The sequence below is a fragment of the Oncorhynchus kisutch genome, linkage group LG1 (assembly GCF_002021735.2).
Source record: "Oncorhynchus kisutch isolate 150728-3 linkage group LG1, Okis_V2, whole genome shotgun sequence".
Taxonomy (NCBI): domain Eukaryota; kingdom Metazoa; phylum Chordata; class Actinopteri; order Salmoniformes; family Salmonidae; genus Oncorhynchus; species Oncorhynchus kisutch.
The window spans coordinates 60877660-61021838 of record NC_034174.2 but is presented as its reverse complement, the minus strand read 5'-3'; the positions used below and the strand labels follow the sequence as shown (position 1 = coordinate 61021838).

General features: G+C 42.5%; 2 protein-coding genes and 1 pseudogene across 4 annotated transcripts; 2 read left to right on the top strand and 1 right to left on the bottom strand.

Annotated features, from left to right (window-relative positions):
* Positions 1-64111: 64111 nt before the first annotated feature.
* On the top strand, positions 64112-66079 carry LOC109896072 (uncharacterized). Of its 3 annotated transcripts, none has more exons than XM_020490411.2 (2): positions 64112-64392; positions 65336-66079. In XM_020490411.2, the coding sequence occupies exon 2, from the start codon at positions 65340-65342 to the stop codon at positions 65994-65996; it is 657 nt and encodes a 218-aa protein (XP_020346000.1). In that variant the 5' UTR covers positions 64112-64392; positions 65336-65339; the 3' UTR covers positions 65997-66079. The 3 variants fall into 3 exon arrangements, with proteins under 3 accessions (XP_020346000.1, XP_020345922.1, XP_020346081.1); XM_020490333.2 differs by having other exon boundaries at positions 64125-64392; positions 65333-66079; XM_020490492.2 differs by having other exon boundaries at positions 64383-64512; positions 65333-66079.
* A 16883-nt stretch (positions 66080-82962) lies between these two features.
* Positions 82963-122790, bottom strand: LOC109890039 (egl nine homolog 1). Its single transcript, XM_020482006.2, has 5 exons — positions 121705-122790; positions 100914-101033; positions 87013-87149; positions 86527-86594; positions 82963-86216 (listed from the first exon to the last, which is right to left on the bottom strand). The coding sequence occupies exons 1-5, from the start codon at positions 122494-122496 to the stop codon at positions 86161-86163; spliced, it is 1173 nt and encodes a 390-aa protein (XP_020337595.1). The 5' UTR covers positions 122497-122790; the 3' UTR covers positions 82963-86160.
* Positions 83237-83758, top strand: LOC116376198 (claudin-4-like; annotated as a pseudogene).
* Positions 122791-144179: the final 21389 nt, after the last annotated feature.

The following is a 144179-nucleotide window of genomic DNA, read 5'->3' as shown; positions in this document are numbered from 1 at the left end:
TGTGACATTTCAGACCTGCTAAGTGACAACCGTGGGGCTTTAAATTTCCCCACCACCCACACATGACCAAATAATGAGTAAGTGAATTTTTGAGCAGCACTGTATAACTCTGCTTCTCAGAGATACATGACATGTTGTAACGAAGACTACTGATTTTGCACTTGAACGGCTGTCATTTGCTTGATAGGTTCACCCATTCTCCCCACCCAGTCGGACACAGATGCAGACAGACAGACTGGCTTGAATTCAGTTGCACTTGAAGCAGAGAAAGTAAACATGGGATACCTCACATCACGTCCAACTTCACAGAGAGGACAAGGTTGAAAGCGAGAGAGAGAGAGCGGAAGGGATGTTAGATATGACATTAATGTGTTCCTTTATTTATGCTCTGGCAATGTAAGATAAGGTACTTTCACGCCAATACAGCTAATTGAATTGAATTGAGAGATAGAGAGAGAGAGATATAGAGAAAGAGCATTTGTTGGAGCTTATCTAAATGTTGACTTTGAGTGGCGTTTAGGAGCCAGACTAATGGGGAGAGTCCAAGTGGCCACTTTACCAGCCAATGACCCTTGGCTTGGTTCTCCTCAGAGCATTTCACATGAGGTGAGCCCCAACTGACTATCATTCTCTCGCTCACCACTAGGGTTGCACATTTCCAAGAACTTAAATTATTATTATTATTTTTTTACATTGGAGTCATTCCACGTCCCTTTTGATTTGCTCGGGTGATTTGGTCAAGTATGAAATGCTAAATAGAATTTTTTTTATCCTTGATTGCGATACGGGTTTGGAAACATTAGACGGAGAGTCGGGACAGTTACACGTTGGCCCTGCTGTGGTCAGTTGTTCAAATGAGAACCCTATGGCTGAATGGCCTTGGGTTCTTGTGTCACGACTTCTACCGAAGGTAACTCCTCTCCCAGGTCGGGCGGCGCACGGCGTCGCCGGTTTACTAGCCGCTACCGATCCCTTTTTCCTTTTCTGGTTGTTTTGTCTGTGTTCCTTTTCTGGTTTCAATTGCTTTTATTTCTGTGGGTATATAGGGCACCTGTTACCTGCCTTAATTCGTGCAGGATTAAGCGTGTGGGTATTAGCGTTCAGTATTCTATGCTGTTTATTGTTTTCGCATTGACGTATGTGTATGTAGTGTCAGAACTGTGGTTGTTCCCTCCGTGTATTGACACGAGTTTGTTTTCCTTCGAGAGCGTAGTTTGGATATTCATCTGGGCAAATGTTGTCTTGGTGGACTATGTGTACAGATATCTACATTAAACACGCTTCTCAAGAAATCCCTGCTCTCCTGCGCCTGACTCCTACACCTCTCACCGAAACATTGTACCTTATCACATCTTGAGAGCTATGGTTAGGTTAGATTTAAATTACAAAGCCAATTTCAGTGACTTGGATGTAAATATGAATAGCATTGAGACTGGTGCAAAAGATATGGCAGGAAACTCTCTTGCCCATGTTTACACCAATCCAGTGCTTTTTAACTTTAGTCGTACATGTAAGAGGAATCAAGTTCATCTACCTAGATGTTTTTTTCTCTGTTAGCTAGTGACAGCTAGTAATAGTGATGCATAAGCTAGGCCTTTTTGAAACATCGCTATCTCCTGTCCACATTTAACACATTCAGTAGCATGAAATAAATAAATGTTTTGCCCAAAATTTTAAAAAATAAATCAAAATTACAAAAACATAATATCCTTCGTGATGGTTTTAATTTTATTATAGTTATTATAGAAACAACTGTGTGTTGCAACAAAAAAATGATATGGTGTTGAATTCATAAGCCTAAAGATTATAATAACTTTCATAACAACTGATGATAGAATGGCATGGATGGAAGATTACCAAGGAAACTGCGAGCAAATAAAGTGTTTTCAACATTTTGCAATTCACACACCCTGTGGAATATGGACATTTCCAACGGAGGAGGCATCCTATGTTTCGGCCCGGTTTAGCCGGTGTGTGTGTGTGTGTGAGGCCTGAGGTCTGGCTCTCTGTTCAAATGGCACGGTGCTTTGCTGGGGAATGTGTAATTACGCAGCAAAATGCTTTGATCCAGGTTTTTCCATCAGGCCCAAATTGTCCTCATATTGTGCAGTCCTGTGGATCCTCGGGATTCTCAGAGGGATGGAGGCTCCTTTCATGTGCACCCCTCTGGAACTCAAAGTATCCCGCCCCTGAAAACTGAGCTCCCTCTCTTTCTCTTTCTCCACCGCTCTCTCTTTCTCTCCTGCGCACTGGCACAGACGAAGGAATGTGTGTGAGAAAAAGAGAGGAGAAAGTAAGTGTGTCTGAGAAAAAGAGGGATTGAGTTGGTGAATGGGCGAGTGTGTGTGTGTGTGTGTGTGTGTGTATGTGTGTGTGTGTGTGTGTGTGTGTGTGTGTGTGTGTGTGTGTGTGTGTGTGTGTGTGTGTGTGTGTGTGTGTGTGTGTGTGTGTGTGTGTGTGTGTGTGTGTGTGTGTGTGTGTGTGTGTGAGAGAGAGAGATGTGCATAGACAAAAACAAACAGACAGGGAGGTAAAATACAGTGCGCAGGACATCGCCTAATATGCCTGCATCAACACTGAAGTCAGCCAGCGTGTTTCATCATTATCACTCCACAGAACAGGAAAGCACCCCTTGGATCGACATGCCCTTAATAACATAACACCCTTCTTCTGAGAACACTTCTCTTCTCCCCCTTTTTATCTGTTCAAACTTCACACAGTCTCTGGACTGAGGGAACAAATTGTTTGCCCTCTCGGTGTAATCTCCAAATGAGCAACAGATGCTCGGCTTATAAAATCACAAGACTCCCTTTATGATGTGCACTCTAAACTGTCGAGTCTACAACAAATCTACAGTATGTCATGGATATTCACTTCTATTCTCAGAGACTTTGTACACGTTTACGAAAGTACAGTAAAAAAACGTAGATGTAGACTGTATAGATAGGCATCTACACCACATATGCTTCTGGCTTATAAAATCACAGAGGTTCTCTGTGGGCACTGTACAGTAAGTCCATGTCATGGACATGAACTTCTAATAAAGAAGTCCATTAACTTCTATTCTCTGAGACTGAGAAATGTTCAATGTTGATGCCTAGAGATACGCATCTGTAGTAGGCATATGACGATCAAATACCTTTTACTGCAAATTGGCAAAGATTGTGGTTCCTTTCGAGTGGCCCCTGCCAGGGCTTGAAAACCAATCAAGGGTGTGACATGCTTTATGGGAAAGATGTGCTTTTTGGCTTATTCTATGTGGTCTGAGGCCAAAGGGGGAAAGAGTAACAATACTGTAATTGTATTGGTATTGTTGAGTTGGAGCTAGTTCATATAGGATTGGACACTATGTTAAAAAAGTGATATCTATTCAGCGTTAGTTACTTTGTTGAGGTGGTGTTTAGAAACCTATTAGCATTGGTTGCAGTAATATAACTAGTTACTCTGAGATGCCACAAAATGGACATTTGTCCTCTGTTTTCCCCGTATAAGCCCTAATACAATGCCGCTTGTGCGTTTCTTGAGAGCAGTTGGAGTAGCTAGACACATGCTATGCTCTTTCTCCACCCCTTCATGCTTGCAAGGCTAGCCAGTCCCCACTCCACACCCTCCCCAACACACCCACCCTACAACATCTCACCCAGCTCAGTCCAGACATATAGGAAACCTCAGGAGACCACAGTGTGCAGAGAGGGTTTTAACCCCCCCCCCCCCCCCCCCCGCCCACAGACCACACCGCACCACTGTAGTCACCACTCTGGGGTTGACATGCATCTAATGCTCTGGTAGAACTGGTTCCCATTTAGATTGCCAGGTTGAGTGAGAAGAAAGCCCTCCCTCGATCCCTCCCTGCTAATGGAATCAGAAGGGTTGCCATGGCGTGCCTAGAGTGGGAGCTGTGGTCCTGTATTGAATCAGCGGTGTGGTTTCAAGCCGCAAATCTGGCAACCCTGTGATTGTTATGAGTCTATTACCCTCTCGACAGGGTTTTGTTGCCATGTTTGTGACGGACTCAATCAAATCGAATCTGTATTGCCGCATTTAGGCTGTAACTATTTTTCCATGGTGGAATAGAATCACAGAGTGGTTGTGGGTACTGTGAGATGGAAATACATGGACCCCCCACACAGGTATATGCTTCTAGTTATCATAATAGGACGTGTGTGCATGGACAACAGTTTATAAATGAAGTCACTGAGTACACAAACAATAAAATATCATCTTTATTGATCCATAAAAACAGAGACCAAATCTGGTGCGCACTTTATAAATCATGATGTTTTGATCAACTGTGAATTAACTTGAAATTGTTTTAGCACAAATGTCTCCCTTTGTGAATAACGGTGTGTAAATGTCAATGTTGTCTGATAAACCGTTTGTGAACATGTCTGTGATATGGGGGCGCTCCCTCAATCAGTGGGGCCAGAGAGGTTTGATGCTTCTGACAACCACCTTTTCGAGCTTTCCTGAAAAAACTGCTTTCACATTCATCCATTTCGGGAGGTTTGATCTTGTCCAATCATAAACACGTTGAGTACCAACTCAAAGTATGCAAGTTGACTGACGTCTGGAAGGAGTTTTGTGGAGTGAGAAGGCAAGCAAGCTTTCATCTACACTGTTTGACCATATACATTTGAAGAAACGCTAAAACGCTTATATCACTACACAGATCAGATTATTGGGAACATTTTGCTATGCTTCTGTCAACATTTCAGGCTGAATTGTTGAAGCAATCATAGATTTACCCGAGTAGGGGGCTAAAAGGCTGTTTAGCTAGCTAGCCACCATTCGCTAACGGGAGAGAGTGGGGCTTTCTGCTTGGCTACGGAGGAGATGTTCTCTCAATGCGTTCTCGATTTGGTGAAACTAAAATAAACTTTAATGCATTTAAACCTCAGGATCTAAGGAATAATTTGATATGTAGCAATTTAGAATTGCGGATGTGACCAGAGATTAACCATGGAGGTGACAAGCTGTTTTAGCAAGTCTGCTAGCTAGCTAGCTAGCTAGGTAGGTAGTTGCTTGACGCCTGTCTCTCTCGCTTACACCCTGTTTTTGTTTGTTTGATATTAATTGGATTGTATTCTTCCCATGTTTAACAGATATCTTGCTCGTCTGAATGGCCTCTTCTACCCTTCTGACCAATTATTCTGTATAATGTTAGTATACACAACACACACACACACTGACAGTAGTCTAAGTCTATGTGGGGCAGTGTAAAAGGTTAGACAGATGTCCAGTTAATGTGTTAGCCCATGATCATTATGCTCAGAGCATAAACTCTCAACACACAGTCTACATTTGAACCATCAAATGTCATCTCTCTCTCTCTCTCTCTCTCTCTCTCTCTCTCTCGCTCACTTTATTGGTTGTTGTGGGACATTACAGATGCTCATGTTTGGTTATATTCTCCCAATGTTTAACAGATATCTTGCTTGTCCAGATGGCCTCTTCTATCCTCTTCTGACCAATTAGTCTGTATGTGATGTAAGTGCACACAAACAGTTTATTGGTTGTGGGAAAAGTACAGATGCTCATTCTGTTTTTGTTTGATATTAATAGGCCTGCATTCTTTGCATGTTCCTAATGAATTTTGGAACATAAGATATGCGCCTACTGTAATGACATTAACCTATAAGGAATGTTTTATTTTTGTTGCTAATAAATGTGCATAAGACCCAACAAATAATCTGTTTGGAAAGTGGTTTGATGTACACGCATCTATGAACACTTGCAATCTCACCTTTGCTAGAATAGCTATCAGGAAGGTTAGCCGCTGCCGCTGCCGCCTACACCACACACACACACACACACACACACACACACACACACACACACACACACACACACACACACACACACACACACACACACACACACACACACACACACACACACACACACACACACACACACACACACACACACACACACACACACACACACACACACACACACACACACACACACTAACAGTGGGAGGGGTAAAGGTTTGATGAGTCTAGCATAAAAGGTCTGGTAGAGGTCTGGTAGGTGTGAGTGGAAATTTCCCCATTTAAAGTCTATGGCCATTGGAATGCACTGAATTGTATGCTAAAAAGTAGAAATGGTATATATAAATATTTTTTCAGGTAAAGTAGTTTGAAGCAGTTTGTAATGTCATTTGGTGTCTCTAGCTCAAAATAACGACTTAGATGGGGAATAAAATAATTTGTAAATGACTGTCAATGATTTATTGCGTACAACATGAATGTTGTGCAGAAAATGTATGGCTAATTTGCACATGTAAAGTATCAGTCAAAAGTTTGGACACCTACTCATTCAAGGGTTTTTCTATATTTTTTTTACTATTTTCTATATTGTAGAATAACAGTGAAGAAAAAAAATCATCAAGCGCTATGATGAAACTGACTCTCATGAGGACTGCCACAGGAAAGGAAGACCCAGAGTTACCTCTGCTGCAGAGGATAAATTCATTAGAGTTGATTGCACCTCAGATTGCAGCCCAAATAAATGCTTCAGGGAGGTCAAGTAAGAAACACATCTCAACATCAACTGTTCAGAGAAAACTGAGGGAATCAAGCCTTCATGGTCGAATTGTTGCAAAGAAACCACTACTAAAGGACACCAATAAGAATAAGTGACTTGCTTGGGCCAAGAAACAAGAGCAATGGACATTAGACCGGTAGAAATCTGTCCTTTGGTCTGATGATTCCAAATTTGAGATTTTTGTATCCAACCACAGTGTCTTTGTGAGACGCAGAGTAGGTGAACGGATGATCTCCACATGTGTAGTTCCAACTGTGAAGCATGGAGGAGGAGGTGTGTTATTGTTATATCTCAGCAATGGTAAGGTCTATAGACATGAAACAACGTGCACTGTGCTAATGGGAGTATGTTGTATCATCAGTTCAGCTCTAAAAGCAATGTTTATTTTACCCCCCAACACCTTAACAGCCATTTTTTCTGTCACAGTACATACTGCACAAACATACTGTAGCTATGGCTGGTTTGACATCAGTACTTTTACCTTTTAGTTTGTATCGTGCCTAATCTCTCTTTTCTAGAAGTCCAGCAGCATTCTGTGTAGGCTACTAAAAGTCAAAAGTTGAAAAACATGGACATAACTTTTTCTTGGCTCCTGTATGCTCTTTCTCTCTTTGTTTCTCTCGTTCCCCCTTTTGAGACAGCAGCAGTCATAACTGCTTTTCATTGACATCATCAATTCTCATCGCCCTGTGCTTAAAACTCCCATCTTTAGTAATCCACCCAGGAATTGTTGTATGTTCTTTATGTTTGTATGTGTGTCTGTGTGCACATGCATGTCTGTGTGCGTGTGTCGGTGCTTGTGTGCATGTACGGTATGTATGTGTGTCTGTGTGCACATGCATGTCTGTGTGCGTGTGTCGGTGCTTGTGTGCATGTACGGTATGTATGTGTGTCTGTGTGCACATGCATGTCTGTGTGCGTGTGTCGGTGCTTGTGTGCATGTACGGTATGTATGTGTGTCTGTGTGCACATGCATGTCTGTGTGCGTGTGTCGGTGCTTGTGTGCATGTACGGTATGTATGTGTGTTCTGTATACGCTGGCATGGACCCGAGGCAGAGACATTTCCATTGTTTTTGAAACAGGCCAGTACGGAGCATTTGCTTTCATTAACTATCAAAGGGCCCTCTGCGGCTGCAGTGGGACTCCCCGCCTTTTCTCTTTTTCTTGGAGAACGCTCTGAGCCCTTCTATCTCAACGGTATGCAGCATGGCTCCCTGTCCAACATCCAAGTCCTGTGTGTGAGTGTGTGTGTGTGTGCAGCATGGCTCTTCATCCAACATCCAAGCCCTGTGTGTGTGTGTGTGTGTGTTCTCGTGCATGGCAGTATGTGTGTGGTAGAGTGTGTGTGTGTGTGTGTGTGTGACAGTGTAGTACGTGGCTCCCCATCCAAGCCCTGTGTGTGTGTGTGTGTGTGTGTGTGTGTGTGTGTGTGTGTGTGTGTGTGTGTGTGTGTGTGTGTGTGTGTGTGTGTGTGTGTGTGTGTGTGTGTGTGTGTGTGTGTGTGGTAGAGTGTGTGCGTGTGTGACAGTGTGTGTGTGGCAGTGTAGTACGTGGCTCCCCATCCAAGCCCTGTGTGTGTGTGTGTGGTAGTGTGTGTGCGTGTGTGACAGTGTGTGTGTGGCAGTGTAGTACGTGGCTCCCCATCGAAGCCGTGTGTCTGAGTACTGATGCCATAGGCTGGGCTAGAACAGGGATTAATAAGAGCTCTGTTTTTCCTTTCCGTCGTTGTCTCTTCTCAAGGCTGACGCCACATCCAACATCCAAAACATTTCAAAGAACACAGTTTTAGTGGGTGTCATATTTCCTGTTTTGTTTTAACACATACACGATGGAATTCAAATTTACTGAGCGAGGCGTGTAAATTTCTGATGGATTTTCATTATGTTTTGGCTAATTGTGATATTCTATAATATGCTATTTATATTGGTATCTATTCATAGAATATACAGTTACATTTTTTTCCAACTGCTTACACAAGTTTTCAAAACTGTCTCCTTTTTTTCAAAACTCTACACACAATTCCCAAAACTGCACACACAAAATGCAAAATGCCTCACATCTCCTTCAAAATGTAACACTGCATTCAAAATGCCTCACATCTCCTTCAAAATGTAACACTGCATTCAAAATGCCTCACATCTCCTTCAAAATGTGACACTGCATTCAAAATGCCTCACATCTCCTTCAAAATGTAACACTGCATTCAAAATGCCTCACATCTCCTTCAAAATGTAACACTGCATTCAAAATGCCTCACATCTCCTTCAAAATGTAACACTGCATTCAAAATGCCTCACATCTCCTTCAAAATGTAACACTGCATTCAAAATGCCATAAACATGTATACAGCAGCATACAACAAAACCATCAACATATGTAAACCAAAAGTATATTCTTTAGAATACAGTAAAGAACACAATTGTGTGTGTGGGGTCCCGGGGGGGCAGTCCAGGAATTGGTATGGGGGGGGGGGGGGGGGGGGGGGGGGGGGGGGGGGGGCCACAATACTTCGTCCACATCACAAGATACGTTTTCTCTTGCCAAAAATCGAGGGAAGTATCTCCTAGCATGGTGTATCCAACCTTGGACAGAGTCAACCTCTCTGTCCCCACATGTATCCTCCATTGCCTGGAGAAGCGGCATGCGGGCATAGGGTTGGCGATCACACACTTTCCAGTGCCAGGCTGAGAAGAATTCCTCTGTGGGATTTAGAAAAGGTGAATATGGGGGTAGGTACAAAACTACAAATTGTGGATGGGTGGCAATCCAGTTTTGGACCAGAACAGCCCGGTGAAAACTAACATTGTCCCATAAAACCACTAATCTAGCAGGCTCCTGATCTGGATCAGGGACAAGCATTATGTAAATAGCATCCAGGAAAGTGAGCATATGGCCGGTGTTGTACGGACCCAGTGTGGCATTGTGATGGAGAACCCCGTTTTGAGTGATGGCAGCACACATAGTTATATTACCCCCACGCTGTACAGGGACATTGGTAATTGCCCTCTGTCCTATTACATTTCTTCCGCAGCGCTTGGTTTTGGTGAGGTTGAAGCCAACCTCATCCACATAAATAAATTCATGGTTAATTACATGGGCATCCAGCTCCAATACTCTCTGTAACAGACAAAAGGATATACAGATGAGTAATTATGGTATGTCTGAAGTACTGGAAGTAGTGTTGCATACATACCTCTACAAAGACATGTCGCATATTCTTGATTCTGTCAGAGTTTCTCTCAAATGGCACCTTGTAAAATTGTTTCATCGTCACTCGGTGCCGTTGGAGGATGCGTTGTATGGTCGACAGGATTACAGCAGTGTTGTTACAGTTTTTCCCAATTGCTAAAACACAATTTTGCAAACTAGGCTGGTTTTATCTAAATACTTTGAACACAATTCACAAAACCACACACCCAAACTGCAAAATACCTCATATATCCTGCAAAATACCTCATATATCCTGCAAAATACCTCATATATCCTGCAAAATACCTCATATATCCTGCAAAATGAAGCACTGCAACCAAAACTACATATAGCAATATCAAAATCAAACGTTTGCACGAAATGGCACATACTTCATTCATATTACCAGATTTTTGTCTAACCAACTACATACTGTTGGGCATAATGAAAAGCCCTCTCATCTTTAGTATGCTTTGCCATAATACTAAAATAGTTCAATTGTAGAAAATCTTCAGATGCACAGAAATATTTGCAGATACACACACATGCTGTTGAAACAGTTTATTTTTTTTGTATTTTTCACCATACAAGTCAGTGCAACATATGCACAGCAGATATATTTACATTGGACTGAACAAAAATATGCTCACAAAAAAACAGTAAACTGAAAAAGAAAATTGCAGAAAAAATGTGCAGAAAAAATATATAGAAAAAAAGAGGCAAGAAAAATAATTAGGCAGCATCTTGCCACACAGCTGGTTCTGGCCACAACGCCTCGTCCACATCACAGGCAATATCTTCCCTTGCCAGACATTGAGGGAAGAGTGCCTTTTCCATCCCTGAATCGCACCCACATCAATCTCATCACATGCCTCTTCCATAGCCTGCACAAGAGGCCTGCACACAAAGGGCTGCCGGTCGTATACCTTCCACCGCCGTGCCGAAAATAACTCTTCTATGGGGTTCAGAAATGGTGAGTATGGTGGGAGGTATTGCACGGGAAATGGTGGGTGGTCAGCAAACCAGTTTTGGACTGGGGCTGCACGATGAAAGCTCACGTTGTCCCATACTACAACGTACCGGGTTCTTTGATGATCTGCATCATTCATACGCTCTGGTGGTATGAGAATGTTGTGGAGTCTGTCCAGAAATGTGAGAATATGGGCTGTGTTGTATGGTCCAAGGTTGGCATGACGGTGGAGGACACCATGCGTATTGGAGATGGCAGCGCACATTGTGATGTTCCCACCGCGTTGGCCAGGAACATCTATAATGGCTCTGTGGCCAATGACGTTTCTCCCCCTTCTTCTGCTCTTTGCTAGGTTGAACCCAGCCTCATCTATAATGGCTCTGTGGCCAATGACGTTTCTCCCCTTTCTTCTGCTCTTTGCTAGGTTGAACCCAGCCTCATCTATAAAGATGAACTCATGTGGGATTGCATGAGCATCCATTTCCAGTACTCCCTGAAAAAAAAGAACAAAAGCAGTCAATATGGTGTTATCCAGTACACTGGGAAACAATGCTGCGTGTAGTGTACTGCAGTCAATATTGTACTTACATCCACACATGCTCGTCTGACCTCTGTTTCTTTGAGAGTTTCTCTCAAACGGCACCTTACAAAGTTGTTTCATTCTGATTTCGTTTCGCTTGAGAATGCGAGCCAATGTGGACAGACTGACTCGTTGAATGTTGTTGAATATGGTGTTGTCTTGGATGATGTGGCTTTGAATTTCTCGAAATCTGATTTCATTCTTTTCCAAAACCAAGTTTACAATGTTAGCTTCCTGTACCCCGGTGAACATTTGGCCCCTTCCTCCACCATGGTTGCGTCTCTCACTCCTTTAGAAAAACAAAAAAAAACTAAAATATAGGGCTTGGACAATGCAGCCTAAAGATATTTCCCCCACAGTAGAGTAAATTCTACAGAAAATGTGTGCAGTTAGTGTATGACATCAGCCATTCATGACGTAAACAGGTGTCACCCAACTGATACACTATGACATGGGGTGTACTACATAGTGTGAAAGAAATGTTGGTTACATACTTGTACTCCAGTCTAAATGTCCAGATGACACAGGCGACAGTAAAACGGCTCAAGTTGGTCTGCACTCTCTGTCCAGCCTCTCACATTGTCAGCCCTTGGTTGATGACATGATCAACTAAGGTTGCTCTGATTTCATTTGAAAGATGTTGTCTTCTTTGGCCACGAACTCCTCTACCAGCTCTACCCATACCTCTCACTCTTCCTCCCCCTCTCATTCTCACTCACCCTCTTCCTCTTCCTCTTCCTCTCTCTGCAACGGCTTCCATTGTTGTTGTAAAACAAAAGGTGCTCACCTGTGGTCTTTTCATAGTGCTTACTTCCTGATTGAAGTGGTAACAATTAACCATTGAGGTGTTTGGCCAGGTGGCACATGTATTGGCCAATTAGCTCATGTCGTGTCATTTTGAATGGCAGTGTTTTGAAATGGCAAACATGTGACTTTATGTCAGATTGTTGTGTCTTATGCAGAGAACCGTGTGCAGTGCATTTAAAAAGTGCCATTTTGAATTGCAAAATGTGTGTAAAGCTGAAAATGTGTTTAGACTTTTGGAGACTTGAGAAGAGGTTTTGCTCTCTGTGTGTCAGTTTAAATAATTGTGCTGTGCAGGTCATTTTAGTGTGTTAGCAATTGGAAAAAACTGTAAATATGGTGTCATTATTAACCATATTCATAATTGCAGTCTCTTGTACATCTGTAAACAAGTGTCCTCCTCCTCCATGATGTCTTTGCCTTTCCACTCTGTACAGAATTCAAACACAGTATGCGTTCAGCATAGGAACTGTAAACAATGTACAAAAAAATGTAGTACAGCATGATAACCAACCTCATTCATTCAATGCAGTGCAGTAAATGGATGGCTTAGAGTTACAAATGTTTATGCAATACTATGCAGTCATACGTATTTTACAGTACATTACTATAATGCTAAAATAGTCATTTGATAGTTGCATACCTGTTCTCATTTCTGAAGGTTCGAATTATGGACGCCACTGTAAATCGACTCAAGTTGGACTGGACTCTCAGTCCAGCCTCTCCCATGGTCAAACCATGGTTGATCACATGATCAACAAGTATTGCCCTAATCTCATCAGAGAGGGCTCTCCTCCCTTCCCTTCTTTGCCCTCGTCCTCTTCTTCCTCTTCCTCTCCCTCCTACTCCTCTTGCTCTCTGTCCATTGTTGGCATCCATTGTTCAAAACAGGTAATCTGACCTTTGACCTATTTATAGGCCTATACTACAGTAAAGCAGTGATTGGTTAGTGATCAGTTAAGCTATTAGTGTTTGCACATGTGAGGAGTGTGTGTGAGACCTGGTGAATAAGTGTAGCATTTTGATTGGTTGTGTTTGGAAAAGTAAAGCAAGTCACTTCCTGTTAGATTTTTGTGTTTTAGGTAGAGAATTGTGTGTAGTGTTTTGAAAAAAGTGTTTTATGCAATTGACAACTGAGTCAAAGGCTGAGAAATAGCTTATGGTTTTGGATATTTGGTGTGTAGTTTTGCACTTTGAGTGAGAGGTTTCAAAAATCGTGTGACATGAAAAGATGTGTGTAAGCATTTGGAAAAAACTGTAAATGCCAAAATAAGGGAAACACCAACATAAAGTGTCTTGATAGTGCGTTGGGCCAACTCGAGCCGACCAGAAAATCTTCAATGCGCCTTGACATGGATTCTACAAGTGTCTGGAACTCTATTGGGGGGATGTGACACCATTCTTCCACGAGAAATTCCATCATTTGGAGTTTTGTTGATGGTGATGGAAAACATTGTCTTAGGCGCTGCTCCAGAATCTCCCATAAGTGTTCAATTGGGTTGAGATCTGGTGACTGAGACGCACTCATGCGCACACACACACACGCACACGTTTTGTATTGTTATCCTTGTGGGGACCAAATAATTGATTCCCATCTCTTCTTCAAGCCATGGTAGCCAAAATAATGGGTAACTAGGCATTTTTTCACATTTGAATTGTTTCATTAACTCGGGGACTACACCTGTGTGAAAGCACTTGCTTTCAACTTTGTATCCCTCATTTACTCAAGTGTTTCCTTTATTTTGGCAGTTACCTGTATATCACAATGATAATAGTCTTCATGCATTTATGCTGTGTAGACAAGTGTTGTTACACTATATGACAAAATGTCACACAATGACAGAGCTTGATTACTGAGCGGTGGCTCAATGACATACTGTACCATCCTGTCTTATAAAAACTTCAACCAAACCCCCCCCAATAAACACAGTCTTGGAAAAGTAGTCCATTTTGAAGGGAGTTCCACACCCCTGAAAACCCTCCAACAAAAAACGCCTGGCCATATTAGAACTTCCAAAACATGAGTCACAGCACAGTATTCTACATGGAATACAACGGCATGATCTATGCATTATGTCATGTATATGAAGTCTTGATGTTCTGTCTATAGACGGTTTGGTCTATGGATTAAAAGGTTTCGCCGAGTTCTACTTCATCCAACGACCCAACTCCTCGTGTGGCTTGACACGGTTTATTTCTAGGCCGCTTACTGATTAGTTCTCTAATTGGTGATTTTATGACTCCACATCTTGATTCAATTTGCTGTTTGCGACACCGCAGAGAAGACAGGAGGGGATATTTTGGGCGGACATCCTCTGACATCCCCTTTTCCAAGCTTATTTCAAACACTAATCGAAGGAGATTGCTCGATGCTTTGTACCAAACACTCCCTCAGGAAGAAAAAAAACGTATTACAAGCTAAAGAGGCTGGGACAGTAGCCAGGAGGGAGAAGGGGGTCTGGCGGGATGCCCGATAAAACCATACAGTCTTTCTCCCATCCTTCTCCCATCCACAGACCCCCTAAGACTCCCTCAGACAAAATAATCCTCCCCCCCTTCTTGCGCTCTGAATTTATATTGTCCCTTAAGAGGGACAATAACAAACCGCGGTGACAGCGTGTTGGGACGGAGCCCGGGATCATACTGTTGGAACAGGATCATAATATTGGAACGCAGTTCCCCAAGAGGGGAGAATAGAGGCATTGTCTGTTCGGATCCCGACTGACTATCAATGATGCATAAGGATGGATGGGTGATTACACAGGCACATATACACACACACACACACACACACACACACACACACACACACACACACACACACACACACACACACACACACACACACACACACACACACACACACACACACACACACACACACACACACACACACACACACACACACACCACCCCCAAAGAAACCTTTGCAGTGGTTTTAGTAAAAGTAGTTGATGCAAACTAGCCACTTAAGAAATGCACTCATTAAAAATAACCTCTGTGATCTCCATCTTGCTAGCAAATTTTTTTTGTGTTTTATTCAAGCGGGGAAGCTAGTCACGTCAGCAGAGACGTAGTTTGTCTATGCCAAACTGACATTATATTACGTACAGGGGCTGTTAAGCTGGAGCATTTGAAAATTGTGGGAGGCAAGCCGGGTGTCTACAGCGACTAGATCTGTAGCCTTTAGGCATTTATAAAGGCTGTGAAAATGATCCGAGAGCTGTTATGAATGCTTATCATAACTTGAATAATACACTATGGGGTGATAATTGACAAAGACTATAAAAGTCTTTCATCATTATTTTCTAAGGTGTGACCAGTTATAACTGCTAATATCATCCATAATGTCTCGTTATTATAGTCTAAAGCGCTCAAACTCAACTCTGGACCACAAAGTTCCCCTGCATTTGTTCATTGTTCCTCTGTAATCAGGGACACATTTAGACCTCGACACCAGGTGTGTGCAATTAATTATCAGGTAGAACCAGCAGGCTTCGTACCTCTTAGGGTAAGAGTTGAATAGCCCTGGTCTAAAGGAAACTCTCTCAGCAGCAGTGTTACAATGCCTTTTGTGCATGACCTCATTTCATCTTGCTTTACATTAAGGTACCCTTTATGAAGGGTGTGTTATTGTAAAGTATTACCCATTATTTGTAAAGGGCAAGGATGGGTGGGGGTGGAATGGAGGAAGAATTCTTCATTCCTGTGTGATGAGTCTTCTTGGGAAATGTCACCACCCATCAGGGGACACTAGTGTCGTCCCCAATATATAATGGGAGCATGTCCTGGCCTGCTCATAACGCTCTGTGACCCTTGGAAATTCTGGGATTCTGGAGGATTATAGACAGCTGACTGTGGTAGGAGGGGCTTTCAAACAAGGCATCAATGTGAAGGTGAAGAGAGAGGACCTACTCCACCTGCCATCAAGCTCTTACTTCTCTCACACAAACACACACACTCGCACACAAACTGTCTCTCACAGACGCACTAACCCACACACAGGCACTACACACTAACCTTTGGCAAACAAAAAAGTCATCCATATTGATAGACCGCCAGATCCATCTGTCCCTTTCCGTATAGACGGACCCCAGAGAGGGAGCCTGTTCCGATTGGCAGATTTAATATGGGTAAGTCCCAAATGGCACCCTATTTCCCATATGGTGCTTTACATTTTACCAGGGCCCATAAGGGCTCTAGTCAAAAGTAGTGCACTACATAGGGAAAAGGGTGCCATTTGGGATGCAAACATGGACTCAGCTGCTGCTGGTGTTCCCATTCCCTCCCTCACTCTATCCCTCCAGCCTTCAAACCAATCTGGCCACTGCCGGCCACTGGGAATAACACATTAGACTGTCAATAAAATCCCCATTTCATTCATCGGCAGTTATTGTCTCTGCTATTCCCTTGAGCCAGAGGTGCCGCTGGTGGAGTGAGCATCAATGGTGTAGGGTAATGTTGCCCCTAGATGCTGATCCTGGGTCAGTTTTGCATTTTCCCCACTAGTAAGGTTATGATTGGGGTAGGGGAAGCTAGAGATCCTAGATCTGTACTTAGCGGCATCGATTGTGTTTCATGAACAGCGTATAGCCTGAAGGAGATTTGTTAGTAGAGGGATCCAAGACTATGTTTTGGAGACCACTGTCTAAAAACACATCAGTGTGTGTCCTTTTATTTTCCCTTTGCTGAACCTCAGATACTTTCTATTTGAGATTGTTTGAGTAATGAATTTACGCAGTTGTAGTAGTAATAACTGTACACGGTGTGTGTGTGTGCATGCGTGGTTGTTTGTTTGTCTCAGTGTGTGTGTGTGTGTGTGTGTGTTTGTGTGTGCTTGTGTTCCTGTAAGCCCGTGTGTGTGCACATGCGTGGATGTATGTCAGCCTCTTTGTCTCCTCTCTCTCAGAGCACTAGACAGATGTTATCATAGCTTCTGCCCGTTCTCCTTTCCCTCCCCCTACCAAGACAGTGTCATTTTAGAGCACAGCCTGTAAAACGAGGCAGCTGAAGTTTACAGTCTTCAAATGATGCCCTTGAGGAAACAATCGGAATGCATAATGTACGCTCTACTTCAAAGACCACCAGCAGTACTAACTATGTAATTACAAAACACTACTGCTTTTAAAGGAATGACGCTTGATCGCCCACTGATATCAAATGAAGGGAGAGTTAGAGAGGGTCCTGCTGGCCTGGCTCGTTTGTAGTTTTTGTAGTTTTTGTCGTTTTTTGGACATGGGATATATTTTGTTGACTTTCTGTCGTGATGTGTGTGTGATGTGATGTGTGTGTGTGTGTGTGTGTGTGTGTGCGTGCGTGCATGCATTTGTGTGGCAACCAACGATGATGGGATTGCAGTTCTTGGTGTGTGTGTACATTCATACATGTATGTGTGTGCGTGCGTATCTGTGTTCACGTGTGTGTTCTTCATCTGCAAGTCATAGAATGCACTCTGGGGAACAAATGTGGGAGGCACCATGAGGGAACGATAGAGGAGGGAGGATAGTCAAAATCACACACACAGTAAAAGGAAAGGAGAGAGACAGCGAGACGGTTCAGAGAGGAGACTTCAGGTTTGCCAGAGTAAAGAAAAGGAAACCTCCCTAATTGAACTCAAGTGTGTTTATGAGCCAGTTGGCGTCTACAATCCAAAGAAAATGTTCTGAACCGTTTCAACCATGGAGAACAAAAAAGGGAAAAGGAATGGAGGAAAACATACAGAAATGATTAGAAAATACTTCAACAGCGATTGTTTCTGGGCAGTCCCAGTTGCAGATTAGATTGATATAGAGAAAGAGTGAGGGAGAAAGAAAAAAAAAGAGACAGAGAAGTTGTCTGATGATGGTATACAATGTGGGTTGCTATGGAAACCCCCCCCCCCCCTCGGCTCCAGTCTTGAAGGGCGCGTTTGAATCTGAAACGCGAGCCCTTGAGCTCTACACGATGATGTCATCAGAGAGAATGTCAATGGGAGTGGAATACTCCTCTCTTTAACATCCAAGGGGCATGTGAAAAGCACTCAGTCCTCTCCACTCTGGTAATGGGTTACCGTTTGTCATAATGATGACAATGCAAAACAAGTTATGTTTTCACATGAAAATCGAATTCCTCAACACATGGGATTAAATGATGCAAACATTTAATTCACGGGTGGAAAAGATGAGTCAAATGGTGTTCAAAGGTTAGTCACTGTTTTATGAACATGAACCAGAGGGGATGGTCTTCAGAAAACTCCAGTGTTTGTTACTGCCCCTTTGCTGATGGTGTAACAAAGCGAGTTCTGTATAGTTTTCCCGACCTGGGACGCAAACCCAGGAAGATCTGCACAAGAACACATCGTCACTCAAAGTCAATTGTGCTAACTGACAGACCAAGAGGCTAACCTGTCACTCCCTGAGGGAAGTTTGGCTTTAGATCTCAGGTTAGGAAGACTCCACGATAGCTACTAGTGCAGTGGAGGTGATTTTAGAATCCTGCTCTTGTGATGAGAGAGCCCTGTCTGAGCTGTTGTTCTTTTGGTTAAGATGGTTGGTTGGCAAATGGGATGGGTCGATTCCCATCAGCGCAAAGTAGCGCAACAGCGCAACTGCTACAGAGGGAGGTTTTACCCTTTTCACACATAGGATGCTGCTACAGTAACGGGTCGATAGCGACAAATGATAACCTTTCTGTCACGCCTTGGTCTTAGTATTTTGTGTTTTCTTTAATTATTTGGTCAGGCCAGGGTGTGACATGGGTTATTGTGGTGTGTTTTTGTCTTAGGGATTTTGTGGGGTGTCTAAGTAGTCTAGGGCTGCCTGAGGCGGTTCTCAATCAGAGTCAGGTGATTATCGTTGTCTCTGATTGGGAACCATATTTAGGCAGCCATATTCTGTGAGTGTTTTCGTGGGTGATTGTTCCTGTCTTTGTGTTTGCACCAGATAGGGCTGTTTCGGTTTTCACATTACGTTTATTGTTTTTGTAAGTTCGTGTTTCTTTATGATTTAATAAACATGGATTGCAATAGCCACGCTGCATTTTGGTCCGATCCTTGCTACACCTCCTCGTCCGAGGAGGAGATAGAAGAAAGCCGTTACACTTTCAGACAATTAAAAAAATGACGCATCAGAAGCGTTTTCAGACAGTAGAATTCTGCTCCGGCATAGAATGTTCGGTATTGTTTCCCTGACAAATATTTTTTTAATTTTTAAATGTATTTCACCTTTATTTAACCAGGTAGGCTAGTTGAGAACAAGTTCTCATTTGCAACTGTGACCTGGCCAAGATAAAGCATAGCAATTCGACACATACAACAACACAGAGTTACACATGGAATAAACAAAGCATAGTCAATAATACAGTACAACAAAAGAAAACAAAAAGTCTATATACAGTGAGTGCAAATGAGGTAAGATAAGGGAGTTAAGGCAATAAATAGGCCATAGTGGTGAAGTAATTACAATATTGCAATTAAAACACTGGAATGGTAGATGCGCAGAAGATGAATGTGCTAGTAGAAATACTGAGGTGCAAAGGAGCAAGATAAATAAATAAATACAGTATGGGGATGAGGTAAGTAGATAGATGGGCTGTTTACAGATGGGCTATGTACAGGTGCAGTGATCTGTGAGCTGCTCTGACAGCTGGTGCTTAAAGCTAGTGAGGGAGACATGAGTCTCCAGCAATAAATGTTGCTGATTGTTGTTGTGTTGTTTTTCTGCAGTTTTTTATGGTAGGGTAGATAGATGTGTTTTCTTTCGAATAAATGTATTATATGTAAGTCATTGAATTTATCGATCGTAAAAGTACCTTTCTTAGGAGCGAGTGGTCTGTGCACAGACAGGCTGTGTGCAGGCAGCTCGAGATCATTTGATTGACAGTTCTGGTTGCCTACTGATGGAGGTTAGTCCCGCTTCAGAAGTGTCATTCCTTTACAGACAAGTTAAATGCCCGTTCAGTGGTGCTACTAAACTATGTCCATTTAAAAAGCTGTATTGTACCTTTTCAGACAAACAAACATGTCGTAGTGCTTCTAAAGCACAGCATTCCATGTCTAAATGGGGTATTTGTCGTAGTATCAATATCTTCTGGGTTTAAGTGCTTCTTTTAACATCTGGCCTGGAGCCTGTATTGTCTCTGATCTCCCCGTGGGCAGTGTCACTTGATCCTAATGACAAGATTTGCATTCAGACCACAACTGTCCCCAAAGGCTGGAGGCTGGGGAGCCAACTGTGATGTCATTCTTCCGAAAGAGGGAACAAGGCAATTCAGGATTCCTCCGTGTCAAAGGTCACCATTGTCTTGTCATGAATTACCACCCCTGGAGATTTGCATTATTAACTAGCAGAGTTCATCAAGGTATCCTGTTACTCAATCTGTCGAAAGATGGAGAAGTGTGATCACCACCAAAGTGTTTATTGGCTGCTGGAGAAAGAACAATTTGGACAATGCCCGCCCAATACGGTCTCATGGTCCACATGATAAGGGTCAAATATGTCTATGCCACAAATGGGATACGTTTCTCAAGAACTGTCAATCAGTGTTCTATTCATCCAAGTTAGCAGCACAACAATTCAGAGCGGAAGGGAGCATCCATTGGTTTAGCTACATCATCAGTCACTCAATACATAACTGCAAGAATTCTGCCCATATGTTCAGGTAATCTGCTTTCTTTCTGTAATGAATGAAACCAACTTGCTAAAGTAGGACTTCTGACCCGAAAGACAGAGACTCCAAAGTCATCTGAATCTCAATCATTCACATTTCCGTGTCTCAGCATCTCTTCTCTATTCTCATAATGCGTTCCAAGACAATGGCGAGAAATCCAAAACAAAGATAAGCAAGTAATTTCTGCATAGATACATGGATATAACCACACTATCATTTTCAATGTTCTGAGTGTAACCACGTTGGGTTAGTGGCCGGATGTTTTCTACCAGACTATAGAGGAAATCCCATCAAGGGGCTTTGCCATCAGTGTTCCTCTGTGCAGGATTGCGTGTGTGCCCATACAGTTCAAGCATCCAAATTTTACAATGAAACTCATATCCTACAATTACTGGCGCTTTTTGCTTGGCGTAATCATAATCATGTTTATTCCTCCCGGTTTGTCTTCTTGTCTTGTCTCTTGGAAAGTTTTCTGTGAGGAAAGTGGAGCTAGCGGAGGAGTGCTAGATACTGTATACTGCGGCTGGTTGATAGTGGATGTATAGTGGACTGCTGTGCACCAATTTCTTGGGACTAGTAACAGTGAGCACTAAACAGGAGCATGCATTTTTTGCGGGCAACTAGGAGGGTAACCAGGCCAGCATAGTACAGTTAGGTGTGAATGAGGATGAAGTGGAGCTGACTGACAGGACGGCGAGGAAGTTCATACCTGTGGCTTTCAGAAGGTGGCCATTTTGTCTCCTGGGGTTAAAGTGGCAGTTATAACGCAGGCCACAGTTTTGGGCCTTGAGATTATAAAATTTTTGAGTTTTATTGGCCAACTGCATCTCTCACACTGCCTCTTTTTGAATTTCAGTGGTTTTGTTGTCTTTTTTGACATCCTGGAAATTGGCAAGTAAAACAGCAGGACACATTTACAGTCAAAGTAAGGGATTGGTTAAGTTTAGTATACCGTATACAAACTGGAGAGACTCCAGCACACGGCATATTTGGATAGTTGAACTTTTGTTCTCGAAAAGCCAATGTTTCGGTTGATAACAAATAGCTAGCTAAGAAATCAGCTGCAACAATCGCATCAATTCAGTCAGCTGCTATTAGCTATTTATAAGTTTAGGGTTTAAGTTTAGGGGTACGGTTGGGGTTAACGTGAGGGGAAGTCGTTAAAAAAACTGCCAATCATGTTTAGGCACCAAATCACAGCCAATCACAACCTATGACCCCTCAAACTTTCCTTTCCCAACAACGACTGAAGAGCAACAATATCATTCTTTCTTTCAAAAAAATCTAAGTAATACCTTGCCAGGAAAATTAAATGTTCTCTTTTCTTAAATTGCTTTTGTTATGCTTAAATATTATAGCTCAGACACAGGTCATGGTTGTTAACATGAAACACAATTCCATACCCACTATTTCCCCTTCTGCGGCTAAAGTATTGTGTTAGGTGAAATCGCAGTTTGGAATTCTGTACAGCTAAAGTCACAATCTTAGGACTCACATAGTCAGTCTTTTAGGAGCTTGTGGCTGGACAGACTCACTCTCACCTCAGCTGAAATGCATGCCAAGGGTCTCCTCGAGATAAGCATGGTCGTTTTTTCTTCCTCAAATGGGATGGAGCTGGAAACTGTCTCATAGACCAGAGAATAAGACTTATGTGCATCCCAAATGGCACCTTATTCCCTATAAAGTGTACTACTAGTAGTAGTGCACTATATAGTGAATAGGGTGCCATTTGGGACAAATCCTGAAGCCATAAAAGCATTTGATGAATGAGCTGAGCATATTGTGGCCTCTCGCTGGCATGCCTTATCGTATTGTTTGGCTTACCGGACCGAGGTCCAGAACATCTAATGGTCATTTTAACTGACCGTATACAAACTGGAGAGACTCCAGCACACGGCATATTTGACAAATATTTCTCGAAAAGCCAATGTTTCGGTTGATAACCATCATCAAAGCTTGCCGTGTACAAGGTTAGCATATGTATTTGTAGCTTGCATACCTTTACAGTCAGTACATTGCGCTCACTGGTGTAAGGTAAAAGCAGCCTCGTGTGAGATGTATTTTCACATGTATTCCATTGAGTAAACAATAAAGGTGTAATGTAGAACAGATATAGATTTTAACCAACTAACTCAAGCAAACTCATACACCCTACATAATACACATGTTGACCCTCACTCAAAAACACAGATGATACCCAACTTATACACACTTGGTTCTAATAGCAGCTGACTGAATTGGTGTGATTGTTGTAGCTGACGCTCCTGTATTTCTTAGCTATTTGTTGAAAATATAAATGGCAAGACACGGTTCCTATTCCTACTCCCAGGCCAGATTGCTAGCAATGTGACCTTATATGTTGGTCTCTGTAGCCTAACACATATTTTAATGGCCTAGCCGCTTTTCAATGGTGGTTTCAGCAGTCTGTCCACATGAGAGCAATTTGGGGCAGTGTGACCGAACCACAGGCATATATTTATACATGCGGTTTGGTATGCCACGAAAAAAGAAAAAAATATCATGGTACATAAATGAATACTGTGAAAATACTGTCTCGGCTCTAAACATCGGCATACTAATGTGGGAGACTTGCGGGACCTGTGTGTGTGTGAAGCATGGTAATTATTAACACGTTAATAGCACATTAATGAACTGCATGGACTTGATTCCACACCACCAATTTGAATGTATGTACCGAAAGGGAATGTTTGGTTTCAACAAGCGGTTTGTCTGGCACTGAATGTGCAATAGTGCCAACACCTTGGGACTGGCACGAATGTGTCTATCAGATTTAGGGCATGCGTATATAGAGAGTTAATGTATAGGTTGTGTATTTGAATTGGGAACGGTTAATTACTCCATTACACAGAAACAGGGTTGGTGCTTCTTCATTGTGCAGTTATCAGGACTCAACTCTTACCTTTGTGGACTGAATGGCATGAAATGGGTTGAGAAAATGCCCCATTTTGCCAAGAGAGATCTCACTGTGAAATGAATACTGTGAAAATGATTTGTAGTCTTCTAATCCCCCGGGACTTGATGGGGGTGAGTGTGTGCAAATCCTAGAAAAGCCTCTGGGACTGTAGCATGAATAATTCTAAAATCTTATTTCACTCATCCTTATAAAGGATGTCTTGTTAATATAAATAATTATCTATTTAATAACAAGTGAGACCTTTCCCAAGAAGGCAGCAATCAAATACTAATTCAAAATCATACAAATGATGACATGAATGATGCCACCTTGACGAAAACAACAAAACCAAAAAAGGTTGTTTTGTCTGTCTAAAGGGTTAACCGAAGGTCAGTGCAGCCCCTCACACCCTCTGGCGTTCCCAGCCATGCTGCTGCACCTGTGGGTTCAATGGGATTCCTGGGACATCGTAAAAAAAAAGGACAGAGCACACACAGCTCTTGATCCCATGCCCCGCAGGTACGGCAGGCTTGTTAGCCTGCATAGACCTCCAGTGTATTTTATATACTGTAGTCGGTGGTTTTAAGCCTAGTCATTATGTAGACAGGAAGGAGGCATGTTTCTCATTAGGACGACATGTTACTGGGAGAATACTGTATCGACCCACATGCAAAATGTAGACATTTTTATACTGTAGTGGGGATATACATTCAAACTACAAAGGTTGATAATGAGTTCTTTGAGGTTTGGTTGTCATTGTTATTAGATATTTATTTATTTATTTCCTTCCTTCTTTCCTCACGTACTTGACCTAGCCATTGACAAATGTCATTAACATCCTGATGTAAATGTCAGATATTCAATAGATCCTAGATTGAATATTTTTCTCTGCATAGCTCATTGACTCTGCAAACAGGCAGTCTATTTTTGTTGTAATTTTGGTGTGGAGTGTGTGTCCAAGTGAGGATAGATCGCGTCCCTATGCGCTGATCCGGGCCTGCTTGGTTATTTATCTTGTGCGGATGCAGGTTCTGTTCGGGGCTTGTGTGTGTATGTGTGTGTGTGTGTGTGTGTGTGTGTGTGTGTGTGTGTGTGTGTGTGTGTGTGTGTGTGTGTGTGTGTGTGTGTGTGTGTGTGTGTGTGTGTGTGTGTGTGTGTGTGTGTGTGTGCATGCGTCTGTATATCCATGAGTGTGTACATGTCCTTGTGTGTGCGTTAGATTGAGTGGAACAGCAGATGTAGGGGTCTTTCCTGTTGGCTGGTGGAGAGCCGGTGGGTGATAGTGGGTGCCTGGGGGACGGTGCAGTGAACCGCTGTAGCTAAAAAGGACCATTAGCAAATGCATGGTGGGAAACCAGATCCTGCGTCAGTGGTTGGAGCTCCTTTTCCTAAAAACAAATACCAAAACATACAGTAGGAAGACATACACACACAGATGTACATAGCATATGTAAGTAAAAGTATAACCTACTGTACTATAGTATACAAGGTAAAACACACTGAACACAAATATTCATATACACACACACACTACAGTATACAAAGTAACACACACTGAACACAAGTTTTCAGACACACACACACACTGAGCACACAACACACAGACACACACATACTGAGCATGCATACACAGCCAATTGGCTAGTGTTACGTAGTGTTGATTTCTCAGTGTAACATCTCTAGTGCTGATTCAGTTAAATTAAATCTGTGTTAAATTAACACTCAGTGGTGTAAAATAACCCCAGTGTTGGTGTTAATGACCACTGCTGAACCAAAACCATTCTCATCTGTATCATGTTCCCAGCTTGCTCTGCTGCAGGTTGATTTTCAGAATGTTTTTGCATGTACAGTGGGGTTCAGAATTATTAGATTAGACAGAAGAAGCCAGTGAGAGAATCTACAGTCTTAACTTTTGTCTTTCTTTCTTTAAAAGAAAAACTTCTCCTGGAGACATGCCAGGAGAAAAAGGAGGGCTGGAGTTCTGAAACATGATTTCTAATCTAGATCACACTATTCACCTGGCTTTGAGATGATCAGATTTGGAGTGTGGGTCTGAACTTGTGGTGTGGTGTGCTCAGTGGTGTGCTCAAGCAAATAGTCCCAAAGCATCAAAGATCCACCACCATATTTTACAGAAGGGATGAGGTATTTTCTGCATATGCATTGTTCTTTCGAAAGCCAAACCCACCATTGCTATGCATGGACAAAGAGCTCTATTTTTCATGTCATCTGACTATAGCACCGCCTGGAGTTTGCTAAACGGCATTGGCACTTGGATTGGAACCGGTGGTATAGTCATGATGCGAAAATAAAGGTCTTTGGCCACCCACACCAGCGGTGTGTTTGGCCTTTGAAAGAACAATGCAAATGCAGAAAATACCTCATCACTACTGTAAAATATGGTGGTGGATCTTTGATGTTAAGGTCAATGGCATCATGAACTTTACCAAGGACCAGGACATTCTTGGTTGCCTTTGCCAGGATGCTGAAGCTTGGCTGAACTTATATCTTCCAGCAAGACAATAACCCAAAGCACAAATCAAAATCCACAAATAAATGGTTAATTGACCACAAAATCGACATTTCGCAATGGCTATCTCAGTCTCCGGACTTGAACCCCATTAAAAACCTGTGTTTCGAATAGAAGGGTGCTGTCCAAAAGCACAGACGGGGGATCAAGGATCTGGAAAGATTATGTATAGAGGAATGGTCTAAGGTCTCTCCTAATGTGTTCTCCAATATCCTAAAACATTTGAGAAAAAGACTGACGATATCCTCGCAAATGGAGGGTGCTGGAATATTGAAAGCAGGGGCTTCAATAATTTTGACCCTTATCTTTTTTTAAATTCCTTGTAAAATTACTTGTTAAACAAAATCAGGACAATGTACTAGGGTCAAAATAAGCCATGAAAATAAGGCGTTATATGTAATATATTTTGTATTATCTTAATTAAATTGTAATGATAATATATTCACTTAGGATCTCACTTGATGAAGGCCACAGCACTGAAAATGAATGAATGTAACAACCATGTCCCTGTCACTAACAAATACAGTCATGGGTGGTAACCCTACAATTCACTCAAAAGGCAAGGAAACCTGGGAAATATGCAAATAAGGCTTTACACTAAGCAGTGTGTTAATTTAACAATGAAATGTGTGGACCCGTATAGACACTGGAACAGTGTGAAATTTAACACTCAGTGTTAATTTAACACTGGGACATTTTCTGTGCAGCCACACACACACGCACTCAGGATACACATTGAGAACGCACACACAGTAAGCACACCACACAGATATACAAGTTCAGACCCACACTCTAAATCTGATCATCTCAATGCCAGGTGAATAGTGTGATCCACAGTAGATTAGAAATCATGTTAACGCATTGAAATTTAAAGGTAGTCGTCGAGAGATTCACAACTCCAACCCTTTCCCCCTGGCATGTCTCCTAAGTGTATGATGCCACTCAGTCACCACACCCCTTTCAAACTCTTTGTGCCCTCCATCTCACATTAACTCACTGTACCGAGCATACAGTATGCACTGTGTTCACAAACAACGCACGTCACACATGAGAGAAAGAAAACACATTTTGGTAATTCTATCAGAGATCAGAACGATAAGGTTTGTTGGAATTCTGACATTAGCTGGAACATTGATAGGAAACATGTGCCTGCAACACAAATGGTACCCTATTCCCTAAAAGTAGTGGACTATGTAGGGAATAGGATGCCATTTTGGATGCACTACATAGACAGTAAATGGGCCTCTTCCCTATTTACCTAGTAATAGTGTTTGAGTATATCAGAACCATGACGAATACATGAAAACGCCAATCTTTGATTTGAAGTCAATGTTTCCTTTAGTTTCCAAAAGAAAGATAAGTAGATTTACAGGGAATCCTCTTCTTAGACATTAGTGGTGATTACACACACACACACACACACACACACACACACACACACACACACACACACACACACACACACACACACACACACACACACACACACACACACACACACACACACACACACACACACACACACACACAGCTACTGTATTTTGTTCATTAACCTATTGAATTATTGCCAATTTTCTGTACATAGCATGCATCAGTGCAAATGGCAAAAAATAAGATCTATTTTACTATGAAATGCCACATGTTCTGAGAAACGTTGGGCCTGATGAGGTCACTCCTCTAAGCAGCATGCATTCTTAAATGCTACGCTAAATGATGTCTAATGTCTAGCTGTGTTTTTTAAAAGAAGGGATTTTTGCTGAATAGTTTACAAAGCTAGAAACAAGCCACATAAACATCACACACTTTTAGACAAAGACACAAAATAATTGAGCTTCCAGTTGGTAAAAATACATGAAGGAAAAATGTAAAAATGCTGGTGGGTGAAATACTTTCAAGCCAATTTGCAGCTAATAAAGCATGTGTACATTTCCAATTATGATTTAAGCGCAAGGCATTTCTCTTTGTTCTTGCGCCTCCTTCCTGCGGCTGTCACGGTATTCAAACAGTCAAACTCGTCAGAGCACAGAAGTTTCCATTTTAGCAGATCACTTTGCTTGTCAAGAAACCTCACGTCCTTTGCTTTGAGCAGAGGGGAAGAGAAACAGACACTGAATGAGATATAACATGCCTGTGAATATTCTTACGTCTTATGACATATGTAGTCTTCTTAATAATAGCCCTCCCCCCCCCAAAAAAGGCTACTGACAGGCTTTCCTGCATAGCACATAAACATTGGGTTGCATATGTTATAATAATATTCAAAGGACTTGATATGGGTTGTAATTCAATTCCCTTGTGGGTCCTCCATCTGAAATGATACATTTATGGGGGAATAACTTTTTTCCCCCCCATGACCTGGCAATGTAATGTCTTTTACATTGAGTTCTCCTATGCAGAACATTCACTGTTGTACTACCACCATGAAGTTTCCAACCAATGTGCCATGGTCCATATCCTCACAAAGCAAAACATTTTCTGCCCCTTGTTGATGGATGGGTCCACATACTTATTTTGTCTTTGTATGTTTTTTTCCCCCTAAGTATTTCAGACGCGAAGGGGGGAAAAAAAGATCAGGCAAATGTCCAATTTCAGCATATTTCCACTTCTTAATTTTCTCCACAAAGCTCGCCGCATTTCGAGAGCCACCACCCAGTTGTTGATAACACTCCAAGTCAGAAGATTTCTGTGTGGAGTCTCGCAGAGAAAATATGGACAAATAAGTGAATGTGAGAATAAAAGCATCACCTTGTCCCCATAACGAGAGGGTCTCTCCCAGTCCCAGTTCTTGTTAACATGGCACCAACCTACTTTAGCTACTGTCGCCACCTCTCAACCCCACTTCCTATTTATGAATGCACTGTTGTGAACTCTACTGTATTTGGCTGCTGTGCACAGTAAAGACGCCCTATTTTTAGCTTGTGTTTGAATGTAATACCCTGATGTGTGAGTTTTTATCTGTTTGTATATGCCTATACAATGTACACTATATTACAGTGAGGGAAAAAAGTATTTGATCCCCTGCTGATTTTGTACGTTTGCCCACTGACAAAGAAATGATCTATAATTTTAATGGTAGGTTTATTTGAACAGTGAGAGACAGAATAACAACAACAAAAATCCAGAAAAACGCATGTCAAAAATGTTATAAATTGATTTGCATTTTAATGAGGGAAATAGGTATTTGACACCTCTGCAAAACATGACTTAGTACTTGGTGGCAAAACCCTTGTTGGCAATCACAGAGGTCAGACGTTTCTTGTAGTTGGCCACCAGGATTGCACACATCTCAGGAGGGATTTTGTCCCACTTTGCAGATCTTCTCCAAGTCATTAAGGTTTCGAGGCTGACGTTTGGCAACTCAAACCTTCAGCTCCCTCCACAGATTTTCTATGGGATAAGGTCTGGAGACTGGCTAGGCCACTCCAGGACCTTAATGTCCTTCTTCTTGAGCCACTTTATTGTTGCCTTGGCCGTGTGTTTTGGGTCATTGTCATGCTGGAATACCCATCCACGACCCATTTTCAATGCCCTGGCTGAGGGAAGGAGGTTCTCACCCAAGATTTGACGGTACATGGTGTCGTGTCTTTGGCTATGCTGGATTAAGTAATTAACTAATTGTAATTAACTAGAGAGTCGGGGCACCACAAAATAATATTTATAGAGCTGTTATCTTCCGAATAAACTCTTAAAGACCTAGTAATATTTTACATCAATAGCAGTCAATATTAATCGTCACCTTAATTCAGTCTCATCTGAAAGTTGTACATTCTTGGTTATCTTCACGAACCCTGGCTAACAAGTTGAATCAGCAATACAAAATTGGGTTTAATTATTTATTTACTAAATACCTAACTAATCACAGAAATACACATACACATTATTAATCATAACGTGATTACAAATTACGTCATAAAGGAAAACGTTCCCTAGCAGGCGGAACAGATATGACAGCATGTTACACAAAAGAAAAGGGGCTGGGTTTGAGTGAAAGAGCGGGAAGACTAAGTAACAAAGGAAGAAGCTGTGCTATCGTAAATACAGTATCTTATGCATTCTAAATTACCACCCATTTGGAAAAGGAAAATGCAATAAAGATTTACTCTGAGCTGTGCTTCAGTAGGTTGGTGGTAGATGGAAGGCCGTGTTGCCAAACCGAGTCCTTTGTCCTTTGAAGAATGTCTCTGGTGGTCAATTGGATGCGTTGTAGTAACGCCGTTGTGTGATAGACGGGATACTCTGTCTGTTCCTTCCTAACCCTAGTTTGCAGCTGCTGTTGCTAACTCAACGGCTAGGAGGTATCACTTCTGTAGTGAATAAAAGTTCAAAGTTCATACCATTCGCAACCAAAGCTCACGCTGATGTTGGCTTCGTTCTGTAGTTATTATCTGAACCATTCTGACATCGGATCGTCGTCCTCACATCCTCGGAACAGGAGGTTATATTGTCGTTAAGGCTTTATATAGGAAGGGAGAAAGGGGGTGTGTTTCATAGTTTACAACCTATGTCTCTTCACGTGGGAGGCCACTGAGTTGGGCCTAATTCACTCATGAAAACCCAAATCTCACATTTTAGAAACTAAAATCACATTTCATCCCATCACGAATAATTTCATATTCAAACATTTAAATTGAACAACAATTCCATGTGAATCCGATAACTCTGATGTGTAGACTTTCCACTGAGAATGTCTCAGATGACAACCGAACTGACATCATATTCATTAAGTACCACCGCATATGTTCAATTGGTCGGATTACCAGAATATAGTTCATTTCCCCCCAATTTCTGATGTTCCCAGAATCTCTATGTTAACCAAGGTGTTTGCAAATATAACATCAGTAGGATAGAGAGAGGAGAAAGGGGGGAAGAGGTATTTATCACTGTCATAAACCTACCCCCAGGCCAACGTCATGACAGTGGCCCCGCCCATTGTCCCTTTGATGCGGTGAAGTTGTCCTGTCCCCTTAGCAGAAAAACACTCCCAAAGCATAATGTTTCCACCTCCATGTTTGACGGTGGGGATGGTATTCTTGGGGTCATAGGCAGCATTACTCCTCCTCCAAACACGGCGAGTTGAGTTGATGCCAAAGAGCTCCATTTTGTCTCATCTGACCACAACACCTTCACCCAGTTGTCCTCTGAATCATTCAGATGTTCATTGGCAAACTTCAGATGGGGATGTATATGTGCTTTCTTGAGCAGGGGGACCTTGCGGGCGCTGCAGGATTTCAGTCCTTCATGGCGCAGTGTGTTACCAATTGTTTTCTTGGTAACTATGGCCCCAGCTGCCTTGATATCATTGACAAGATCCTCCCGTGAAATTCTGGGCTGATTCCTCACCGTTCTCATGATCATTGCAACTCCACGAGGTGAGATCTTGCATGGAGCCCCAGGCCGAGGAAGATTGACAGTTCTTTTGTGTTTCTTCCAATTGCGAATAATCGCACCAACTGTTGTCACCTTCTCACCAAGCTGTTTGGCGATGGTCTTGTAGCCAATTCCAGCCTTGTGTAGGTCTACAATCTTGTCCCTGACATCCTTGGAGAGCTCTTTGGTCTTGGCCATGGTGGAGAGTTTGGAATCTGATTGTTTGATTGCTTCTCTGGACAGGTGTCTTTTATACAGGTAACAAACTGAGATTAGGAGCACTCCCTTTAAGAGTGTGCTCCTAATCTCAGCTCATTACCTGTATTACCTGTATAAAAGACACCTGGGAGCCATAAATGTTTCTGATTAAGAGGGGGTCAAATACTTATTTCCCTCATTATGTGTTTTTCTGGATTTTTTGTTGTTGTTTTTCTGTCTCTCACTGTTCAAATAAACCTACCATTAAAATTATAGACGGATCATTTCTTTGTCAGTGGGCAAATACTTTACACTGTATGCAAAGGTATGTGGACACCCCTTCAAATAAGTAGATTTGTCTATTTAAGCCACACCCATTGCTGACAGGTGTATAAAATCAAGCACACCGCCATGCAATCTCCATAGCCAAACATTGGCAGAAGAATGGCCTTACTGAAGAGCTCAGTGACTTTTAACGTGGCACCGTCCTAGGATGCCACCTTTCCAACCAGTCAGTTAATCAAATTTCTGCCCTGCTAGAGCTGCCCCGGTCAACTGTAAGTGCTGTTACTGTCAAGTGGAAATGTTTAGGAGCAACAATGGCTCAGCCGCAAAGTGGTAGGCCACACAAGCGCACAGAACGGGACCGCTGAGTGCTGAAGCGCATAGCGCGTAAAAAGCGCCTGTCCTCGGTTGTAACACTCACTACCAAGTTCCAAACTGCCTCTGGAAGCAACATCAGCATAAGAACTGTTCGTTGTGACCTTCATAAAATGGGTTTCCATGGCAAGCCACACAAAAGCCTTGCGCATTCCCAAGCGTTGGCTAGAGTGTTGTAAAGCTCGCCGCCATTGGACTCTGGAGCAGTGGAAACGCGTTCTATAGGGTGATGAATCACATTTCACCATCTGGCAGTCCAACGGACAAATCTGGGTTTGGTAGATGCCTGGAGAAAGCTACCTGCCCCAATGCATACTGACAACTGTAGAGTTTGGTGGAGGAGGAATAATTGTCTGGGGCTGTTTTTTCATGGTTTGAGGCCCCTTAGTTCCAGTGAAGGGAAATCTTAAAGCTGTACTTCCAACTTTATGGCAGTTTTGGTAAGGCCCTTTCCTGTTTCAGCACAAAGCGAGATCCATACAGAAATTCTTTGTCGAGATCGGTGAACTTGACTGACCTGCACAGAGCCCTGACCTCAACCTCATCGAACACCTTTGGGATGAACTGGAATGACGACTGCGAGCCAGGCCTAATCGCCCAACATCAGTGCCCGACCTCACAAATGCTCTTGTGGCTGAACGGAAGCAAGTCCCCACAGCAATGTTCCAACATCTAGTGGAAAGCCTTACCAGGAGGCTGTTACAGTGCCTTGCGAAAGTATTCGGCCCCCTTGAACTTTGCGACCTTTTGCCACATTTCAGGCTTCAAACATAAAGATATAAAACTGTATTTTTTTGTGAAGAATCAACAACAAGTGGGACACAATCATGAAGTGGAACGACATTTATTGGATATTTCAAACTTTTTTAACAAATCAAAAACTGAAAAATTGGGCGTGCAAAATTATTCAGCCCCTTTACTCTCAGTGCAGCAAACTCTCTCCAGAAGTTCAGTGAGGATCTCTGAATGATCCAATGTTGACCTAAATGACTAATGATGATAAATACAATCCACCTGTGTGTAATCAAGTCTCCGTATAAATGCACCTGCACTGTGATAGTCTCAGAGGTCCGTTAAAAGCGCAGAGAGCATCATGAAGAACAAGGAACACACCAGGCAGGTCCGAGCTACTGTTGTGAAGAAGTTTAAAGCCGGATTTGGATACAAAAAGATTTCCCAAGCTTTAAACATCCCAAGGAGCACTGTGCAAGCGATAATATTGAAATGGAAGGAGTATCAGACCACTGCAAATCTACCAAGACCTGGCCGTCCCTCTAAACTTTCAGCTCATACAAGGAGAAGACTGATCAGAGATGCAGCCAAGAGGCCCATGATCACTCTGGATGAACTGCAGAGATCTACAGCTGAGGTGGGAGACTCTGTCCATAGGACAACAATCAGTCGTATATTGCACAAAGAGTGGCAAGAAGAAAGCCATTTCTTAAAGATATCCATAAAAAGTGTTGTTTAAAGTTTGCCACAAGCCACCTGGGAGACACACCAAACATGTGGAAGAAGGTGCTCTGGTCAGATGAAACCAAAATTGAACTTTTTGGCAACAATGCAAAACGTTATGTTTGGCGTAAAAAGCAACACAGCTCATCACCCTGAACACACCATCCCCACTGTCAAACATGGTGGTGGCAGCATCATGGTTTGGGCCTGCTTTTCTTCAGCAGGGACAGGGAAGATGGTTAAAATTGATGGGAAGATGGATGTTGCCAAATACAGGACCATTCTGGAAGAAAACCTGATGGAGTCTGCAAAAGACCTGAGACTGGGACGGAGATTTGTCTTCCAACAAGACAATGATCCAAAACATAAAGCAAAATCTACAATGGAATGGTTCAAAAATAAACATATCCAGTTGTTAGAATGGCCAAGTCAAAGTCCAGACCTGAATCCAATCGAGAATCTGTGGAAAGAACTGAAAACTGCTGTTCACAAATGCTCTCCATCCAACCTCACTGAGCTCGAGCTGTTTTGCAAGGAGGAATGGGAAACAATTTCAGTCTCTCGATGTGCAAAACTGATAGAGACATACCCCAAGCGACTTACAGCTGTAATCGCAGCAAAAGGTGGCGCTACAAAGTATTAACTTAAGGGGGCTGAATAATTTTGCACGCCAAATTTTTCAGTTTTTGATTTGTTAAAAAAGTTTGAAATATCCTATAAATGTCGTTCCACCTCATGATTGTGTCCCACTTGTTGTTTCTTCACAAAAAAATACAGTTTTATATCTTTATGTTTGAAGCCTGAAATGTGGCAAAAGGTCGCAAAGTTCAAGGGGGCCGAATACTTTCGCAAGGCTCTGTATATCACCAACTTCATATTAATGCCCATGATTTTGGAATGAGATGTTCGACGAAGACTTTTGTAAATTACTATGTATATGAATACAGATGGAAATTCACTGGCTGGCTAAACTTGCACATTTACATTTTTTTAATCAATGTGCATTGTCCATGTCAAATAAACCTAATGTAAACCTAATGTAAACCTAATGTAACCTAAAGTGAAGGTAATGTGGTGTTTTATGATTTTAATGTGGATGTATGTACCTTACAAATGAAGTTCCTGTGGGAAAATAAAGTTATTCTAAGTTTAGACAACCCATGTCTGGGCTACTCTGGTCCTATTGGTCCTTTACAGATAAGGAACGAGGGGACCATTCCCTTCCCGTGTCCTCATTGCTGGCAGCCAGTCACAATGGGCGGGATTCATCGGGGTAATTCAGCTACCGACTTGGCAAGGACTCCCGAACCCAAAGAAAGAATGTGACCTCACAATATACCTCTTTCAACATGACACAGGCTCGGACTGTACTGTGATGTACGTCTCCTGGACTCTCCTTTCATCACCATCAAAACTCGCCTCTGTTCACCACGCATAGGCCAAACTACCCAAAAAGTTGGGTAACATTCAGATAGAAATAGATGATTTTTATGTCTGTATCCATGACGTTTCTATCTATCGTCTTTATGAACTCGTTGGGGTGGGGGAAGTGTACCATCCCGTTTACTGTTTGGTTTAATGAACAAAAGACAGTAGGGACTAGGGAGTCTCCTCTCTTCCTTTCTCGCTCCCTCATTTTCCCTCTTCTTTTCCTCCTGCTCCTGCACTTACGAGGCCAACCTCGTAAACTTGTGTGCATGCAACGTGGGAAAATCGCGGCCGGCCATCCAAGTGCACTTGAGTGTACAGGAGATACACGACATGCAGTAACGCAAAGCAGATGACTCCGAAGCCATTAGAATAGATATGAATTATAGTCCGTGTTATGTTTCGAGCAACCTCGCAAGTTGTCTACATCAAGCCCAATGTGTAATCAGGCCTGCTAACCAAATAACCATTTATAAGTGCATTCACATCACGCCTTGCATACAAAGCACATTGCTGGTTATAGAGTCAGCTGTCACTCATCAAAATACATATTTGTTTGTCATATGTACGTATATCAATGTAGCTTTTTATCAGAGTGCATTTATGCTGTGTAATCACAGCAGGCTCATTAACATGGCAATCATTATGCTGTCAAACAAACCCGTAGTTAAGTTTAAATCCCAGGCTTTACATGCCGCTACCAACTGAATCTGCCTCAAAGGAAAGTTGAATCCTCCTCCTCGTCGACACCCATCCAGGCTTTTCACGATCCATACAACATTTGTCTGTGGGATATATCGTCTCAAAATGGAGGACGATGTCACCACGGGCTTGTAATAATGCCTGTCAGCCTCCCTGGGAAAAGCATTTAACACAGTGCATTAAAGGCCTATAAGTATTTTTATAGAATGCTTCTTGTAGCCATAATTGTTCACAATGACCATAAAGACGGGAGACAATCAAAACTGTAATTAAAATATTCGAGCCGCCTTGTTTGTGCTCTCATAACACGGGCGTGTAAAAAGACAGAGGGAGAATTTGTTGAGGGGCACACAAGAAAAAGCATTGAAACCACAAACGGCTCTGTCCAAGTGGGAGAAAGCCCAGCCAATGGCAGACTTTGTAGGGGGAACAAGCCGTTAGCTCAGCGTCTTAAAATAAGAACGAGGCAGCTCATTAAGCGAGAGGAAAACTATGTCACCCTTTAATGTCAAAACATCGCCGGGCCGATTAGATACATATGGGGGCACTGAGCTAACACACTGAGCTACGGAACCCATATTGAATGACGGTTGCCATGGCACTATATAAAGTGGGAGAGGTTCAAGGCTGAGAATTCCCCTCGGGCACTCTCTCGGGCCACCAACCCCAAATAAGGACCCCTTGCGATGATAGCACGGCCATTTACTGAGTTTCTCACTTCCTGGTGGCAACTATGTTTTGAACTGCCCTGATTGTTTTGTCTGGAATGCAGATGAATCAGTTAAAAGAGGATGACTGAGCCATTGCAAAGGAATTGATGTTGCGGCGAAACAACAAAGTATTCTGTAATTCAATGGAGACAATGAAAACACAAAACCATTTTGGAGGCCATCACACGCTGTTAAAGGAAGGCTATACACCTGATAAGGGGTTGTGGGACAGAGATATCTGGATGTGTATGTGAAATAAACTGCATAACGCAAAACAAAGCAGCCTGTACCTGGGTTCAAATAATATTCAATATATTTTGAATTGTTTGAGTGAACAAATGGGAGAGGTTTACAATTTTGAGACTTATTCCATTGTTTCCATTTCGGCAAGCTCAATCAGGCACAGCTAAAGCATTTGAAATAGAACAAATACTATTTGGACCCAGGTCTGAAGCAGTCCTCCATTTCTTTCTGTTTGCCTAGTTTATGTTGGAAGCCTATGCATAATTGTATTAGATATCTGTGATAAGGTGCGTCTCGGTGAGAGGTGTAGGAGTCAGGCGCAGGAGAGCAGGGATTTCTGAGAAGCGTGTTTAATATGTATATATATATAGTCCACCAATACAAAAATGGCACAGACGAAAATCCAAAACTATGCTCTCGAAGGAACAGAAACTCGTGCCAACACATGGAGGAACAACCACAGTTCCGACACTTACATACAAGTGCCTAAATAGTGGAAACAATACAGAAACTTGTGCAAAACACACCGAGGAACAAACTCAGTTCCGAAACTTAACTACACGTGCGTAATAGTGAAAACAATGAACATCAAAGATAATCGAGCGCAAATACACACAAGCTTAATCCCGCACGAATTAAGGCAGGCAACAGGTGCCCTATATACACACAGAAATAAATGCTAATGAAACAAGGTGTGAAAAGAAACACAGACAAAACAACCAGAAAATGAAAAAGGGATCGGTGGCGGCTAGTAAACAGGCGACGCCGAGGAGTTACCTCCGGGAATGGAAAGTTCTGCAATGGAGACAGAGAGGAAAAAAGGGGAACAGAAACAGAGAGAGGTGACAGATGAGTGGACCTTTTAAGTGGTTGGATCACAATAGGCTACACTAACAATTCCTGTGTGAGTGAAGTGGCAATTAAATGAACTTTCTTTGGAGACTGGTTTTTGTTCTGAATTTCGGATGACTGATGTGCCCAAAGTAAACTGCCTTTTACTCAGGCCCGGAAGCAAGGATATGCATATACTTGGTAGCATTGGATAGAAAATACTCTGATGTTTCTAAAACTGTTAAAATAATGTATGTGAGTATAACAGAACTGATATGGCAAGAGAAAATTTGAGGAAAATCCATCCGGAAATAATTTTTTGAGGTCACAGGCTATTTCAGTGCTAGCCTATGGGAAATAGGCTAGCAATAGTTCATATGGCTTCCACTAGATGTGAACAGTATTTAGAAAGGGTTTCAGGCTTGTCTTTTGAAAAATTAGCAAGTAGGTGGAAGAACTGCAAGGAGTCTCTCATTAGAAAAGTAGTCTTGTTGGCGCGTGAATGATGTGCGCGCTCTTCGTTATTTATCTTTCCTATTGAACATACTATTCTCCGTGTTCAATATTAATGTTTATTTAGATATTAGAGTACCTGAGGATTAATTAGAAACATCGTTTGACTTGTTTGGACAAACTTTACTGGTAACTTTTTGGATTTGTTTGTATGCATGTTGAACGAGTGGATTACTGAGATCATTGGCGTCAACTAAACTGACTTTTTGGGATATAAAGAAGGACTTTATCGAACAAAAATATAATTCATTGTGTAGCTGGGACCCTTGGGATTGCAAACAGAGGAAGATCTTCAAAGGTAAGTGATTTATTTAATCGCTATTTGTGATTTTGTGATGCCTGTGCTGGTTGGAAAAGTATTTTGGTGTGGGGCAATGTCCTCAGATAATCATATGCTTTCACCGTAAAGCCTTTTTGAAATTTGACAACGCGGTTGGATTAACAATAAATTAAGCTTTTAAATGATGTATGACACTTGTATTTTCATGAATGTTTAATGAATGTTGGATTACGATTTCGCTGTCACCGGATGATGTCGTAGGTTAAATGAACCGCTAGCGATTCATGTGCCAAAAGAGGTTAAATGAACAGCACAGCGTTGTCTATAATTTTTTTGTACCCCCTTTTCCTGCCCAATTTCGATCTTGTCTCATCGCTGCAACTCTCCAACGGGCTCGGGAGGCGAAGGTCGAGTTATGCATCCTCCGAAACATGACCTGCCAAACCGCACTTCTTAACACCTGCCCGCTTAAACCGGAAGCCAGCTGCACCAATGTGCAGGAGGAAACACCGTTCAACTGACGTTCGAGGTCAGCCTGCAGGCGCCCAGCACTGCGTGTTCTATATGATGAGGAAATACTTTAGCAATGGCAGTATACATTTTTTGTGTGAAATACATGAATTGAAACTGATTCAAATGTTGTGTTTTATCAGTTTCTATTCCACTATCTCAGCAGGTAGCTCTGTATTGTCTGCATTGTCGGAACTAGAAGCACAAGCATTTCGCTACACTCGCATTAACATCTGCTAACCATGTGTATGTGACAAATAAAATTTGATTTGATTTGATTTGATTTGTGTAACGCTAAGGAACGTTTTGTTTTAATGTTCCATCAAAGTGTTGATATGTACATACATTGTAGTCATTTTGCATCATTTTGCATCATTATGAAAAAGTTATATCATTTATTCTAAAAATGATGTGCGTAACCAGGAGACCATCCAAAGTAAATTCAACTATTATTTTCAAACCACTGACATCTGCATTTCCAAGGACACAGGTTTCAAGCATTCAAGTGCAACAGCTAGCCATACAACCACTGATATCAGAAAACCCTCCCTGATACAGCAAAGTTGAAACACGTTGGTTGAATGAATACTTGGTGTTGTTGTTCGCAGTGGCCATAGCTTCTGACTGCAGGGATATTAGTAGCATATTAGCATCCACACAGTGCCTTATTCAAAAGGGATTTCAATTCAATTTCACTTGGTCAATGACGATGGCCATGCAATCATAATGGGGATTAAAAGAGGGCCCTGACATCAGTTGACAACAATGCCACACCATTGGCATTTAGTCCATTCTGCAAGTTTCTTATGGTCCCCTTTAATGCTGTTTGGGCCTTAGGGGCCCCCATTGTAATTACAGCCAATTAATTGTAACACTGGACTGAATAGCCTGTGCTCATTGGTGGAACAATGGCTGACAAATAGAACAAGAAGCACGCCAGGCTGCCAGCAGCCTCTCGCCAGATTATCAACAGCTGCTGCTGCCGTGGTACGGTCGTCCCTTCAATGCCCAATCCCTTCTCATGAGGACCTGGGGTGGGGTTGAGGGGAGGACCCGGTGGCATGAGAGTGCCATCAATCTCTATTGTGTCCCCCTCCCCTTTCTAAAGAAAACAGTCACTAAAGTCTCATTTGTCGCCACTTTTCCATGGTGGGTGGGGTTGTGGGTGTGCGTGATGGAGCCACAGTGTTTTCTATGTGGGGATTATTAAGGGTTAATTGAGTGTGGTAAATGATTGGGTGCTGAATAGGGATTAGTAGGAGAAGGTGGCAGATGTGGTATGAAACGAAGAGCCACTCGGCTTCTAAAGAATACAAATCGGGGCCCATGCTCTATTCCGGACTCTATCTAAGACTCAATTATCCCATTCACGCTGGGAGCAAAGGAGTTGCTGGAGGGGCTGGAGTGCACAGATGGTTTCCATGCTAAAGAACTCTGGGGAAAGCAGAACTATTTTCCGGGCACCTTTTCTTCAGGTTCAGTTTACTGTGGAGCAATGGGCTTTTTATTGGGTATTCATGATGCGCTGGGCATTGTGAACTTGTTTTTAAGATTGAAGAATTCTGAAAGGGACAATGGAAGAATGGAAAGAATTAATTCCATGAATCGGAATGAGAGGGTGAGGATGCGGCTTAGCTCTGGCTGTTTTCCCGAATTGGGACTACTATACCGGAGACCTCTGATAAATGGGGGAAAAGACGTAGAAGGGCGTGTCCACCTGGGGGGCCGACTGCCTAGCACGCCGTCTGTCGCTCGCCATCTCAAGCCCAATGGAACTATAATCGAATTCATTCTGCTTCAAAAAACTTAGCCCCTCAAAACAACACAGCTCAAAACAGGCTTGAAAAGGCCTGGCGAAGCCTGGAGAACAGTGGAGACAAATGTGACTGGGAGCTCAGTCAGGTCATGAATATAGGGGCCTGTATTAGGGCTGCCATGTGTTCACTTCACCCTTGGCTGTTGTTGTTGTTGTGGAGGCACATGATTCTCAGGCGAATGGCCCTCTCTCTATTTAGTCAAACCAAATTAATGCCACTTGTCAGGGAGACAGAAAAACATCCCAAGAGTCATATGGTTAAAATATCCTTTTAATGTATATGAACAATGCTTAATTTACAATATACTTCTAATTGACTTTCAAAACAGGATGGAACTATGGGTGACGCTTTAGTATATGGATCACATACTAGGCACAAATTTTATTTATAAGTGTGTATTGATATCTATTTAGGCCTGTATTAGGTATTATTTGCCATGACTTCTAATGTTGGAATAAGAAAACACTGAGTAAATACCTAATAAATGTATAACGATACCCAATAAAGGCCAATTTGTCACTTATATTGCAAATGAGTGCCTATGATGTGATCCCTATACAGAAGTGTTAGATAATATAGTGTATGGCCTGTTGTTCCACTTCAACCATACCTTCTATCCAAGTGCAACCGAATAATATTGTTTACCTCGGTCTGCAATCTCATTAAACACGTTTTAACTTTGCAATCTGTCACCGCTTGTGAACTCCACATTGTTTGACACTCAACAGTATGTTGCACTCCAACAACTCGCCTATAACTCCTCGACTGAAATTCCTCAAGGATTCCTGTCAAATGTAACAGGCTCACATACACTCAAGACGAATCGCCGGGGATATTTCTCAATCTCCATCCTAGCTATCTCAAATATTCGCAAAATATCCTTCCTGACATGTTTGTGTGTGGATGTAGAAGAGGACATTAATATTGGGCCTAATCCCCATTCAAGGTCCTTTGCCCCCAACCCAGTGGTTGAAAAGCAGCTAATATCAGCCAGGAAGGAACAATGGACAAAGCTGAGCACTTGAATCACAATGAAGGAGAAAGACCTGCCCTGCCAACACAAGCTGCGAGGACCACCCGACCAACGGATGCCTCACAATACGCCCAACAATAAATCAGTGATTGAAACAAGGGCCCCAGACTATAACCTCTTATCGCCCTCTAAATACAGTACAAAACCTATTCATTCATGTATATTTACCACAGAGAAATTTGATTCAAAACTCAATAAGCAAAATGGCCATCAAATGGCACACATTTGTGTTGAACTGGATAACCCATACTGTAATGGTCATTTCCTGGGTTTAAATAAATCATGAATAGGCTTTCAAAGGGCTATATAGCAATGGCGGCTGTGAGAGAAGTGCCATTTTGGTTAAAGATTGGAATCAGGTCGGGGTCCCAAGACAATACAAAGTGCTTTTGGCTATTTTTGGCGCTTTATTGTCAGGGAAATGGGGTTCCTTTCTTTCATTGTATCCAGTATCCAGTCTTTCTTACTTTCTACCCCTAATCAAAAACAAAACATCCCAGGTCTGTGCTATGGGGCAATCAGGGAAAGCTTATGTAATGCTATTCATTGCATTAGGAGGCTAAGGGGTTGAGACCAGTACATTCTTGTGGTCATTTTGGTAAGCTTGCGGCAAAGCCGTTGCACTGCAGTCGCCCAGTCCAGGTCAACTCGTTGAAATGTGTCGATGGCTTCTTTGCTTTTACTGTTCATTGTTTTGGAAATGTGTGTTCAAAAATGGGCATTTTGTTCATGAGGTCTTACACACAAGAATATCTTACATTTTCCTGATGTAACTTTTGTCTTGTGTATTATAACAAACATTCACTCTCTTTTCAAAGCGTGACTGTATCTGACATTGACTGGCATCGACTGAAATACTGTAGGTCTCTTGATCACAATTAAGAGGACAAAAAATATGTTGTTGTTGTTTGGTTCATCAAAAAATACCCTTAGGATTTTTTCTCTACAGAAAGACTAACAAAAAATAGCATATTTTCACATCTCAGTTCCCATGTCTGTCCCATACTGGACTATGACCTTTATGTTTACTCAGTCCTGAACAGACTGGATCGGTCTAAGCAATACAAAAAAAATGCTAAAGAAATCACAGAGCCTGTGTGTGTGTGTGTGTGTGTGTGTGTGTGTGTGTGTGTGTGTGTGTGTGTGTGTGTGTGTGTGTGTGTGTGTGTGTGTGTGTGTGTGTGTGTGTGTGTGTGTGTGTGTGTGTGTGTGTGTGTGTGTTTTGGAGTGTCAGTGTAGTAATTGTATGGTTAGAGTCAGGTGGGTGTATTTTGAGCCTGTGCAAGAGTCAGTGCAGAAAATAAGAATAAACATGAATAAAACAAGGGGGTCAATGCAAATAGTCCGGGTAACCATTTGATTAACTCTTCAGCAGTGCTTTGGCTTAGGGGTAGAAGCTGTTAAGGAGCCTTTTAGCTCTCCGGGACCGCTTGTTGGGCGGTAGCAGAGAGAACAGTCTATGACTTGGGTGGCTGGAGTCTTTGACCATTTTTAGGGCCTTCCTCTGACACCACCTGGTATAGAGCTTGAAGAATAATGATAATTAATAATGGGCAAATGTTGCACAATCCAGGTATGGAATTCACTTAGAGACTCACAGGTGTAATCGCTGCCAAAGGTGCTTCTACAAAGTATTGACTCAAGGGTGTGAATACTTATGTACTCAGGATGGTAAGTTGGTGGTTGAAGATATCCCTCTCGTGGTGTTGGGGCTGTGCTTTGGCAAAGTGGGTGGGGTTATATCCTTCCTGTTTGGCCCTGTCAGGGGGTATCATCGGATGGGGCCACAGTGTCTCCTGACCCCTCCTGTCTCAGCCTCCAGTATTTATGCTGCAGTAGTTTATGTGTCGGGGGCTAGGGTCAGTTTGTTATATCTGGAGTACTTCTCCTGTCTTATCCAGTGTCCTGTGTGAATTTAAGTATGCTCTCTCTAATTCTCACTTTTTCTCTTTCTTTCTCTCTCTCGGAGGACCTGAACTCTAGGACCATACCTCAGGACTACCTGGCATGATGACTCCTTGCTGTCCCCAGTCCACCTGGCCGTGCTGCTGCTCCAGTTTCAACTGTTCTGCCTGTGATTATTATTATTTGACCATGCTGGTCATTTATGAATATTTGAACATCTTGGCCATGTTCTGTTATAATCTCCACCCGGCACAGCCAGAAGAGGACTGGCACCCCTCATAGCCTGGTTCCTCTCTAGGTTTCTTCCTAGGTTTTGGCCTTTCTAGGGAGTTTTTCCTAGCCACCGTGCTTCTACACCTGCATTGCTTGCTGTTTGGGGTTTTAGGCTGGGTTTCTGTACCGCACTTTGAGATATCAGCTGATGTACGAAGGGCTACTTAAATGAATTTGATTTGAGTTATGTAAATTAGATATTTCTGTATTTAATTTTCAATAAATCTGCAAACATTTCTGGATATATGTTTTCACGTTTTCATTATGGGTTATTGTGTGTAGCTGGGTGAGAGAAAAACATATATTTAATCAATTTTAAATTCAGGCTGTAACACAACAACATGTGGAATAAGTCAAGGGGTATGAATACTTTCTGAAGGAACTATAGACAAGGATGGGGGCTTGGGGTTTTGATGGGAAAGGTCTAGACTTTGCAATGAAGGACCATGGTTGGCCTTCATTCCATTTCAACTCAATTAACTCTGAAAGTGAAGTCAAATGCAGTTCATGAGTTCCCTCAGTTCAGGAAACAACAATATCCTTGAATTGCATTAGCTACGTTTTCAAATGTCCAATTACTATTTTCGCTGAGCTGAGCGAGACTGGAATGGAATCAGAGTTTTGCAGGCAGATCACCAGTGACATGTTAGTATTCGACGTCCTTCCATGGCGTGGAAACTTGTCACTTGGGGCAACAGTGAGCGCTGTTACCTTAAGTTTCGGTTTTGCTAGGACATTGTGGATGTGGATAAGCATCTGCCTCTGATTTCATGGTTGAATCCAGCGATAGAAAGTCGTTTTTGATATTTTTGTTTTAAGCTTATCCCAAACCTTACCTTACCTTAACCATTTGGAGTTAATGCCTAACCTTAAGATTTCGGAGTTAATGCCCAAACTTACGTTTGGGAAAGTTTTATGGAACATGGATGAACGTCTAATTCTGATGTGAGACTGAGCCCTTGTAGGAATTTTGACCCTTGCTGATAGATTTGCAGATCCATGATCATATTTTGGAATATGGCTCCCTCTAGTGGTGCTTTTCCATATAGACTTACCCCCACGCCATAGTTTTGCCAGTGTTTGATGTTAACGTCAGATCTCAAGACTTATGGCGAGGGAATCAACAACCTCTGAATCATTCAAGTCTGTTGACTTGTGAGAAGGTGTTGAAGTTCACAGTTAGGCATTGTTATGTAAATAACAGCTGAAAAGAACACAGAGCATTGCCTTGGCCCCAAGTGGGGCAAGTCTACCGGATACATGGGTAAAACACTCGGGTAAATCCTGTATGGAAATGCAACATTAGATGCTGGATGTAGAAACCAATGGTAGAAACTCTGGGTGGTCGTGTTTGTGAGGCACCATCTTTTACTTGAGCATCATTTAGGTGACTGTAAACAAGGGCAACAAAGCCCAAATCCAGTGATAATCAAACATAACAGAAAATACAACCACTGTTGTAATGTGTGGCGGAAAGAAGCAAACATTGTTTTTGTCCCCACCAGTGACTAAGCTTTTCCACTTGTGCTCTAACTAGGAATCCCCCTTTCCCTTTCTTAAAATGTTCTCATGAGTGGATTTCACCTGAATTCTTGGGTAGTCCCATCTATGCAAATGGGATGCCCACCATCTAGTGGTGTTTTGCAGCATGACACGACTGGAGTCCTGTCTATCTCTGTAACATGCTGACCAGACCGGACGTGTCGCGTGCACGAGCATTGCAATATAAATGTACGCGTACATGTTATTCAATCATTGCACCCACACTGGTCGCGCGAGTCAACGAACTCGGTTGACCGTTTTATCTGTGGATTAATTGTCGGAGTAGAGGACCTTGTGCATTTCAGGTAAAATAACAACCCAATGTTTATATCCCAAGACAAATTTGTTAGAAACAGCAAGCTAGCTAGCTAAATTGCCATCAATGTTTAATGCTTTTCGACTTATACCAAATTAATATAATTGGTTTAGAGTTGGTTTTGATATTTCTACCTGGGTATCCTGATCGTGTCTGGTGTGGGGGGACCAAATCAACATTGTCTGGTCTGCATGTAATCTTACTACTGTGTTTTTCACTCAAGGTAAGCACTTTATCACATTTCTATGTCTGAAGGAACTTGATAAATTCAAGTAAGCTCATTCTGAGCAATTTACAGAGCCTGGGAGGTATTAAATTATTATTATTTTTTTTATTTTTTATTATCGTGTCCATGTACAATAAAACGTGCCCATTAATTACTGAAACATGCACACAAATTGATGTAAAACATGCTCACGAAATGTTAAAAAAATGCTCACAAATTTCTACAAAATGAGCACAAATTGATATACAACATGTCCACAAATTATGAAACAAACTCACAAATTGTAAAACATCCACATACTGTTATATACATGCACTTTACTTTTAGTTTTGGATGTTATGATGAAATTCCATGGAGTTGGGTGCCCTGAGGGCCCGTTCATTAATCTGGCCCTGATCATCAAGTTAAACCATAGGTATTGTTGTTACACATCCTCACACTGTCTTGGAGAATAAAACTGAGACTGTAGCCAGCTTCCATTTCACCTAATTTTATTGTCCAAAGAATGTTCTCATAGTCCAGAAGTATTGGATGAAAATCCACAATGTTGGTGCCTTACAGGAGCACTGACCAATTTGCCTCCAAAAGAGGACTGCTGGTTTTGAGGATGGTGTGGAGGTCAGTGGTTGATGATCTGAGCACCCCCTGAGATGGTGAGTACGGTTTCAGTAGACCACTATTGGGCTGGTAGATCAGATAGGCGGTTTGGGGCAAGGTCATTTACTGTTTTGAATGTGGTTCATATTTCCTTATAGTAGATTCAGGACTTGGACAAGGAGTCAATGCCGCTTAAATATGCATTTACATGGGGGTTTGGATGATAGCGTAACATTTCTTAGAATGAGCGAAAATATTGGAGTTTGGGGACTGGAGGGGATAATAGTCAAGTTGGGATGTGCAAATATTTAGATACAAATATATAGTCAACTTGGCAATTATTTAGATATTCCTGTTGAAAAAGAGAAAAGACAGAAAGATAGAATCTTACAGTATATTAAATTCATCCAACTGGGCCAAAACGGATTGAATCAACGTTGTTTCGACGTCATTTCCACAACAACTAAAAATCTATGTGATGACGGTGGATCAACGTGGAAAACCCAATTTGGAATTTTAAAAAGTCATCAACGTCATGTAATTTCTCACCCAACTTTTAACCTTACTATTTTGGTTGATTTCCCAAATTTAAATCAAAACTAGACAATAAACTGATGTCTGTGCCCAGTGAGATTGGATTTCTGTAATCATATCAGCTCATTTGTCATACTTCTTCTAATCATTCAGAGAGAATGTACCTTTCTTTGAGGTTAACCTTTGAGATGACCTCCCTCAAGGATTCTCGCTCTTTCCTCAGAGCGAATTTGTCCCACATTTTTAGCAAAGTTGCCATTTGTTGCCACGTTTCTCAAGATATTGTGACCATGATGCCTGCGGACAAAGATATTTATATCATCTTAAATGTGCGACATATCAAATCATTTCTGCTGTCTGTGATTTAAAAACAGTACTCAATTGATGGCAAAAATATCCCATGAAAATAAGGCATACATTAGGTGGAATTTGCAAGAGGGTCGGTTTGAGTAATACACCGCATTACCTGATCTACAAATCATCTCAACTATCTAACAACTGGGCATTAACCATTTGTTATTATGAAAATCTTAGCGAATCTGCACAGAGCGCTTGGCTCAGGCCAACCATTGTGATCAAGTAGGGTTGTCTTCATTAGGCACCAAACAGAAGGAAGGAAACTGAATCAGGTACTGACTATTTGGACTCATTTACATTTTTTTCATTGCAAACATTACAAGTTGTGTGCCGTAACAAACACAACCCAAATGGCAACTATGTTGATAATCAGTCTGGGGTCACCCAGGTCATCCAAGTGTTGTCTTCAGTTGTGTGGTTGTTTTGTCTCGTTGGTGTCTGGTTGATGTGTCCGAAGATTGACAGTGTTCAATTTGTAACGTGTATTAGGATCTGTCTGATGTTTGAAAGGGGTTGACATAAAGACTTTCTGTCTTTAAATTAAAAGCAAAAGGACATATTATATCCACAAATAGGTGCTACGTGACATAAAAAGGCAAAGTCCAGGCATTTGAGTGGGTTTAAAAGGTAAAAAGCTTTTGTCAAAAACTGTTGGCTCAGCTAATCCTTTGGCTTTTTAACTGTCAAACCCACAGGTGCCCCGATTTGGATTTTCCTATGCCACTTAGCACTTATTTGTGTTTATAATTTTTCCTTTTGGTTTTCAATTACTATTCCCCTCCAAGAGGTGGTTGTTTTGGAATACCTGAAGTGCTTCCGCTACTTCATTTTCCTCAAGGCATTCCGACTTTAGATGGGTTTGGCTGAAGCCGCAATTCAATCCATTACACCCTTTAGCATAGATGCTCTAGACAGCCGAGAATGTGGCTTTTAAAGGCAATTTCAATTTGTATTTGTGGTAAACGCTGCAGATGTCGACTTAAGTGTAACTTACTTTTAAAAGCCTCATTGTCGCCGGTCTAGTGCTATAGCGAGCCAGGGATTGAATCCCGGCCTTAGTTTAGGCCGGCCATTATGTTTAAGCAAGAAACTATACAGGATGAACCTCCCACCTGACTTTCTGTGCAGGGTCCACAGCCAGTAAACTGACGGCAATCAAGAAACGGTCAGTGAGGTTTTTCTTCCCCGACAGGAGACGAGCCGTCCCCATGACCTCCGCCAGTCTCTCCAGGTGCTGATCAGTGCAGCTCCTCACTGCAGCGTTACAGTGACTGAAGAAGGACAAACAGAGCACATCAGTTACAGGTCATAGAGATACATGAGTTAGGAGACAAATGATAATGGATTGTATTGATGAAGTCTCACCGATGGATCAAAATGTTCGGTATAATAAATATACCATTTATTAACCATGTGTAAAGAGTTAACTTACCATTTATTAATCATTATTCCTACATTTGTAAATGTCAATAAGCAATCTCTAAATAGTTATTTACACATTTATAAATGCTATTTTAAATGATTGAATAATGATTTACAAGATAATTAACAAGGTGTTTGATCATAGTATGTTCACAATTTGACTCACCATTTATATACATATTTATACATGTATTTATAAATGTCATGAATGGTGTATTTATTCATTGTTAATGAGTGCATTTGTGAATGGGAGTACACGCACTTACTAATACCTCAGTACCTCACTGATACCCCCTAATCTAAAGTGTTCACTATATATACTTTATAAAGGTTTATAAATGGTTTGTTACTCCCCAAAAGCTAGCCACATCAGTAGACAGTACCTCTCCACCAATGGCTAAAAATAATCCAAATCATGCCAGAAATACACAACACAAGGAAGAATAAGACATAACAAAAAAAATGTGATTCCTTTAAAATGTGAAGTCTAGCATTGGGGTGAGTTGCTGCCGGAAGTGTTGTGGAATAACCTAGCATGCTGATGAAAAAGGCAGTTCATTAAAAACTAGCAGTATTTCAATCTTCTCAACTTCGAGGCTTGGATAATGGGACAATTAGGAGTACAGCGACACCTTAAAACCCTGGATTGAGATACGTTTTCAAGCCATATCCCTTTTCCGTCTCCACGGTGATAACATATTGCCATAGGACCCTTTCAACTTGATGGCAGACTGAACATAAAGTCGAGCTTTGGCTAACTAAGCCCAGTAACATAATAAACTCAATATATGCAATTCTGTTATTTTGAAAGACATTTTCTTAATATCATATTAATTTAGACCTGCCTAAATGGACCAATTATCATATTTGTGACAGTGTATATTAATATTAAATTGATAGACTTTGTGGTAGTATTTGATATATAAGTATTTATATATTACAATGTTTATCTGACTCTAGAAAGATAATTAAAATATGCAAGCAAGCATTAGGCAATGAGTTGACATTGACTAGCAAGAATTTGTCTGAGAGTGGAAAGGCAGATATTTAACATTATGAAATCATATACAAGGCATTAACAAACATTACAATGCAATACTTTATGCATGATCAGAGACAGAGAGAAGTCATAGCCTGAAAGGCCATGCCCCAAGAGTTCCTGGGGTGGAGAGAGTGTAATCTCACTAGTGCAGGTCAGGAACAAAGAAAAAGAGAGAGACAATGAATCTAAGACTCGTTTAAAAGCCTCTGAGTTCTTAGAATAAAAAGAAAAGTGAGTTGTTGACCAATAGGTACTGTAAAAGTGAACTTCCAATCAGGTATCAGACCTACGGATGTAAAGACAACTGAAACTCTGCTACCCAGAGTGGTGATGAGGGGGTTGGTGAGATAATGCAGCATTCCTAAGATAACACAGAGGAAATTATTGCATACAGTGTAAAGAGTCACTTAGGGGCTAGGCCGCCCTATACAATCTTCCCTTGAACACATCTGATTCTAGATCAGACAGAAGTGTTCAAAACGATCTGGATGGCCAGCACTGTAGTCACTGTATACAAATAATTCACTAAACCCTAAACCCCAACTACATCTCGTAATGAATAATGTGGAAATGGAGCAAGTTTAGGTAACTGTCATGGTCAAAACATATTGATACAACAGCAGCTAAGATGGGGAGAAATCTGTCCGTAATAAAGCGCTGATCTGCATTCAGTCAGATTAATATAATATATATCAAAGATTACTGCATCATAAAAACTGCATATTTAAGCAATAAGGCCCGAGGAGGTGTGGTTTATGGCCAATATATAATGTATAAGGTCTGTTCTTATGCACGACGCAATGCAGAGGGCTCGAACCACCCATAAACCCAGTGGTTCGAGCCCTGAATGCTGATTGGCTGATATATCACCTACCATTTGGTTTTGAAGTATTGAAACCAAACCATATCATTTGAATTAAAAGTATTTTCGTAAAGAACAGGAAGAAGTGGCTGTAAGAAGCACTCCTCATTTCAAATGACATGTTGCTTTGGAGCCTATTTGTGCTCTGTTCTAACAAACCTTGCTGTACATCATGTAGAATTTCAACCTTTATTTAACTAGGCAAGTCAGTTAAGAACAAATTCTTATTTTCAATGACGGCCTAGGAACAGTTGGTTAACTGCCTTGTTCAGGGGCAGAACGACCGATTTTTACCTTGTCAGCTTGGGGATTCGATCTAGCAACCTTTCAGTTAGTGGCCCAATACCACTAGGCTACCTGCCGCCCAAGAAATAACCTTTTTCGTATGCTTTAAGTTCTGCTTGCAATTGCTCTATTTTGCGCTCTGATGTCCTCTGAGAGGTTCATTGCTATTTGGCTGTGTTGCTATTAGTTTTTCCCCAAGTAAAAACACAGCAAGCTTTAGAATATTTTCTTTTCTTATGCATGCCAATTCACTGTGTATACAAACATTAAGAACACCTATTATTTTAGGTGATTCCAAATATCAATGTCACTTGTTAAATCTACTTCAAGCAGTGTAAATTAATGGCAGGGGACAGGTTAAATATGGATTTTTAAGCCTTGAGACAATTGAGACATTGATTGTGTATGTGTGCCATGCATAAGGTGAATGGGCAAGACAAAATATTTAAGTGCATTTGAAAGGGGGCTAGGGTATTTCTGTTATATCTGGTGTAATTCTCCTTTCTTTTTTGGTGTCCTGTGTGATCTTAGATATGCTCCTTCTAATTCTCCCATCTCTCTCTGTCTCCTCTTACAGAGGACCTGTCAGAGTCTAGGTGATGTGGGTAAGGCGGAGTTAGGCGCAGGACACAAAGATGAGTAATAATAGTAACTTTACTCAAAAATAATCTTCCAACAAGGAGAACGAAAATCCAGAATCACATAAACGAGACAGAGGATTAAATAGGGAAATAATTCAAACGTAATGGGAACCAGGTGTGTACTGTCACGCCCTGGTCTAAGTATTTTGTGTTTTTCTTCATGTATTGGGTCAGGCCAGGGTGTGGCATGGGGTTTTTGTATTGTGGTGTGTTTTGTCTTGGGGTTTTGGTGTGTATGTATTGGGATTGTAGCTAGTGGGGTTATCTAGCAAAGTCTATGGCTGTCTGGAGTGGTTCTCAATCAGAGGCAGGTGTTTATCGTTGTCTCTGATTGGGAACCATATTTAGGCAGCCATATTCTTTGAGTTTGTCGTGGGTGATTGTCCTTAGTGTCCTGATGTTCCTGTCTATGTGTTAGTTTACACAAGTATAGGCTGTTTCGGTTTTCGTTAAGTTTATTGTTTTGTAGTGTTTGTGTTTAGTGTGTTTGTCATTAAACATGAATCGTAATCTACACGCTGCATTTTGGTCCGACTCTCCTTCACACCTAGAAAACCGTAACAGAATCACCCACCACCAACGGACCAAGCAGCGTGTCAACAGGCAGGAGCAGCCCAAAGAGGAGATGCGCTATAAGGATTTCTGGACATGGGAGGAAATCCTAAACGGAGAAGGACCCTGGGCTCAGCCTGGAGAATATCGCCGCCCCAAAGAAGAACTGGAGGCGGAAAAGCGGAGAGGCGCCGGTGTGAGGAGGCAGCACGGCGACTCGGAAGGAGGCCTGAGAATCAGCCCCAAAAATTTCTTGGGGGGGGGGCTCAGGGAGATTGTGGCAGAGTCAGGAGTCAGACCTGAGCCAACTCTCCCTGTTTATCGTGAGGAGCAAAGGAGGAGACCAGAACCAGAGCCGGTGTTGGAGGTGAGCGAAGCAGAGACTGTGAAGGAGTTAATGGGGAAATTGGAGGAGAGAGAAATGAGGGAGTTGCTGTGTTGGTGCTTTTTGCATGGAATTCGCCCGACGGAACGTGTCGGGATTTGATGGCACCTGGGTTAGCGCTCCATACTCGTCCTGAGGTGCGTGTTAGTCGGCTGGTGAAGTTGGTGCCAGCCTCACGCACCAGGCCTCCTGTGCACATCCCTAGCCTTGCACGTCCTGTGCCAGCACTGCTCTCAAGATCTCCAGTACACCTTCACGGTCTAGCCCATCCTGTGCCACCTCCACACTCCAGCCCTCCGGTAGCAGCTCCCCACACCAGGCTTCCTGTGCGTGTTCTCGGTTCAGTACCACCAGTACCAGCACCACGCATCAGGCCTACAGTGCGCCTCGCCTCTCCAGCGCTGCCGGAGCTCTCTCCTCTCCTGCGCTGCCGGAGTCTCCCGCCTGTTCAGCGCAGCGAGAGCCTTTCTCCTCTCCTGCGCTGCCGGAGTCTCCCGCCTGTTCAGCGCAGCCAGAGCCTCTCTCCTCTCCTGCGCTGCCGGAGTCTCCCGCCTGTTCAGCGCAGCGAGAGCCTTTCTCCTCTCCTGCGCTGCCGGAGTCTCCCGCCTGTTCAGCGCAGCCAGAGCTGCCAGCCTGCATGGAGCAGCCAGAGCTGTCAGTCTGCATAGAGCAGCCAGAGCTGTCAGTCTGCATGGGGCAGCCAGAGCTGCCAGTCTGCATGGAGCAGCCAGAGCTGCCAGTCTGCATGGAGCAGCCAGAGCTGTCAGTCTGCAAGGAGCTGTCAGTCTGCATGGAGCAGCCAGAGCTGCCAGTCTGCATGGAGCAGCCAGAGCTGCCAGTGTGCAAGGAGCTGCCAGTCTGCAAAGAGCTGTCAGTCTGCAAGAAGCTGCCAGAGCTGTCAGTCTGCATGGAGCAGCCAGAGCTGTCAGTCTGCATGGAGCAGCCAGAGATGTCAGTCTGCATGGAGCAGCCAGAGCTGTCAGTCTGCATGGAGCAGCCAGAGATGTCAGTCTGCATGGAGCAGCCAGAGCTGTCAGTCTGCAAGGAGCTGCCAGTCTGCAAGGAGCTGCCAGTCTGTAAGGAGCTGCCAGTCTGCACGGAGTTGTCAGTCTGCAAGGAGCTGCCAGTCTGTAAGGAGCTGCCAGTCTGCAAGGAGCTGCCAGTCTGCACGGAGCCGCCAGAGCTGCCAGTCTGTAAGAAGCCGCCAGAGCTGTCAGCCTACATGGAGCAGCCAGAGCCGCCAGTCAGCATGGAGCAGCCAGAGCCGCCAGTCAGCATGGAGCAGCCAGATCTTTCAGTCTGCCAGGATCCGCCAGTCAGCCAGACTCTTCCAGATCTGCCACTCAGCCAGACTCTTCCAGATCCGACAGTCAGCCAGACTCTTCCAGATCCGACAGTCAGCCAGACTCTTCCAGATCCGCCAGTCAGCCAGACTCTTCCAGATCCGCCAGTCAGCCAGACTCTTCCAGATCTGCCAGTCAGCCAGACTCTTCCAGATCCGCCAGTCAGCCAGACTCTTCCAGATCTGCCAGTCAGCCAGACTCTTCCAGATCTGCCAGTCAGCCAGACTCTTCCAGATCTGCCAGTCAGCCAGACTCTTCCAGATCTGCCAGTCAACCAGACTCTTCCAGATCTGCCAGTCAACCAGACTCTTCCAGATCTGCCAGTCAACCAGACTCTTCCAGATCTGCCAGTCAACCAGACTCTTCCAGATCTGCCAGTCAACCAGACTCTTCCAGATCTGCCAGTCAACCAGACTCTTCCAGATCTGCCAGTCACCAGACTCTTCCAGATCTGCCAGTCAACCAGACTCTTCCAGATCTGCCAGTCAACCAGACTCTTCCAGATTCGCCAGTCAGCCGGGATCTGCCAGAACTGCCAGTCGGCCAGGATCTGCCAGTCGGCCAGGATCCGCCAGTCGGCCAGGATCCGCCAGATCCACCAGTCAGCAGGATCTGCCAGTCAGCCAGGATCTGCCAGTCAGCCAGGATCTGCCAGTCAGCCAGGATCTGCTGAAACCACCAGCCAGCCAGGATCTGGTAGATCTACCTACCTGCCTGAGCTTCCTCTCACTCCTGAGCTTCCTCTCACTCCCAAGCTTTCTCTCACTCCCGAGCTTTCTCTCACTCCCGAGCTTTCTCTCACTCACGAGCTTTCTCTCACTCCTGAGCTTTCTCTCACTCCCGAGCTTCCCCTCAGTCCCGAGCTGCCTCAGTCCCGAGCTGTCCTTCAGTCCCGATCTGCTCCTCAGTCCAGTGGGGTTCTGGGTGAGGACTACTAGGCCATGGTCGGCGGCGAGGGTGGACTATCCAGGGACGCGAGGAGAGGGGACTAAGACATTGACTGAGTGGGTTCCACGTCCCGCGCCGGAGCCGCCACCATGGACAGACGCCCACCCAGACCCTCCCTATTGTTTTGAGGTGCGTTCGGGAGTCCGCACCTTAGGGGGGGGGGGGTTCTGTCACGCCCTGGTCTAAGTATTTTGTGTTTTTCTTCATGTATTGGGTCAGGCCAGGGTGTGGCATGGGGTTTTTGTATTGTGGTGTGTTTTGTCTTGGGTTTTGGTGTGTATGTATTGGGATTGTAGCTAGTGGGGTTATCTAGCAAAGTCTATGGCTGTCTGGAGTGGTTCTCAATCAGAGGCAGGTGTTTATCGTTGTCTCTGATTGGGAACCATATTTAGGCAGCCATATTCTTTGAGTTTGTCGTGGGTGATTGTCCTTAGTGTCCTGATGTCCTTGTTCTGTGTTAGTTTACACAAGTATAGGCTGTTTCGGTTTTCGTTAAGTTTATTGTTTTGTAGTGTTTGTGTTTAGTGTGTTTGTCATTAAACATGAATCGTAATCTACACGCTGCATTTTGGTCCGACTCTCCTTCACACCTAGAAAACCGTAACATGTACAATACAGACAAAACAAATGGAAAAAGAAATGTAGATCGGTGGAGGCTAGAAATCCGGTGATGTCGACTGCCGAACGCCGCCAGTACAAGGAGAGGCACCAACTTCGGCGGAAGTTGTGACAGTAACCCCCCCCCCCCCTTGACGCGTGGCTCCAGCAGCATGCCGACACCAGGAGGGGACGACCAGGAGGACGAGGCGCAGGACGATCCGGGTGGTGACGGTGGTGGTATACGCAGGGGCCCCCTCGATGTCCAGAGGGGGGTGGAGGAACCTCCCGCACCTCAGACTGCTGGAGCGGACAAGCCACCACCGGCATGAGGAGAGACACATGGAACGAGGGGTTAATACCGTAATCAAGAGGGAGCTGTAACCTATAAAAAACCTTGTTCAGTCTCCTCAGGACTTTAAATGGCCCCACAAACCGCGGATCCAGCTTCCGGCAGGGCAGGTGAAGGGGTAGGTTTCGGGTCGAGAGCCAGACCCGAACCCCCTGTGCATACACCGGGGCCTCACTGCTGTGGTGGTCCGCGCTCTCCTTCTGCCTCCTGATGGTCCATTGCAGGCGCCCCATGTTTCATCCGAGCACCGAAACCATTCGTCCACCGCAGGTGCTTCAATCTAGCTCTGATGGAACGGTGCCAGGACCGGCTGATAACCTAGTACACATTGAAAAGGAGATAGGTTAGTGGAGGAGTGGCGGAGGGAGTTTTGGGCCATCTCTGCCCAGGGGATGAAAGCCGCCCACTCCCCCGGCCGGTCCTGGCAATAGGACCACAGAAATCTACCCACATCCTGGTTCACTCTCTCCACCTGCCCCGTGAAAACTTGAGGTGAGGCTGACCGAGACCCCCAGGCGTTCCATAAACGCCCTTCAGACCCTAGACGTGAACTAGGGACCCCGATCAGAGACCATATCCTCAGGCATCCCGTAGTGCCTTAAGACGTAGTAGAACAGTGCCTCCGCAATCAGTAGAGCCGTAGGGAGGCAAAGGAAGGAGAGGGCAGGACTTAGAAAACCAATCCACAACAACCAGGACCGCTGTGTTTCCCTGTGAAGGAGGAAGATCCGTCACGAAATCCACCGATAGGTGTGACCACGGCCGTTGTGGAACGGGTAGGGGTTGTAATTTCCCTCTGGGCAGGTGTCTATGTGCCTTGCACTGAGCGCACACCGAGCAGGAAGAAACATAAACCCTCACGTCCTTAGCTAAAGTGGACCACCAGTACTTCCCACTAAGACAGCGCACTGTCCGACCGATGCCAGGATGACCAGAGGAGGGTGACGTGTGAGCCCAACAGATCAAATGATCACGAACATCAGACGGAACGTATAGACGCCCAACTGGACACTGGTTGGGAGTGGGCTCTGTACGTAACGCCCGCTCGATGTCCGCGTCCACCGGTGCCACAAGGCAAGAAGCCGGAAGTATGGGAGTGGGATCCGTGGACCGCTCCTCTGTGTCATACATCCGGGACAGTGCGTCTGCCTTAGCGTTCTGGGAACCTGGTCTGTAGGAAAGGGTGAAAACAAAACGGGTGAAAAACATGGCCCACCTTGCCTGACAAGGGTTCAGTCTTCTCGCCACCCGGATGTACTCCAGATTACAGTGGTCAGTCCAAATGAGGAAAGGGTGTTTAGCCCCCTCAAGCCAATGCCTCCACGCCTTCAGAGCCTTGCAACAGCCAACAGCTCCCGATCACACACAACACAATTTCGCTCAGCCGGGCTGAGCGTCTTTGGAAAAAAAGCCCAGGGGCGGAGCTTTCGTGGCGTACCCGAGCGCTGAGACAGCACAGCCCCTATCCCAGCCTCTGACGCGTCCACCTCTCCTATAAATGCCAAAGATGGATCAGGATGAGCCAGTATGGGAGCCGAGGTAAACAGAGCCTTCAGGTGACCAAAAGCCCTGTCTGCCCCAGCTGACCACTGCAGTCGCACTGGTCCCCCCTTTAGCAAAGAGGTAATGGGAGCCGCTACCTGACCAAAGCCCCGGATAAACCTCCAGTAGTAGTTGGCAAACCCTAAGAACCGCTGCACCTCCTTTTCAGCCAATTACACACGGCTGAAATGCGGTCATTCTCCATCTCCACCCCTGTCGCAGACAGGCGGTACCCTAGGAAGGAGACGGAGTGTTGGAAGAACAGACATTTCTCAGCCTTGACGTACAGGTCAGTCGACCAAGCACCTTGTGCACCAGAGACACATGCACGGTGCGTGTAGCAGAGTATATTAGAATGTCATCTATATACACCACTACACCCTGCCCATACAGGTCCCTGAAAATCTAATCTACAAAGGGTTAAAAGACTGATGGAGCATTCATCTAACCCGTACGGCATGACAAGGTACTAATAGTGCCCAGAGGTGGTACTAAATGCCATCTTCCACTCATCCCCCTCCCGGATACGCACCAGGTTGTAAGCGCTCCAGAGATCCAATTTTGTGAAGAAGTGCGCCCTGTGCAATGACTCTGTCACACTGGCTATGAGAGGCAACGGGTAACTGTACTTCACTGTGATCTGATTTATACCTCGATTGTCAATACATGGGCGTAAACCTCCATCCTTCTTCACAAAAAAGAAACTCGAGGAGGCAGGTGAAGTAGAAGGCCGAATGTATCCCTGTCCCAGAGATTCGGAGACAAATGTTTCCATAGCTGCCAGCTCCTCCTGTGACAAAGGATACGTGACTCCTGGGAAGTGCTGCATCTACCATGAGATTTATCGCGTAATCCCCCTGTCGATGGGGTGGTAGTTGAGTCGCCTTCTTTTTACAGAAGGCGAGAGCCAAATTGGCATATGCAGGGGGAATGTGCATGGTGGAGACCTGGTTTGGACTCTCCACCGTAGTTTCACCTATGGAAACACCTACACATCTCCCTGAGCACTGACGTGACCATCCCTTGAGAGCCCTCTGTTTCCACAAAATGGTGGGGTCATGATCGGCCAACCAGGGATGCCCCAACACCACAGGAAACGCAGGTGAATCAATCAGAAAGAGACTAATTCTCTCCTTATGATACCCCTGCGTTATCATACATTGTGGAGCTGTGACCTCCCTGATCAGTCCTGACCCTAAAGGACGACTATCTAAGGTATGTACAGGGAAGGGCACATCAACAGGAACAATAGGGATCCCTAATCTAATTGCAAATGAACGATCAATAAAGTTCCCATCTGCAACTGAATCTACTAGCGCCTTATGCTGGGAATGCAGCTCTTGGTGAGTCGAGCCCTTCCTGCTGCCTCGACTCCCTGGAGAACCTCCCCAGCACCGACCAGCAGTGTGCCCTCTGTGGCCACAGGTGGTGCAGGTAATGCCACCCCCCTCCGGTCCCCCTCATAGCAGCACCTCCTAGCTCCATCCAGCGTCGGATCTGAGGTGCTGGGGGATGGAACTGACAGACCTCGATCCGGACGTCCGCGGGAGGCCAACAGGTTATCCAGCCTGATGGATAGGTCCACCAGCTGGTCAAAGGTAAGGGTGGTGTCCTTGCAGGCTAGCTCCCTGCCAGTGTCCTCGCGTAGACCACACCTGTAGTGGTCGATCAGGGCCTTCTCTTTCCATCCCGCGCCGGTGGCCAGAGTTCGAAAGTCCAGAGCGAAGTCTTGTGCGCTCCTCATCCCCTGTCTGAGATGATACAAGCGTTCCCCCACTGCTCTCCCTTCAGGTGCATGATCGAAAATCGCCTGGAAGCAGTGGGTAAAATCCTCATAATTGTCCAACGTTGGTCCTTCGCTTCCCCAGACTTCATTGGCCCATTCGAGTGCTCTACCAGTCAGACAGGAGATGAGGGCGTTTACACTCTCGCGTCCCGAAGGAGCTGGGTGAACGGTTGCCAGGTAGAGCCCCAGCTGGAGTAGGAACCCCTGGCACCCGGCAGCCGTTCCATCGTATACCCTCGGGAGCGCGAGCCGAATCCCACTGGATCCAGGTGAAGGAGGGGTGGACAGCGGTGTGGGTTGTTGTGGGAGCTGGGATGATGATGGGGTTGCTGGAAAAACCCCTCTCTCCCATCGCTCCATGGTTTGCAGCACGCGATCCATGGCTGTGCCGAGACTTTGCAACATAGTCGCGTGCTGCTGAACGCGCTCCTCCATAGGTAGAGGAGGGCTGTGTGCACCTCGTGACAGGACCTGAGCCCTAGGGCCATGCCTCAAGACTACCTGGCCTGACGACTCTTGGCTGTCCCCGTCCCTAGTCCACCTGGTTGTGCTGCTGACCCTGTTTCTGCTGTTCTGCCTGCGGCCATAGAACACTGACGTGTTCACCGGACACCCCCACCCCCTTATGTTTGGTGTACTCAGTGTATATTGCCTGTACTGAAGTATTTAATCCCTATTCAAATCAAATGTGAGAACATTTTTGCATTTTTTCATCAAATCATTAATACGAGTCGATTGCCATAACTCAAAAAATATAGATCGCTTGCATATTCGCCATCACGTAGGCCACGTGTTCGTTATATCTGTTCATCTAATAGAAGAAACTCCAATTTAGTCCTAAGTATCTGTAAGATATATCGTCCCAGGCAAGATGTGTCGAATTGCAGGAAATTTACTTTAAAACGTACATGTTTCTCTCCACCGTCAAGAGGGGGGCCACAATTAAATCTCACTTCGGGCCCCCAAGAGGCTAGAGCCGGCCATGCTCTGGCGCATCACTTTCATATAAAGTGTTAACAAATGTTCTCGTGTAGAGATGACACACATCCACTGCTAATTAGGGCCGGGACGATACCAGTATCCAAAACACAAAGCATATTTAATTTCTTTAGGAAGACAGCCGTAATGTTGGAAACATATCATTATGAGTCATATTTATTTCTTTTCCAAGCTATAGCACACACTATTTTACATACAGCAGCTTTTTAAAGGACCAAAGAGTGAGATCTGCTTTGTGTTTTCCTTTTTGCCATTGAAAATATATTGCTATCCTGCTATTGTCCCGGCCCTTATACTGATGTGTAGTATACCTAAGCGAGCAGTGACCATTTTGCACCAGAAAGTTCACATCATATCAATGATCTATTACATTGTCACATCAGGGCTGCTTGGAGTGAATTCTAACTTCCATTCAATTCAAACGTTCAGTGTGAGAGACAACGTGAACATTTGTGGAAGTCAGGATCTACCCCTTAGTGAGTGACTGTTAATTGACCCATCCTCCTCCTTACCTCAGCCCATCGACCAGCTCATGACACGGGTAGGGGTGCAGCTCTGCACCATGTGACCCAGGGCAAAGTTTGCGCCCTGACGGATGAAGGTGTTGGCCTCACTGGCTTTGTGCGACAGCACGCGTGCCGTCACCTCCACCTCACTGTCCATGGCCCTCTGGAGGTGGACATACATGTCACCCAGTGTGGCCATGGCAGCACAGGACACTGCAGAGTGCAGGTTCTTCACCTGAATCATAATAACACGCACAGGCCCAGCTATTAATGTTGACCAGTACAACCTACGAACATCAGAAACATGACACAATAATTTGTCTTGACTTGTTCTCCAAATGTAGCAGATTTGTGCAGATGAATGAACATGGCAGTGAAGGAATACAGCTACCTCATTTATAATGGCAAGGCAGATATCATGGAGTTTAGGTATCAGCATGTCCATGTGGGCCTGAGCCATCGCACGGAGACAGGTCAAACCCTCAATCGTCTTCTCCCTGCAATTCAGTGAAATGAACATAAGCAATATCCACAACATTTTCCAAAAACATTGTGATGATGTTCATCAATTAGGACTCCGGTCTCTTAACTTCTGAAGTTTCTACGCTCCGTAGCTCAAATCTACATTTCCAAGGACACTACACTGTGCTTCCTTTAGCCTAGCTCCCATGGTCTTGTCTACAGTGAATGCTCACCAGTCATCAGAGGGAGCAGCTTGAAGGTCTTGGTCAGGGCCTGCTCTGGGTTGGACCGGGGCTGCAATCTGGCCTGGTCCTGACTCTTCTTCATTTGGCCCTTTGGCTCACTGGCTGCCTTCTTGTCTATGGGTTGACAGCGGACATCTATCTCTCTGTGAACTGTATATATTTATTTTTGTATTTATTAATTTGCCTATCTGTTTGTAGCTTTTAACACTAGAACATCTTAGTTCATTATGATGTCATATAACTCTAAATGTATACTCAGAAGCAGGGTCCAGTTCAAATCAAATTTGTCACACGCGCCGATTACAACGGGTGTAGAACTTACCGTGAAATGCTTACTTACAAGCCCTTAATGCAGTTTTAAGAGTAAAAATTAGACAAGTACAAAAATAAAAGTAACAAATAATTAAAGAGCAGCAATTCAAATAGTCTGGGTAGCCATTTGATTAGCTGTTCAGGAGTCTTATGGCTTGGGGGTAGAAGCTGTTGAGCCTTGAGCAAAGGTTATAACTCACTGTGAAACAGGCAAAGCAAGTGTGGAAAAATGTCTTAGCCCTGGACTAAGCTGGAGAAAAAAAGTTATATGAAAAGCCATTTGTGTCCCTTCCCTTCCTACTGTCTTCCTATGAAATCTATCTAGCGTCATCTCCCACTCTAATTCCCATTAGTGTGAGAACATGAGAGGGACTGACCTGAGCCTGTGGCAGCCTTTGGCAGGCCAAGGAACCTTATTGGCTGAGGCAGTTTGCTCCTGGGCTTGGTAGGAGTGGTAGAAGATCTGGGTGTGGTGTCACGCGACTTGACCGGGGTCCTGACATCCAAGTAGTCATGGAGCTCTACAGTGGTGTTCATATCCACTGAGCTCAGGCTTTCCAGAGAGCTGGTGTCTATTTCCCCAATGGACATAACCAAGCCCAAACTTCTCCTGCACATGGCCTTCACCTCATGTACCACCTTTGGCGTAGACCAGAAAAGAATGCTCCCATCATAGAAATACATATATAAATGTATACATAAGAGATTCTGTATTCTAGGATCTATTCTAGCATCCTAAGACATGGAACCACTGTCTGTTTTGGCAATTTATCAGTCCAAGTATAATCCCGAACTGCAAATTTGCACATTTACAATAAATTCAAAGACCATCCTACCTTCCAGGCCTCCTCCTTCAAGTGAGCCTCGATGGCCCTCACCTCCTCCAACAGATCAATTGGTCCATTGTTGTCAGCACAGCCCTGGTCTGACTGGACTTTCAGGGCCTTGACTCCCTGCCTGCCGTTCTTCTTCTTGCCCATCTTGGAGGGAGCTCCAGTGGGAGGGACGGGAACAGGACGCACGCTACTGCATGACTTCTTTACCTGGATGGACTCCAGAGAGTGAGATCCGGGTCGAACTTGGGCTCCGTCCACCCCCAACACCTTCTTCAGTGGGGCCAGAGCTATGTGTTCAAGCCTTTGTGGCAAAGGCCTCAGTGGAGCTTTCAGGTGCGGAATGCACTGAATAGAGGGGACGAAGTGGTGCGTGAAGGTGCTGCCAACCCCGATGAGAGCAGTCTGGACATAATTATTGTGGACAGAACTTATCTTTCTTTGCTTTACTTCCATGGCCTCTCTCTCAGCTCTCTGCATCTGCAGGAGTCTGGCGTCACTGATGAAGCCACGATGGCCCTCTGAGATTGAGTAGCTGTCCTGATAGCCCTGGATCACAATGGTACAGTATGAAATAAATAGCAGAAGTGAAGTAGTCAAAATAGTTTCTACTGTGTGTCATATAAAGCTTTTAAGCTAAAGATGTTATGGATGTAGGCCTATTGTATATCTATGAAACCATAAAATAAACACAGTCATATTTTTGAAAAACTTTTGAAAAACTGATGAGCCTTACTGATGAGCCTTACAAAACTTGAAAACGTGTCCTGGTCACCCAGTTGGTTAAAAGCCATGTTTTGCTTCCTCAAGCTTTCGATGACGCTCTTCATCTGAGAGTTCTCCTTCTGGAGTTTGTCAAACTCTCTTGTTTTTCTTCCTCGATAAGCCATTGATGATAAATATTAGCACTCTCTAAATAAGATCTTAACCTATCTCTGTGAAAGATCTATCATGAAATGAGTGGAAATGGAATTTTGCCAGTCAGATGGAACCAGCAATGACATCATGGCAAGGGTTCTGTTACATTGTGATGTCATAATTGGGTCTGTTGACAGTGCTGATTAGCACATCAGCACATGGTGAACATTCATGAAAGCTTTTTGATTCCCATATAAAATCATAAATATGTGATGAATTTGTAAATAGTATATTTATACACATTCCTATTCTCCTAAATGTTTTTCAATAAAAAAATGTGTCATTTGAATCTGGTTTAGTATCTGAAACGACTGGATTTGAAATGGAATTAACCCCAACCCTGATGACCAATGATAAAATAATACATGCTGTGTCCCCAGAAAATCACTAGAGGACGATATTGCCTAGCATGTCTTACCATGAGAATGGGCCTTGGGTCTTACAGAATGGGTCTTATAGAATGGGCCTTTGGTCTTAAGATATGGAACAGCATGAATACAAGAATGAGGGATTCTGTGTACACCACTCTAAAATGAAGGTGAATGTGATCTCTAAAGCAAACCGGATATTGTTTGAAGAGATTCTATTGGGTGTGATCTCCATGAATGCCAACCAAGAAAGCTGTGTTGAGCTGAAAAATCGAAAGTGAAACTATCTGAAAAACATTGGAGGCAAAAAAGGTAGGTTAATCACGAGAGAAAGTTAGAAACACTGTAATAATATTTTAGCAACTTATCCACAGCCAGTGAGTTGCACAACATTGGGATCTATAAGGCATAGATTTGAGATGTTCTATAGTGGTAACTATACTGTGTTGCATGTATTGTTGTTACTATCTATATGTATCGTTTACTTTCTCACTGTCCTGTCAAATTACCGCAGTACAGCTGCTATGGTGATCAGGGTTGATTTTAATTCTGTTAGTTCAGGAAAATGAAAAGTCTTCATAATACAGGAAATTATGGGAGATTTGAATTAAATTATTCCCCGAATTGACCCCAAGCCCTGGTGGTGACTATACAACATACTCTTTATGGACAGAGAAGTTGGAGTTTAGTTCAGGGAAAAGGAAGTGTTCAGTGGCACCTTGTATACATTATGATATCCTACTTTGGAGTCAAATTAGCACACAAATTAGCGTTGTAGTTCACGTTTAAAGACAATTTCTGATTGAGCGACATATGCAGCAATTACCGTGAATGCAGTATCCGCAACTGCGGGAACATTGTCTTTGTCAATAGCCAATAATTTCCGAGAGGCAAAAATCATGGAAACATACTTGAGTAAACAATAATTTGAGTGGGGAGATTTTAGAATAGAAAACCTCTATGTCTATGTCTTCAATACGTTTTGATGTGTGTGTACAACACATATAGCCTAACCCAGTACAGCCTGGAGAGGATAGGCCACCCCTCTCTCTGAACTGAGCTCCTCTCCAGGTTCCTTCATGGGAGTTTTTATCACTGTGCTCTCACTTCTGCTTTGCTTGCACTTTGGGTTCTAGGCTGGGTTACTGTAAAGCACTCTGTGATAACTACTGATTTATAAAGGTCTTTATAAATACATTTGATTGATTGATCTCATCTGTTTACAAATTGGTGTCAACTGTGTTTCCGTTAGCAGAGCCATGCCAGCGAAGTTGGTGCAGTTCAGCGGTTGGGAGGCTGTGGTTGAGAAGCAGATTGTCCTGAAACCTGGTCAGGCACCACGGGGCAGACAAGGCTACACTATGTACCATGGCACCCACCGTGACAGCGCTCGAGCCATCATCACAGGGGGTTTCCGGCCCTCTGCGGGGGGCACGTTGGGCCCGGGGGTCTATTGCAGCCGGGACATAGCCAAGGCGCGGGGCTACCCTAGTGGGTGCCCCCCTGGGGAACACGTGGTACTGCAGCTGAAAGTCCGGGTGGGCCGCGTGAAGAAGATGGATGGACAGAATTTAGCAATGTGGTACTCGTGGCAACAGAGTGGCTATGATACTGCCTGGCTGCCCTCCACCGTCATTGGGCATGAGGAGGACTGTGTTAAAGACCCCAAGCGGGTGGCGGTGAAAGGCATTGCACACTGTGGTGACACGGCCACGAAGCAAGCCCTCGAGAAGCTCATCAGTCAGCAGAGACAGGGGGGGGAGTCAAGTGGACAGGGAAACGAGCAGGGGGTTGTGGGCAGGTGTAAGGTGTGCAAGATGCAGACCCCGATTGGCCACTCTCTGGAGGTGTGTTGGGGGTGTGACGCCACTGTATGCCCTTTTATGGACAAACATGTCTGCAAAAGGAGCAGTTGAAAGCGACAGATTTGACATACTGGATACTATATGATTATGACATTATTGGTTAATTCGACAATAAAAAAATTTATGGAAATAAATGAAGCTTTGTTGATTCACACATTGTCCCCCACGATGAAATCGGAGGGGGACTATGGATCTGTCTCTGTCCGTTCCCACGTCAGTACGAACAGTGCGCACGTTAGTTAGTCCCACGCAATCTGTCAGACACCACTGGGACGATTTTGACTAAACTTGGGTGAATGATGCATCTTGCCATTGACGACATGTTTACTGTTGCCTTGTAATTCTTTCAAGTATCATGCGACTTTCATTGATAAACAAGCTTTTTTAATTAAGCTGTTTTAATGATGGGCGGCGGATTGAACATAATGAGTGTCTAAGGCTACATTGTAGCAAAGGTGGCTGCTGCAACAAACATATGCATGCCCAGTATTAGTATACCGAAATCTAGACAATGCATTAGCGCAATTTCAAAAGGAGGTGAGGAGAGGACGTGATGAGTCAATGAAATCCATTTGAGAAAAAGGCCTAGGGAGAGTCTCAATAGGATTGGCTAATTCCTCTCCTCTGTCTTCTCCACCTCTTTTTTGAAAAGGGTCAAAGGTCATTGAGGAGAGGAGGCGAGGAGAGGTAACATGGAAACATGCACTTGTATGAAATGAGACTCTTCTGCTCCACTAGCAGGCAAATTACATTTACAGAGGAGGAATTCCACAATACATGTGTAAAGAGGTCAAAATAAATGTAACTAGTTGTGCTAGTGATTTTATAGATATAAGGTTAAGTAGCAAACAACAGCTATTTCAAATTGGGTGTGGCGGATTTCTAAACTCTTCCGAGATAAGATATACCTGAGTATCATCCACCGGAGGAAGCAATCAAGGAGATTAGCGAACTCCTCCATTCACCTACAGTGTATTAACGAATTGACACTCAACCTCATATGGCGACCACTTAACGGTTTACGGTCACGGGTGAGAGGTGGAAGGAGATGTGCACACTGCACACTAAATCAGGTGGAAACTGAGCTGCACTTCCTAACCTCTTGACCATATTAGACATATATATATGACCATATTAGACATACATATTTCCCTCAGATTACGCAGAGATTTGTTAACAAACCCGATTTTGATAAACTCCCATATCTACTGGGTGAAATACCACAGTGTGCCATCACAACAGCAAGATTTGTGACCTGTTGCCACAAGAAGAGGGCAACCAGTGAAGAACAAACACCATTGTAAATTCAACCCATATTTATGTTTATTTATTTTCCCTTTTGTACTTTAACCATTTGCACATTGTTGCAACACTGTATATATATACAGTTGAAGTCAGAAGTTTACATACACTTAGGTTTTCAACCACAAACTATAGTTTTGGCAAGTTGGTTAGTACATCTACGTTGTGCATGACACAAGTAATTTTTCCAACAGTTGTTAATAGACAGATTATTTTACTTATAATTCACTGTATCACAATTCCAGTGGGTCAGAAGTTTACATACACTAAGTTGATTGTGCCTTTAAACAGCTTGGAAAATTCCAGAAAATTATGTCATGGCTTTAGAAGCTTCTAGAAGCTAATTGACATCATTTTAGTCAATTGGAGGTGTACCTGTGGATGTATTTCATGGCCTACCTTCAAACTCAGTGCCTCTTTGCTTGACATCATGGGAAAATCAAAAGAAATCAGACAAGACCTCAGAAAACAATTGCAGACCAATTGCAGACCAGAAAACAAATGCCTGAAGGACCACGTTCATCTGTTCAAACAATAGTGTGCAAGTATAAACACCATGGGACCACGCAGCCATCATACCGCTCAGGAAGGAGACGCGTTCTGTCTTCTAGAGATGAACGTACTTTGGTGCGAAAAGTGCAAATCAATCCCAGAACAACAGCAAGGGACCTGGTGAAGATGCTGGAGGAAACCGATACAAAAGTATCTATATCCACAGTAAAACAAGCCCTATACTGACATAACCTGAAAGGCCGCTCAGCAAGGAAGAAGCCACTGCTCCTAAACCTCCATAAAAAAAGCCAGACTACGGTTTGCAACTAACTGCACATGGAGACAAATATCTTACTTTTTAGAGAAATGTCCTCTGGTCTGATGAAACAAAAATATAACTGTTTGGCCATAATGACCATCATTATGTTTGGAGGAAAAGGGGGGAGGCTTGCAAGCCGAAGATCACCATCCCAACCGTGAAGCATGGGGGTGGCAGCATCATGTTGTGTGGGTGCTTTGCTGCAGGAGGGACTGGTGTACTTCACAAAATAGATGGCATCATGAGGAATGGAAAATGATGTGGATATATTCAAGCAACATCTCAAGACATCAGTCAGGAAGTTAAAGCTTGGTCGCAAATTTTATTTGTATTTTATTTAACCTTTATTTAACCAGGTAGGCTAGTTGAGAACAAGTTCTCATTTACAACTGCGACCTGGCCAAGATAAAGCAAAGCAGTGCGACACAAACAACAACACAGAGTTACACATGGAATAAACAAGCATAGAGTCAATAACGCAAATGGGTCTTGCAAATGGACAATGACCCCAAGCATACTTCCAAAGTTGTGGCAAAATGGCTTAAGTGTCACGCCTTGGTCTTAGTATTTTGTGTTTTCTTTAATTATTTGTTCAGGCCAGGGTGTGACATGGGCTTATTGTGTTGTCGTATTGGGTTTTTTGTAGGCATTGGGATTGTGGCTGATTAGGGGTGTGTCTAGCATAGGCTTGGCTGCCTGAGGCGGTTCTCAATCAGAGTCAGGTGATTCTCGTGGTCTCTGATTGGGAACCATATTTAGGTAGCCGGGGTTTCACTGTGTATTTTGTGGGTGATTGTTCCTGTCTCTGTGTAGTTTCACCAGATAGGCTGTAATAGGTTTTCGCGTTCCGTTTGTTGTTTTGTTTATATATATAGTTATTTCATGTATCGCTATTCTTCATTAAAAGAACATGAGTAACCACCACGCTGCATTTCGGTCCGACTCTCCTTCAACAGACAAACGCCGTTACATTAAGGCCAACAAAGTCAAGGTATCGGAATGGCCATCACAAAGCCCTGACCTCAATCCCATAGGAAATTTGTGGGCAGAACTGAAAAAGCGTGTGCGAGCAAGGAGGCCTACAAATCTGACTCAGTTACACCAGCTCTGTCAGGAGGAATGGGTCAAAATTCACCAAACTTATTGTGGGAAGCTTATGGTAGGCTACCCGGAACATTTGACCCAAGATAAACATTTTAAAGGCAATGCTACCAAATACTATTGAGTTTGAGGTTGAGTTTATTTTTATTTTTACAGGGACAGTGCACATTAATCAACATTTCAGTAAAAGTGCCGGTTTTAGCCAACCGGCTAATTTTCAACCGCAGTCCCTGGGCAGGTTATTAAAAACAATTACAATATAGACAATAGCAACATAGAACAAGCAAGACATAGCAACATAGGACAAGCAAGACGTAGCATACAGACAGAGCAGCATAAAACAAAAAGCAGCAAGACAAAATTCATAAAAGCAACAAAGTGTTTCCACACCTCACAATCTACAGACAACAGACAACATGGAGAGTGGCAACACACAGCTAGGGACCATGTTCACAAATCTGATTGACCTTTAGCCATGTCTTCAAGCATTTTGTGAAAGTGTGATATGTGGTGCAGTTATGTGTGTTTGATGGCAGTGTATTCCAGACATGGGAAGCTCTCACAGAGAATGCAGATTTACTAAATGTGCTTTTCCTTAGGGGAACTATACAGTCACCTCTCATGGCAGACCTTGTGGATCTGCTGCCATATGTCTGGGTTTTCTGTTTAACAAAAATATTGAGTGGAGGGGGAGCCAGGCCATTGAGGATCTTGAATACAAGACATGCGTCGGTGTATTGCACAAGATTTTCCCAACTCAAGAGCTCATGCTTTCTAAGGATGTGACAATGATGATGGCTATTGGGCTTCCTATCAAGCACTTTGAGAGCCTGTTTGTAGACAGACTGAATAGGTTTTAATGTTGTACAGCAAGCTTGGGCCCAACTAGTCAAGCAGTATGTTAAGTGGGGGAGTATCATAGATTTGAAGTACAGTTTTGCTACCTCTGTAGTCAAACAATTTCGTATAAATCGGAAATTAGCTAGGTTGAATTTGGTTATTTGAATTACCTTTTTCACATGCTTTTTAAAAGGTTGGAATCAAGTATGATGTCAAGGTACTTAAAATCGGATACCACCTGGAGCTTCTCCCCTGACACATAGACATCTGGCTCAGTAGCATCTGTTGCCCTCTTTGTGAAGAACATGCAAACAGTTTTTTTCACATTGAGATGCAAACACGAGTCACTGAGCCACTTTGTAACCTGGACCATTACAGTAGTGAGTTCTTGTGCAGCTTGTTGTTTGCTCTTTGCATGCACATATATCACTGTATCATCTGCATACATTTGAACTTCAGACCCAGTACAGACAGAAGGCAGATCATTAATGTACAGGCTGAACAGGAGGGGCCCCAGTATTGACCCTTGGGGCACGCCCACATCATAGCTACGAGTGGGCGACAGCTCATTGCTCACTCTGACACAGTGAGTTCTGCCTTCAAGGTATGATTTCATCCATCTCAAGGCATCAGTGGAAAAGTTGAACTTGGACAATTTTGTGATGAGAATCTCATGGTTAACAGTATCAAAAGCCTTCCTTAGGTCCAGAAACACAGCCCCAACAGCACCCCCTTTGTCCATCTTGGACTTCACATTTTCCAGAAGAAAGCAGTTGGCCGTTTCTGTGGAGTGTTTCGCTCTGAAGCCAAACTGCATGGAGTGTAATGTGAAGGGGCTGTTGTTGAGGTAGGCAATCAGTTGTTCTGCTACACACTTTTCAACAACCTTTGACACCACAGGTAATATACTAATGGGCCTGTAGTTACTCACGTTAGCAGGGTCGCCTGATTTGAAGATGGCCGTTAATTATGGCTGACTTCCATACCCTTGGAAACACACCGAGACCAATAGATGTGTTGGTGACCTTAGTAATGGGGCCAATGAGTGACTCTTTGTAGTTTTTAAGAAAGGTAGAGTCCATCCCAAACACATCTTTGGCTTTAGAGTTCTTTAGTGAGCTAATCACCTTGTTCACCTTTGACTCAGAAACCTCCCTTATGATGAAGACAGGTTGAGTGTCATTCACTAGCACTGAGCCCAAGAAACAAGTGGAGGGGTTCTGTGTCAGTACCCTGACAGAGTCAATAAAGTAGGAATTGAAGGCTATTGCTATTTCGACTGCATCCTGTGTTAGATTGTTATTCACCATGATTTCTAGTCTTTTTGCAGTGTTACTATGGTCTTTCCCTGTTAACTTTTTTAGATTCTCCCATATCAATTTAGAATTTCCCTTTGCTTCACCAATTATGTTAATAAAAAAGTTTGCCTTGGCCTGTATGATTTCTTTCATCACCTTATTTCTCAACATGGTAAACCTACGTCTGTCATGCTCTAATTTAGATTTTAGGGCTATTTTTAGAGCATAATCTCGTTCTTTCATCAATTTCCAGATTTCTCCATTTAGCCAAGGAAGAGTGCTCTTTTGGCCAGGTTTGGATTTGATTTTCTTTAGGAAGCCATTTATTGTAGTCTGGATTGTGGATAGAAAAACCTGACTATCAGCTTCCACGTCTGTATAGGACAAGAGATCATTCCAGTTTATTCCCTTAATTGCTTTTTCAAAATGATTTAATTCACTCTTAGGTATTCTGAGTTGATCCGGCTTTCTAACAGTAGAGAGGTTAAACCTGCTCTTAGACAGCTTTCTGGCTATAAGTGTCAGATTATGATCAGACAGCCCAGTAACCATATTGAATGATTTAGTCACTCTCTCTGGTTTATTACTGAACACCAAATCAATCTGTGTTTTAGAGCAACAAGTCACCCTGGTTGGCCCTTTAACTAGCTGTGTAAGGTCAAAGGTATTAGTGATCCGTTTGAGGGTTTTCCTACAACACTTGTCTTCATAATTAATGTTAGAATCTCCCATTAAGATGACCTCTTTCCCAAAATCACATTCCCTAAGCATGGTATTAAACTGATCAAAAAACACACTTTTGGTGGAAGGTGGCCTATACATTCCAATGAGGGTAAAAGACATTTGGGGAGACAGTGTAACGTTCAGGCTGATACATTCTAGTTCATTATCACATGACCACTCAATTTGTTTACATCGGATATGTTCTTTAATGTAAATCATCACACCCCCTCCTCTTCCCTCAATCCTGTCTCTCCTGAAAACATTGTAGCCAGGCACAACCAAAGCAGCACATGGAGAGTGTTTATGGAGCCATGTCTCTGAGAGGCAGAGAAAGTCAAGGTTGGAGTCTGTGAGTAGATGTTGAATTTGATCACTTTTTGGAATGACACTACGAATGTTCAAGTGCCCCCCTAGTAGTCCCTTGGGCTTAGCTCGTGGGTCCCAGATGACTCGAGAGTGATTGACACATTGAAAAAAGTTAAATTTTCTGTGTTTTCTGACGGCTGGGTTTAGGCCGTTTTGTTTCGTTTTGATTAGGGGCAGTTCGGTAGCGCAATTAACAATCCCTCCCGCCTGCACTGGATGCGGGGAACTAATTAAAATAGCTTGCGTACCAGAAGCAGAGTCAGGGATCGCATATAGCGACTCTGGTATGTTTGAAGAGTCTAAATCTATCCTGGAACCGGGTGAGTCGAGAGAAACCATAGGACTATAGCACTCACCCACCTCCACAGCGGCGACGACCAGTGGACGAGGCCATCCACCGCTCTCCACTCCGGTGCGTATCACTGGCTCGGTGATATTGGGCCCAGGATTGAGTTGTACATCCCCGGAGAGCAGGAAGGTAGCGAACAGGTAGTTTAACAGTTTCCGATAAATGTTGGACTTGTGTTTGTTACGCCTAAGCGGTTCAGTAGAATAAGGAGCGAGGTAGACTTGGCCATTATTCAGAACATTATGGTATGCTGTGTACTGTCCGCTCCCGTGGAACGGTGAACCAATGTGTTTGGTGTTGATATTCTCCGGTAGTAGACTGATTGTGTCATCCCAGCAAGGACGCACTGAGATTATCAGTAGAGCAGCTACATAACTGACAATCATGGCAGAGTACTGGAGATAAAACACATAATTGCGCTTTAACTCTTTGCATGAGTTACTTAGCTGGGATCGGCGTACACCTGATGGTTTAGATAAAATTACAGCATTCGAATGAGAAGCGGCACCTGCCGCACCACCCTGTCTTCCGTCCGCCATTTTTCATTAATATATACTTATTTGAGTGTATGTAAACTTCTGACCCACTGGAAATGTGAATAAATAAATAAAAGTTGAAATAAATCCTTCTCTCTTTTATTATTGTGACATTTCACATTCTTAAAACAAAGTGTTGATCCTAACTGATCTAAGACAGGGAATTTTTACTAGGATTAAATGTCAGGAATTGTGAAAAACTGAGTTTAAATGTATTTGGCTAAGGTGTATGTAAACTTCCGACTTCAACTGTGTATATGCATCAGTAGGGATTAAGAAGTGAGTAACAAAAATGTTGTTCGTAACTGACTTGCCTAGTTAAATAAAGGTTCAATTTTAAAAAACTACAGACACCCTGGTGTCACGACTCCGACTGAAGGTGGCTCCCCTTCCCGCTCGGCAGTCGTCGTCGCCGGCCTACTAGCTGCCACTGATTATTTTCTCCCCCTCCTTATGTGTTTATTGAGTACACCTGTTTTGAGTTGGTTATAATTAGTGAGGCTTTATTAGTCAGCCGGCCCGCCTGGTTCTTTGTGTGGGATTGATTATTGTAACCCTGGTGTTGGCATTAGATGTACATGTTCGTGTATTTAGTGCTAGACTGTTTTCGTTTCCCTGTGTCTGGGGCATTTGGTTTGAGCACCCGTAAGTGGGGGGACCGTAGTTCTCTGTGTGTGCATTAAAGAAGCACTTTATTGAACTCTGCTTTCCTGTGCCTGATTTCACCCTCACGGCACCCAGGACCTTACACCTGGTTTGAATCCTGGCTGTATCACAACCGGAGCCTTGTGATTGGGTGTCCCATAGGGCGGTGCAAAATTGGCCAAGTGTCGTCCGGGTTTGGCCGGTGTAGGCCATCATTGTAAAGAAGAATTTGTTCTAGCTTGGGACTGGAACTTGAGAATAGTTTCATAATGACTTCCCACAAAGTTACCAGCCCTATCCAGAGTAGCCCTACTTTCACTTCTCTGACAGCTGGAAGTGTTAGCTAACCCTTTCACCCTCTTCAATGGCTGTTAGATAGCTACCTACAAATACATTTGGAGTTACAATGACAAATGCATGTAGACAGCTAACTAGCTAATATTGTAATGAACACAAGGGGAGACAGAGAGCTGGTTTCAAGCACAGGGTGCAGCAGGTGTTTATTGCAAAGGACCACAGGAGGAGGCAGGTAGCTGGGTCCAGGGGCAGGCAGAACACACAGGGGGTCCAAAAGGGCAATAGTGCAGGCAGGGAGAAGGCTAGTAACATAGTCCGGGAGATCAGGCAATAGGTAGATAACAGGAAATCCAATAGGCTAAAATACAAGCAGGAAATAGGCAAAAGGCATTGTTAGTGAGGCAGGCAAAACTATCATACATGGGAGGAGTAAATCACAAGAAAAACAGAGCTCTGAAAGACGTGTGTCACAAGACAAACAATACCTCACAGAGAACTAAATAGTGTGTGATAATGACATACAGGTGTGTGAACAGGTGATTAGAATTCAGGTGATTGGGATCTGGTGAGTGAGCTGCGTTCAGGGGATCTAGGTGTTTGAGAGTGTGAGCTGGAAAGTGAGCTGCGTTCAGGGATCTACGTGTTTGAGATGGTGAGTTGTAAGCAGACATTACAAATATGAAGTTACTAAGCTGGTGATATTTAATTAACGTAGCTAGCTAGCTATACAGTATGTAAAGTTCGCTAACTAGCAAACAAAGATTAACGGCTCATTTGTGTAGCAAGCTAGCTATAATACATCGTTTTATACATATTTATATATTTCAACATATGTTTACTTACTTGAATAGGTTCTCCCACTGCCTCTGTTTTCTGGGTCCTTAGAGAAACTAAATAATGGGCAATCTTCCTGAAGTTTCCAGTGGTAGCAAAACGCAGTCAGCCATGTGGACGATTTGAGGACTTTCAGCAGACTGAGTTTGGTCTTCCAACATGGCGCTTGGTGTGGTTGCGAGGTGATTTATGACGCAACTGTTAGCCCTCTATAGGGAGGAGGTCAGAGACCTGGCGATGTGATCGTGGGCTACAGGAAAAGGAGGGCCGAGCACGCCCCCATTCTCATCGACGGGCTGTAGTGGAGCAGGTTGAGAGCTTCAAGTTCCTTGGTGTCCACATCACCAACAAACTATCATGGCACACCAAGACAGTCATGAAGAAGCACGACAATGCCTATTCCCCTTCAGGAGACTGAAAAGATTTGGCATGGGTCCTCATATCCTCAAAAAGTTATACAGCTGTACCATCGAGAGACTGGTTGCATCACCGCCTGGTATGGCAACTCGGTCTCCGACCGCAAGGCTCCACAGAGGGTAGTGTGTACGGCCCAGTATATCACTGGGGCCAAGCTTCCTGCCATCCAGGACCTATATGCCAGGCAGTGTCAGAGGAAGGCCCTAAACATGGCCAAAGACTCCGGCCACCCTAGTGATAGACTATTCTCTCTGCTACCGCATGGCAAGCGGTACCTGAGCGCCAAGTCTAGGTCCAAAAGGTTTCTCAACCGCTTCCACCCCCAAGCCTTAAAACTGCTGAACAGCGAATCAAATGGCTACCCGGACAATTTTCTACCCCCCCCCCACCACACCACACCACACCACACACACTTTTTTTTAATGCTGATGCTACTCGCTGTTTATTATCTATTATCTATGCATAGTCACTTTACCCCTACCTACATGTACATATTACCTCGACTAACCTGTACCCCCGCACATTGACTCTGTACCGGTACCCCTGTATAGAGCCTCATTGTTGTTATTTTATTGTTTTTCTTTTGTTACTTTAGTTTTGTGGTGGAAATTCTTATACAGGGACACCTGAAGTCAATCTTAAATAAATTGTTTTTTATTGTCAACACGCTGGAGAGGTTGCAATCAACTCAATGCTGTAACGGTTTTCTTCTGTGGACGAAGGATCGGACCAAAGCGCAGCGTGGTTAGAGTTCAACATGTTTAATAAAGACCATAAACACGAACGCTACAAAATACCAAAACAACAAACATAAAACATTTAAATAAACAGTCCTATCTGGTGCATGAACACAAAGACAGAAGACAATAATCCACAAAATACCCACAGAATATGGCTGCCTAAATATGGTTCCCAATCAGAGACAACGATAGACAGCTGCCTCTAATTGAGAACCAATCTAGGCAACCATAGACCTACAAACTACTTAGAAAGGAAACAGCCCCATAAACATACAAAAAACCCTAGACGAGACAAAACACATAAATCCCCCATGTCACACCCTGACCTAACCAAAATAATAAAGAAAACAAAGATAACTAAGGCCAAGGTGTGACAAATGCACCATAGTACACATGTCAATCAGCAGCTCCCTTGTGGAGTCCCAGCAGCTGTCTTATATACGGCTACACACAGGGAAGTTATGTTTGCATGATTTAGCATAATTAATTCGTCATTACCATTTTGTTTCATTCATGTGACCGACCAATACTGTTTCATAACGTGACAGACCAACACCTCATAAGGCTTCTTCTCTCTAAGCTGTGACCTTGAAACTGACAGTAGTGTAAAGCACTTAAGTAAAAATACTTTAAAGTACTACTTAAGTAGTTTTTTGGGGTAGCTGTACTTTACTTTACTGTTTATATTTTTGACTACTTTTACTTTTAATTCACTACATTTCTTAAGACACCCAAAACTACTCGTTATATTTTGAATGCTTAGCAGGACAGGAAAATAGACAAATTCACAAACTTATCAACCGAACATCCCTGGTTATCCCTACTGCCTCTGATCTGGCGGACTCACTAAACACACATGCTTCGTTTGTAAATGATATCTGAATGTTGGAGTGTGCTCGTGGCTTTCCGTAAAAAAATAAAATGATGCCATCTGCTTTGCTTAATATAAGGAATTTGAAATGATTTATACTTTTACTTTTGATACTTAAGTATATTTTAAACTAAATACTTTTATACTTTTACTCAAGTAGGTTTTACTGGGTGACTTTTACTTTTACTTGTGTCCTTTTCTATTAAGATATCTTTGCTTTTACTCAAGTATGATATTTGGGTACTTTTTCCACCACTGGAAACTGAGATATCTTTAGTTTGTGCTCAAAACAAGGTCTGGGTGTACTGCCAAATTGGAGCTACTGTGAGTGAGGACTTGTACAGTCAGGCACTTGCATGAACACAGAAATGGTTTTATAGAACAGCACATGAATGGAACACAGAAATTAGTTTTAAGAAAAGCACAAACATAAAAATTCTCATTACAGTTTAGTTAGTAAATATAATTTTTCTTAAATATAATTTTTCTTAAAACTGCATTGTTGGTTAAGGGCTTGTAAGTAAGCATTTCAAATCAAATCAAATTTATTTGTCACATACACATGGTTAGCAGATGTTAATGCGAGTGTAGCGAAATGCTTGTGCTTCTAGTTCCGACAATGCAGTAATAACCAACAAGTAATCTAACTAACAATTACAAAACTACTGTCTTATGCTCAGTGTAAGGGGATAAGAATATGTACATAGAGATATATGAATGAGTGATGGTACAGAGCAGCATAGGCAAGATACAGTAGATGGTATCGAGTACAGTATATACATATGAGATGAGTATGTAAACAAAGTGGCATAGTTAAAGTGGCTAGTGATACATGTAATTACATAAGGGTGCAGTAGATGATATAGAGTACAGTATATACATATACATATGAGATGAATAATGTAGGGTATGTAAACATTATATTAGGTAGCATTGTTTAAAGTGGCTAGTGATATATTTTACATCATTTCCCATCAATTCCCATAATTAAAGTGGCTGGAGTTGAGTCAGTGTGTTGGCAGCGGCCACTCAGTGTTAGTGGTTGCTGTTTAACAGTCTGATGGCCTTGAGATAGAAGCTGTTTTTCAGTCTCTCGGTCCCAGCTTTGATGCACCTGTACTGACCTCGTCTTCTGGATGATAGCGGGGTGAACAGGCAGTGGCTCGGGTGGTTGTTGTCCTTGATCATCTTTATGGCCTTCCTGTAACATCGGGTGGTGTAGGTGTCCTGGAGGGCAGGTAGTTTGCCCCCGGTGATGCGTTGTGCAGACCTCACTACCCTCTGGAGAGCCTTACGGTTGTGGGCGGAGCAGTTGCCGTACCAGGCGGTGATACAGCCCGCCAGGATGCTCTCGATTGTGCATCTGTAGAAGTTTGTGAGTGCTTTTGGTGACAAGCCGAATTTCTTCAGCATCCTGAGGTTGAAGAGGCACTGCTGCGCCTTCTTCACGATGCTGTCTGTGTGAGTGGACCAATTCAGTTTGTCTGTGATGTGTATGCCGAGGAACTTAAAACTTACTACCCTCTCCACTACTGTTCCATCGATGTGGATAGGGGGGTGTTCCCTCTGCTGTTTCCTGAAGTCCACAATAATCTCCTTAGTTTTGTTGACGTTGAGTGTGAGGTTATTTTCCTGACACCACACTCCGAGGGCCCTCACCTCCTCCCTGTAGGCCGTCTCGTCGTTGTTGGTAATCAAGCCTACCACTGTTGTGTCGTCCGCAAACTTGATGATTGAGTTGGAGGCGTGCGTGGCCACGCAGTCATGGGTGAACAGGGAGTACAGGAGAGGGCTCAGAACGCACCCTTGTGGGGCCCCAGTGTTGAGGATCAGCGGGGTGGAGATGTTGTTGCCTACCCTAGGTATTCCTCTTGTCCAGCATTCTCACATAGGTATTCCTCTTGTCCAGATGGGTAAGGTCTATTGTTGTATTCGGCGCATGTGACAAATAAAATGTGATTTGATTCCATCGCAGATGTGGAAGGCCGAAATAGGCAGATTCGATGGAATGAGACTATATCTCTAGCTTAAATTGACGCATTTTGAAGAGGATTTTTGTATTATGTTACTTAGATTGTCGCATGGGTTGACCAGGGAAAGAAGTTGACCGGGGAATTTTGTGGAATGGTAATGCAGGTCCATTGACTGGGTTAAATCCTATTGAACAGGTAGAGACCAAATGGTGGATGTTAATGGAAAACATTCTAGTGTGAAGGAGATTAGCTGTGGGGTCCTGAAGGGGAGCATCCTTGTCCCACTTCTCGTCTTACTATACCTTAACGATATGAAATCAGAAAACGCTCATCATTTGCTTTTGAATGTGGATGACTCTGCTCTACTACTGTCCAATAAGAACAAAGCCTCAGTAGAAGAGATCTCTTGTGCAGAGTTATCCAATATCACTAAATGGCTTTCAGATACAAGTTTGAGGTGTCTAATTAAATTTTTGATTTATGCTTTAGTCACAAGTAGAAGTAAAGGACAAGTCAACAACATTATTTGGTTGTGAATGAACAGAACTTTAAAATTAGATTTTCATTGGACAGTTACAGTGTCCAATGAAACTTTAAATTTACTTTACTTTAAGTCTGTTACAGTGACACCTCATCTGTGTGAGATGAAACCATAGAGAGGTCATAAAAAAGGTCATAAAAGTAAAATCTTGCACAAACATTTCTATGATGTGTTTGACGAATAATACTATTACCTACTAAATGCGTGACAATTCCTACTAACATAGCTGTTGATCTAGAAAGTCTGATGACAAAAAGAACATCTTGATAAACTGGCAATATTGATAAAGTTCATATTGATATGAACTTTGATTCTCAGATTACCTTATTTTCTTATCTAGACCAACATCAAAAACAAGGAAGTGGGGAAAGTATTATTTCTGGCATTCATAAGAGCACACAGTGTAAAAAAAATGAACTTTTGTTAAAGTGGTGCATCAAACCTAAGTGTGCTTGCTTAGCAGCTTAGCTTCCTACCACCCAGGCTGTACAACAGCTTGAACCAGGGCCCCATGGCCAGCCATAGCCTTTTTTAAATTAAAAATATATATATTTTTTGCAGTTTTAAAACATATTTCATACAATTCTCCTAATTTTGCCATGGGCCAGAGAGAACATTTTGCCATTTTAAAACTCATTTCATGTCACGACTTCCGCTGAAGTTGGTGCCTCTCCTTGTTCGGGCGGCATTCGGCGGTCGTCGTCACCGGCTTTCTAGCTGCCACCGATCTACATTTCTTTTTCTATGTTGTTTTGTCTTGATTGTACACACCTGGTTCCCATTACATTAATATTATTTTTCCCTATTTAACCCTCTGGTTCCCAAAATGTTTTGTGCGTGTTTGTTCCTTGTTGAGTGTTAGACTGCTGAGTTATGGTGTGTTTTCAAGGAAGTGGAGAATGTATAGGGCGGCAGATCGAATCCCCGAGCTGACAAGGTACAAATCTGTTGTTCTGCCCCTGAACAAGCCAGTTAACCCATTGTTCCTAGGCCGTCATTGAAAATAAGAACTTTTTCTTAACAGACCTGCCTAGTTTAAATAAAGACAAAATAAAAATACAATTGTCTGGCTGGCATTCATAAGAGCACACAGGTAGTCCCTCCCATTTTCAGTCCATTTTCTAAACTATAAATAGGAATATTCTTTGAGGATCTGTCCATAACATTGGTGTTTACTCCAACTGAAACTACAAAATGTAACTGCAGACATGGCTTCTGATGATCTCCACGTGCTGCTATGCTGTGCCACAAGGTAAGACTGAAATCCTGGAGATGGCCCAAAATACTATTATGAATTGTTGAATAATTACGTGTTTCAGTAGTACTTACTACTAGGGTTGCAAAATTCCCTGTAATTTTCCAAAGCTCTGGGAATTTTCAGACACAAAATTGTGAAAGTTACCGGGAATATTTCCTCCCTTTGAACATAATTACAAATTATTTGTAGACTGCAATTTTACCACAAGAATCACAAACAGATCATTTCAAACCATGCTTACATTTGTATACGATCATGTGTCTATATTATGCGTGGGATTAGTTCGGAACAGATTTCCAAAATTAAAATCACTTGGAGCTGATTTCCTGGTGTTTTTACAGTATTTTATGTCAAGCAATAAAATTAAAACAAGAAAAGTTTCCACAGTTGGGGAACCCTGCTGTAGGGGTTTGTATCAATGATGTATTAAAACACTAGATTGCTAATGATATGTATTGGCCATTGATAGACTTTGAAGCCACTGTCCACCATATTGGTACTTCTCGGGAAGGAGCAATCCTCCATTTTCTTTTTATTTTTTTTATTTCACCTTTATTTAACCAGGTAGGCTAGTTGAGAACAAGTTCTCATTTACAACTGCGACCTGGCCAAGATAAAGCATAGCAGTGTAAACAGACAGCAACACAGAGTTACACATGGAGTAAACAATAAACAAGTCAATAACACAGTAGAAAAAAAGAAAAAAAGGAGTCTATATACATTGTGTGTAAAAGGCATGAGGAGGTAGGCGAATAATTACAATTTTAGCAGATCAACACTGGAGTGATAAATGATCAGATGGTCATGTGCAGGTAGAGATACTGGTGTGCAAAAGAGCAGAAAAGTAAATAAATAAAAAAAACATATGGGGATGAGGTAGGTAAATTGGGTGGGCTATTTACCGATGGACTATGTACAGCTGCAGCGATCGGTTAGCTGCTCAGATAGCAGATGTTTAAAGTTGGTGAGGGAGATAAAAGTCTCCAACTTCAACAATTTTTGCAATTTGTTCCAGTCACAGGCAGCAGAGAACTGGAAGGAAAGGCGGCCAAATGAGGTGTTGGCTTTAGGGAGGATCAGTGAGATACACTTGCTGGTGCGTGTGCTACGGGTGGGTGTTGCCATCGTGACCAGTGAACTGAGATAAGGCGGAGCTTTACCTAGCATAGACTTGTAGATGACCTGGAGCCAGTGGGTCTGGCGATGAATATGTAGCGAGGGCCAGCCGACTAGAGCATATAGTTCGCAGTGGTGGGTGGTATAAGGTTCTTTAGATGGCACTGTGATAAACTGCATCCAGTTTGCTGAGTAGAGTATTGGAAGCCATTTTGTAGATGACATCGCCGAAGTCGAGGATCGGTAGGATAGTCAGTTTTACTAGGGTAAGTTTGGCGGCGTAAGTGAAGGAGGCTTTGTTGCGAAATAGAAAGCCGATTCTAGATTTGATTTTGGATTGGAGATATTTGATATGAGTCTGGAAGGAGAGTTTACAGTCTAGCCAGACACCTAGGTACTTATAGATGTCCACATATTCTAGGTCGGAACCATCCAGGGTGGTGATGCTAGTCGGGCGTGCGGGTGCAGGCAGCGAACGGTTGAAACGCATGCATTTGGTTCCATATGAATGAATGGAATACATTATTTCAATTTTATGTTTCAAGGGCAAAATTACATATATTTAAGTATTTATTTGTTGTAGAGTGAACAGTAACATTCATACTCTCTAAGAATTGTATTTTAAAGGGAACATTTTTTGTTTTATTTGTTCATATAATACAATTTAAAAGTATGCATGAAGGTGTCTGTAATATAATATGCTTGACAAAAAAGAATATTTCCTTTTTTACACTGGTGGAGGGGTACTAAAATGGTGACGCAGTGATTTCAAAACAGCGCCACCCATCAGTCACCTAGTGTTTATATGCACCATTGGTTTGTATGTGTGCTACAGCAGATGGAATTAAGTTATGGCTCCCTGCGTGGAGGCCACGTCAGGCAGTGCTTGGAATGAAGAACCTAAAAGGATATAGCTGTGCCTGTCCACTTATAATTGTTGGTATCATAATGACAAATTACTTTCTCAAATAAAAATCTCAATAATAAATACAATGAAAATGTATAACCACGTCTTTTTTAATAGTTTGTTTCCATGACAGCCTCATTTTTGACACCACAGTAAAGCAGACGGGGTTTCTGGGCTCTGCACTCTAATCACACAGAAAACTTCAGCAACGAATGTCTGTGAAACTCAAAGTGGAAGAATATGCCATGCTAGAACTTGGTTTATACATCTTTTAGGAAATCTTTTGAAGTTTTTACCTATTTGCTGTTCTGGAATGACGTTTTCTGTATCACCGTTCCTCCAGAAAGGGCAAGTATAGAAGAGAGCATGTTGATGGGCATGGACATTTTAGGCATCGCCCAGGGAGACATAGGATTTGTCATGACCATTGTGGTCTGCACACTCCCCACTTGGATAGAGACAACAATAGGAGACAACCTTTTCATCTAGGAGGGCCTGTGGATGAGATGTGTGACCAAGAACACAGGCCAGATGCAGTGTAAGGTCTACGACTCCATGCTGGCCTTACCTCAGGACCTGCAGGCCTCCAGAGCCCTGACCATCATCTCCATCATGTCTGGGGTTCTGGGGGTGATGCTGCTCATCAGGGTCAAAAGCACCAACCACATCAAGAGTCAACAGTCCAAGGCCATAGTGATTCCAACTGGAAATCTCTTCCTCATCCCTTTCTCCTGGATAGCCAGAAACATTATCTGAAACTCCCACAACTCATTGATTGCCCGGAGGAGTGAGCTGAGGGCAACTTATATCAGATGGGGGGCCTCATCCTTGCTCCTGACCAGGGGGACCATGCTGTACAGAACTGTCTATCCCTCCAATATCTCCTAAAGCCCCACTGAAGCAGGAGTTGGATGGAGTTTGTGGTCAACACCCTGGGAGTGGCAGGGTGGATGATCTCCCTAGTGACCTTTGCTTTGTCCTTACGGGCAATTATTCTGTTTCCCCATTACAGTAGGGTAGTTGCTTTGGCCATCACGACCATCTCCAGCATCCTTGGAACTCTGGGGGTGTTGGGGTCCATTTTCAGGGCCAAGTGCACTGAATACCGCAAGTGGAATTTGTCCAAAGACAGGGTGTAATAGGTTGGCCCCTGATAGTAGGGACCATACTCCTGGTTAGAGCAGAACAAGCCAGACTGTTACTCACTCAACCGCTAACAGATTTGTCATTTCTTGTTTATTTGGGGAGTTTCCTCCATATTCCTTGCACCCATCTTATTCCTTCATACACTTGTAAAAACCAAAAGAGTAGGGGCTAGAAAAATATCCTTGGCTTTCCTGCGGGTGTGATGTGAGACATGGTCTGGGAAGAGAAGTTCCTGAGGAGACTGCAATGAAGAGATATATTCAGACATGGGTGAAAAAAGGTCTAATATTTCAGCTGTGCTTGATTGAGCATGCCCTTTATAATGAAACCAATTAAAAAGTCGAATTATTTACCGCAATTTATATTTTAAACTTGATGCAAACAAGACATACATGCTTATCTCAAGAAACCATTTATTCTCTAAATGTTGTCTTATTTACTTGTCAACTGATTTATTGACAAATGAATAGATCAATGGCAAATAGATACAGTTTAAACAAAATCACATGCAAAGGTTCTGTGGTATGTTTAAGGGTGGATGGAGAAATGGAAAACCTAATCAGTTGCACAACTGAATGTGTTCAACACAACCCATCTGAAATCAGAGAGGTGCGGAGGGGCTGCCTTAATCGACGTCAACGGCGCCGTTGTTGTTGGGGGTTATTGTCTTGCTCAAGGGCAGCAAGGGAAAAATTCAAACCAACGTTTCGGATAGTTGCACCAACGCTCTTAACCGCTTGGATACCGGCCGCATTCAGTTCGGTCTGCCAATTCTCCTGTTGATAAACTCATCGGTCAGATGTGCCTTAACAGGAATGAATCATTTATGGTTTTGTGACCACATGATGGCGATGGTGTATAGCCGGAGAGAATAGTCATGACTGTATTATTACAGTCTCTCTCACTCACTTTCAATCTCGGCTCAGTGGTCAGAGAAAGAATCGCACAAATGCATACGTGCAGATACACACACACACACCCCACACATGCTGTAATGACGAGACGATACAGCAGCAGACTCAAACTGCACATACAAAATCAGCCTTTTTATTCAAAACTAAACTTCAGAGCTGCAAGGTCGCTGCAAGGCTAATAGGTAGGTGTCAGTTTTTGGTTTTTAAGACAACGGTGATATTACGTCTGCAACAACAGACAGATCTCTGATCGCAGGTTAGGATGCTCCTGTAACGTACACAGGGCAGTGTTCATAAGGGCAAGAAAAGAAACGTTTTAAAATGCTTTGCAACGGAGAACGAGCATGTCAGTTTCAGTCCATTTTCTTCTGTTTGGTGCCTAATGAACAGGACCCAGTTACCAAGCAATGGATGCCAGGACACAGAACGGCACCGCAATCAACATACGCCTGCAATGTGAAAATCACCACAGCTCGTTTGCACAAACGTGAAAACTTCTATCGTATTTGAGTCAGTGCAGCTTAAGCTATTAATAGCCTTTTCACTGTACTAAGCCAAACCATACTGTACAGTTCTGGCTTGGTTACGCATCATCCTCATTTACTAGAACCGTGCTGCAAAGGATCATGTGAAAAGAAAGTATCCAAATCAGCACAGTACGTTTGAGTCGGCCTTATAGTGTGCATCAGGCAATAGCCGGACAGTGTGTGACAACCTCCTGTCGAGGTAAATCATACACAGTCTTCTGTACCTTTTTTTCTATTTTAACAGTGAGAGATCCAGCCGATGGAGACCATGACAACCCGTCTGACAGATAAGCACATATGGGTACCCTTCTTACATCACCCCAAAATTCACAAGAATATAACTTCTTTGCATTCGGCTCACTCCATACATATTTTTTTTCTCCAAAGCTAATTTTTACACTGGCATTCTACACATAATAAAGGCAAAAAATCTAAGCAACAAGCAAAAACAGAAACTTGGGAAATAATGATGAGTCCTTGCAGTGCAATAACATCACATTCAGGGTCTGTCTGTGTGTGTGTCAACTTTGGATATTAAGTGTAAAGAAAGCGGACTAGTCGGAGTTGGTTTCATTCTTCTCTCTCCTCTTCATCCCACCTTCCTTCCTTCCTTCCGTCCATCCATCCATCCCTCTCTCCGAATCTGTCCACAGCAGCAGCAGGTGATGGCAGTGGCGCCTCAGGACCAACCGCTTCTCTCATATTAGCTCAGATTTGACGGCTTGTTCAATTCTACCTTTACTCCCTTTTCTCCTGCACCTATAAGACAGAATAGAGAAGGAGGGAGAGCGGAGAGTTATATTTTATTCAACCAGTTAAGAACTAATCATTATTTAATTCATTTTTATTCAACCAGTTAAGAACAAAATTCTTATTTTCAATGACTTCCTATAAATTCTTACTTCGTATGATGATCACTATGGTCCTGTAGTCATAAAGAGTCTTAGTCTCAGTGCTGATCTAGGATAATTTTATCTTATTTATTACGATCCAAAAGGCAAAACGGATCCTAGATCAGCATTCCTACTTTGAGATTTTTTATGAATACGTGCCCAGGACTCCATCTTACTTGTTAGGTATTTCTCCTTGGCCCGAGCTCGTTCATCGGCATCAAAATACCACACTGTTATGGCATACCTGGACAGCGAGTGAGACAACGGAAACAGAGAGGTCAACGAACATACAATTATTCACATAATAGGTATACATACTAACACTACCCAACCATTTGTTATGGTCCAACTATTCTAACATTATTGAGCATTTTCAAATATATTAAAGCTGGATAGTGTTGGTGGTGTTGCTTAATGTGGTAACACTTTACAATAATGTCTGTTCATAGATCAAGGCATGCATTAACCTAAGTCACAATTCACGCTTCAACCAAGTTCTCAAAATGGCCTGATGGATGCTTTACTTAAATTACATTACAATAAGCAACACAAAACAGGAGGTGTGGGATTGTGATGGAAGACAAGCAGACAACCCTGGGTCGAAGGTCAGGAGTATGACATTTTCTCTGCGGTCAAAAGGTCAAGTTAAGAGATCATCCTACCTGGTGTGGTATGCCGGCTGCACCTCATGGGGGTTTCGCCGGTCCGACCAGAAGAAGAGCAGGCGGTCGAACTTAGGTTCGATGTCGGCGAACTGTGCCTTGGCCTCTGGGAAAATCCTCAGGATTCCTCCGTGTTCCTGCGAGACAAAACAAGTCATATGTTTAGCCTAGCAGGGTAGCCTAGTGGTTAGTGTTGGACTAGCAACCGGAAGGTTGCAAGTTCAAACTCCCGAGCTGACAAGTCTGTCGTTCTGCCCCTGAACAGGCAGTTAACCCACTGTTCCTAGGCCGTCATTGAAAATAAGAATTTGTTCTTAACCGACTTGCCTAGTTAAATAATGGCTAAATAAAAAAATATAAAAAAGTGTGACATCAATAAATTATCCAAACTTATCCAATAATTAATTAATTCAGAAATGATTAAAATTGTATTCCCCTATTTCAATTTGTCAAAGAACATATCCCCTCATAAAACAGCAAAAGGTGCGAATAGAAAGAAAAATCATATGGAATAAGAACCTTTAAAAACACCTTTAAGAACACCTACCGTTCTGGGCATTGAAACATTACTTTTTTCAAAATGCCATGCTGCAGCAAGGTACATTGTTAATATGACAATCTTCCGCAGGGAAACCAAGCACCAAGTTTCATTAGCAATTGCAAATATCATTGAACAATAACCTTTGTAATGAAATATATTTAAATATATATATATTTGCAGGCCAGTCAAAGGGCATTCCCAAAACGGTTGCCACAAAGTTGGAAGCACAGAATCGTCTGCCGTAGCATACAGATACTGTAGCGTTCTCCTGCATTGCGCATGGTGATCTTAAGCTTGTGTGCGGCTGCTCGACCATGGAAACCCATTTCATTAAGCTCCCGGCAAACAGGTCTTGTGCTGACATTTCTTCCAGAGGCAGTTTGGAACTCTGTAGTGAGTGTTGCAACTGAGGGCAGGCGTTTTTTACACGCTACACACTCCAGCACTTGGCTGTCCAGTCCTGTGAGCTTGTGTGAGGCCTACCACTTCGTGGCTGAGCCTATGTTGCTCCTAGACGTTTCAACTTCACAATAACAGCACTTACAGTTGACCAGGGCAGCACTAGCAGTGCAGACATTTTACAAACTGACTTGTTGGAAAGGTGACATCCTATGACGGTGCCAGGTTGAAAGTCACTGATGGAGATTGCATGGCTGTATGCTCAATTTTATACACCTGTCAGCAATAGGTGTAGCTGAAATCCACTAATTTGAAGGGGTGTCCACATACTTCTGTCCATGTAGTGTATGACGTGACCCTGACTGTGCAGAAAAAAAAGTGATGAGGTTCGGGAGCGAAACAGGGTTGCAATTAGGTTCGAATTAGAGGTCGACCGATTAATCAGAATGGGCGATTAATTAGGGCCGATTTCAAGTTTTCATAACCATCGAAAATCGGTATTTTTGGGCGCCGATTTGACTATAATTATTGTTTTTTTTACACCTTTATTTAACTAGGCAAGTCAGTTAAGAACACATTCTTATTTTCAATGGCGGCCTAGGAACAGTGGGTTAACTGCCTTGTTCAGGGGCAGAATGACAGATTTTCACCTTGTCAGCTCGGGGATCCAATCTTGCAACATTAACTAGTCCAACGCAATAATGACCTGCCTCTTTCTCGTTGCACTCCACAAGGAGGCTATTATGCGAATGCAGTAAGCCAAGGTAAGTTGCTAGCTAGCATTAAACTTATCTTATAAAAAAACAATCAATCATAATCACTAGTTAACTACACATGGTTGATGATATTACTAGATATTATCTAGCGTGTCCTGTGTTGCATATAATCTGACTGAGCATACAAGTATCTGACTGAGCGGTGGTAGGCAGAAGTAAACATTCATTCAAACAGCACTTTCGTGCATTTTGCCAGCAGCTCTTCATTGTGCGTCAAGCATTGCTCTGTTTATGACTTCAAGCCTATCAACTCCCGAGATGAGGCTGGTGTAACCGAAGTGAAATGGCTGGCTAGTTAGCGCATGCTAATTGTCGTTGTTTTGCTGGTTCGAGCCCAGGGAGGAGCGAGGAGAGGGACGGAAGCTATACGGTTACACTGGCGATACTAAAGTTCCTATAAGAACATCCAATAGTCAAAGGTTAATGAAATACAAATGGTATAGAGGGAAATAGTCCTATAATTCCTATAACTACAACCTAAAACTTCTTACCTGGGAATATTGAAGACTGATGTTAAAAGGTACCACCAGCTTTCATATGTTCTCATGTTCTGAGCAAGGAACTGAAACGTTAGCTTTCTTACATGGCACATATTTTACATGGAACATATTGCACTTTTACTTTCTTCTCCAACACTTTGTTTTTGCATTATTTAAACCAAATTGAACATGTTTCATTATTTACTTGAGGCTAAATTGATTTTTTTATTGGGGTATTATATTAAGTAAAAATAAGTGTTCATTCAGTATTGTTGTAATTGTCATTATTACAAATAAATAAATAAATAAAAATTGTCTGATTAATCAGTATCGGCTTTTATGGTCCTCCAATAATCGGTATCGGCGTTGAAAAATCATAATCGGTCGACCTCTAGTTCAAATCATTTGTATCAGATTCACCTTCAGTTGTGGCTAAATCAACCGCTTGTTAGGCAAATAGCGGGGAGGAATGAGGAAGTAAACTCAGCAAAAAAAGAAACGTCCTCTCACCGTCAACTGCATTTATTTTCAGCAAACTTAACATGTGTAATTATTTATATGAACATAACAAGATTCAACAACTGAGACATAAACTGAACAAGTTCCACAGACAAGGTGAATAATGTGTCCCTGAAAAAAGGGGAGGGGGGGGCAAAATCCAAAGTTACAGTCAGTACCTGGTGTGGCCACCAGCTGCATTAAGTACTGCAGTGCATCTCCTCCTCATGGACTGCACCAGATTTGCCAGTTCTTAATGTGAGATGTTACCCCACTCTTCCACCAAGGCACCTACAAGCTCCCGGACATTTCTGGGGGGAATGGCCCTAGCCCTCACCCTCCAATCCAACAGGTTCCAGACGTGCTCAATGGGATTGAGATCCGGGCCCTGCGCTTGCCGTGGCAGAACACTGACATTCCTGTCTTGCAAGAAATCACACACAGAACGAGCAGTATGGCTGGTGGCATTGTCATGCTGGAGGGTCATGTCAGGATGAGCCTGCAGGAAGGGTACCACATGAGGGAGGAGGATGTCTTCCCTGTAATGCACAGCGTTGAGATTGCCTGCAATGACAACAAGCTCAGTCCGATGATGCTGTGACCCACCACCCCGGACCCTCCACCTCCAAGTTGATCCCGCTCCAGAGTACAGGCCTCGGTGTAACGCTCATTCCTTCAACGATAAATGCAAATCAGACCATCACCCCTGGTGAGACAACTGGTGAAGAGCACTTTTTGCCAGTCCTGTCTGGTCCAGCGACGGTGGGTTTGTGCCCATAGGCAATGTTATTGCCAGTGATGTCTGGTGAGGACCTGCCTTACAACAGGCCTACAAGCCCTCAGTCCAGCCTCTCTCAGCCTATTGCAGAAAGTCTGAGCACTGATGGAGGGATTGTGCGTTCCTGGTGTAACTCGGGCAGTTGTTGTTGCCATCCTGTACCAGTCCCGCAGGTGTGATGTTCCGATGTACCGATCCTGTGCAGGTGTTGTTACACGTGTTCTGCCACTGTGAGGACGATCAGCTGTCTGTCCTGTCTCCCTGTAGCACTGTCTTAAGCACCTCACAGTACGGACATTGTAATTTATTGCCCTGTCCACATCTGCAGTCCTCATGCCTCCTTGCAGCATGCCTTAGGCACATTCACGCAGAGACCCTGGGCAACTTTCTTTTGGTGTTTTTCAGAGTCAGTAGAAAGGCCTCTTTAGTGTCCTAAGTTTTCATAACTGTGACCTTAATTGACCTACTGTCTGTAAGCTGTTAAGTGTCTTAATAACAACCGTTCCACAGGTGCATGTTCATTAATTGTTTAAGGTTCATTGAACAAGCATGGGAAAAAGTGTTTAAACCCTTTACAATGAAGATCAGTGAAGTTATTTGGATTTTAAAAAATTATCTTTGAAAGACAGGGTCCTGAAAAAGGGATGTATCTCTTTTTGACGTGTCTGTGTCTGTTGCTATTTACTCTATGCAAGTAAGTTGTGGTTCGGTGTACACACATGACCTGGAAAACAAACAGAGGAGCAATCACATCCACGGATAAAGCTGTTACCATGTGTAGCGTTTTCTGGGAGTTGGGTCAGTGTGAGTTAAGAGGAAAATGAGCAACACCAAGACAACAAACACAATGACACACAGGCCAAAATACACATTATAAACTGGGTGGATCAAGCCCTGAATGCTGATTGGCTGACAGCCGTGGTATATCAGACCGTATACCACAGGTATGACGAAACATTTATTTTTACTGCTCTAATTACATTGGTAACCAGTTTATAATAGCAATAAGGCACCTCGGGGGTTTGTGATGTATGGGGCGACAGTGGTTAGAGCGTTGGCCCAGTAACCGAAAGGTTGCTGGATCGAATCCCTAAGCTGACAAGGTAAAAATCTGTCGTTCTGCCCCCGAACAAGACAGTTAACCCACTGTTCCCCGGTAGCCCGTCATTGTAAATAACATTTTGTTCTTAACTGACTTGCCTATTTAAATAAAAAACATGGCTATGGGCTGTGTCCAGGCACTCCGTGTTGCGTTGTGCTTAAGAACAGCCCTTATCTGTGGTATATTGGCCATATATCACACATGCCAACACATACAAATAAATGCATGCAAACACACATAGGTGCACACGCATCCCTACACACACACCCCTTGAAACACGCAGGATAGAAATGTTAAGGGTGGGAAAATTTTAAAAGGAGAATGGCTTTTTCCTGTGGGTTAATCTGGTGCTAAACATAGCTATGAGGAATCTGCACGGCGTGATTTACATAACTTATTAATGCAGGTTTGCTTGGGGGCCGGTGTGTGACAGGTATGTGTGAGGGGTGTGTGTGTGTGTGTTTGCCTGTGACTGCGTGGGGTCCGATGTGTGTGTTTGTGCAGTGTGTGAAGAAGACATGAGAGCGGGGTCTGTTGACCTTCAAACATGCACGTTTCCCCAAGCTTCTCTGGGGGATCAAGTTAACCGTTCGCCTCCTAAGGGGGACTGGGGAATGATGAGGAACTAGTGGATATGACAGAGTAGTAAATTGGTCTTAACCCTACAAGTAGAAAATAACTAAAAGGGAAGGTATTGCTATTTGGAGTGATTTTAATGGCAACAGAAATTTGATCTGATCTCAATCATTTTGAAATGATTCAAAGTTATTCTATTCAGATTCTATTTCTGTCAGCTCTAATATCACTCCATAGTGCCATGTGGATACACTTAAAAGGGCAAATGATACCTCGTGCTTACATGATTGAAAATCAGTTCAACAGTACCTTAATCACTTTTAGTTTACTTTATGTGCTAATACTCTCTCTATTCAGAGATTGTCCATTTAATTGTGTAGGTATTTGTAAATAAGTGCCCTGTACTCTCTTGGTACCACAACTTGTATCCTCTTGGCTGTTTCCTTCATAGTAAATCACAGCTATGCCTCCAATTTTGTTACCCACTATGAGCTTATAAAGTTAACTGAAATTTTTTGGGAAATACCCTTTAACTTATTTTTTATATGTACGAAGTAACAATCGGCCAACAACATGGTTTCTACTAGAATCAACACCGAACCGAGCTCTTTGAGGGTGTTTTCACAGTTCTCTTTAAAGTGAACTCTTGGGTAAAAAAAAGAGAAGGTAATTACCTCGGTTCTCTTTGTATTCACACTGCCCCTGCCTTTAAAACGAGGACTCAACTATTTTGCCAGTTCACTTAATCTATTCTGTGATCCGAGTCCTCTTTGCATTCAAATTGATATGTTTAGAAAGGAACCAAGAAATGTTTCTAACATTCACTCAATGCACTCAATGATTTTTACAAAGAGCAAGACAAGCCATTCCATCAGTTACCGGACAGCTAGACATACCTACTTATATTTTGGAAGCTAATAGATTGCATTTAGTTAAAATATCCTATTAACATGTGCCTTCAGAAAGTATTCACACCCCTTGACATTTTCCACATTTTGTTGTGTTACAAAGTGGGATTAAAACGGATTTAATTGTCATTTTGTGTCAACGATCTACACACAATATTACAGCTGTGAGTCTTTCTGGGTAAGTCTCGAAGAGCTTTCCACACCTGGATTGTGCAACATTTTGGATTCAGGACTGTCACGACTTCTGCCGAAGTCGTTGCCTCTCCTTGTTCGGGCGGTGCTCGGCGTCACCGGTCTTCTAGCCATCATTGATCCATTTTTCATTTTCCATTGGTTTTGTCTTCCCACACACCTGTTTTCAATCCCATTCATTACCTGATGTGTATTTAACCCTCTGTTTCCCCTCATGTCTTTGTCAGAGATTGTTTAATTGTCAGTGTTGTTATTTTGTTGTGTTGGTGCGCGACGGGTCCTCGTACCCATGTTTTTTCATGTCTGTACGTTTTAGTGTTATGGAGCATGTTCTGTTGACATTTATTAAAAGACTCCATTTACACTTCATTTTGACTCTCCTGCGCCTGACTTCCCTGCCACCTATACACGCGACGCTGACAAGGACAAAAAGTTTGTTGCAAACAGGATGTATTAAAAACAAAAAAAAGTTGTATTCTGTACAGCTTGTCTTCTTTTCACTCTGCCAATTAGGTTAGTATTGTGGAGTAACTACAATGTTGTTGATCCATCCTCAGTTTTCTTCTATCACAGCCATTTAACTCTAACTGTTTTAAAGTCACCATTGGCCTCATTGATACACCATTCAAAGTGTAATTAATAACTTCACCATGCTCAAAGGGATATTTTTACCCATCTAACCTATAGGTGCCCTTCGTCGCAAGGCATTCGAAATCCTTGGTCTTTGTGGTTGAATCTGTGTTTGAAATTCTACTGAAGGGACATTACAGATAATTGTATGTGTGGGGTATAGAGATTAAGTATTCATTCAAAAATCATGTTAAACACGGGGGTTGAAAACTTATTGACTCACATTTCAGCTTTTCATTTTTATCCATTTGCGAAAATTTTGACAAAACAATTCCACTTTGACATAATAGTGTATTGTGTGTTGGCCAGCGACATTGCCTTTCTGAAGGCAATGTAAATATTATTAGTAACAAAATAAATAGCAGAAGAATAACTGCAGATTAAATAATGCTGTAATTGAAAATCTACACCCAATGTAGGCTACTGCTCCCTTAAGAGCTAGAATAGATTTTGTACCCTGTTGTGATTCTCACCAAATATGGTGTTGAATAAACAGCTTATGAAGCTCCCTTAGCCTATAGATAACATATTGCAAACAACTAACCTTAACTAAAATGTCCACACATATTTTGGAATTTCTGTGCATCCTTGACAAAAAGCTAATCCATATAAAAAACAGCACTTTTTTTTTGCAACTCTGCACATCATCTCTCTTTTGTTTTGTGGCACCAATGTGAGGGGTTCTGTCAGGGAGAACCGTGTTGCAGTAGCTAGTGCGGTGCGGGAAGAATGACAAGCGAACCTCTGGAGTTTAAATTGCCCTAAAAAAGGGAACTGGAATTCAAGCAACCTCTCGGGGTCACGTGGTGGGCTATGGCAAGCTGTTTTAACATGTATTCATTGAAATTCTATATAAATTCAATAACTCCCAATAGGATTCAATGGAGAAACCGGTGTTTGTTAGTTCGATTCCCCCTGCAAACTTTTTTTCCTCCCCGAAAATACTATCCACTGCTGCTCCTCAACAGTGTCAGAAGAGCTGTGCTTAGGCCTACATAATGTCTATATTACTGTAGCAACAGGGTCACGGCGCCCTGCGCATCTTTGCTGCAACGCTCCTAACTTGGTGATATACACGTGCGGCCATGTTGCTGTGTCTTCCTGTTGGAAGTAGGGAAGATATGCAGCATGCAAATATAATCCTGCCCCCATGAAGGTCATTATTATAGAAGTATAGATATACAAAAATGATTTATCAATATCAAAAATGATTTAAAAATTATATATATATTTAAATCATATCAATAATAAAAATATAGATATTTTTTTATTTATAAAAAATATATTTTTATATTAATAAATAGTTTTTGGGGATATAAAAAATGTAATTATTGATATAAAGGAATACAATTATTGATATAAAAATGTAATGTATTTATGTTAAAACATCTTTCCATATGGATGTCCCTCTTTTGAGGGGTCTGAGTTCCTTTAGAGTGTTCACACTGAACCAAAAAAAAAGCGAACATTGTCTGAAAGGGACCAAGTGTGGAAACACCCTGAGTATCTGCATGGTGTAAATGGCATCAAACACACATACTTTCTAATTCATCCTGCAGTCCCAATTTGTATTTATCCATAACTGACGCCACATCTGGGCTTACCCAGGCCTCCTTTTAGAAACTTGATCTGTTCATCAATCTGTTAATAAACCCATAGTGTAGATCAGTGTTTCCTAATCCTGGTTGTGGGTACCCAAAGGGCAGATTTTTTTTAGCTTTACTGTAGCACTACCCACGTCATTCCACTAATCAACTCATCCTCAAACCTTTGATTAGTGGATTTGTGTAGTGCTAGGGCAAAAACTAAAATGTGCACCACTTTGGGTCCCAAGGACCAAGATTAACACTGCTGTAGATGGCACAGACCAAGTCTTGGTGTAATCTAACATCCTATTACAGTGGGGCAAAAAAGTATTGTCAGCCACCAATTGTGCAAGTTCTCCCACTTAAAAAGATGAGAGGCCTGTAATTTTCATCATAAGTACACTTCAACTATGACAGACAAAATTAGAAAAAAAATGTTCCTTTGCCAAGATAATCCACCAACATGACAGGTGTGGCATATCAAGAAACTGATTAAACAGCATGATCATTCACAGATGAACCTTGTGCTGGTGAAAATAAAAGCCCACTCTAAAATGAGCTGTTATGTCACACAACACCACAGATGTATCAAGCTTTGAGGGAGCGTGAAATTGGCATGCTGACTGCAGGAATGTCCACCAGAGCTGTTGCCAGAGAACTGAATGTTAATTTCTCTACCATAAGCCACCTCCAATATCATTATATATAATTTGGAAGCGCATCCAAACAACCTCAAAACCGCAGACCACGTGTAACCACCCCAGCCCAGGATCTCCACATCCAGCTTCATCACCTGCGGGATCATCTGTGACCAGTCACCCGGACAGCTGATGAAACTGTGGGTTTGCACAACCAAATTATTTCTGTCAGAAACCATCTCAATGAAGCTTATCTTCGTGCTCGTCGTCTTCATCAAGGTCTTGAACTGACTGCAGTTCGGCGTCGTGACCGACTTCACGGACGAATCCCGGTTTCAACTGTTCCGGGCAGATGGCTGACAGCATGTAAAATTCACCTTAAAAGGCAGCTGGCGCGTCTCGGGGTGCACCACGACGGTGGACCTCAACATGGGCTGGTGACGGTGGATGTTGCGTTTTACACTGAGAATGTTCAATCACTGAGGACACTTGAGAAGCTAGACTTGAACATGGCTGAGATCTGGGAGCTTGATCTGGGAGCTCCTGTGGGCGAGCGGTTTGCTGATGTCAACGTTGTGAACAGAATGTCCCATGGTGGCAGTGGGGTTATGGTATGGGCAGGCATAAGATACGGACAACAAACACAATTGCATTTTATTGATTGCAATTTGAATGTACAGAGATACCGTGACAAGATCCTGAGTCCCATTGTTGTGCCATTCATCCACCACCATCACCTCATGTTTCAGCTTGATAAAGCACGGCCCTATGTCACAAGGATCTGTGCACAATTCCTAGAAGATGATAATGTCACAGTTTTCCATGGCCTGCATACTCACCAGCCATGTCACCCATTGAGCAGGTTTGGGATGCTCTGGATCGACGTGTACGACAGTGTGTTCCAGTTCCCGCCAATATCCAGAAACTTCGCACAGCCATTGAAGAGGAGGGGGCAACATTCCACAGGCCACAATCAAAAATGATCAGCTCTATGAGAAGTAGATGTGACGTGCTGCATGAGGCAAATGGAGGTCACACCAAATACTGACTGGTTTTCTGATCTACGACTCTACCTTTCTTTTCAGGTATCTGTGACCAATAGATGCATATCTGTATTCCCCATCATGTGAAATCCATAGATTAGGGCCTAATGAATTGATTTGATATTGACTGAATTCCTTATATGAACAGTAACTCAGTAAAATCTTTGAAACTGTTGCATGTTGCGTAAATATCCTTCAGTGTATTAGCAGCTATTAAGACCCTCTGGAAGTATCTACCGGGTATCTACCTCTTAGTAGATTTCATAATGTAGATCATTATAAAACAGGTTGTTTGGGTCCTGGATGCTGATTGGTTGATATGTGGGACAACAGGAAATAATGTATGTGTGTGGCAATCGGTGAGAGAGCTCATTTAAGGGTTTTTGGCAGTTTTTGGCAGCCAATCAACAACTGGCTTGGTTAGCTTGGACTTGCCAACCATAAGTTGCTGCCTATGTAGGCCTATTGGATATTTATTAAACCATTAATTATCCAAAATTAAATCTAGGATCGGCTTCCTATTTCGCAAACAAAGCATTCTTCACTCATGCTGCCAAACATACCCTAGTAAAACGGACTATCCTACCGATCCTTGACTTCGGCGATGTAATTTACAAAATAGCCTCCAACACTCTACTCAGCAAATTGGATGCAGTCTATCACAGTTTCATCCGTTTTGTCACCAAAGCCTCATATACAACCCACAACTGCGACCGAAATGCTCTCGTTGGCTGGTCCTTGCTTCATATCTGTCGCCAAACCCACTGGCTCCAGGTCTATAAGTCATTGCTAGGTAAAGCCCTGCATTATCTCAGCTCATTGGTCACCATAGCAGCACCCACCCGCAGCACTCGCTCTAGCAGGTACATTTCACTGGTCACCCCCAAAGCCAATTCCTCCTTCGGCCGCCATTCCTTCCAGTTCTCTGCTGCCAATGACCGGAACGAACTGCAAAAATCTCTGAAGCTGGAGACTCATCTCCCTCACTGGCTTTAAGCACCGGCTGTCAGAGCAGCTCACAGATCACTGCACATAGCCCATCCAACTACCTCATCACCATATTGTCATTATTTTATTTATTTTTCTCCTTTGCACCCCAGTACCGCAACTTGCACACTCATTTTCTGCACATCTATCACCCCAGTGTTTAATTTGCCATACTGTAATAATTTTGCCACAATGGCCTATTTATTGCCTCACCCCCCTTATCCTACCTCATTTGCACACACTGTATATAGACTTTCTCGATTGTTTTATTGACTGTATGTTTGTTTATTCCATGTGTAACTCTGTGTTGTTTGTGTCGCACTGCTTTGCTTTATCTTGGCACGGTCGCAGTTGTAAGAACTTGTTCTCAACTAGCCTACCTGGTTAAATAAAGGTGAAATAAACATAAATAAATACAAATTGAGGTTCTTGTCTCTCATCATTATTGAATCTCTGCTAGCGAGCTACATGCCAATGATTTGTTTAGCATAGCAATGTCGAATTAATATCATTATTTTAATTTAACGACTGGGTCAAAACATGAGAAAATAACTAACGACCAGCCCACTTGGGTAGCAATTTCAGAATGCAAAAACAAATTTACTTGTTAAAATAATATTTTTTTGGAAAAATATTTGTGTAAGTATGTTGGCAAACGTTTTAACAAGCAATAACTCCCTCATACCCGGGAATTATCATGTGACAACTCCCTCCATGGGATGTATCCCGTCCCTTGGCTTCAGAACAACCCTTGTTGGGAGCTGTCAGTCAATAATTCCCAGGTTCTCAGGCATTATTGATTAGAATATTTCCCAACCCCTGGTCCTCGAGTACCCCCAACAGCACACATTTTTGTTGTAGCCCCAGACAAACACACCTGATTCAACTAATTGAGGGCTTGATGATTAGTTGACAAGTTGAATCAGGTGTGCTTGTCCGGGGGTACTGGATGACTGGAAGTGGGAAACACTGATGATGCATCAACTTCTCCAGCATTCCTCAAACTATTCCACGGAAACCTCCAACCATTCCATATATGTGATATTCCAGAGCTAGCACACCTGATTCAACTAATCCTCAAGCCCTTGATTAGGTGAATCAGGTGTGCTGGTTCAGGGCTACAACAAAATGTTTGGGATGTCTGATGTTGAGGCATTTGCAAGTTTAGGGTCGTGCTCAGTAGGGCACACCATTATTACGCAACAGTAAATTAAAATCTGTGTCTTTATTGGAACAGTTTAGGTAGTTCCTCTTGTTTCACTCTGTTTTCTCCTTACTGAACATGACCCAGGTAAAATCTCTAAGTGGTCCTAATTTAATAATTAGCTACTACTCTTATACCAGGCCTGTAGGGCAGTGAGACTGACAGCTTCTCTTCTGTCGAGTCTTACAAGGACCTAGGCTGCAGCCCTACTATATGACCCCACTAGTGGATTCCAAACTCCTTATCTCCCTATTCACGTTCATTCTTTCAGATCTGAGGGGAGGGTCAGCAAAGGCAAAGATAAGGGGGAAGGAGCAGGGAGGGAGCTATCGTATTAGAATCAAGGCCCACAACGTCAGAGTGGGAGAGCTAGAGGACCTGCCTGCCTGTCATCCGCATTCCAGCATAGTTTTCACCTGCAATCACAATGTTCTAGTGGTAGCCCTAGGGTTTGTTCTAGAAGTTACTGCCACCCCCCTTGGTGCATAAATGCCTGTGTGTGTGGGGGATTTTGTGTATTATTTGTGCAATTGAGATGAAAATGTAATAGCAGTGAATGCCCACATTAGCTGTAAATTATGCAGACTGTGTCCATTACATGTTTTCCGTCCCAACAGGACTCCATAGTCAGCCATGTCAGAAATGGCTTTTGTCCTCACTTGTCACACCGTAGCATGTATGGTTGTCATATTAGAACAGCTTCAGATTCACAAGGCGCTGGTATCCTTCTGATTTGTCTATCAGAGACTGTCCTAACATGGACACCATACATATGGTATGGAGTCAGTTACCTGACCGACTCAAGCTGAATTATTCCGCTGCTCTATCGTTTGCTACATACTTCAGTCAGACTGCCATCGTTGAAGTCGTCTGTGGTGACGTCAAAATGAGGGGCGCTTTACAAAACAAAGTCATCAGACTGGATCATCTCAAACCAATCAGAGTTTCAAAGCCAATGATACATTTTCAAAACAACGCTTTACCAACATGTGTTCTGGCTCTGTCCCAACCCATTGGTTTCTGGAGCAAGGAGTTTGGGTAGCCAGGCAATGGAGTCAGTGTACAGTATGTATGGGATTAATCCATAGCGTGTCAGTACCTGTTTAGACATCCCCCTTTCCCCTTTATCGATCAACGCTTCTCTCCTCCGCATAAACTCATTTAGTGGTCTGCTTGGTGAACTTTGGGATTGGCATGGAATTAACAGAGTCAATATTCAAAGCCACAGTGTTGTTCCCAGTTCAAAGCCACAGTGTTGTTCCCAGCAGAGAAAACTGGTTGCAATGACGTCATTATGGCATCTTTGATGAATAGGCCTTGTATAGATCTACAGTTTTTTTTTAAGGAACCAGAATTGTTTTTACTGGTTACAATTTGACCAAAATATGTAGTCTTTCCCATGCCATCTAAATCTTGTCATGAAAAATACTTCTTTACCCAGTGAAATGTCCTCAAACAGAGAACCAGTTTACAACCAGAAAAATAAGTAATGTGCCGAATTTTGGGTTAGTATAAACTAAATATTGGACATAAAGTTTGCTTTGAGTTCATTATTTTGACATACCTTAGCCTCCCAGTCTTTATTGAGATAGTAAATACATGTTACACATCTCCCATCGCCGTTAGGGTTATCCACGTGGCGTACATACCCAGTCCCGTTTCCTGGGTAACAGGCCACCATAGCCTGAAAAAGAACACGAGAAGGGCATGTCAGGAGGAAATATTTTGGGTGGCCATTTTGACTGTCGTAAAAGTTGTCACAGAAAATAAAAATGCTTCCCAACAGTAGACATACTTTCAAGCACCTATTTCTAAGATGTCCATGCAAGTTAGCAATACATTACACCGGTTGAGGATATCATTACAGATGCAATTCAGTTGCTTGGCTGTTGCTTTCCAAATACATTTTTAAATGTGACAATCATTACAATGCATTTCACAACAAATGATTAACGCATAGCCAATTGTTTAAAGTGACCCCTTTTTAACACGCTATTCTATGTCATTTCAGAATACTTGCCTCCATGATTAGGCTACACTCTGGTAAAGCATATAATAGAACAGCACATTTCCTATTATGAAATTGTCATGTCATTTAAGACGTCTTGTTGATTCATAATGGATAATACTGCTATTGAAATGCATGCGTATACAAAGTATATACTCAATTATTCCTGTTCAAAGCATGCAAAAAAAAAAAAAGAGATTCACAAACAAAAAAGCGAGCTTGTTATTCATAATTGCTGACGTGTGAAAGACGAGGCAGAGGCGCGACTGACACACTTGCTGGGCTGATTTGAAAGGAAAGAGGCTAATTGGAGTAGCCAAGTTGTTTTTGCTGTGTCATCAGTCAGGCCTTTACTTCAAGTGTTAGAAAACAATAGGTCAGAACTGTTGGCTTACGAGCATTTTTCCCCTTTATTATGTCGGTCTCTGGGTCACAGGCAAAAGTTGTTACGTAACAAACCGTGGGTGGATTTCTACATGTTTTTATGCACAGATAAATCTTTATTTTTTTATAAATGGATACATCTTTTTGGTGCTCGGGTATTGCCACGGGACTGGGCCAAAGTGGAGGAGAGGGACACACACATATGCATTTTGCTTGGTCATTGGAGATGTATAGTACTTCCAAGGACAAAGTAGTATATTTCGTCAGACTATTTGGATAGTCCCATATCTACGGACCAAAAGAGATGGCACTGTGCTCTGATATTGATTCATTCATTGTTAGGAAAGAGCTTGCAAAAAAGGCATTTCACTGTCTTTGTGCATGTGACGATACAACTGGAAACTTGAAAGTACAGACTTTCAACAAACGAGGCAAAAGTAAACATGGCGTCCCCCACGAACGATGCAGCACCTCCCTTGGATCAATCAGTGTAATTTTATAAATGAAAGATCTCTAACGCAAGATGCATCATTCGTCCAAGTTGAATCAAAATCGGGCCAGTGGTGTCTGAGACATTGCATGAGTTAGCTATCATATCCCTGAGCGTGTGCCACATGTAATCACGGAGTCAAACAGATCAAGAGATATGTTGAGACTTCTGTCTATAGATGCCACATATCAAGTTTTGTGCAGATAGGTAATTCTGTGCCATAGGCGTAGCGTTGAAGTGTTTTACACAAAATTCTAAAAGGCGGAATGTGTAATTTTGTAAATGCCAGATCTCTATGGCAAAACACATCATTCACCTAAGATTTCGTCAAAATCAGTCCAGTGGTGTCTGAGAAATCACGTGTGACGAACGAACGGGGACTCATTTAATCATGGGGGACAACTATCTGTTGATAAGCAACTACTTGCTAAGGTTAAGATTAGGGCTAGGGTTAGTGGTAGTTAGCTGAAATGTTGTTGACAGTTATTGAACATCTACAAATCATGTACAAACCATTTATTTGGGACTATCCAAATAAAGTGTTACCATAAATTTCATATCTAATCACAGAAACAGAAGACATTGACGTGACAAATCATTCAATTTCCAAAGTAGGCAAAATGACAACACTCTGAATTGGAACTGCTTTCCAAACAATATTACCTGTCAAGTTCCCATAGCAAGACCTCTTCAATTATGTTCTACAATAATCATAACTATGCTACACTGATAACATAATTCTGATAGGTTCTTAGACTGTCAACAATGGCCAGAATGTAACCCACCCCCGCCACCACCCCACAGGACTGTATGATACCATGACATGAGACTGCTTACACTGCTGTTTTCCCCAGATTACCGGGCTCTCTCTGTATGTGCTTATTTGTGAACTGGAAGACCTTCTGATCTCTTTTCCATCTGTGGAGGAGGACGGAGAGGTGGGGTGAGATGAGGGGAGAGGGGGGCGGGAGGCTGTTAACCACCAGGATGTTCTGCACGTCTCCCGTTCACGCCTCTCCGCCAGGGTCATTTCCAGATGGTGGAAACCCCCTCGTCTTTTTATTTAAGAGAGGCCCGCACGCAAAAGAAAGGAAATCAAAGAGAGGAAAGGGGGGTCTGAGGTCACGAAATAGGTCACCGGCGCTCTGGGTCAGACTTTGAGTCTAACTGGGATAGGCGGTGGTGATCACAGTTGCGTGTGTGCATGTGGTTGTCTGTCTGTTTGGAGACCATGTCGTGAAGCCATGCCGTGAAGGCCAGACCTTGTGATAACCAAGGTCTTGATTTTTTTGTTTTGCACAACAGAACAATCCATCCTCGAAAGTGTTGGAATGTCGAGGTCGGAACGTTGGGAACGAGGGCAGCAGAAACTTGAAAAAAAGGCCCACTGCTATTGTTTATATTTTTCTGCTTAGCTCAGGGCGGCAGGTAGCCTAGCGTTTAAAAGCTTTGGGCCAGTAACTGAGAGGTCGCTGGATCCAATCCCCGAGCCGACTAGGTGAAAAATCTGATGTGCCCTTGAGCAAGGCACTTAACCCTAAATGCTCCTGTAAGTAACTGTGGATAAGAGCTTCGGCTAAATGACTTGACATTTTTTAAATATAAATTACGCTGCTTCGATCTCCCCCGCGCTCGCCCTCGGATTCCATAGAGTGATCTCCAAGCTGCAGCCGGCAGTCAGTGACAGGCTACGCATGACACATGACAGCCCCCACAATCCACTCGCCATTATTTCAACTGTTATCCAACCATTAGCGCTTTCCCTGCTGGCAGGTGCAAGCTGGGCTCGAAATGGAGGAAACCACCGACACACGCAAACAAAAACAAAAGACGAGTCGGGACAAAGCTAACACAGCTCCGAGGGCTGACGCAAGTCGAGGGAGTGAACGGGTACATGCGGAAGATAACGTCAGATGCCATTTGAAGACATGGAGTGTGGGGCTGAAGTGCGTCAGAGAGGTTTCGCTCAGTGCGAGAGGGGGAGTGGGGTGGTGAGCCGTGGGGGTTTACATTATGTGGGCATTGCGTCATTTGGCTTCTGGTGGTCATGTCTCGCATGCCATGCTATGCCTCCTATCAGCTCTGTGCAAGAGCAATTTCTCAAGTGCCCCCATTAAGAGAGGGCAGGTGAATGGAGAAAAAAGGTTGGCAGCCATACCGCCTTTATACAGGCAGTGCCCGTACAAAACCTAGGGTTGTAAAATTCAGGAAGCTTTCAATAAATTCCCATGTTTTCTAGAAATCCTGGTTGGGGGATTACGGATTTCCTGCTTTTCGCTCCTGAATCCAGGAATCCACCAACAGGGATTTTGGAAAAACCGGGGATACCATATTATGACAACAGCGGCCTACAAAATGCAAGAAACATCTCATACTGTAAGCACTTAATATGCATAACAAGACTGTTATAGGGGGATGAGGGTAATTTGGTAACTGTGACCTGAAATTGCTACTCGTTACTTTATTTTCCAGATGTTTAATTAATGTTTTATGTTAATAAAGTTGATGGTGATCAGTTACATTTTATACCGCACTGCTGCAAGCAGACGTGAGAAAGCCAATGTATGTGTAATGCAATAGACATGTATTGGAGCGAGGTACTCGCTTACTGTAGGCACAATGCATAAATGGGTCACAGCTCTGAACTGTATAAGGCCACACAAATGGAATAGGCTATATTGCACTTATAGGCATTGCGCATAATGCGCTTCAACACTCGTCTTTGCACACTTGGAGTGAGTGTATCGGTGTCTGAGTGTAAATGTCTGAGTATTCCTGTGTTTGTGTGTCTGAAGGTGAGGGAGTCTGTGCATGTTTCAGTCCTTCTGTGTAATTGCATGGTTCAACGTTTGAAAGTGAGTGTGTGTCTGTGTGAATGCACCTCAGTGTGTTTGTGTGTGTGAGTGATGTTTCCCACTCTCTCATCCTACTCGATCTCTGACACCTCGCCACCTCCAGAGGAGGCATGGGTAGTATCCAGATTTTCATACCGTCATTACCGGCATAGCACACAAGGGGAGGGGAGCACAAGGGGAGCTATTATCAAAATGCGAACAAAATTAGCATAAACTAATAGCAAAATCACAGACACTGTTAGCTAACTGCTAACGAGTGAAAAACAAACAAACTAATTGCAAAGACAAGGAAATCGAGCTCATAAAGCTATACAAGTCAGTAGCTACCGAATGTCATTTTTCAGTGAGTATACATTTACAAGCAAAAGTGAACTAGGGGAATTGTGCAAATAAAGATGTGAAGCATGCTTTTCTGAAGGAAGAGCAGCATGTGTAAACCGAGCAGATGGAAAAAGAACAGAGGAAAAAATGCTAATAGGAAGCACAGGGATAAAATTGTAACTGCAGTTAACTCATCCAGAATTTTTTACTTCTGGCAGAAAGCCATTAGTAGTGAATTGCATTACCTCATGTGTTCGCCACACAACTGAGACACGGCGATAGATATAGAACGCTATGGACATACCGGCTCCTGCTGTGCTATTTAAAAACAAACACGTGACTGGCTCAACTGTTCTGGGGAACTACGGTAAGCTTCATAATGTAAAATAATGTCACAGGTGAAATTAAGAACGCAATCTGCTTTATCTCCTAACGTATAACACAAGTTGACTGCAGGTATTAATTTACAACCTTTTCCCAAGTGAGTTCCAAATCTCTCTGACGGTCGCCCCGTCGTGTGTTGTTTTATGCACGTGATGTCAGAATGCACTCACTGTTCTTAAATGTGATTATTACGCAACAGGACAGTTCACACGTGTTGCCTGCTAATTATCTATATGCTATGTTTAAACTTGTCAATTTGAAATTATTTTCTAACAAATTGTATTTTTTTAAGAACAGTTTAAATTGAGGTGTGTTCCACCTCCTCATTAATTCACATAGAAGTAGCCCATTTCAGCTTTGCGGACAATTTATGTTTGAGGCTTCACTGAGCCGGATAAACTTCACTCATGTTTGAGCAGATCAAATATGCATATATTTGTGCAGTCTTGCAAGAATTGGAAAATTCTCTTGCTGGCGCTCGCTTTGCCTTCCTTGTTGTTTTCCTTACAAATAATAACGTTGGACATGTGTGCGTTCCTATCAAAGTAAGTTCCTTATTTTTTTTGTATATCGTGTTGCCGTTTCTACTGTAGGCGCATACAGTATCTATCCATGTAAGTATGTATGGAGCATAATGTATTTACAGTTTTATTCACCTGTTTTCAAGTACTACTGACAAATAATGCATCCCGATTATTGCATTTATTGCAATGGACACCTATGATGTGTGAAAAAATACTTTTTTGAAGGTTGTACTATAAACCGACCAAACTCATCTTGTCTCCTATTATCTGTGGTTGATGCGAGGAAGAAAAGAAAAAGCAAGGCGGTGCGCAAACGACCCATCGTCAGATTACTTCATAGAAAGTGTTTTACTCAATTATTTTGATCAGTGGTGAGCTCACCCGTGATGTGATTAATTATAAATAGTAATTGCTATTAGCTAATTCATATTGTAGTTTCTATCAGCCGAGAGTTATAAAAATATGACCGCTTGTGTTACTTCAATCTTTCCTCAGTTAGCGCCAGAACAAATGTAGCCTACATTTTTCTAGTTCGGATGATTGTGTTATGCTGTACCTACTTCCGTGAACGTCTGATCATTCCATCCAAAAATAAACTGGTCACATTCTGGACATAACTTTGTAAGAACTGTGTTTGTGCAAAATGTTTGTGGGGAAAAAATTGTGGCCAGCTCAGATGCTGATTGCTGTGCCAATCGAAAATGGACGTTCGAAATAAGCGTTCTAATCAAGAGGTATGATCGTACGCAACAGGGACCACTGTAGGATGATCACATCCGTTTGTTGGTACGTGTGAAATGGTTAAAAGTTAGCTACAAATATTAGTGAAAAACGTCATAGTTTAGACGGTATTGAAAAAAACATCCTGCTGCTTTTTTCAATACCCCGGTATACCAAAGGAGGTTGGAGGCACCTTAATTGGGGAGGACAGGCTCGTGGTAATGGCTGGAGCCTAATTAGTGGAATGGTATCAAATACATCAAACACATTCTTTCCATATGTTTGATGCCATTCCATTCACTCCCGTTCCAGACATTATTGTGATTTATTGTTATCCCTCCAGCAGCCTCCACTGCGGTATATGGTATAAATGGTATACTGCCCACGCCTACTTCAGGGTGAAGAGTGGCTGAACTGATCTAAACTCAGCGGTGGCTGTGTCGGCAGCTGGAGCCCATCCAGACAGGCTTTATTTTAATGATCGTGCTACGTGCGGTGCGTGATGCTGCTTGTCTGCCTGTCTTCTAGCTGGCTGCTGTTCCTCTAGTGGGGAGTGGGGACTAGCCCTGGCACTAGAAGAGCATCCAGGCCAGGCTCAACCGGTGTTGGAGTAAACACATTTGTTATGGTCAAGAGAGGGAGGTTAGCGAGCCAATTGAGGATTGAGACGGGTCATGCACAACTCCCGCAGTGTGCAGTTTACGCTACATGAGTTACTGTCTGACAGACATTTAGTGTTTGAGATGAAGGACCTGAACTGCCTTCAAAGTGACCTTTTAAAGTGAGACTGACTTTCAAGAAGGATGTGCACTGTTTTAAGCTGGATTTATATAAAGCAGCTGTTTAAAAAGAAACCGTTTTCACTCTTTCAATGCAACTTCACTTAGATCACGAAGCAACTCATCCACGTTTGAAATTGCCTGCAATATTCAATCAAAGTCGATAAATATGCTCTTCTTTATGGCAGTGTTCTACAATTTAGGTCCTGGAGACCCACCCAGGGTGTGGACATTTCTGTTCTATCCCAGCGCTAAACACACCACGTTCAACTTATCAGGGGCTTGAGTGTGCAAAAGCTATGGGTCCCCCAAGATCAGGGAAGAGAATTGCACTACTGTAAGAATTTGTTACAACAAGTTGTGCGTATTTCTTATTGGCCAAGTCCACGTAGTCCATCCCGGTATTGGTCAGCTTTCCACAGTTTATGGACTAATGAACACAACCCTGGATAAACCATCTATGTGTCTCACTAGAGAGCTCAGCCTGTTTTGTTGACATTCCCTAAATTGCTGTTTTAGCCTGTAGCCTGTGAGGGTCAACCCATTGCATCGCTGCCCGTCCAAAAAAGCCCCTAAATTAATCAATAGCGCTTCCTAGACAGGATAAAAATAGTGGGGAAACTGCCAGGACAGGTTCAAACAATCCTAAAGCACCAAAGGTTTTTGGAATTTTTATGAGGCCTGAGACAACCAGTATACACAACCAGGAGGAATTATGCCATAGGTTTCCCATTACCATGTGTGGACCACTGCATTTTGTAGGTCCTCATAAGTAAGATTCTTTAGGGAGCGCAGGTGGATCCCAAATGAATGCAATGGGCCATGTTAAGGGGAAAGGGGTAGTGTACAATTATTTGCCTAGTAACTTGAGCATTTCCTCATTGTCTAGTAGGTGCTAACATGCTATTGTGCTAAAGGTCAGAGAAACCAGTATGGCCCTGTTGCCCGTATCAGTGTCTGCAGGAAGTGCTGCTTTGGCGCTTCTCAAACATCCTGTTGTAGTGCACGGCCACAAGGAGATGACACGGCTGAGCAAACTGACAGATGAAACTGGACCAGCTGCATTGAACGGTTGCCAATTTCCTTGAATTTGTACAAAAGTCTATCAATTGCAGCTGACATGTCCTTTGAATTGTCAAACAGGAAAGTACACAGGAAAATCTCCTAAGCAATTTTAACACCCACAGTGCTTAAATAAACACTTTCAACATGTACATATAACTACCCGGAAAGGCGTTAAATTAACTTTGAAAAGTGTTGATAAATGAACCACATTTTAAAATGTCAAAGTCCATCAATCGAGACAACTTTAGCGTGTTAGGCACAAAACACTTTCGGTGACAAATGTATATTTCAAAATAGTGACAAGCGACAAAAAACATCGATGTACAATTTTTTCGGGTAAATAAGTCCAAGCCTTGCAATCATGGAAAGGGGACATTTTCTTGTTCTTTAAGACCTTCACAGAGTGCATTTGTGCAAAGTCCCAGGACCACTGGAAAACAATCAATTAGGAAACAATAATGATAGTTTTTCCCCCCAATTTGTTAGCGGATGGCACACAATATCATGGTCAGTCTGTTTATTTTCCTACTGTTTAGGCCTAACACCCAGACATTTTTTAAATGAAATGAAGCCTGGACACTAGTCTGCTTCTCACAAACTAACAACTGAGGCAAACGTCAAATTATTATAGAAAATAAACAAGCCACTATTTAAGCTTGCAGGGCGGATTACTTCCTATCAAATTTCACTTGAAAGCCCTATCTGTACTCTAGGGAGATGATTGTTTTCCTTTAACCCCATAGCATAGTGTTGTTTCCAGTGTAGAATTACTGTAATTTCATATTACTTTGAGATCTTGACACCAGATACCAATTTTAGTTAACACAAAAGCCAGGCTTTTCTTGTAGTGAAATGTTGCTTTTTGCATTCCCCATGTCAACCACAGAACCAATCATTATAGACAGAAGATACATCAAGACACGGAGCATGTCCGGGTTCCAAAAGCAACATTCTCTGGGTAGTTTAGAAGTTGTTTGTTTGGTTAGACACCCATCAGTAAAGTTCATAGAATCCGGGGCTTGCGTTACAAGCAAGCAGAGCTCCACTGTTTTCCATGGCAGACAAAGTTGAGCTTCATGCATATGTCTGTCTGTGTATAGAGACTGATAAGGGAAGCAATCCAATCTACGTCCAAACAGTCACTGATCTATCAGGGGTCCTTCTTCACAGCTGTGACAGAACAAACTCAGTCACCTTGCTAGCCAACAGAGTTGAGAGAACTACAGCAGCTCAAAGGGTTCAGAGACACACCCCCAAACAAAATGGCAGTTACATCAGTGTCTTTTTTCTCTATTGGTCTAATAACTTAAAGAGGCTATATGTAATATCTGCCGGAAGGTGATCTTGAGCCAAAGGGGTACCCTAAATGGACTGAAATCGCCCATTGTCCAGAAATGTCCTCATTGGACAGAGTGACCTTTTTCACAACCATGAGCAAAAGCATACATTGTTTCCCCAATATTTTTTCATGGATTTGTGTGAAAACAGGAAATGCATTTATTAACGTATAATATGCATATGAAACATGCAGCCAACACCCAAGCCACAATTTGACTTAAACAATGAGAACTAAACTTCCAAAGTGTATCTTTAAGGCAATTGTCCTCTCAAACACAACACAAGTAAGGCCCAAAGCTGGCGGTAAAGGGGTGTTCCTCACATGCAGGAAATGTGAAGGTCGTCCTGGCGATGGATGACTCAAATACGTCCTATCAGTAGCATAGGGTGCAGCCTGCCAGGAAGTCCCTGTTTAAAGAAATGGTCTCAAGTTTTTATATCAGAGAGTTCAGAACAATAGAGAGAGATGATACACAGCAGTTTGTCTGAGCCTCTACCTTTAAACCCCTATTGAGCAGATTCCTAACTGAAGATAAGTGCACATCACAGCAACTTTTTGGGTACATCTTCAAACCTCAAAACATTGAGTGTGTGTGTGTTAAGAGGGGGTGGGCCCCATGTGTTGAGCTTGAGTGGTGGGCCTGTGGACTTTGCAATGAACCCCTGGCAAGAACCTATAGGGGCCACAACAGATGCATACCTTAGTGAACTAGTCCTCTCGACGGGGGCAGATTGTGGAATGAAGTAATGATAAACCATGAGAGTTTGCCAGTAGAGTGCCGTTAACAGCTGGTGAGAGAGGCGCAAGGGGCCAAGGTCCACTACACATCCGAAAGTCAAGGGGACATGAGCAGGGCAGCAATTACGCTTGCATTGCTCTAACTACAGCTCAGTCAAAGGTATTCTAATAGCTTTGCATTGAATTATTTTGCATCACCGGTCAACCGGTTAACAGTACACACCAACACTGTACATAGAATGGTTAAGACTTCAAAGTTTGTCAAGAGATTAGGCTTAATGAGTGCATACTAGCAGCGTGATTCAGCTGGTGTGTGTGGATAGACTGGATGAATAACACAGTACTGTATTGTAACCCTAGTACAGTTCTGTCTGGTGGAGGGGTGAAGACTGATCTCACAACTAGATGTGTACCAACGGTTGCGTGCCATGTCATTGACTGTGCAGTTGGGCATCAGATGGCTATACAGTGACCCCCTTGGCATTTTTCCTATTTTGTTGTCTTACAACCTGGAATTAAAATGGATTTTGGGGGGGTTTGTATCATTTGATTTACACGACATGCCTACCACTTTGAAGACGCAAAACATTTTTTATTGTGAAAAAAAACTTGACAAAAAACAGAACTTGAGCATCCATAACTATTCACCCCTCCAAAGTCAATACTTTGTAGAGCCACCTTTTGCAGCAAATACAGCTACAAGTCTCTTGGGGTATGTCTCTATAAGCTTAGCACATCTAGCCACTGGGATGTTTGCCCTTTCTTCAAGGCAAAACTGTTCCGGCTCCTTCAAGTTGGATGGGTTCTGCTGGTGTACAGCAATCTTTAAGTCATACCACAGATTCTCAATTGGATTGAGGTCTGGACTTTGACTAGGCCATTCCAAGACATTTAAATGTTTCCCCTTAAACCGCTTGAGTGTTGCTTTAGCAGTATGCTTAGGGTAATTGTCCTGCTGGAAGGTGAACCTCCGTCCCAATCTCAAATCTCTGGAAGACTGAAACAGGTTTCCATCAAGAATTTCCCTGTATTTAGCGCCATCCATCATTCCTTCAATTCTGACCAGTTTCCCAGTCCCTGCTGATGAAAAACATCCCCAAAGCATGATGCTGCCACCACCATGCTTCACTGTAGGGATGATGTTCTCGGGGTGATGGGAGGTGTTGGGTTTGCACCAGACATAGCGTTTTCCTTGATGGCCAAAGGGCTCAATTTTAGTCTCATCTGACCAGAGTACCTTCTTGCATATGTTTGGGGAGTCTCCCACATGACTTTTGGTGAACACCAAATGTGTTTGCTTATTTCTTTCTTTAAGCAATGGATTTTTTCTGGCCACTCTTCTGTAGAGCGGCAGGGTATCCTAGTGGTTAGAGTGTTGGACTAGTAACCGGAAGGTTGCAAGTTCAAACCCCTGAGCTGACAAGGTACAAATCTGTCGTTCTGCCCCTGAACAGGCAGTTAACCCACTGTTCCTAGGCCGTCATTGAAAATAAGAATTTGTTCTTAACTGACTTGCCTAGTTAAATAAAGGTAAAATTAAAAAATAATAAAAGCCCAGCTCTGTGGAGTGTACAGCTTAAAGTGGTCCTATGGACAGATACTCCAATCTCTGCTGTGGAGCTCCTTCAGGGTTATCTTTGGTCTCTTTGTTGTAGCTCTGATTAATGCCCTCTTTGCCTGGTCCGTGAGTTTTGGTGGGCGGCCCTCTCTTAGTAGGTTTGTTGTGGTGCCATATTTTTCAAATTTTTAATAATGGATTTAATTGTGCTCTATGTTCAAAGTTTCTGATATTTTTTTAGAACCCAACCCTGGTCTGTACTTCTCCACAACTTTGTCCCTGACCTGTTTGGAGACCTCCTTGGTCTTCATAGTGCTGCTTGCTTGGTGGTGCCTATATTTTAACTTCTCTAGGGTAGGGGGCAGCATTGGGAATTTTGGATGAAAAGCGTGCCCAAATTAAACTGCCTACTACTCCGCCATAATAGAATATGCATATAATTAGTAGATTTGGATAGAAAACACTCTGAAGTTTCTATAACTGTTTGAATGATGTCTGTGAGTATAACAGAACTCACATGGCAGGCAAAAACCTGAGAAGAAAATCCAACCAGGAAGTGGGAAATCTGAGTTTGTAGTTTTTCAAGTCATTGCCTATTAAATATACAGTGTCTATGGGGTCATATTGCACTTCCTAAGGCTTCCACTAGATGTCAGTCTTTAGAACCTTGTTTGAGGCTTCTACTGTGAAGGAGGGGGGAATGGGAGCTGAATGAGTCAGATGTCTGCCAGAGTGCCATAAGCTGACCACGCGCGGTCACGTGAGCGTTAGCTTGCGTTCCGTTGTATTTCTACAGACAAAGGAATTCTCCGGTTGGAACATTATTGAAGATTTATGATAAAAACATCCTAAAGATTGATTCTATACTTCGTTTGACATGTTTCTACGAACTGTAATATAACTTTTCGTCTGAACTTTCGTCTGGACCTAGTGCTCGCACCTCATGAGTTTTGATTGTGTACTAAACGCGCAAACAAAAAGGAGGTATTTGGACATAAATGGACTTTATTGAACAAATCAAACATTTATTGTGGAACTGGGATTCCTGGGAGTGCATTCTGATGAAGATCATCAAAGGTAAGTGAATATTTATAAATGCTATTTCTGACTTCTGTTTATTCCACAACATGGCGGATATCTGTATAGCTTGTTTTTGGTGTCTGAGCGCTGTACTCAGATTATTGCATGGTGTGCTTTTTCCGTAAAGTTTTTTTGAAATCTGAGACAGCGGTTGCATTAAGGAGAAGTGGATCTAAAATTCCATGCATAACAGTTGTATCTTTTAGCAATGTTTATTATGAGTATTTCTGTAAATTGATGTGGCTCTCTGCAAAATCACCAGATGTTTTGGAACTACTGAACATAATGCGCCAATGTAAACTCATATTTTTGGATATAAATATGAACTTTTTCGAACAAAACATACATGTATTGTGTAACATGAAGTCCTATGAGTGTCATCTGGTGAAGATCATCAAAGGTTAGTGATACATTTTCTCTCTTTCTGCTTTTTGTGACTCCTCTCTTTGGCTGGAAAAATGGCTGGGTTTTTCTGTGACTTGGCTCTGACCTAACATAATCGGAGTGCTTTCGTCGTAAAGCCTTTTTGAAATCGGACACTGTGGCTGGATTTACAACAAGTGTATCTTCAAAATGGTGTAAAATACTTGTATGTTTGAGGAATTTTAATTATGGGATTTCTGTTTTGAATTTGGCGACCTGCAGTTTCACTGGCTGTTGACGAGGTGGGACGCTAGCGATAAAGTCGGGCAGGAACTCAGTCATAAGGTAGGGGACGTTTCGGAACCGACAATCAGTCCAACACCGTCAGTGGTCGACCATCACCCACAGGTGTCTACCGCATCCTCGCCGTTAGTTGGACATGAGCGATTGGCCATCATTCCCAGATTCATGTATAATCTTGATTGTCAGTGGCAAGCCATCGCTGAATCCTTTCTATCGGTTTTAGGATTAACACTTTTGACTGCCCATGAATTTCATTTCTATTATTCTGCCATTTTAAGTCATGCCCGTCGCCCCTCCGTTCTTGACTTTTCCTAAATAAGTATATTATATATATATATATATATATATATATATATATATATATAAAACACACTGTCGATGTTAGAATTGTATTATCACAAACAGAACTGGAGTGAATGGTTATTCCCCATTGGCCCTCCTTTTCCCGACAGTTGAAAGTGCAGTGCCCAGCTGATAATCACCCCAATAATTGCCTCGGAGCTAAACCTGAACTATAACGGAACTAATTTTACACATATAAAAACAGATTAAATAAATGAAGTAAAGTATGATTAGGGGAAAAAGGGTATGAATGGGTTGATGAGCAAGAGAAAGATGCATAATTATGTAACCGCCAATTGTGAATGAAGAACAGGATGGGCCATTCTATTGTATTGATCTGTTCTAATTATAATCTACAAAATGGCATGTACCCTATATCAGGGTTGGCAAGGGGAGCTATGTCACCATGGACAATTTCTTTACTCCACTGTCATTGGCAGGCACAGTGAACAAATTGAGGTGGGAGATCCCTCCCTCTGTGCAAAATAAGGCACTTGCACAGCCATATGGCTGAAGAATGACAAGACGACGGGGACACAACAAAGAGAGAACCGAAGACTATTATGCATTACAACCAAACAAAGGTGCGGTGCATTCGGAAAGTATTCAGACCACTTGACTTTTTCCACATTTTGTTACGTTACAGACATTCTAAAATTGATTAAATTGTTTGTTCCCTCATCAATCTACACACAATACCCCATAATGACAAAGCAAAAACATGTTTTTATAAACTTTAATACAGTACCAGTCAAAAGTTTGGACACACCTACTCATTCATGGGTTTTTCTTAATGTTTACTATTTTCTACATTGTAGAATAACCATAATTTCCATTTTACCAAATAGGGCTATCTTCTACCACCCTACCTTGTCACAACACAACTGATTGGCTCAAAAGCATTAAGAAGGAAAGAAATTCCACTAATGAACTTTTAACGTGAAACACCTGTTAATTGAAATGCATTCAAACTGACTACCTCACAAAGCTGGTTGATAGAATGCCAAGAGTGTGCAATGCTGTCATCAAGGCAAAGGGTGGCTACTTTGAAGAATCTCAAATATATATATATTTTTTGGTTACTACATTACTCCATATGTGTTATTTCATAGTTTTGATGTCTTCACTGTTATTCTACAATGTAGAAAATAGTAAAAATAAAGAAACTTTGTTGAAGCACCTTTGGCAGCAATTACAGCATCGAGTCTGCTTGGGTATGACGCTACAAGCTAGGCACACTTGGGGAGTTTCTCACATTCTTTTCTCCAGCTCTGTCAGGTTGGATGGGGAGCGTCGCTGCACAGCTATTATTAGGTCTCTCCGGAGATGTTCGATCGGGTTCAAGTCCGGGCCTCTCAAGGACATTCAGAAATTTGAACCAAAGCCACTCCTGAATTGTCTTGGCTGTCTGCTTAGGGTTGTCGTCCTGTTGGAAGGTGAATCTTCGCACCAATCTGATGTTCTGAGCGCTCTGGAGCAGGTTTTCAACAAGGATCTCTCTGTATTTTGCTAAGTTCATCTTTCCCACGATCCTGACTAATCTCCCTGCCGCTGAAAAACATCCCCACAGCATGATGCTGCCACCATGCTTCACCGTAGGAATGGTGCCAGGTTTCCTCCAGACGTGACGCTTGGCATTTGGGCCAAATAGTTGGTATATTTTTTGCAGATAGATTGTAGCTTCCATCAATTGTACATCAGTGCATAATTTCCAATCCCCCATATAATTTTTGAAAATACACACACACACACACACTACATATTTTTGTATATACATTTTCCCTTTATTACCCTACTACCCCTCCCACAATTGGTGCAAACTAGTGAACAACAACACTCGCCTGTTTTTCCATCTTATACATATTATATACATTTTATGGCCAGTCTATTTTACAATATTTCTATTTTGTTTGTTTTTACTCCAGTCCTTCCTCTACCCTCAACCTCTTCCATCTATTTCTGATGCCCATTTTATTTGCCATATCTCTCAAACTGTGTCTTTAAAAAAAAGTTCAACCTATATTTGTTTTACGGGCACAGTATGTTTTACATTGGTTATCTTGTTGTTATTAGTCCCAACCTTCAGCTCCATTCAAAACCTCCCATCCATCTCTTAACACCATCCTTATTGGATTTCAATTTGCCATATATTTTTCAACCGCGCTGTGATGTTTCATGAAAGTTCTGAACCTTTCTATTCTCATTGTTTCTACTGATTGCAAATGTTTTTTTTGCTAAAAGTATTATTATATTATTGATCGATTGACTATGACTTTTCAGATCGCACAGTAGTGCTATCTGCAGCGTTAGCTCCAGGTAAATATTGCAAATCTTCAGCCATTCCTGGATCTATGACCAAAAAACAAGCTACATATGGACAGTACCAAAACAAATGATCTAATGAAAAAAAAAGTTGTATCCCCCATATAAATAGCATTCTATTGATTGCAAGAATGTTGTATAATAATTTAAATTGAAAAATATATACGTTTTGAATCCGGCCTCATTTTGCGTATCAGTTCATAAACCATGTGCCATGGAAAAATCTCTTCCCATCTACTTTGCAGTCTATATGGCATGGCTGCCAATTTTTTGGTCATTAAATGAAACTGGTATACTTTTTTATTTATCACTATTTTCTTTAACCAATTATGGTCTTTAATGCAGGGCCGACAGACAAGTTACTTACTCTTTCCCCTTTCCTCTTACATTTGTGGTAATGCTGCAATTAGTTGGTTGTAATTTTGGGTCGAGCAGAAATGTACATATGTTTTTGTTAGCTGCATATATGAATAAAAACATGAGCTGGCGAACACCCAGAAAAAAAGTATGTATGACATAACTCTACCAGTCGTATTTATGATAAAAAAAAATTTTTTTTAACTAAAAATGTTTTTTTATCAATTAGTATATTTGAGTTTAACCAGTATTTGTTGTATTATTTGTTCTGTCTTTTCTGGTGGATAAAATTTAAATTGCAACCAACTTTATATGGTGGTTTGAAAATAGCAATATTTGGGAGATTATTTCCTTTTCAAATATCTGAAAGTGAGGTTGTAATCAGAATAAAGGGGAAAAGGCCTTTCTTGAACAGAGACATTGTTACTCATTTGGATTTAAGTATAACTTTTGTATGACTGAAGCCTTTAGTGAGAGGTCTAATGCTTTAATATTTATTAATTTCTGTTAATTCATATTATATAAATAGGCCCGTTTTAATTATTTTCTGGCTTGCCGTTCCAAATCAAATTTAATAATTTTTCTCTCTCCATTTAATAAAAAAAACTGTTCATTAGGTGTAGGCAAGAGCATAAACAAATAGGTAAACTGGGACATGACTAAAGAGTTAATCATGGTGTTTTTTCCACAAATAGAAAGGTATTTGCCTTTCCATGGTAGCATTATCTTATCTATTTTTGCAAACTTTCTATAAAAATGTATTGGAGGGATGGAGGCCACTGTGTTCTTGGGGACCTTCAATGCTGCAGACATTTTTTGGTACCCCGTCCCCAGATCTATGCCTCGACACAATGCTGTCTCTGAGCTCTACGGACAATTCATTCAAACTCATTTCTTGGTTTTTGCTTATGTAAACAGGTGTGTGCCTTTCCAAATCATGTCCAATCAATTGAATTTACCACAGGTGGACTCCAATCAAGTTGTAGAAACATCTCAAGGACGATCAACGGAAACAGGATGCACCTGAACTGAATTGAGTCTCATAGCAAAGGGTTTGAATACGTATGTAAATAAGGTATCTTTATATTTTTAATACATTTGCAACAATGTCTAGAATTTTAAAATATATATATTTTAGAATAAGGCTGTAAAGTAACAAAAATGTGGAAAAAGTCAAGGGGTCTGAATACTTTCCGACTGCACTGTACGTCAGTGTGCCAAGCAAGTGAAAGTTACGAAGATTTGTGCCATTGCGTGAAGACACACACAATGTGAGCACGAGCTGACAATAATAATCTATTTTTGACTGCTGTCATAGACACATTCATTATAATGCCATTATTGCTTTTGTTTTGATTTTTCACTATTTATCAAGGCCACTAGGTGCTTCTACTGATGTTTAGGCTACTGATGTTTTCATCATCTGACCACACGTCTTGCTGACCGTGTGTCTTGGTGGTTGGGCTATAAATCATTATAAACAGAAGCTGTTACTGTGTTCGAACACATATCCTTTCTGTTTCACTGTTGTAACAGTGGCAATCCACGAATAAAATTGATTTAACACTTGAATTTGGGTGTTTTCTGTTTTTACATATAGCATACAGTTTATTTGGGTGTTTTCTGTTATAAACTAATGAAAATGTTTAATTTGAAATAAAATAACAATTCTATTCTAATGTTACCCAAGGCCTTCATAAACACAACCAAATAATATTTGTTTGCGATAGCATATATGAAATATATAAATTACACTGTTAGAACGTTGCAGTCAGAATGACTTCTCATTAGCTTGAAGGGGGGTCCCTCAAAGCCCAGCGGTTCCAGTGTTAAGAGTGAGAGGTTGTTAGGGTGTGTGGCACAGTGGCACAGTAGTCCACATGGCCAATAACTGCATGGGATCAAATCTTGCCCCCGCCACCACTTTCCTCATAAATATACTGAAAAACCTGTTAGGACTACAGAGCTCTATTATCCCTACACAAAAAAGGGAGGTGGTGGTGGAAGGAAAGAGAATCTGGACTCCTCAGTAATAGGGAAATACCCCGTTCTCTCAGTTTTTTTGTCCTGTAACTAAAATATCCTAGCATATGGAAAGTAGCATATTGTAGTAACAGCTACATTTACTAAGACTAATATTTAATTAATTTAACAAGCATCAAGTCATTTTATTGTGAGTAACACTGATTCTGCTTTGTTTCAAGTAGTGGTGTACAGTACTTAAGTTAAATTACTTTAAAGTACTAATTAAAAAAAAAAATTCTGTACTTTACTATTTACACTGGAAAAAGTATATGAACGCAACATGTGAAGTGTTGGCCCATGTTTCATGAGCTGAAATAAAAAAATCCAGAGATGTTCCATACAAAGTGTTATGCACAAATTTGTTTACATCCCTGTCAGTGAGCATATCTCCTTTGCCAAGATAATCCATCCACCTGACAGGTGAGAAGCTGATTAAACAAGCATGATCATTACACAGGTGCACCTTGTGCTGGGGACAATTGGCATGCCGACTGCAAGAATGTTCACCAGAGCTGTTGCCATAGAATTGAATGTTAATTTCTCTACCATAAACTGGCTCCAATGTCGCTTAAAGAATTTAGCAGTACGTCCAACAAGCCTCACAGCTGCAGACTACGGTTCTAGTCATATCAGGGCTACTTTCAGAATTCGCTACAATACTTTCATATTCTTGTTCATACAGTGCATGCGAAAAGTATTCAAACCCCTTGACTTTTTTCACATTTTGTTACGTTACAGCCTTATTCTAAAATGTATGAAATTCATGTTTTTCTTCATCAATCTACACACAATACCCCATAATGACCAAGCGAAAACAGGTTTTTAGGAATGTTTGCTAATTAAAAATAAATATACTTTATTTACATAAGTATTCAGACCCTTTGCTATGAGACCTGAAATTGAGCTATGGTGCATCCTGTTTCCATTGATCATCCTTGAGATGTTTCTACAACTTCATTGGAGTCCCCCTGTGGTAAATTCAACTGATTGGACATGATTTGGAAAGGCACACACCTGTCTATATAAGGTCCCACAGTTGACCAGTTCATGTCAGAACAAAAATGTCTGCAGCATTGAAGGTCCCCAAGAACACAGTGGCCTCCATCATTCTTAAATGGAAGATGTTTGGAACCACCAAGAACCTTCCCTAGAGCTGGCCGCCCAGCCAAACTGAGCAATCGGGTTAGTAGGGCCTTGGTCAGGGAGGTGACCAAGATCCTGATGGTCATTCTGAGAGAACACAAGAGTTCCTCTGTGGAGATGGGAGAATCTTCCGGAAAGACAATCCTCTCTGCAGCACTACACCAATCAGGCCTTTAAGGAGTTTGCCAAAAGGCAGGATCAAGGGAAAGATGAACAGAGCAAAGTACAGAGAGATCCCTGATGAAAACCTGTTCCAGAGGGCTCAGGACCTCAGACTGGGGTGAAGGTTCACCTTCCAACAGGACAACAACCCTAAGCACACAGCCAAGTCTCTGAATGTCCTTGAGTGGCACAGCCTGAGCCTGGACTTGAATCCAATCGAATATTTATGGAGAAACCTGAAAGTAGCTGTGTAGCGATGCTCCCCATCTAACCTGACAAGAGCTTGAGAGTATCTGCAGAAAAGAATGAGAGAAACTCCCCAAATACAGGTGTGCCAAGCTTGTAGGGTCATACCCAAGAAGACTCGAGGCTGTAATCGCTGCCAAAGGTGCTTCAACAAAGTACTGAGTAAAGGGTCTGAATACTGGGCTCCCGAGTGGCGCAGCGTTCTAAGGCACTGCATCTCAGGGCTAGAGGTGTCACTACAGACACCCTGGTTGGAATCCAGGCTGGATCACAACCGGTCGTGATTGGGAGTCCCATAGGGCGGTGCACAATTGGCCCAGTGTCGTCATTGTAAATAAGAATTTGTTCTTAACTGACTTATCTAAGGTTAAATAAAAAATACGTAAAATGTGATGTTTTTTAAAAATACATTTGCTAAATTTGATAAAAACATTTTTGCTTTGTCATTATGGGGTACTGTGTGTAGATTGAGGAGAGAAAGACATTCTAAAATTGATTAAATTGTTTAACATAAAATGTGGGGGAAAAATCAAGGGGTCTGAATATTTTCCAAATGCACTGTATAGGCCTACTCGTATTAATTATTATATTAGGAATAGGCATATGTTATTATAAGATTATGTATTATATATTCTTATAATAGTATAATTCATATGATACCATATTCATACTATTACACATTTTTTAAATATTTGATTCCTGTTTTCAATATTACGATGATGTTGCTGCAAAAACAAATGTTTAAGAGTCATAACTTTTAAATAGTCCTAACTGGAGAGGATAAATAACTATTTCAATATGTTAACATCTAATAATAATGTGTAACTCACTTTCAGTGTTTACTTACTTTCGTCCTTCCATTTATTTTGTAGTTTCCCAGTTTACCATTACAGTGTCGGACCAGGTCGTCCATGCGACTCATGAGAAAGGCTATCTTCTCGCAACCAGGCTCTCTTCCTTCAGTCCAAGTTATTTTGTCACCTCGTATATCTTTAGTGGAGTCGCTTCTTTGACTAACCAACTGTCCGTCAGTAAATTTACCAGTCTTGTGGAGGGCTCTCACATCTTCCAAAATACTCAGTCCAGTCTCTTCTCCAAGGAAATTGTCAACAACACAGATGCCGTGCTTATTCATACATGGAACGATATAGTTCATTGCCAGTTTTTCCGGGGGGGACATCGTTTGTCCGTTGGTCTTATAGCTGAGCTTAATTCCTTCCCCAGTCTGCTTGCTGTCAGACACACTACCCGAGCGAGTTGCCGAAGTGATCAAATCTTTCATTCTTTCGCCATCTGCAGGCGGATTTGAACGTCCAGTGTTCGTGGTGCTCTGAGAAGCTGTGTCATTCTGTTGCTCGGTGCTTTTCTTTTTGAACCGCTTGCCTTGCCCTCCTTTCGCAGTCCGTGCGGGCTGTTGTGTTGATTCGGGCTGCGGCTGACACTGAGGTTTTTCGGCCTCTTTGCAAAACTGCTTGTGCTTCTTCCAGTCCGATTTCTGGTGTTCTTTACTACAGTAGAACGAGTTCCGACATCGTCCACATTTAAGCAGGTTTTCCATCTTTCCACAAAGCTCACAATACTGCTGGTCCCTGTCCAAATCGGTCACGACGGCGCTTTCCTTCGCGCTCTCCGTCTCCATGCTTAAGGCAGAGCGAGCACCCCTTTAAACCTAGCTCCTTTGACGCGCTGCTACCGTGTAAGTTTTGGAAGACTCCTAAAACAATACAAAACGAAATTGGAGAGCGGCGGCATCCCAGCTAAATTATTTAATCACGTGGTGAATTGCCCTCCTTTTGGGTTTGGTAATAGATAAAATACTGTTTGAGCACGACAACCAATTGCCTGGCTCTCGTTTTCAGTGTGTCGTTCTGGTCGAGTCGCATGGCGCCGACGCACCGTACCCCACCCCCCCCCTCAACTTCACTCCACACGTAGTCCAAAGTAACCCAACCCCTGACGTCAGCATAACGAGGGCAGGGCCAACGGCTGAGGGGGGCAAGGCCCATTCAAAGGTAGAAACCAAGCGTGCCGTTTTTTCCAATTCGCTGTTGTTTTTGTCATTCAGATCGTTATTAATAAGCTATAACCTAACCACTCATTATTTTATATTTTCAGTTAAAGTGGTTGTTTACATCAGCATGTTATGTTTACTTCTTATAAATGTGTTCCTAAATTATGAATGTGTTATGATGTCCTTAGGTACATTTCATGATTTGATGTCCCCAATGTTCTTTTCATAATTAAATAGAAAGAGTTTTGACCCGCAATGATGCTTTGTTTATTTGCAATATGAAATTAGCCTATTTTGGACACTCATCCATATATGCTGTCATTCATCAAATTTACTTTTATACTAGGATGAAGAGTGACATATAACCTTACATTAAAACAACTATATATTCAGAGTTGATTTTAAACACATGATGCAACATTATAAATATAATATCATAATAATCATAAAATCAGAAATATATCTCCTATATCATAAACCAGAAATACCTGGACCGTAATGATAATAAACAGCAACACCTTATCAAAACTGTTGACAGCAATTCACTACCCATTGATGTTTGACTCATTCACTGAAAACAGATACTGACGAAAGGTCGTGTTCCTTTACCCACAAATTCCTCTACACCAGCAGCATATAATAAATGAGGATTAATATTAAACCGAGTTGAACACCTGCTTGGTAAATACTGGCACTCGTACAGGAACTGTTGGAGTGGCTGCACGTACACAGTTGGCTTCAGTCCTTTTAGAGAGGAGGACCTCATATAACACTCGACCTTCACCTCTCCTGAAGAGGAAGACATGAATGTGTTTCATTGTAAAATCAAGGAAGACCAACCTGCAACCTTACTGTCTCCAGGGTTATAATAAACCGTGAATTGGAAGTGTATCATTGCTAAAGTCAAAATTATAATGCTCAACTTTGGAATAAAAGGGTGTTGGGGCATTTAAAAAGTTGAGCATGCAATTCAAATAAAATATGGTTAAAATATCAACAACAACAAAAATTTGGATAGGGATAATACCCATTTTGCTGTATAATCAGAGGGATAAAAATGTAGTATAAAACAACAACAACACAAATAAGTGTAGAAACATTTGGTAACACTTTCTATGAGGCACACATACCTTAAAATTGCATAATGCCTTATGATATACTTATTGTAAATTATAACACTAGAAAGTGTTACCAAGTTTATTCTAGGCACTAGACTAGGGCCAACTCAGCCACCACATGAAGTGTGCCAACGCACTGATTATGACATGCCACCCTTGGATATGACAAAAAAAATACCCAAATATTATTATTTCCCATTGCTATCTTAGAGAGAGGTAGAGAATTGGTCTGGGACAGACATATTGTCTGCCATGTTTTTGAAGGGAACATTAGGGGCTTTTTCCAACTGCTTTTTACTGTAGTTATCTTGAAGTTAATTTTAGATTACAGTCCAGAGGGAATTGCTTTTCCATCTAAGCTGACTTGACCACTGGCCCTTTCCCAACAATTCAAGCTTTCTTTAAAACAAATATGCTTTTGATCAACTTTTCTAAATTGATCGACAGCCCAACATTGTGGAGGTTATCTCACAGCAAAGAAAGTGTAAATGTTGTTAAATAACACACGGTGTTAGCTACCTCTGTGTAGTGTGGAACAATATAGACACTTTTTAGTGTTACATTTAACACTAGTAGTGTTAGCTTTCAGGGAGTTTCAGTAACTGTAAAGAATTGAAAATCAACACTAATACAGTTGACTACTTTTGAACACTGTAGAGTTTTAACTTGAATTATACATTGTAAAATCTAAAGGTTAAGATGTTATGTTCTCCCACAGGGAAAGTCTTTATAGTGGTTGTTGTTTGCACAGTAACCATTAACATCTCTCAGTGGCTACATCTGGGGCGTAATTATCCCTGATATGAAAAGTGCTTTGATAAGGTCTGTCTGAGTAACAGTTGGCTTGCTGGAACTTTTCCTGCTAACGCTATCTTAGATAAGCTAAGGGAGGCTATCTTCACAACAACTTTTAGTAACTTTCTATGTGAAGCACATGCATTTATTATGCTTTATGATAGGCCTACCCTTGTAGTTCATTATGACACTTGCTGTAAACTGTCATAACAACTCATAAGTAGTTATAACATCCTTATAATACACTCTCTCGCCTATGAATTCTGAAATACCCCGTTATACAGTACCAGTCAAAAGTTTGGAAACACCTACTCATTCAAGGGTTTTTCTTTATTTGTACTATTTTCTACATTGTAGAATAATAGTGAATACATCAAAACTATGAAATAACACATATGGAATCATGTACTAACCAAAAAATGTGTTAAACAAATCAAAATATATTTTATATTTGAGATTCTTCAAAGTAGCCACCCTTTGCATTGATGACAGCTTTGCACACTCTTGGCATTCTCTTAATCAGCTTCATGAGGTATGCATTTCAGTTAACAGTTGTGCCTTGTTAAAGTTAATTTGTGGAATGTCTTAAATTTTTTATGCGTTTGAGCCAATCTGTTGTCTTGTGACAAGGGGTGGTATACAGAAGATAGCTCTATTTGGTAAAAGACCAAGTCCATATTATGGCAAGAACAGCTCAAATAAGCAAAGAGAAACAACAGTCCATCATTACTTTAAGACATGGAAGTCAGTCAATCCGGAAAATGTAAAGAACTTTGAAAGGTTCTTCAAGTGCAGTCACAAAAACCATCATGCGCTATGATGAAACTGACTCTCATGAGGATCGCCACAGGAAAGGAAGACCCAGAGTTACCTCTGCTGCAGAGGATACATTCATTAGAATAACTGCACCCCTGATTGCAGCCCAAATAAATGCTTCACAGAGTTCAAGTAACAGACACATCTCAACATCAACTGTTCAGAGGAGACTGTGTGAATCAGGCCTTCATGGTCGAATTGCTGCAAAGAAACCACTACTAAAGGACACCAATAAGAAGAAGAGACTTGCTTGAGCCAAGAAGCACCAGCAATGGACATTAGACGGGTGGAAATCTGTCCTTTGGTCTGATGAAGCCAAATTTGAGATTTTTGGTTCCACGGATGATGTGTGGTTCCCACCGTGAAGCATGGAGGAGGAGGTGTGAAGGTGTGGGGGTGCTTTGTTGGTGACACTCTCTGTGATTTATTTAGAATTCAAGGCACACTTAACCAGCATGGCTACCACAGCATTCTGCAGCGATACGCCATCCCATATGGTTTGGGCTTAGTGGGACTATCATTTGTTTTTCAACAGGACAATGACCCAAAATGCACCTCCAGGCTGTGTAAGGGCTATTTGACCAAGAAGGAGAGTGATGGAGTGCTGCATCAGGTGACCTGGCTTCCACAATCACCCGACCTTAACCCAATTGAGATGGTTTGGGATGAGTTGGCCTGCAGAGTGAAGGAAAAGCAGCCAACAAGTGCTCAATACTATTGGAGAAACATTCCAGTTGAAGCTGGTTGAGAGAATGCCAAGAGTGTGCAAAGCTCTCATCAAGCCAAAGGGTGGCTACTTTGAAGAATCTCAACTATAAAATATATTTGGATTTTTTTAAATCACTTTTTTGTTTACTACATGATTCTGTATGTGTTATTTCATATTTTTGATGCCTGTTATTCTATAATGTAGAAAATAGTAAAAAAATTAAGAAAAACCCTTGAATGAGTAGGTGTATCCAAACCTTTGACTGGTACTGCATGTTTGGATAGTAGGTAGGCCTATTATATTCACTTCATGGCCAGCCTGACTGTCATCTCCTCAGTTGCTTATATGGCCCACTTTACTGCCACATATACAATGACTCAACAACATTGACACTGGGGCACAGGGTATGTTTGGCAATAGCTCACCTTCTCCTTTCTGCTCAATCTGACGGCGGCAGCGACTTTGCTCGCCCCAACACTGAATGCTTTGTTAGGCCCTGCCATGGCGGTACTGACATTGGCACCTGCGGGTAGACCTGAACCCACACGTGGTGTTGGAAGCGTCACAGTATTGCCATTGCCAGTTTTGGCTTGCAGCTGTGTTTACCTCTCCGACGCACGTATATGCAAAACAGCTGTGTGAAAGTGACCTTTTGCAGTGTTCTGAATGAAAAGTGCACAACACCAGCTCATTATGAGTCAAAATCATAATCAATGATTGGATAGAATGAACCCAGCAATTTATGGATAAAATTCCAAGATATCCTTAAATCTTTGCAATTTATCCATTATTCTCACATAGGGGATTTGACTAAGCCATACCTTCACAGTAGAAGGGTGTAAGCATTTAAAGAGAACGTGGAGAGAGTACTCAAGCAACAGCACATTCACGACCCACATAAACTCCCACATCTCTCAGTCTATGATGTATTGTCTCGCTAAGAAAGGCCCAGTCGACCCAAAGTGATAAGAGCCCTGTTTTTTTTTAAATCAGATGCATACCAGATATAAATTCCTGCCCCTATCTACATGGCGGCTCTATTACCACCTCCATTAGAGGGTATCACAATATACCAACCCCTTTTAGAAGATGCCGCAAAAAACGGAGGTCATTAATAAACTATTTAACCGTCTCTCTGTTTTGTCCTCATTTTTGTGTCGCTTATGCGGTTCACCGCTCCCATGGAAAACAAGGGACCCGGTGTCTTGTTGAGGTTTTGTCGATGTGGGTAGACGTTTTGATATTCTTGGCCGCCTACCACGCCAGCTCATTTTCGAGGTTGCGTCTGAAATGGCACCCTATATTCTTCCCTATCTAGTGCACTTTTGACCAGAGACCTATGGCCCAGAGCCCTAAGCACTATATAGGAAATAGGGTGCTATTTGGGATGGATCCCAACTGTTTATTGTGGAGGAAGTCAGGTGTGCTGTCTTTTTTCTCTCTCTTTTCTCTCTCTTCTCTCTCTTCTCTCTCTCTCTCTCTCTTCTCTCTCTCTTTCTCTCTCTCTCTCCCTCTTCCCTTTCTCCCCACCACCTTAAATAAACCAGACGGTCCCACGAATCACACAACCATGGGCACTGCCAGGCACCTCTCTGTCACAAGGTAAACATAACAACTTGTCATAAGCTAGACATAACTAACCCTGTCGTAAGTCATAAGGTAGACAAAAGGTTGTCATAAGGTAGACAAAAGTCAGCAATGTTTCAGGCCATAGAGCTATACTAGCTATACTATTCTTGTTAACCGTACTTAAATAATCAACGTAAATGTAACATTTATTTAATTAACTAGGCAAGTCAGTTAAGAACAAATTCTTATTTACAATGACGGCCTAGGAACAGTGGGTTAGCTGCCTTGTTCAGGGGCAGAATGACAGATTTTTACCTCGTCAGCTCGAGGATTCAATCTAGCAACATTTTGGTTACTCACCCAACGCTCAAACAACTAGAATACCTGCCGCCCCAAATTACACAATCGTGTACACAGTAGTGTTGACTTTACCTGAATAATTAAGTGAAGTGTACTGAAATGTTGTCGACTTTACTTAAATATACTATGTTATTGTAACATAACACTTTTGAGTGAAGTCACTTTTGAGTGAAGCTAACACACAAATGAGTTAAGCCCTGTCACGCATGCTCCTGCTCCTCCTCTCTGGTGCTCGATGGCGCCAGGCTTCCCATCATTACGCACACCTGTCACCATCATTACGTGCATCAGCGCTTCATGGGACTCACCTGAACTCTATTACCTTATTGATTGCCTCCCCTATATCTGTCACTTCCTAAGTTTTTTCCCTGTGTCTTGCATTAAGGTTGTTTTGTTCCCATTGTCCAGACGCTGTCCCCGTTTTGTTATTTATTAAATATTCACTCCATGCACTTGCTTTTCATCTCCCAGCGTCTGTCCTCACAAGCTCACTTGAACATGAAAACTTGCTACTCAAATCGCTTAAGGAAACCGATTGCACTAAACCTATTAAGTTGCAACAACTCAACACACTTTAAACCAATTAAGCTGTGGCAACTCAATATACAGTAATTTCATAACCAAACTACATAAACACATGTATGATGGAAAGATGGCCCAAAAACATGGTCTTTATGAAATAAAACTGTTAATTAGGACACATTATTCAAATGTTCTATGTCCCAGAAATTACGTCTTAAACACGCTTCTAAACATGAATAATATAATTCATCAATTCAGTCAATACAAAAAGTAAATTCTCCAATATCAATTTTTATTTCCTCATTGCCTCCTATAAGATTACATTTGGGGGGAGGGGTTGGACTTTCAGTTTACTTCCAGGAATTGACCCCAACCCCAACCCTGAACTCCTCTGATACATTTCCCATACAGTATAATCTGTATAGTCTTTCTATTGTGGTTATGAAATAACATAATTATAAGGTTATAAGAAGGTTTTCCCAAGGAGGTTTTACACACACACACACACACTGTCACGTCCTGACCTTAGTTCCTTTTGTATGTCTCTATTTTAGGTTGGTCAGGGCGTGAGTTGGGGTGGGCATTCTATGTTTTTGTTCTATGTTTGTATGTCTATGTGTTTGGCCTGGTATGGTTCCCAATCAGAGGCAGCTGTCAATCGTTGTCTCTGATTGAGAACCATACTTAGGCAGCCTGTTTTCGCCCTTGAGTTGTGGGTAGTTGTTTTCTGTTTAGTGTGTTGTTTCACCTGACCGGACTGTTTCGTTTCTTTCATTCACTTTGTTATTTTGTTTTGTGTGTTCAGTTCCAATAAATTAACATGGACACTCACACACACACACACACACACACACACACACACACACACACACACACACACACACACACACACACACACACACACACACACACACACACACACACACACACACACACACACACACACACACACTTTCTCTCTCTCTTTTTTTATATCTCCCTCTCCCTTCCTCTCTCACACCACAATCTCCCTTCTATCTGTGTCGTGGAGGTATGCTCTTGCAACAGATGGAGACAGGCCAAGTGATAGCAGCAGCGTTGAAAGGAGCCATCCAACATTCGACGAAGCTACGTGTCAGACTGTGGCCAAAGAATGGAGAGATATCACATTCTTTGATGTTAATTGCCGCAGTAAAAATAGATCCAAGTGCTAAACCCTCCTTCCTGTGGCTATTGGGCCTGTAGCTATTGTTTACTGATGGGCCGCTCAAGACCTCATATGACCTCATTTGTGTTCATGGTTGTCATTAAGAGTCTCATCTAGCTGATGAAATGCTGGCTAAACTGTCTTGATTTTGTGGCTCAGCTACTTTTCTGGTCTTTTATGTGTGCTTGATGATTTACAGTTAATGTATAGGCTACAACCTTTTCCTTGTTTTTTCCCTCAGTGTCACAGTGTATCAAATGTACTGGATGGAGATTATTTTGAGGTGATATTGTACCGTCTATAATTCTGTGGTTGGGTGCTAATCATCATAAGCAAAGTTCACAATATAAGAGAGAAAAAAAGTGCAAAATAAGAGAAAAACTGATCTACTGGTGAAAATATACAAATGTAAAGATATCACATAGTATTTATTTCTCCTGCACTATTTAATTAAAAATGCAGTGTCACACAAACAGCACAGCATATCTTGATGTCAAATGTCAAGTCAATGATGTTATTGTCACCATAACAAAAATGTCTGTCATCTCATCAATTCAAAAGAGCTGTCACGAAAACCACACAAACATGCTTCCAGTAGAGGTCGCTGTAATACAGGCAATTGGTGCTCAGCAAATTCAGTTTTACATACAGTACAGTACAGATAGAAAATAAAATGTCACTACAAAACTGTTTGAAAAAGCACCACATCAATCGACTGAAGTCACTATTCCTGCAGTGTTGTCGAGGTTAATGAAATTAAACAAGCACCCTCTATGCTTACTGTAACTCAGACCAGTATTCAGTTGTTGCAGACACAGATAGTGGGTTTTTCTACATTGCGCTTTCAGACATACATTTGATGTTTGTCCCAGTTCGATAGGCAGGTTCACCTTAGACCATAGTTAACTAGACCATAGTTGTGTTGGGTAGGCATGAAAGGAGGGAAACGCACCTAAATGGAGTGAAATGGGGAGGTACTATCTGTACTTGTCCAATAAGAACTGCTTGTTATAAAACATTTTTTTTAAATTCTGTTGTATGTCCTAATGAACACGACCCAAACTTGGGCTCATCAGTGCTCCAATTTAGATTTTGAGTAGTTACACTCCCGCCTGGTGGATGAATGCATTGCAACAGGTCAACAAGGAGTCTGTCTGGTCGACAATCTGCGCCTCTAGTAGTCGGTGGGGAGGGGCTCCTCCTCTCATGATTTACACAAACCAACTCCCATCTGCCAGTGTGCCCTAGTTGCATCACTTTGGCGCATGTGAAATTTGTAAACAGAAATCACCCTTGTTGCAAAGTGAAATATATGTGAGAGCTGAGAGCCAAGGGACAGCAGTTGCCCGGAACCATAGTCGAAATAGAAACGTGTTTTTTCTTTTTTTGGTTGTTTATTTGATCTATCCCTCCTGTTTCTGATGAGTCCGTGTTGAACATTGCCTCTGTCAGGGCCCTCACGCTTGGCCTCCCCACGACACGATTTGGAGAACTCTCCACCACCTCTGTGTTGCTTAATTGGTGTGACCTTTTCCCTCTCTCTTCTCTCCTTTTTCTCTGTTCTCTCTCTGTTCTCTGTTCTCTGTCTCTCTCTCTTTTCTGGCTACAGCGAGTTTGGCCATTATCTGCAGGCATAAAGTATCTCTCCGCGTGTGTGTTTGCGTGTGAACGGAAGGTTCATGACCTTGGTTAAAGCATTCTGTACACTTGATTAATCTCATGGTCAAAGTTTCCAGTCGGCTGGATTTCACAAGCTATAATCAATGCATGTAGGCTACAGTATGATGAAAATGGAGGAAGTCATATGGTTATGCTTATGGTGAAAATGCATGCACACTATTGCAAAAATGGAGCAAGTTACATGGTTATGGTTATCCTTACGTTTATGGCTATGGTTAAGGTTATGCTTATTATTACAGTTTATTTTAAGCTTATTGGTTTATTATTCTCACAGATGTAATTGGTTGTGGTTTATTTTAAAATATACCGAAACAGCGAGCACATGCAAAAAACATATATGTCTGAGACCCATCAAATCAAGCTTTATTTATAGATCACATTTCAGACTTGGAATGCAACGCAATGTGCTTCACAGGGAAAAAAACTAAAATAATGAAAATAAAAGCTGAAATATTTACTACACAACAAACATAAGATTAAAAAAACTAAAATAATGACAAAAACTGAAAAACTCAAAAAGCAAGCTAAGGAAAAGTAAAGCTAAAATGTGTTTTAAGATCTCTTTTAAATATGTCCACAGTTTTGGCCCCACTCAGGTTCTCTGGCAGGCTATTCCAGAGGCCTTGGAGCATAATAACTAAATAATGCTTCTCGATGAGTTTGGGATGGTTAAAAGGCCAGTGCCAGAGGACCTGAGGGACCTACTGGACACATAAAAGCATTTCTGATATGTATTGGGGTGCATGTAAATAAAATAATCTTAAAATGAATTCTGAAACTCACAGGCAGCCAGAGCAGATACCTTAAACCGGTGTACTGTGTGCTCTCCGTCTGGTCGTGGTCAGTACCCGTGCTGGAGCATTCTGTATGTTTTGCCAATGGCTTCCTTCAGTAGACCAGACAGGAGAGCATTACAGTAGTCAAGCTCTCCTGTCTGGACTACCCAAGAAAGCCATTGGTCAACTGCAAAACATACAGAATGATGCAGCATGGGTACTGACCAAGACCAGACGGAGAGCAAACATTTCATCGGTTTTTAGGTCTCTGCATTGGCTGCCTGTGAGTTTTCTGAATGTGAGTTTACAGTAGTCAAGCCATCACTGCCAAGACTTTATTGTAATTTCCTTCTTTTTATTTATTTAGTTTGTTTTCTAGCTACTACCAGTCTGCATGTCACAGTGTTTTGGGGTGGCAGCACAGCGACCTGATTCTTAAGTAATGAATCTTTAAGCAGTAGGCTGATTCAAGTCCCAAATGGTTAAATTTGCCTTGCTCGTGTGAGGGTTATTTGTAGCAAGTTTAACTTTTCACACCATTACTCAAGTAGCACATGCTTCCAGAGATTTCCCATGTTTTTTTGTGAATCCATAACGCTTTCTGTCTCTTTCACAGACTGTTTTATATTTGTAGTTTTTTCCAAATGTTATTTTCTCCCGTGGCTTCTTGCCCCAGTTGTGAGTGAAGCTGTAAAATAGGCCTACTGTGCACTATGAGGGGTGTGCTTGTGTGTGTTTGTGCGTGTACTTATTGTCATGTCTTTGGCTATGCCGGATTAAGTGATATGACATGCTATTCTATAAAATAATTTATCCGTAATTAATATTACCTGATTGAGCTAATCATGTAAATGTAATTAACTAGAGAGTAGGGGCACCACAAAATAATATTTATAGAGCTGTTATCTTCCGAATAAACTCTTAAAGACCTAGTAATATTTTACATCAATAGCAGTCAATATTAATCGTCACCTTAATTCAGTCTCATCTAAAAGTTGTAAATTCTTGGTTATCTGCACGAACCCTGTCTAACAAGTTGAATCAGCAATACAAAATTGGGTTTAATTATTTATTTACTAAATATCTAACTAATCACACAGAATTACACATACACATAATTAATCATAACTTGATTACAAATGACGTCATAAAGGAAAACGTCCCTGGCGGGCGGAACGGATATGTCAGCTTGTTACACAAAAGAAAAGGGGCTGGGTTTGAGTGAAAGAGGGGGAAGACTGAGGAACAAAGGGCGAAGCTGTGCTATCGTAAATACAATATCTTATGCATTCTAAATTACCGCCCATTTGGAAAAGGAAAATGCAATAAATATTTACTCTGAGCTGCACTTCAGTAGGTTGGTGGTAGATGGAAGGCCATGTTGCCAAACCGAGTCCTTTGAAGAATGTCTCTGGTGGTCAATTGGATACGTTGTAGAAACATCGTTGTGTGATAGACGGGATACTCTGTCTGTTCCTTCCTAACCCTCGTTTGCAGCAGCTGTTGCTAACTCAACAGCTAGGAGGTATCACTTCTGTAGTGAATAAGAGTTCAAAGTTCATACCATTCGCAACCAAAGCTCACGCTGATGTTGGCTTCATTCTGTAGTTATTATCTGAACCATTCTCACATCGGACAGTCATCCTCACGTCCTCGGAACAGGAGGTTACATTCAAATCAAATCAAATTTATTTATATAGCCCTTCGTACATCAGCTGATATCTCAAAGTGCTGTACAGAAACCCAGCCTAAAACCCCAAACAGCAAGCAATGCAGGTGTAGAAGCACGGTGGCTAGGAAAAACTCCCTAGAAAGGCCAATACCTAGGAAGAAACCTAGAGAGGAACCAGGCTATGTGGGGTGGCCAGTCCTCTTCTGGCTGTGCCGGGTGGAGATTATAACAGAACATGGCCAAGATGTTCAATGTTCATAAATGACCAGCATGGTCGAATAATAATAAGGCAGAACAGTTGAAACTAGAGCAGCAGCACAGTCAGGTGGAAGTTGAAACTGGAGCAGCAGCATGGCCAGGTAGACTGGGGACAGCAAGGAGTCATCATGTCAGGTAGTCCTGGGGCATGGTCCTAGGGCTCAGGTCAGTTGAAACTGGAACAGCAGCATGGCCAGGTGGACTGGGGACAGCAAGGAGTCATCATGTCAGGTAGTCCTGGGGCATGGTCCTAGGGCTCAGGTCCTCCGAGAGAGAGAAAGAAAGAGAGAAGGAGAGAATTAGAGAACGCACACTTAGATTCACACAGGACACCGAATAGGACAGGAGAAGTACTCCAGATATAACAAACTGACCCCAGCCCCCCGACACATACATTGTCATCAAGGCTTTATATAGGAAGGGAGAGGCGGGCGTGTTTGAAAAGTTTTATAGCCCATGTCCCTTTACAGGGGCGAGCCACTGATTGAGCATAGCCCTAACCTTATAAAAACCCGAATCTCACATTTTAGATGCTAAAATCACATTTCATCCCATCACGAATGATTTCATATTCAAACATTTAAATTGAACAACAATTCCATGTGAATCCGATAACTCTGATGTGTAGACTTTCCACTGTAGAGTTTATGTCATCTTATCATTGATGAGAATATCTCAGATTACAACCGAACTGACATCATATTCATTAAGGACCACCGCATATGTTCAATTGGTCGGATTACCAGAATATCGTTTATTTCCCCCCACCTTCTGATGTTCCCAGAATCACCATGTTAACCAAGGTGTTTGCCAATGTAACATCAGTAGGATAGAGAGAGGAAAAAGGGGGGAAGAGGTATTTATGACTGTCATAAACCTACCCCCAGGCCAACGTCATGACATTATAAATGAAGACAGTGGCATAAACATTATTATCCCAAGTCTGAATTCTACACTTTTTTATTTTGGAATATGTAGCTATGCATGCCTAGCCTGGTCAATATTACTGACTGCTGAACTCAACCAGATTGGCCGCTGTGCTCACTCAGTCTGGTTTAAGGGGCAAATGCATACCTGTCTGCCTTTTGCTTTTAAGAGCCGCACCACGGCTTATGACATAATCACACAGTGCCGTCTGGGCAGTTTTCCCTGTTCTGGAACGTTAGTCACTGAGGTGCTCCAGGGTGAAGTTTCCTCTAGGTACAGATCTAGGATCAGCTTCTGCTCCCCAAATACTAACCTTAACCATTATTGGGGGAAATGCAACACTGACCCAAGATCAATGTCTAGGGACAAATGACATGAGTCGTTGAGGTAGCACTGCTGCTGCTGCTACTGCAAGCATTTCTCCCTCCATGTCGAGGGAGGCATAGAAATATTTAGAGAAATAGCAGGACGTCGTAAATGCTTGGCAGGGTATCTTCTCAGCAGGAAAGTGGGCCAGCTTATCTGTCACATTTGAAGGAAAAATCACTTGAGTGACTCGATTCTGAAACTTCTTTTGACAGTAAAAGGGACAGTGTAAATGTCAAGACAGATTCAAAGTTATAGGTTGGCATGTTGGTTGAACACTTTGGATTGATCTTTCCATCACTGGCGTGTCAAAAGTTTTTGTGAGAAGGCTTTCAGATCACCGAAATGTGTCGTTTTTGCTTTAAAGCAAACCCCTTCAGGAACACAGAATACCCAGAGGAGTTTGAAGCCAGAATCAGCTATAGTGGGTGTTAGCTTTTTGAACAAATTATATTTGTGAACCAAACCTACATTTTTTATGTAAATGGCACATTATAGAAGTGTCCAGATACTTTTTTTATGATTTCACTTACCCCACCATTGACATATATTTTTTAATGAAGGCATTTTGCAGACACTCTTATCCAGAGCAGCTGGAGTGCATACATTTTTGTACTGGTCCCCATAGGAATCAAACCCACAACGCTGGCGTTGCAAGAGCTAAGCTCCACCAACTGAGCCACACTGAGCGGCTTTGTGCGGTGATAACACATGTAGAAAGGCTCCAAAAACACCAAAATATGTCTATCTGATGCTCGTCAGATGTGGCAGGGCTTGAAAACTATTACGGACTACAAAGGGAAACCCAGACGTGAGCTGCCCAGTGACGCGAGCCTACCAGATGAGCTAAATGCCTTTTATGCTCGCTTCGAGGCAAGCAACACTGAAGCATGCACGAGAATGCCAGCTGTTCTGGATGACTGTTTGATAAGGCTCTCGGCAGCCGATGTGAGTATTGCGTCAAACAACAACATTGACGAATATGCTGATTCGGTGAGCGAGTTCATTAGAAAGTGCATTGATGATGTCGTTCCCATAGCAATGATTAAAACATTCCCAAACCAGAAACCGTGGATTGATGGCAGCATTCACATGAAACTGAAAGCGCAAACCACTGCTTTTAACCAGGGAAAGGTGACCGGAAACATGACAGAATACAAGCAGTGTAGCTATTCCCTCCGCAAGGCAATCAAACAAGCTAAGCGTCAGTATAGAGACAAAGTAGAGTCACAATTCAATGGCTCAGACACAAGAGGTATGTGGCAGGGTCTACAGTCAATCACGAATTACAAAAAGAAAACCAGCCCTGTCTCGGACCAGGATGTCTTGCTCCCAGGCAGACTAAATAACTTTTTTGCCCGCTTTGAGGACAATAGGGTGCCACTGAAACCCTGTGCAACTGGGTACTGGACTTCCTGACAGGCAGCCCCCAGGTGGGGAGGGTAGGTAACAACATCTTCACCCCGATGACCCTCACCACTGGGGCCCCACAAGGGTGCCTTCTGAGCCCTCTCCTGTACTCCCTGTTCACCCACGACTGCGTGGCCAAGCACTCCTCCAACTCAATCATCAAGTTTGTGGATGACACCACAGTGGTAGGCTTGATTACCAACAACGACGAGACGGCCTACAGGGAGGAGGTGAGGGCCCTTGGAGTGTGGTGTCAGAAAAATAACCTCACACTCAACATCAACAAAACAAAGGAGATGTTTCCTGAAGTCCAAGATCAGCAGAAGGAGCACCCCTCTATCCACATCGATGGGACAGTAGTGGAGAGGGTAGTAAGTTTTAAGTTCCTCGGCGGACACATCACGGACAAACTGAATTGGTCCACCCACACAGACAGCGTCGTGAAGAAGGCGCAGCAGCGCCTCTTCAACCTCAGGAGGCTGAGGAAATTCGGCTTGTCACCAAAAGCACTCACAAACTTCTACAGATGCACAATCGAGAGCATCCTGTCGGGCTGTATCACCGCCTGGTACGGCAACCGCTCTGCCCACAACCGTAAGGCTCTCCAGAGGGTAGTGAGGTCTGCACAACGCATCACCGGGGGCAAACTACCTGCCCTCCAGGACACCTACACCACCCGATGTTACAGGAAGGCCATAAAGATCATCAAGGACAACAACCACCTGAGCCACTGCCTGTTCACCCCGCTATCATCCAGAAGGCGAGGTCAGTACAGGTGCATTAAAGCAGGGACTGAGAGACTGAAAAACAGCTTCTATCTCAAGGCCATCAGACTGTTAAACAGCCACCACTAACATTGAGTTTCTGCTGCCAACACACTGACTCAATTCCAGCCACTTTAATAATGGGAATTGATGGGAATTGATGTAAAATATATCACTAGCCACTTTAAACAATGCTACTTAATATAATGTTTACATACCCTACATTACTCATCTCATATGTATATGTATATACTGTACTCGATACCATCTACTGCATCTTGCCTATGCCATTCTGTACCATCACTCATTCATATATCTTTATGTACATATTCTTTATCCCTTTACACTTGTGTGTATAAGGTAGTAGTTTTGGAATTGTTAGGTTAGATTACTCGTTGGTTATTACTGCATTGTCGGAACTAGAAGCACAAGCATTTCGCTACACTCGCATTAACATCTGCTAACCATGTGTATGTGACAAATACATTTGATTTGATTTGATTTGACCTTTAAACAGGTCAACATTCACAAAGCCGTTGGGCCAGAAAGATTACCAGGACGTGTACTCAAAACATGCGCAAACCAACTGGCAAGTGTCTTCACTGACATTTTTAACTTCTCTCTGACTGAGTCTGTAATACCAATATTTTTTAAGCAGACCAGAATAGTCCCTGTGCCCAAGGAAGCGAAGGTAACCTGCCTAAATGATTACGGCCCCTTAGAACTCACGGCGGTAGCCATGAAGTGCTTTGAAAGGCTGATCATGGCTCACATCAACAGCATCCTCCCGGATACCCTAGACCCACTCCAATTTGCATACCGCTCCAACAGATCCACAGATGATGTAATCTCAATCACACTCCACATTTCCCTTTCCCACCTGGAAAAAAGGAGCACCCATGTGAGAATGCTGTTCATTGACTACAGCTCAGCGTTCAACACCATAGTGCCCACGAAGCTCATCACTAAGCTATGGATTCTGGGACTAAACACCTCCCTCTGCAACTGGATCCTGGACTTCCTGATGGGACGCCCCCAGGGGGTAAGGGTAGGCAACAACACGTCTGCCACGCTGATCCTCAACACTGGGGCCCCTCAGGGGTGTGTACTTATTCCCCTCCTATACTCCCTGTTCACCCACGACTGCGTGGCCAAACACGACTCCAACACCATCATTAAGTTTGCTGACGACACAACAGTGGTAGGCCTGATCACTGACAATGATGAGACAGCCTATAGGGAGGAGGTCAGAGAACTGGCAGTGTGGTGCCAGGACAACAACCTCTCCCTCAATGTGAGCAAGACAAATGAGCTGATCACGTCCTGGTATGGCAACTGCTCAGCATTTGACCTGTAAGGCGCTACAGAGGGTAGTGCGTACTCTGGTCTCCCAAGTCATAGACTGTTTTCTCTGCTATCGCAAGGAAAGCATACCGGAGCGCCAAGTCTAGGACCAAAAGGCTCCTTAACATCTTCTACCCCCATGCCATAAGACTGCTGAACAATTAATCAAATGGCCACAAACTATTACATTGATTTTGTACACTGCTGCTACTTGCTGTTTATTATCTATGCATAGTCACCTCACCCCTGCCTACATCTACAAATTACCTCAACTAACCTATACCCCCCCGCACACTGACTCGGTACCAGTGCCTGTACATAGCCTTGTTACTGTTTTGTTATTGTGTTACTTTTAATTTTCCATTTTTTACTTTAGTTTATTTTGTAAAAATGTTCTTAACTCTTCTTGAACTGCACTGTTAAGGGCTTGTAAGTAAGCATTTCCCGGTATGGTCGACACTTGTTGTATTCGGCGCATGTGACAAATAAAGTTTGATTTGATTTTAGAAATGGCAAAGTTCTCAGTATAGAGATGTAGGTCTTTAGATGTTGTACACACAAACATGTGTCATTCTGAACTTCACAACGTTATAATCCATTATGTTGGACTCGAGCGATACTTTTCCGTGTGCGAGCATGGGCTTGCTTTCCGTTCCCATTGTGCTGATAGAAAGCACACGCATGCTCACACATTGTAAAGTATCGCTCGAGCCTAAACAAAATGTAATATATTTATCTGTATTTTTTTAAATGTCAAAGCAGGAATCCTTTGCCTTTCACCGTTAAGGGCATAGGTCATCTAGGATACCTAGAATCCCATCTAACTTTAATCAGGAGTCTGTTCCAAAGGGCCCCATTACAGAATGCAATGCTCAGCTAGAAATGTACAGAATTGTGTTCAACAGATATTATTGTCTGTCGGTTAGAATTGTGGCTGAACTGTATCAAAAGAAGGAAAACAAAGACAGCGCTTCTCAACGCAAGCCCCTCCCTCCATTGCCTTTGAAATCCATATTTTTCAATTACACTATATTTTCATGGGTAACACATTACTTTACTGCACAGGAAAAAGCATTATTTTTTTAAAAGTACATAGTAAAATGGTACATGAAGACCTTCTTTTCAGTTTGACAGTTAATGACGGCTATCTCCAGGAAGTCTTTGACTGTGTCCCAAATGGCAATCCATTTCCTAAATAGTGCACTACTTCTGATTACAGCCCTATGGGCCCTGGTCAAAAGAAGTGACCTACATAGGGAATAGGGTTCCATTTGAGAGGTGTATTCTGGGACTGACCTTTACAGTTAGTTGGCTTGGCCTTTGTGACAAGGCGCCTTCCTTTCCATTTGACATTTCTGGGGCTACCGTGTGTGCGTATGGGGGCGGTGTGTGTGGAACAGGGGTATCTGTGTGTGTTTGTGTGTGTATGTGTGTTGGGGTGTGTGTGTGTATCGGGGTGTGTCTCTGTATGTGTGCGAGCACACGTTTGTGTGTGTGTGTGTGTGTATATAGCATGGCTGGCGTTGGAGGAGCTGAGACTTGTGACTGTTCACGGAGGTGACAGTAGCTTATTGCGTGGAAGGAGATCAGTGTTGAAATTCCACCGCTGCCAGGGGGATGCCAGTGACAGGGGCTCTTTGGCAGCCACCCACTGGGCAAAAACTGGTTGAATAAGTGTTGTTTCCACGTCATGGAGTTTTTTTAAAGGTTTTTTTTATGTTATGACGTATCAATGTGGAAAAATGATTGGGTTTGCAAAACGTCAACAACATAAGGGAATTTTTTTATTTTTTTTCACTGAACTTTAACCTAAATCCAATGTCATGGTAACATTTTTTTGTTGACAACTCAACCAAAAAATAGACATTGAGCCAGTGGGCAGGCACTGGTGTGTGTGTTTGGTGTGTGATGTGAAATGGTTAGCGGTGGTACACGCTAATAGCGTTTTAATCGGTGACGTCACTCGCTCTGAGACCTTGAAGTAGTTGATCCCTTTGCTCTGCAAGGGCCGCGGCTTTTGTGGAGCGAGGGGTAACGATGCTTCGAGGGTGGCTGTTGTCGATGTGTGCAGAGGGTCCCTGGTTCGAGCCCAGGTAGGGGCGAGGAGAGGGACGGAAGCTATACTGTTACATTGATGCTGTTGACCCGGATCACTGGTTGCTGAGGAAAAGAAGGAGGTCAAAAGGGAAGTGAGTGTATCCGATGTGAAATGGTTAGCGGTGGTACGCGCTAATAGCGTTTCAATTGGTGACGTCACTCGCTCTGAGACCTTGAAGTAGTTGTTCCTCTTGCTTGGCAAGGGCCGCGGCTTTTGTGGAGCGATGGGTCACGATGCTTCGAGGGTGGCTGTTGTCGATGTGTGCAGAGGGTACCTGGTTCGAGCCCAGGTAGGGGCGAGGAGAGGGACGGAAGCTATACTGTTACGTGTGTGTATGTTCGGTGTGTGTGAGTGTGTGCTTGTGATGATATTTTTCAGTGTGTATTCTTATCAGCCAGTCTGAGTATACAGAGGCTTGTTGAATGACGTGTGTGTGTGTGTGTGTGTGTGTGTGTGTGTGTGTGTGTGTGTGTGTGTGTGTGTGTGTGTGTGTGTGCGCTAGCGCACGCCCGTGTGGGTGTGCGCTAGTGTGACCGTACACGCTTGCATATGTGTGTGTGTGGATGGGAATATGTGGGTGGGTATTGTCTGTTCATGCATCAATAACCAAATTAACCCAGTGAAATTAGCAGCCATTCCAGACTGGAGGTTAAATGCATTTAAGATTCAAACCTTCTTGTTCTCACGCAAGGTCCCAATAGACCAATGACATGACAAAAAGTGTGTGTGTTTGTGTGTGTACATGCTTGACAACGCCTGTCCCCCTACATGCCTTTAGCATTGTAAAGTCATTTAAATTTCATACAGAATGTGACAATTTCAATTTTCCTCAACCTTTTTGAGGCATAAAGTTTTGCAATCTAGTATCTATGAAATTATATTCATCGAATATCGGAATATACTCTATGTCAAGTACTGTAAGTTCATTATCAAGTCATACAGAGAGGAAAGGCCTCCAAATTGGTTGTATTACTATCGCCATATTGTAGAATGATACCATGCCAAGTTATCTCGTTATGCTGTCTGACCAATATGATGGAATCATTGATGTACAAAATTCTCATTGTACTGTCTTGTAGGCAGAGGAAGGGATGGTTTCAAATGAGCAATCTTACATCCCTCAGTCAAAATCGCAAGCCATTCCACTAAGAGCACCGAAGCCTAATGGCTATGCTGTGAGAGCTTACTGACATGCTCGTTATGGTTCTCACTAGAATACACTCCTACATGCTGACCAGCCCATATGTGCGCATGTGTCCGTGTTCGCCATGGCACGCATGTTGATTCTGTCCCCCCACACTGGACGCGATCAGGACACTTATCAAAATATCTAAACAAACTCTGAACCAACTACATTAATTTGGGGACAGGTCAAAAAACATTAAACATTTATGGCAATTTAGCTAGCTAGCTTGCTATTGCTAGCTAATTTATCCTAGGATATAAACATTGGGTTGTTATTTTACCTGAAATGCACAAGGTCCTCTGCTCCGACAATTAATCCACAAATGAAATGGTAAACGTTTGTTTCTAGTAATCTCTCCTCCTTCAGGCTTATTCTTCTTCGTTGGTCTTCATATGGCGGTTGGCAATCAACTTTAAGGTGCATTACCACTACCAACTGGAATGGAGTGTGGACCTCAGTTCGTCTTTCAATTACCCACGTAGGTATAAAAACCAACGAGTAAATAGTAGTTCAATTTTAGCACCTGGCCACGCAGATGCTCGTTAACGCGCAGAAGCAGTGTGGGTGCAATGATTGAATAACATGGATGTGTACATTTATTTTGCAATGCTTGCTCACGTGATGCGAGCGGGGTTGTCAGCATGTTAGAAAACAGGGTTTCATAAGGGTTCTTCAGCTCACCATAGGAGAACCCTTTTTGGTTCCAGGTAGAACCCTTTTGGATTCCAGGTAGAACCCTCTGTAGAAAGTGTTCTGCATAGAACCCAAAAGGGTTCTACCTGGAACCAAAAGGGTTCTTGAAAAGGTTCTCCTACAGTATGGGGACAGCCGAACAACCCTTTTAGGTTCTAGACAGCGCCTTTTTTGTAAAAGAGTATACCAAAGCACCTGTTGATGTCAAACGCCATTGGTTTGGAGATCCAGCCCAACCCCAAATTAATGGAAAAGATAAGCACCGCAAATGTGGAAATTACATGGGGATTACCTTATTCATTCAATTTGGATTGTGGCATAGAGCTAAATATACAAAACAGATCTCCTGGGACATGAACTCATCTTGACATTAGACTACTTTTGACAAAGTTTGATTTTGGAGGGTGTTGTCCCTTTAAGTCAGCGTCCTTCAGCCCTATTCATGGAGGGCTGCAGTATGTGTGGGCTTTAGTCTCAACCCAGCACCAACACACCTGATTTGTCTCGTCAACTAATGACCAAGACCATGATTAGTGGATTAGCTGAATCATTAAACTAGGTGATTTAATGTTGAGCTGGAATAAAAGAATGCACACACTGTCTATGTACAGATTTCTAAGATCAGAACTGTGAAGTGGAGAACACTGCTTCAGTTAGTCATTGTTTCGTTGATGCTTGTTGAGTGATGGAGGCCATGTCTGCCTGTATGCAGCTTGCGTCATTGTTCTCTCTGCTGTAAAATCTTTGTTCACTTCAGCCTCCACTTTGAGATGTCGATGTTCAGAGGCGGCAAGCCTGAAGCGTAGCCCCGGGGGAGACAGGACCTCCAGTCATCCTCAAATAGCTTTCTCTGATGGAAGTTCCAGCTGCAACAACAGACAACTATGTAGCAACATTGTCATTGCATGCTTCCATTATTCCATTATATCACTCTGGTAAAAACCCAGAGTGGTAAGATTTTTTGGTGCAGTGGTAAAAATAGAAACAGTCCTTTTACTGGTATTTTACTCTTTGACTCTCTCTCTTTAGGACATTTTCTTTTCCTTTTTGGGTGTTTTTTTA

What these genes read in the sequence shown, in the direction of transcription:
- LOC109896072 (XM_020490411.2), top strand. Translation starts at nt 65,340, where the DNA reads ATGCCAGCGAAGTTGGTGCAGTTCAGCGGTTGGGAGGCTGTGGTTGAG.
- LOC109890039 (XM_020482006.2), bottom strand. Translation starts at nt 122,496, where the DNA reads ATGGAGACGGAGAGCGCGAAGGAAAGCGCCGTCGTGACCGATTTGGAC. An exon ending in ATAAAGACTGGGAGGCTAAG is followed by an intron (nt 87,150 to 100,913) that starts GTATGTCAAAAT and finishes TTTGTCTCGCAG; the next exon opens with GAACACGGAGGAATCCTGAG. An exon ending in CAGCCGGCATACCACACCAG is followed by an intron (nt 86,595 to 87,012) that starts GTAGGATGATCT and finishes CTCGCTGTCCAG; the next exon opens with GTATGCCATAACAGTGTGGT.